The 144,179-nt window shown below is 34.0% G+C and overlaps 5 protein-coding genes across 10 annotated transcripts; 1 reads left to right on the top strand and 4 right to left on the bottom strand.

Moving 5' to 3' along the window:
• Nucleotides 1-7,179: 7,179 nt before the first annotated feature.
• LOC138338815 (uncharacterized) lies at nucleotides 7,180-7,847 on the top strand. Its single transcript, XM_069289899.1, has 2 exons — nucleotides 7,180-7,435; nucleotides 7,504-7,847. Exons 1-2 carry the CDS (start codon nucleotides 7,180-7,182, stop codon nucleotides 7,845-7,847), a joined length of 600 nt encoding a protein of 199 aa, XP_069146000.1.
• A 45,399-nt stretch (nucleotides 7,848-53,246) lies between these two features.
• On the bottom strand, nucleotides 53,247-55,097 carry LOC101246972 (NAC domain-containing protein 104-like). Its single transcript, XM_004248759.5, has 3 exons — nucleotides 54,811-55,097; nucleotides 54,184-54,464; nucleotides 53,247-53,579 (listed from the first exon to the last, which is right to left on the bottom strand). Exons 1-3 carry the CDS (start codon nucleotides 55,007-55,009, stop codon nucleotides 53,442-53,444), a joined length of 618 nt encoding a protein of 205 aa, XP_004248807.2. The 5' UTR covers nucleotides 55,010-55,097; the 3' UTR covers nucleotides 53,247-53,441.
• Nucleotides 55,098-91,988: 36,891 nt separating this feature from the next.
• On the bottom strand, nucleotides 91,989-111,680 carry LOC101247267 (dynamin-like protein ARC5). Its single transcript, XM_004248760.5, has 17 exons — nucleotides 110,952-111,680; nucleotides 110,661-110,825; nucleotides 110,457-110,579; nucleotides 109,968-110,189; nucleotides 108,290-108,423; nucleotides 108,115-108,207; nucleotides 107,869-107,932; nucleotides 107,565-107,613; nucleotides 105,268-105,350; nucleotides 104,566-104,723; nucleotides 104,392-104,452; nucleotides 101,822-101,884; nucleotides 101,599-101,699; nucleotides 94,635-94,692; nucleotides 93,961-94,311; nucleotides 92,404-92,568; nucleotides 91,989-92,316 (listed from the first exon to the last, which is right to left on the bottom strand). The coding sequence occupies exons 1-17, from the start codon at nucleotides 111,447-111,449 to the stop codon at nucleotides 92,242-92,244; spliced, it is 2,463 nt and encodes an 820-aa protein (XP_004248808.3). The 5' UTR covers nucleotides 111,450-111,680; the 3' UTR covers nucleotides 91,989-92,241.
• Nucleotides 111,681-120,353: 8,673 nt separating this feature from the next.
• Nucleotides 120,354-124,400, bottom strand: LOC101247568 (uncharacterized). 6 transcript variants are annotated; one of them, XM_069290294.1, is made up of 7 exons: nucleotides 124,206-124,400; nucleotides 123,819-123,935; nucleotides 123,646-123,734; nucleotides 122,985-123,578; nucleotides 122,733-122,792; nucleotides 122,190-122,621; nucleotides 120,354-120,560 (listed from the first exon to the last, which is right to left on the bottom strand). In XM_069290294.1, the coding sequence occupies exons 4-6, from the start codon at nucleotides 123,558-123,560 to the stop codon at nucleotides 122,238-122,240; spliced, it is 1,020 nt and encodes a 339-aa protein (XP_069146395.1). In that variant the 5' UTR covers nucleotides 123,561-123,578; nucleotides 123,646-123,734; nucleotides 123,819-123,935; nucleotides 124,206-124,400; the 3' UTR covers nucleotides 120,354-120,560; nucleotides 122,190-122,237. The 6 variants fall into 6 exon arrangements, with proteins under 6 accessions (XP_069146395.1, XP_010327502.1, XP_069146396.1 ...); XM_010329200.4 differs by having other exon boundaries at nucleotides 123,696-123,734; nucleotides 124,206-124,345; XM_069290295.1 differs by lacking the exon at nucleotides 124,206-124,400 and adding an exon at nucleotides 124,017-124,093.
• Nucleotides 124,401-125,800: 1,400 nt separating this feature from the next.
• Nucleotides 125,801-130,041, bottom strand: XYL1 (beta-D-xylosidase 1). The gene is given in 7 exon segments (NM_001246981.1): nucleotides 125,801-126,428; nucleotides 126,510-126,920; nucleotides 127,000-127,350; nucleotides 127,421-127,518; nucleotides 127,600-127,769; nucleotides 127,883-128,170; nucleotides 129,574-130,041. Coding segments are annotated over 7 exon segments (2,313 nt in total). The 5' UTR covers nucleotides 129,997-130,041; the 3' UTR covers nucleotides 125,801-125,856.
• Nucleotides 130,042-144,179: the final 14,138 nt, after the last annotated feature.

Below are 144,179 nucleotides of genomic sequence, written 5' to 3'. Positions count from 1 at the left end.
GAAGTAACTAACAAAGAGTTCAGTGAGGCTTTTAGGATGTTGAATTCGACTGTGACTAACCATGTTGATCAACAAAGGGGATATCAACAAGAGGGGGTTGAGTCTTGGAGGATTCGGGAATTCTTGAGAATGAATCCCCCAATTTTTTGTAGTTTGAGAACCACTGAGGATCCGGTAAACTTTTTGAAAGAGTTAAAGAAGGTTTTTGATGCGATGCATGTCATTGATGTTGAGAGACTCGAGCTAGTTGCATACCAACTGAAGAATGTGGTTAGGACTTGGTTCGACCAGTGGAAGGAGGGCAGCTGATTTTGAAGAGGCTTTCCTGTGGCGTTTCTCTCCCCAAAATTGAAAGAGGCAAAAGTGTGAGGGTTCCTTTCTCAGAAACAAGACTCTTTGAGTGTGCAGGAGTATGGTTTGAAATTTACCAGTTGTATCGCTATGCTTCTGATATGGTTAAGGAAATTGAGTAGAATGATCTTGTTTTACACTGCTTGGGTCGTGCTTCAAGCAAAAAGGGCACAACTACAATGCTATAGGCCACATGAATATATCCAGGTTTATGGTTTATGTGCATCAAGTTTAAGAAGAGAAGTTGAGGGACAGAGAGGAGTACTTGAGCAAGAAAGCTAAGCCTCAGAATAAGTCACCGCAGATCAAAGGTGTTTTGACTTGGCCAAAGTTTCAGAAACAAAAAGGGAATGCACCATCATTTGCTAGTGCACTTGCGCTCAGAAATAGAGGAGAGTATAATGGCCAGAATGTTTAGAACTTCAAGGCTAGACCAGCATAGTAACAAGGTAATGTGTCAAAAGGAGATAGTTGTGATCATGTATATGGTACGTGTGGTAGAAACCACGCTTGTAACTATAGTGATGGCCACTCACTTTGCTTCAAGTGCGATCAAGAGATACGCTTAATGAAAGAGTGTCCTAAGAATAAGTAGGGTGGTCAAAATCCAAGTAATAGAACCCAATTTTCATCAGCTTCTCAACTAGAAAAGGTGGCACTAGAGGAGATACTTTCGGCACTGGCGGAGGAGCAAATTGCCACTATGCAATCACTAGCCGCCAAGAGCAAGAGAAAATTGTAGATGTTATCGCTAGTATGATCAAAGTTTTACTTTTTATGTTTATACTTTGCTAAACCTAGGAGTAAGTTTGTCTTTTTAACTCCTTATGTTGCAAACAAATTTGAAATTCTTCCTTACAAACTTTGTGAACCTTTTTGTTTTTCTACACATGTTATATTCTAGAGGAAAGACTCTATTGTGGTTGTCCTATTTACATCAATCACAAGAACACCATGGCTGACCTAGTGGAGTTAGACGTGGTAGATTTTGATGTCATTCTAGATATGTATTGGCTTCATGCCAGTTATACATCAATAGATTATAGGAGTCGCATTTTCGAGTTTCAGATTCCTAATGAGCCAATCATAGAGTGGAGTAGTATTTAAGCAGTGCCTAAGGGTTGTTTCATTTTGTGCCTTAAGGAGAGAAAGTTAGTTTCGAAGGGATGTATCTATAACTTAGTTTGAGATAATGACTCAAGTGTTGAGGTACCTTCCCTTTAGTCAGTTTCTATAGTAAAAGAGTTTCTAGATGGTTTTCCTAATGATCTACCTAAAATCCTTCATGAGAGAAATGTAGACTTAGTCATAAATATCACTCCAAGTACTCATCCTATCTCTATTCTGCCATATAAAATGGCACCAGCAGAAGTTAAAAGAGTTGAAAGAAAAGCTAAAAGATCTGCTAGATAAAGGATTCATTTGACTAAATATCTCACCTTGGGGCGCTCCAATCTTGTAAGAAATAAATATGGTTCACATAGGATGTATATAGACTACCGCTAATTGTATAAGGTTACCATCAATAATAAGTATCCTCTCCAAGGATAGATTATGTTTTCAATCAACTTCACAGTGCCACATATTTTTTTGGAAATTGATCTCACATCTGGCTACCACCACTTCAAAGTTAGGGAATGTGAGATTCCAAAGACAGCTTTTAGAACTACATATGGGCATTATGATTTTTTGGTCATGCCTTTTGGGTTTACCAATGCACCAACAGCGTTCATGGATATTATGAACAAAGTCTTCAATCCTTATTTAGATATGGTTATTATCATCTTTATTGATGACATACTAATTTATTCAAGGAATGAAAAATACCTTGAAAGATAAGGAGGTGCATGCCAAGTTCTCCAAGTGTGATTTTTGGCTTAAGTCTGCAGCATTCTTCGTCCATATAGTTTCCGGTGATGGGATTATAGTTGATACCCAAAACATAGAAGCAGTTAAGAGTGGCCTAGACCACGTCTCCAACAAATATTAGGAGTTTATTGTTGGCTATTATAGAAGGTTTGTTGAGGGGTTTTTGTCTATCTCATGTCTATTCACTAAGTTGACTCATAAGAAAGTTAAGATTCAATGGCCTGAAGCTTATGATCAAATCTTACAGGAGTTATAAAAGAGGTTCACTACTACCCCAGTTTTGACCTTACTAGAGGGTACTCAAGGTTTTGTGGTGTATTTTGATCCATCTAGAGTTGCGTTGGGATGTGAGTTAATGCAAAATGGCAAAGATATAGCTTATGCCTCCATACATTTGAAGGTTCATGCTAGGATGACTTGGACTTGGCTGCTTAGTATTCGCCTTGAAGATATTGTGTCACTACTTGTACATCATTCATGTTGATTCATTCATTGATCACCCAAGTGCCTACAATATATGTTCACCCAGAAAAATTTGAATCTTATATAATGTAGGTGGTTAGAACTACATAAGAATTATGACATGAGTATTATTTACCACCTAGGTAAGTCTAATGTGGTTATTGATGCTTTAAGTACGTTATCCATGGGGTGTACTGTAAAGCCCTAAAATGAATTAAGGTGAAATAGATATTCATGAGTGTTTATTGAGTTAATTTGAAGTTAAAATGAGTTACGTTAGTTTTCTTAGGCAGCGTGTGAAGTTTGGTTAAGTTTGGAGGTCAAACGTCTGAGAAACGTCCATGACGTTCGGAAGGTGTGTCTTAGATAGCGCTTGTGTGTCTTGATGTGTTTGAGTGAGTTTTACGTATTCATTTTAATTAAAACTATATGGGATATTCCTAATACATAGATGAATTAATTTAGGGGTTAAAAGTCAGGGCACGACCCCACCTAGGACCCAAAGGGCGCCCTAGAGAAGGGCACAAGACTTTAATCCAAAACTGCCTAGACAGTGTCCACCAATGAGACAAAATGACGGTCGATAGGTCAACCAACGGCCCGTTGTCTTGGTCCATTGATTGTACCTGCAAGGTAGGTTTTACAGGTTCCAAATGGAGCTAAGTATCAACACACAAAACCCCACCAACGGACCATTGATGGACAGACAGTCCGTTGGTTGCAAACCGTCGATGGTGCTGTCCAAAAGCTGTTGAAAAATCTGCCAAGGATTGGGGTAGTTGGTAAATTCACTCCAAGTCATTTATAAACCTAGTAATTTATTTTTAGGTTTATTTAGGTATATTGAAGTGTTTCAAACCCTAAGACCTCATTGTATACTTATTTCCTAAAGCCCAAAACCCCTCTCTCTTAGAAGACTCTCTCAAGTCACCATGGAAGCTAGAAGTCAAGAAGGAACTAGGAAGGTTTTTGGTGGTCGTTTATTCATCAAAAATCATTGGTATTTCTTCAATTTGGGGTATGGTATACATCCTTCAACTCTCTTCCATTAAAGGAACCCCTTTCTAAAAGATTTCAAAAAGAGTTTTCAACCCTAGTTTCTTCTATCTTCAAATCTAAATACGGCTCTTGCACGAAAACGTTTTGAATGACTTAATAATTATGTTTCTAATGTTAGTTGATGATTTTAAGTTTAAAACTTCAATCAAATTATGTTAAAGCTTTTCATCAAATTTTGGTATAAGAAATAGGTTAAATGAGCATGAATTGGTGGTCTTTGTTTGAGATTTGGTTTCTTATGTTTGATATTGTATTTTGGATACTGACAAAGGGATTTATTATGATGAAATATTGAGTAAAATTTTATAGGTGATGAAATCTTGTATTAAAGGGTAAGTTGGTTATGTTGTTTAGCTTTAATTTTGAAATGCTCTCGAGTGGTATGGTCAACCTTCTTGGTGGCGGTGTTTACTTGAATTATATGAATGTGAAGTTACTTGTTTATTGAGAATGAGGACATGAAAACGTGTTATGTGAATTAAGATGGTAATAATTTTATACCGGTTAAATGAACATTATGAAGCTATAATGTGAAGTAGGCTAGAGAGTATGCTTAAATGAAGTTAATTGTGTTAATTGTTTTATGAAGATTGTTATGAGAAGTATTCTAAGGATTATGTCTAAAGGACTTATAGGATTATGTGAAGCATGTAAAGTGTGTGATGTGATTAATGAAGGTCTAATCATGTACAGAAGTTAAATGAAAATGCAATGAAGCTTATGGGCAAGGTGTGCTCACACGTCCACACACTCACACTTGAATGAAGGAATGAAGTTAAGTTAAGTCCTAAAGGGGAGTTTTGGGGTGAACAATCTTCGTGAGTTGAGATGAAGTGTTTACTAGCAACCCCACTACATCCTAAGAGCTTTGTAAGATAGGTCGGAGGATGAATTCCCTTCATGACTTGAGATGTGGTGTTCACTTGTTATCATTAACCTATAGTTTAAAATGTTTAGAATCTGTGGGAAGTTATGCCTAGCACCGAGAGGATATGAATAAGAGGTGGTTACACTTTGTGAGTTGAGATGTTGTATTTTTCTGTACGTCTTGAGATGAGTACTTCTCGTTAGTAGAGAATGAGTTACTTTGTAGCAATATCCTTATCTGTTAACTATGCACCCGCATAGGTGTAGCTATTAGGCAAGCCATGTAAAAGCTAAAAGAATAACCTCAGTCTAGGCAAGTGAGGATCCCTTATCCGATTGGAATTAATATCATAATTTCATATCTAATTCTCATGGTCTATGTTGGTTAAGCTAACTGCCACAAAAGAAATGAATGTGCTAAGTATTGTTAAGAAGTGTTCTACTTGGGGTAGGTAGTCGAATGGGATGATATTTATCCATTGCACTAAGTAGGAATTCCGAAAGGGGATTCTTTGTGAGACTTATTTAAATTGAATGAACTAAGTATCCTAAAAGAACGTACTATTTAGGGTAGATGGTGGTATGGGATGCTATCTATCCATTGCACTAGGTAGGAACTTCCGAAAGGGAGTCTTGGAGCCAAGTCTTCTAAAGAGTGTACAACTTAGGGTAGGTGGTGGTATGGGACGCCATCTAGTCATTTCACTAAGTAGGTATTCCAAAAGGAAATTCTTGGTGTGTTGTTGGATGTTCTTCTATTGTATTTCCATTGAGTGGGTGCTTATTCTCCCGAGGTGAGTATGCCGAAAAGCGAGGTAGTCTTGAGGGTCACTTTGGTGTGCATTGAAGGAGGCATATGCATACTTCCTTCATGTCTTACCTTACTGAGTGTTATTATTACCTTAGATAGAGAAACTCCGGTGGAAATGATGCTTATTTCCTCATTGGAAATACTTTGGAAGTTCACTACTTTGGAGTCATTTTAGTTCACTGTAAGGGTCAAATGAGTTCATTGTCATTTGGTTCACTTTACTGTAATTTTCTTCTTTTGGTTAAAATTATGGAAATCCTTATCTAAGTGTTAAATGATATTTCTTATATTGTTTTACTTCTATATTCATGAATTTTTACTTATCTGGAATGAAATATTATTTTACTAAAATGTTTCTTTTTGCATGTTTTTGCATATGTCATACTTAGTACGTTGTTTTGTACTAACCCTACTTCTCTATACTATCTAAGTATAGGTTTTGGGAAGCAAGGTTGAATACTAGAAGGTGAAGCTTGGCTAATTTCCTCTCAAGGAAAAGTATGACCTCATATATTCAAGGGCATAGTCCTTTTCTTAGTTTCTTATTCAAAAACTTATTATGTATTTCTTTTTAATTTAAAGGGTCGTATCCCTAAGATATTATGTCATGTTAGTAAGTTGGATTGTGATGATAAGATTTTTAAGTATTTAGGAGAGGTTTTCTTTTATTATGTCTATTCGTGAAAAGTTTTTAATTTCGCGCTACTTTTCATGTCTTATGTAATGAACGATAGTTAAAGGGCTTGTACAAGACCCCAAAAGGTCAAGTAGGCCTTGCGACAAACTGAGGGTTTTCCTTATCTTATAGGGGTGATTTTGGGTTGTGACATATACCACTCCTGTAAAGGAAGAAAAGAGGATTTATCCTAAGATGTGCACAGACTTTCACGGTTAGGAGTCAGATTTTTATGGATTCCCGAAAGGAGGAATAGTGGTGAGCAATGGGGCTGAATCATCACTACTGTCAGAGGTGAAAGAAAAGCAAGAACAATACCCCCATTTTCTTGATTTAAAGTCGAATGTTTATGAGAAAAAAGTATTATCTTTTGAACAAGGGGGAGATGGTGTGTTTAATTATCAAGGTAGATTGTGTGTACCTAGTGTGGATGGACTCCAATAGAGTATCATAGAGGAGGCTCATAGATCCAAATATTCAATTCCTCCAGGTTCCACAAACATGTACTGTGATTTGAGAGAGGTATATTTGTGGGAAGGTATGAAGATGGACATTGATGAGTTTGTTGCCAAGTGCCCAAATTGCCAGAAAGTGAAAGTAAAACACCAAAGGCTGGGAGCTTTGGCTCATAATATAGAACTTCTTAAAGGAATATGGGAAATGATTATTATGAACTTCATCATAGGCTTGACAAGGTATCAAAGACATCATGATTCAATTTGGGTAATTGTGTATAAAATGACAAAGTTAGCCCACTTCTTGTAGGTAAAGACCACTCATTCGGCAAAAGATTATGCAAAGTTGTACATTTAAGAAGTGGTAAGAGTTCATGGAGTTCCTGTCTCCATTATTTCACATAGAGGGGCACAATTAACTGCTCAATTCTGGAAGTCTTTGCAGAAAATTTCAGGTTCGACAACGTAAAACTGCTTTTCATCCGGAGACGGATGGACTAGCGGAGCATACTATCCAAACCTTAGAATATATGTTGAGGGATTGTGTGATTTATTTCAGGGGGAACTGTCATGATCACCTACCTCTCATTTAGTTCACTTAGAAAAACAGCTACCACTTGAGCATCCAAATGGCTCCATACAAAGCTCTTTATGGGAGAAGATGCAGATCTCCGATAGAGTGGTTCAAAGTTGGTGAGGAAGGGTTGATAGGACCAGATCTATTTCACCAAGCCATGGAGAAGGTTAAGGTGATTCAAGAGAGATTGAAAACGGCACAAAGTTGTCAAAAGTCTTACACCAATGTGAGGAGAATTCCATATGAGTTTGAAGTGGATGATTGGATACATCTGAAAGTTTTACCCATGAAGGGTGTTATAAGGTTTGGTAAGAAGGGGAAACTTAGTCACGATATATTTGTCCTTATATAATGTCTTAAAGAATTGGCAATGTAGCTTATGAGTTGGAGATACCACAAGAGTTGGCAGGAGTTCATCCGGTATTTTATATCTCCATGTTGAAAAAAAACATGGGTGATCCCTCAGTGATTGTACCCACTGAAAATGTTGAGATTAAGGATATCTTACCCTACAAAGAGGTTCAAGTTTATATTTTAGATTGCCAAGTTCGCAAGTTGAGAACAAATGAGGTTGCAGCAGTCAAGGTTCGTTGGATGAACCAACTTGTTGAAGAAGCGACTTGGGAAGCTGAAGAGAATATGAAGAAGATATATCCACATCTCCTTGAATTCGGAGAGAATGCAGATCAAGGTACTAATTTTCTTCTTAGTACTTTGTAAACTATCAGTAAGCATGTTGTACTTGCTTTTGATTTTTAGTGTTGAACTTTATGTTATTATTCTTATCTTAGTGAAAGAAATCTCATTTGAGGACTAACATTCCCAAGGGAGAGATATTTTAACATCTTGTAACTTTTTATAGCCAAGAATAAGCCAAGAAACTAAAAATACTCGCTTCTTGAAAGAAAGGGGAAAATCTTGAAAAAAATTTAAGTTAAGACAACGAGTTTTGGTCATTTCAAACGGCCATAACATGTAGCTTAGGAAAATATTGGGGTAGTTCTTGATATGGTTGGAAAGACCTTGGATATATATTTCCAACGGCACTGAGTTTGCACGATTTTGATATCATATGAGGAAGATGTACCTTTGGGAAGTGGGCATTTTGAAATAACGAAAGTCCAATTCCGGATTTAAGTAAGGGCAAACTAGTATTTTCACTGTCTATTTTCTATTTCGGTCTAAGGATATATTTGTGGTAAAAATAAGTTTTAGTTCAGATTTAAAAGTTTATTTTATGCTTAGGGCTTGGAGAAGAGAAAAACGAAGGAGGAAAAGGGAGAAAGATCAAGGATTCGTCAAAAACTCTAAGGTTTTGCGAATGGAATTTTCAACTGTGATCCCTATCAAGGTATGTAAGGTCTTTTCTTGTTGAGTTAGTTCACCCACACATCAACTTGTTTAATCCAACAATTTTGAGTAGATTGAATTATAAAAAGTGATATTCTTGAAGAATAATTGTTGAATTCATATTGGTTGAGTTGTTCCATTCTTAGAGTTGATTTGATTCATGTTTCCAAGTTTTTTTTTTAGTCGAATCAGTTGGGTATTGAGGGTATTAGTGATCCTAAGTGTTTGGTGAAGGACTCATAGAAGCTTATAGGGTTTAAAGACCATAAAAGAATAAGAAAAGTCAAAATGCATGTTTGTAGGGCCCTGGGGAGATGCACCTCCCATAACCCCATAGGACAATCTCTATCATATCGCCTTGGGGTGGCGCGCCAGCCAGAGCGCCCTAACTTGGCCTCTGAAGTTTGTGGTCTTGCACCCTAGCCTCTGAGAGCGCCAACGATGCTTGGACACCTTATGAATTCCCCATCTTTTCGTACTAGTTCCTAAGTGATGTACACATGTTTCTTAGTTGATTACAATACTCTAAGGTACATACTAGTATCATGAAATTATCCATAAACATGAGAACATGAACCTTTAATAAATTATCCAATTCAAGTAAAGTTAATATCAAAGACAAAGAATTTAAGAGTCAAGTCTAAAAGTTAAGAAGCAAGTCGAAGTAAGTTATTAGAGTTTCAAGAGTCTTTAAGAAAATTTTAACTTTTTTAAGGGCCAAGTTGCAAGTTAAGGAAAGAGTAAAGAGTTGAGTTCATTTATCAAAAGTTATAAGGGAACTAAGTATTCCCTTAGAGTTACAAATCTTTTCACATTTTTAGAAAGGAAGGAAGTTAGACTTCCAACAGAGCCTTTGGCTAGATTAGTAAAGAGGAAATAACAATTTCCAAGAGAGGTTTTGAAGATAAGTTTGAGCAATTACCTTAAATCAGAGTAGAAGTTATTTTAATAACATATGAGCTAAGTATTTTAGGAGTAGTATTGAGCACCGATATGGGGACGCTAGTTCATATTAACTCAATCCCCCATAAACCATTTAGCCAACATGGACATAAGAAGGGTCAAATGTTTTAGATGATTCCTCAGTGCTTTTTAGCATAGACTAGTGGATCCACTTAGTAGTTCAGGTTCTACATGATGGCAAAGTATACGACGGTGCTCTTGCAACGTGAGATAAGACGTTGTACCATTTCTTAGGCTCATAGTAATGGTTCTCGATTAGAGAATCTTCCACAGAAACTATATTACTTTCGTATATAAGTAAAGTTGAGTTTTTTATTGCATCATATTTAATGAACTAATTTATTTTGATGTTTACAGTGCTTTATATATATATATATATATATATATATATATATTGCATCTGTTTTTGTTGCTTTATATTAAGTTCAGTATTTCATGATTTGACTACAGTCGACGTAACTTTTCTTCTTATTCTTATCTAGATTAAGTTATTATTTAGAATTCAAACTCCCATACTATGTACATTTAATGTACTGATGCCAGTTGGCCTGCATCGTTTCATGATGCAGATGCAGGTAACTAGAATCAGCATCCAGTGCCTCTTTGATCCAGTTTGAGCACTTAGAGTTTGTGGTGAGACTCCTTGCATTCCAAAGGACTCTTTTATAGCTTTCTATTCTTTTCATTTACATAATGTTGCGGGGGGTTTCTCAACATTCATCTTAGCATTTTAGAGACTTCATAGACAGATAGTTAGTCAGATTTGAGTTTCTCTTTGTTTTTTATTACAGATATTCTATTTTGAGACTTCAGTACCATTTTGGCCAACACATTTTATTTGAAGTTATTTTGTGAGAATGGTTCTTTCTTATTATTGAGTTAAGTCTTCCGTTGAGTTATATAAGTCATAACAAGGGTTCGCTCAAGACCAGCAATGGTCATCAGATGACAGTCACGTACAGGGTGTTTGCTCAGGGCATGACAGTATAGACTTAATATACACTAGTTATGCCTCAGTTGATTGTAGGACTCAATGGTGCGTGAGGGTCGTTTCATTTTGTACCTTTAAGGCAAGAAAGTTAATTTCTAAGGGGTGTGTCTATCACTCAGTGTGAATTAATGAATCTAGTATTGGGATGCCTCATATTCGTTCAGCTTCAGTAGTAAATGAGTTTCCAGGAGTCTTTACAAATGATCTACCCGGACTACCTGCTAAGAGAGATGGACTTTGGTATAAATATTCTTATAAATACTTGTTCTATATCTATCCTGCCATATAAAATGGCACCAACAGTATTGAAAGACCCTAAGAATCAGTTGAAGGACCTCCTAGAGAAAGGTTTTATTTGACCACGTTCCTCACCTTGGGGCGCTTTGGTTTTACTTTTGAGGAAAAATGATGGTTCCCTTAGGACGTGTATAGATTATCGTCAATTGAATAAGGTTACCATCAAGAAAAGTATCCTTTTCCTAGGATTGATGATTTATTCAATCATTTTTGGGGTGCCATCTATTTTTTAAAATGAGTCCTCAAGTCTGGCTATCATCAGTTAAGAGTGAGGGAATGTGATATTCCAAAGACAGCTTTCACAACCTGATATGTCCATTATGAGTTTTTTGTCATGTGCTTTTGTTTGACAAATGCACTATTAGGATTCATGGACATTATGCACAGAGTCTTCAAACCTTATTTAAATATGTTTGTTATCGTCTTCACTGATGACATACTAATCTATTCACGGAATGAAGAAGATCGTGTTAGTCATGTCAGAATAGTTCTCCTGACTTTGAAATATATAGAGTTGTCTTCCAAGTTCTCTAAGTGTGAGTTTTGGCTTGAGTTTGTGGCCGGACACAGAGGTTCTAGAGAGGGAATTAAAGATTATACTCTATAAATTGAGGCAGTGCAAAATTTGCCTAGACCCAAATCCCTAACTGATATTAAGAATTTCATGGGTTTGTATTACTATTATCAAAGGTTCATCCCCTTGGACCAAGTTAACTCAAAATATAGTTAAGTTTCAACGGTCTGAAGCCTGTTAGAGAAGTTTCAGGATTTAAAAAGAGGTTGACTACTGTCCCAGTTTTTACCTTACCAAAAGTTACTCAAGGTTTTGTGGTGTATTAAGATGCATTTAGAGTCGTCTTTGGTTGTATATTGATGCAGAATGGCAAAGTCATAGCTTATGCCTCCAAAAAGTTGAAAACTCATCACAGGAACTATCCAACCCATGACTTGGAGTTGGCTAGTGTATTTTTTTGGTTTTAAAATATGGCGCCATTATCTTTATGGTGTGCATGTGGATGTGCTCACCGATCACAAGAGCCTACAAAATGTGTTCACTCAAAAAGAGCTTAATCTCAAACAAATGAGGTGGTTAGAATTGATAAGTATTATGACATGACTGTTATTTACCACTTGGGTAAGGTTAATATTGTTGTTGATGCCCTAAGCAGGTTGTCAATGGGTAGTACCACTCATGTTAATGAATAAAGAGAGATCTAGCAGAAGATGTGCATAGACTTGTACGCTTGGGATTCAGACTAATAGATTACACAGAAGGAGGAATAGTGGTGCTTAATGGGGTTGAGTCATCATTAGTGTCTGAAATAAAAGTCAAGCAAGACCAAGATCCTATTTACTTGAATTTAAGAAAAATGTTCATAAGCAAAAAGTAAAGGTTTTGAATAAGGGGAAGATAGTGTGTTGAGGTATCAAGGCAGATTGTGTGTACCAATGGTGGATGGACTCCAAGAGAGAACCATGAAGAAATCTCATAGCTCCATATATTCCATTTCGGGTTCCACAAAGATGTACTGCGATTTGAGAGAAGTCTATTGGTGGAATAGTATGAAGAAAGGCATAGTAGAATTTGTTTCTAAGTTCCCAAATTTCCAACTAGTTAAAATTGAGCACCAAAGGACGAGTGATTTAGCTCAGATAATATAACTTCTGGGATGGAAGTGGGAGACTATTAATGTGGACTTCATCACAGGCTTGTCAGGGTCTCGCAGGAAGCATGATTCTATTTGTGTGATTGTCAATACAATAACCAAGTCAGCCCATAATTTGCTAGTAAAGACTACTTATTCAATAAGAAAATTATGTCAAGTTATATATTTAGGAGGTGGTAAGACTTCAAGAGACGCACTCTCCATCATTTCATATAGATGTGCACAATTTACTGCACAATTTTGGAAATCTTTTCAGAAAGGCTTGGGTTTAAAGGTGATCTTAAGTACTGCATTCCATCCTTAGATAGATGGGAAAGTAGAGAGAACTATTAAGACCTCGAAGGATATGTTGAGTGAGTGTATGATCGATGTCAAAGGAAATTGGGATGATCATCGACCTTTCATCAAATTTTCTTACAACAATAGTTCCCCCTCTAACATCCAAATGGCTCTATTCGAAGGTCTTTATGAGAGAAGATGCAGATCTCCTATTGAATGGTTTTAAGTTTGTGAAGCAAGGTTCATAGGACCAGATTTAGTTCATCAAGCTTTGGAGAAGGTGAAAGCGATTCAAGAGAGGTTGAAAACTTCATAGATTCGTCAAAAATCTTACACTGATGTTAGGAGAAGGGAGTTAGAGTTTGAAGAAGATGATTGGGTGTACCATAAATTTTCTTGAATGAAGGGTGTTATGAGGTTTTTAAGAAGGGGAAACTTAGTACCTAGTATATTGGACCTTTTCATATAATCAAGAGGGTTGGCAATGTAGCTTATAAGTTGAAGTGACCACAAGAATTAGCAGCGGTTCATTCGGCATTTCACATAAAAGTATTGTAGAAGTACATGGGTGATCCTTCATTTATAATACCAACATAAAAATTGGGATCAAGGATATCTTATCTTATGAGGAGATTCCTATTCAGATTCTAGATCGCCAAGTTCGCAAGTTGAGATAAAAGAGGTTGCATCACTCAAAGTCCTTTAAAAAAACAATTTTGTTGAGGAAGCTACTTGGGTATATAAGAAGAATATGAAAAATAGATGTACACATCTTTTTTATTACAAAGAAAGTGCAGAACAAGGTAATAATTCTCCTTTTATAAGCATATTGTTTGTTGGCATTTGGTTTTTGGGTGTATGAACTTGTCATACCTCCTATATCAAGATGAATTATGTGTATTTCCAGATAATTTTGTAAGGCTCTTATAATGATCGTTCCGGCGCCGCTGAGTTTGTGCGATTCTGAGTCTATATGAGTAAGTTATGACCTTTGGAAGTTAGGTATATGATTAAGGAAAGTCTAAATCCAAAAATTTGGAGGGTAACTTAGTCTTTTTCTTACCTAATTATTTTAGTCCATTTTTAAGAGCTTAATATGGGTCAAATAGATTTCTATTCAGTTTTAGAAAAATGAATTTCATGCTAGGGCTTGGAAAAGAGAAAGAAGAATAGGAAGAAAGAACATTCAAGATTCGTTGATGTCGTCGAGGTTAACTTGTGAATTTCATCAGCGGTGACACCTACAAGGTATGTGAGATCACATAGTGTTAGGTCAATTCTCCCACGCACCAATCATGATTTATTTTCAGTGAATTAAGTTCTTGAAAGCTTAGAAATTCAATTCTTAATGGCTTTGTTGAAGTTCTATTAGATTCTTGTTTCGTTGAATTTGAGAATTGTTTAATCCTCATTTGTGATTTAGGTTCGTTTATGAGTAGAACTGATGTATTTTTAACCATTGATCAATTCCAAGTGTTAGGGGAAAGAATTCATAGATTTAAGAGGGTTTAGAGCTGAAAAATGAAGAAGTAATTTATTCGGGCTAAATCAGGAACCCATTACACGTCGCGTGCCCACTTTCGAATTCGGAAGTTTCTGCTTCGCATCGCGGAGTTGACAAGAAGTGTTCTACCTCGAAAACCCTTTTTGAAATCAAATTTTAAAAGTTTCTCTTTGTCACGAATCCACTTTCATATTTTGATTTATGGTCATTTATCAAGTTTAGCTATCTAAACTCGTTCCTGAACATCATGAGATCTTTCCAGTCACAAATCAAAATCCTTCAATCCATAATTCCATTCAAGGATAGTTAAGAATCACGTCAAGATCAGTTAGGATAAAAGTCAAGAGAACTCAAGAGTCAACTTATGAGGAGTTCATAAAGTTTTCCAAAAATCTTATGCAAACGTTTTAATTTTGTTTTAAGACATAAGTTTTGAGTTCAGTAAAGAGTAAAGTTGAAGTTCATTTCTTCAAAAGGATATGGGGACTAAGTATTCCCAAAAAAGATTTAAAATGTTTTCATAGTTAAATAAGAATGGAAACTAAGATTTTCAAAGAGTCTTTGGGCTACTTTTCAAAAAGTGTAATCACTTTATAAATGAAGAAAGAAGAGAAACATTGATTTCTAAGATAGCCTTTGAGATAAGTTTTGAGAACTAATCTCAAATCATAGAAGAAGTATGTTTTTATACATAAAGAGCTTATATAATGTAATATTTTTGGTATTACTATTGCGCATCGATATGAGGGAGATTTTAGACAACTATCAGCCCCCATAAACCATATAGTCATCATGGGTAGGAAAAGGTCATATTTTTTAAATAAATCCTTTTCTCATAGACTGATGAATCCATTTAGTAGTTCAGGTCTTATACCTTTTGCAGGGCATAGGATGCTATAAAAGTGTGAGGGAAATCATTGTTGATTAGAAAAACTCCCACAGCATTACTTTGTATTTTTATATACATCAGTTTATTTATATTATTAAATACACATCCTATTTTAAACATTTTTTTATATTTCACTTATTTTAATTTGCATTATATTGAATAAGTTTAGTTATATTAAGTTGAGTTGAGCTAGGTAAATTATTCAGTTTCTTTCATATTCCTTTAAAGCCTAAGTTATATTTTAGTACTCCAACTCACATACTCATACATTTAATGTACTGATGTCAGTTGGCCTACATCGTATTATGATGCAAATACAGGTAACTAGGATTGACATTCCAGTACACCGTTGATCATGTGAGCAGTTCAGAATCAGTTGGTGAACCTCCTTGCATTTCGGAGGATCCATTTTCATTGCTTTCTAGTTTTAGCTCATTAGGATATTGGGGGATTTGTCCCAACATCCATCTTAGTTGTTTTTAGAGGTTTCATAGACAAATGGTTATAGTTATTTAGTCTTATTCATTTCAGTTGTATCGTTTAAGACTTGAGTTGCCATTTTGGCTAAGATATTATTTCTTTAAGTTATTACATGAACTTATCTTTGTTGAGTTTATGTATTCTGCTGAGTAAGTATGTAAGGCAAAGGGTTCTCTTAGGACCAGCATTGGTTCTCGAGTGTTATTAAAGTTATAGGCATGGGGCGTGACACCCAACTTACTACGGCCCTGATCTGGCGCTATTGGCACGCCACCCCAACCTTTCTAGCTCTGTAGGGCACAACGCGCCTGGCCCACCCCATGTGCGTCTGACAAGTTTTTCTACTCATTCTCTAATCGTATAACATTTTAAATTAATTTCTTTTCTCAATACTTTATTAGATTCAGATACCCAAAACATGTACACTAGAATATACTGGAAATAACATAAGAAAACTCATCAATCACATGCAAGTTAAAGAATGAAAACAATTCAAGAACACAACTCAAGATTATCAAATTCTAACTCTTATAGGAAGAAAATCTTTGAATTGAAAATGTTTGGTACGTGGGTGAATGGACTCAACTCTATGTGATCTCACATACCTTGTAGGGATCACCCCTTTGATGAAATCCACGATCAAACTAGAACAGTCTTGACAAATCTTGCTTCTCTTCTCCTTTCTCTTCCTCTTTTATCTTCTCTATAACCCTAACTCTAATTCTCCGAAGTGTAAATTGGCCAAATTCAGTTTAGACCCCTAAGTAATTACCTAATACGAATTAAAATTAAAGGGTCAGGAAAGACCAAACTATCCTTCTTAAATTTGATTTAAGACTTTTCTTATTTGAATAGCCTAACTTTCAAAGGGCATAACTCACTCATACAAACTCAGGATCGCGCAAACTCAGCGACGTTGGAAAGATCATTCCAATATTTTCCGACCATATATCAAAGTACACCTAAATCATTCTGATCTAGAAGTTATGTCCATTTAAAGTTGACGAAAATTCAACTTATTTTAACTTTTTTACAAAATTTCTAGATTTTTATTCTTTCCAAAAATGACTATTTTCAATTATTTGTTTCTTCCTAGTTATCTCAAATTTTCATGATTTTACAGTTGATATTTGGTTGCTCCATCAGACTTCCTTTGCAGGCATTCGCTAATTACCTGGCGAATGCATGGTGCAATTGCTATTGTTTAGTGATGAACAAGACAAGCAATTGCTATACTCAAGTACGAATTCCATGACATGGTTAAGAAATGGAGGAACTTTTCACGATCCAAGTCAATTTGGCAAGAGTTCTTGAAAAACATTGAGGAGGACGGGACAAAAGTAGATGATTAGATTATATCACAAGAAAGACTAAAGGTGGAGTATAATAAAAAGGAGGAACAGCCTCGAGTTTTGGAAGAATTACTTCAAGATATAATGACTAGGTAGAAAGAAATTGTGAATGAACACAAAAAGGGTCTCGAGAAGCTAAAAACTCATGTTTTTAGCTCAAGAACAATCTAGAAAGATAGAAAGAACTAGCAATAAATTAGTAACAACAAAGATGAAGATGGATGGCTTTAATATAAATTGGTCCAACGTCCGGTCTTCATTCCCCTTATTGTTACTTTTAAGTCTTTCCTTCTGTTGTCACAGTCACAATAATTTAACTTTCTTGAATTTATGGTTCTTATGACTAGATACATTTTTGAAGGTGAAGTCGTACGTTATATGTGCTTTTAAATTGTCAATCTTCTGGTCAACCAAAAGGCTTGTAGTGGAATTGGAAAATATTTCTCCGTCCTTAATCTGATGTGTTGGGTTTGAGTCGTGATTAGTCTTTGTTATGGAGCATCTACCCTTTATATGATAGTTTCCAATATCAATATGGATATTGAACACTCAATGGGCACCAAACAAGTAAAAAAGAAGGAAATATATCGTTAGAAGAATGAATTATGTTTGTTTCAGTCATATGGAAATATGACCTAAATATGTTAGATTGTTGCAAATGTAAAAATCCCTACATTAATAATGAGTCAAAAAAAGTAAAATATACAATTTTGTTTTGGTAAATAAATTCATTACTACTGAAGAATAACAATGCAGGAAATATTTTTAAAAAAAAAATTACACTCCAATGTGTATAGCACTAAACCAATCGAACTTCATGCACCTCCCTTTTTATGTACCCCTGCCAAGTTTGAATCTTTAAAGTATTATCGACTAACAATCCTTGAGTATTTTTAAATCTACCCCTGCCAAGTTTTAATCTTTAGGATTTGAAACTTTTGAGAAAAAGATAAGGTTAAGCAGAGATAATTTTTTATTCATTTTCAAATATCAAAAGTTCATATACACATACATCTACATAAGCTTTCCGAATTTAGTAGAGGACCATGAATATTCAACCACTATTGTCTTTCTCACAAAAAATAATTCATAAAACAAGAACTAACTATTCTTTATATAGATAACACAATATTGTTTTTAAAAAAAATATGAAACAAAAACCATCTAGAAATATCTCATTTTGTAACACTCCTCCTTGAGATTTTTCTTGGATACTCCCAACTTAGCCCTTAGGGCATCTCCAACCCAAATACAAAATTTGGTGTCAATACTATTTTTGGTGTAATCAACTTCAATTTACACCAAATTTTACACCAAAAAGAAATAGTTTTCTCTCTCTTCATTATTATATTATTATTTCTTACTCGGTATTATTTTCGTAATTCGCGTAGTTATAAATAATAATTGCATTGACTTTACAATTAATTTTTTATTAATATATATGAATTAAAAATAATCAAAAACTTAGGTTCTTAAAAATATATTAGCAATATTCCAACATGAATTCGATTGTTTGTTATTATCACATAACTCAAGAACCTCTAGTAAATTAATAATTTCTAAAATAATAAATCATTGGTTCTATAATCTAACATTAAAAGGAAAATAAAGAAGAAAATAAGAATATATATACAAAGGGATTTTGTAATATAAAGAAACATTTAAGTTGCATAGATTATAAGTGAGAAATTTAATATTTATGTAAAATAGACAATATATAAGCTTATATATAGTAATTTTAAGTTATAAAATTTAATATAATATCAAACTATAAATTATATGAACTAAGTATAATAATTATTTTAAGTACAATGAATATACATATTACATGTTTATAAGTTCAATATAACCGAATACAACAACTTTCCAGAAACACAAAAACATATTTTAAAACGTGTACTCAAAACAACAATTAATATCAAAAAACATAAATTAATGAGTGTAAAAAAATACCAGTATATGTAAAAATAGAATAAAATAGAAAAGAAAAAATTGAGTCCACTAAATGTACAATGTCCCTTTAAAAGAAAATATTTTCCTCCAATGACAAAAGTTTAAAGAATTACATCCTATCAGGATGAAACGAATTTATTCACCAACTTATTGATAAAAAAATAATGGTGTCAAAAAGTCACTTAACAGGAGCAATGTACACGAATGTTTAATTATACGTAAGTAGAAGAAGAAGATCATAATTTTTTGTTGTTTTCAAATGAGAAGAAATCTCTCTATTTGTAGACATCAAATGGTAGTGAGAACAATTGTTTGGTGTGCCTTATCATAAAGGTTACAACTATTTCGTAAGGTTGCAACCTTTTTTAAAGTTCACAACCTTTCATAAAAGACACTACTTTTCATAAAGTCGCAACTATTCATTAAAGTTGCAACTTTTCATAAAAGTCACAACTCTTCATTAAAGTTAAAACTTATCATAAAAGTCACAACTTTTGATAAAAGTTGCAACTCTTTATCAAAGTCACAACTTTTCATAAAAGTCACATCTTTTCATGAAATAGGAAGGCTACTTTTGGAAATAAATAAATTTAAAAGAAAATTATTGCTTGTGGTGGCGCCATGTAAGTGTTCCTAGGTTCTCTTTTATATAAATATATGATAGGATTTCATTTATATTTTCTTATTTTATAAAAAAAATCTTTCTAAAGAATTCACCATATATAATTCATGGTGATTGTCAATTACTACTTTGTCGAATGTTTGTTATTTTTGATTATTTTTAAGTACATTGTATTGCTTGTTTAAAAAATTATATGTTTGCATTGTTAATTTTTGTGGAGGTTAATTTTACTTATATCCTATTATAATTAATAGTAGAATTAACATAATTTTAAAAAAGAAGTCATGTTTAGAAAAAATAATTTATAAAATAGCTAATTTTATATCTAAAATTAATATTATAAAAATATTACACAAAAATAATTAAATATACAAGAGATTTAATTAAAATAAATAATTTATATAATGTTTGATTGTATAATTAAATTATACTAAAATATTCAAAAAGTGAATTGGTGCGATGAATAGTGTTACACAAAATTGTGTGTAAAAATTGGTGTTGGTTGGAGCTTAAAACACCAAATTTTACACTAAATATAGGATTTGGTGTAAATTTTGGTGTTTGTTGGAGATGGTCTTAGAACTTAATTTTCCCTTACAAGAGTCTTGGTCATGATGTTTGCAATGTGTTGATCTGAGTTGCAATGAACAAGCTAAACTTTACCACTTTTTTGTGCTTGCCTAATGGTGTGAAACTTCACATTTATATGCTTTTTACGACCATATTGCACTGGTTTTTTGGCCATAGATATTACTGACTTGTTGTCAGCCTTAATGGAAGTAGCTTCAATCTCATTTTTCTCCAAATCACGTAGGATCTTTCATAAACGTTGAGGTTGATTAGTTGCACCAGCAGACGATGTATTTTGCTTATGCAGAAGATTGAGCTACCACATCTTGCTTCATTGAATTTCACGAGAACATGGATGAACCAAGTGTAAAATCATATCCATGAGTGCTTTTCATATCATCAATGATCCTTGCCCAGTCACTATCTGAATAACCCATCAGTTGCCTTTGCTCTTCTCTTTTGAACAAAATACAATAATCAGCACAACCTTCGATATAACTCAATGTTTTTTTAGAAACACCAAGATAAACTTCACTTGGAGGTCGCATAAACCTTGACAGAAGACTTATTGCGAACATGAGGTCAGGTCTTCTTGTTGTCAAATACAACAAGCTACCATTAGACTTCTATAAACGGTAAGATCAGCCTTGTCGCCTACTTCAAACTTCAAAATCATTTTATTCTGTCGGTACAGACTTGCACCTCTCCATCTTTAAACTTTAAGAATATCCCATGCATATTTTCTCTGAGAAATGACATTCCAACAGTAGCTTAATGAATCTCCATTCCTAGAAAGTAACTCATTACACCCAAATCTGACATTTGAAACTTGGTCTCCGTTTCTTGCATAAACTGATTCATCAAAACTTCATTGCTTCCTAACCAGTAGATCAATTATCCGCATTCATTATCCAAGGTTTAAGGGAATGTATCTTCATAGGATAGAACAATTTTACTCACCAACATATCGATACGAAAATAAGGTGCTAGTGAGCCACTCAAGGGTGAAAAGTACACTAGACAGTACAACAAATTTGATTATCATAGACAAATAATTTCGTTATTTAAAAGTCATATTTCGTCACTAAAAATCTTGTGTGATGAAAAGTCACAAAACACTCAATCGCCACTAAATGTGTCTCTAAAAGTATATAAAGACGATTTAGTGATTCGTTGCTAAAAGTATTATATTAATAAGGTGTAAGAATGGTGCATTATTTCATTATAATTTAGTTTGAGGAGTTTGGAAGAGTTTGAAGTTCATAACTAAGACATATGAAAGTTAGCCTTTAGACGTACTACTGTGTTCTGGTATGCCTTTGCATAATTTGCGTGTTGTTTGGAGTTCAAATTGATAGGAGAAGTTCCTAACATCTAGATGAACGTGTTTAGGATTGAAAATTCTGGACACGACTCCCTAAGGACCACAGTAAGGAACCTTGAGGAGGACCCAAACTTTGACATGAAACTACCTAAGGCAGTCCTAAACCACGACTAGCCAATCGACACCTCATGCTTTGATATACACCCCGTCGATTCGGGGCGTCGCTCCACACTTAGGTGTGGGAGATTAAGACCCCAAAGACTATTCTCTGAGTAAAATAATTGAACAGCGGACGATCCGTTTCATAGTTGACGATCAATTGACTTAAATCTCGATTGACACCTGCTATTTTCTGCAGGTGTCTCAACCAAGTTGAGGGCATTTCGGAAAATTCACCTAGCATCAAAATTGAGTCATGGGCGGTTAATTTTAGAGTTTTTTGGTATTTTATGTATATTTAAGCAATCAAATATCCATTTAGACTCTAGATTCCAAATCAAAACTTTTCCCTCCATAAAACTCACTCAAGAGCACCATTAAAGAAGAAAAGAAATAGGAGGAATCTTCTACGATGAAATTCTCCATTGAAATCAAGCTGGGTTTAAGTCTCTAATCAAAGGTATGTGAATATTATTCATCCATGGATTCTTCCATCCATGGATCACCCATAGTTATACTTCAATGGCAGATCCAAATGTAACGACCTGTTTAGTCGTTTTGAGCAGCAAATTTTATTTCGGGAAAAACTGGCTGGGACGACGGATCCCATGACGGACCGTCATGGGCACGACAGACCGTCGAGGGGGTCTCGTTCCAAAACACTTAGAATTCTGAAATTTGGGCACTGAAATCGACACTGTGAACTTCGTAACGGAATGGCAGGACGGATCGTCGTGGGCACGACGGACCGTCACACATCTTCCACAAAAATTTAGTCTCTGAACTCTGCGACGACCCAGCAGGACGGACCGTCGCAGGCATAACGGCCCGTCACAGGCTGCGTAATCCCAGGCTGGGTCGGATTTCTGTAATTATTTTAAGGGGCGTTTTGGACTATTCCTACTATAATTATAAAGTTAGTGGGTTAATGTTAATAATTTAACTACTTGAGGGTTAAAAGAGATAACCTTGAATTAATTAATGGGTTAAATTCATCATCTTTCATACTCAATTATATGCTAATTAGGGTAAAGGAAAGAGGGTTTGAATAAGAAAAAGAAAAGAACAGAAAGAGAGAGAGAAACGATCGAGATAGGGAGGAACGAAGAGGAAAGTAAGGATCTTGAGGAAATTGCTTGCTTGATCATGAATCTTCGGTGGAGGTAGGTTATGGTTTTTATACTATTCGTCGTTAACTCATAATAGCGAATGATATGTATTAGGTTGTATTGTAAAGTCTTCTATATGTTTAATTGTATGCTTGCATGAATATGATTATATAATTGTGATGAAATAAGCATGATGAAGCTATTTAATCCCAAATCTTGAAAACTCCAATCTTGAAAACCCCTTGGTAATGATGATGCCTTGGTATAAAAGAAGGCTTGATGGATTAACAGAATAAGATTAGTGGAGCGGGTGTCACGAACCAACACGTAGAATTAGGAGATCGGGTGTCACGAACCAACACGTAGAATTAGGGGATCGGGTGTCACGAACCAACACGTAGAATTAGGGGATCGGGTGTCACGAACCGACACATAGAACTAGGGGATCGGGTGTCACAAACCGACACGTAGATCTAGGGGATCGGGTGTCACAAACTGACACGTAGAATTAGGGGATCGAGTGTCACGAACCAACACGTAGAATTAGGGGATCGGGTGTCACGAACCGACACGTAGAACTGGGGGATCGGGTGTCACGAACCGACACGTAGATCTAGGGGATCGGGTGTCACTAACCGATACGTAGAATTAGGGGATCGGTGTGTCACGTTCCGACACATAGTAGTAGGGGAGCGGAGTGTCACATGCCGACACAAGAGGAATAAAGATAATGAATCTTGGAATTAAGTTAATAAATTCGAATGAAAAGAACTTATTTCCCAAATGAGTATGATATGGAGGCTTGAGTCCTCATGAGTGTACTTGACGTTATTTATCAAAGATTCTTGTACATGTTGTTGCTACAGATTGAGTATTGTAGTTGATTTATGATATGATCTGATATATATTGTTTTCTATTTTGAGTTGGCCGATGATATCTACTCAGTACCCGTGTTTTGTATTGACCCCTACTTGTATGTTTCTTTCCTTGTTATTTTTGGAGTACAGCAAACGTACCGTCGTCTTCAACTCAACCGCAACTCTAGCCAGTCTCCATAACACCGGATTTCAGGGTGAGCTAAAGCTTATAGCTTGGACTGGATCTTCTTCTTCATGTCTTGATGCCTTGAAGTTCCGGCATGGACTAGCTTTTTATTTATGTTTAGTTTCTTAGATACTCTTAGTCTTAGTAATTTGAGGATAGATGTTCTTGTGATGATGACTTCCAGATTTTGGGGATAATAATAGTTGTCGAGTTTTTAGAAGTTATTTAATTGATTTTCATTAATGAGTTTAAGTCTTCCGCATTATATTGTGTTATTATATTCAAAATGTTGGGTTTGTATTGATTGGTTCACTCACATAGGAGGGTAAGTGTGGGTGCCAGTCGCGGCTCGATTTGGGTCGTGACACCAAAAGACCCCAATCTAGATAAGGTTGTGATCGCATTATGGGTAAGGATTATTTGTGATCCCATTCTAGTGGGTGGCATTAAATTATATTTATATGATGTTTTTAGGTGGTTTCCTTGATGAATTCATTTGTTTATAGTCCATTAGAGGAAATACTAAAGTAACTAAGTTGATCCTCTTAATTCAATTGCATTGAATACTAATTGTTCATAATAGTATCACCTAGATATAAATCTAACTAGACCTAATTTATTAAGGAGGATCTTCACTTGTAAAGTTGAAACTGAATATATGTGATCAAGTATGAATAGAAATATCTTTGATGATCAAATTGAATTAAGTATCTTGTAATTGGACATGGATCATTATAGAATAAAGTTTGCATTAATTATAGGGATTGTATGTCATTGTTGCTAGCATTTTGGGGATGAATTCATTATGAGGGAATTTTGACTCTTTCCCATAACACTTAGACATGAACAAGATAAGGGAACCAAGTTCTCTCACATAGATGGATTCTAGGTTGATCTAAGAACCTAAAATTAATCAAGGCATGATGTACTAAGATACTTGAAATTTTATTATATAGTCATTTCTTGTGCAATTGACTTATTCAGATAAGACCAAGGTGTAATATCTTGAGATAGAGTTATAAATCCTTCGTGGTAGCTTGAGATGATAAATCCCGTGGAAGCTTGAGTTGAATTACTCATGGTAGCTTTAGGTGATGAATCTCATGGTAGCTTGGGATGGAGGAATCAAGATCTCCCATGTTTAGCTTTATATTTAATTGCAAGGATGCTTAATCATGGTAGCTTTCATTAGTAATAGGCAAGGGAGTCTAGGATAAAGTGTCAATACTCTCCTAGGATTAACTTTCAGTAAGCATGACTAAAGTGCCTTCATTTTAGCTTGACTTGGTTAGGACAAAACCATTTCAAGGTAGCTTTAGCATAAAGGCCTATACTCTACTAATGCTATCTTTGTTTGCATGCAAGGAGCATTTCATGGAATAGATTGAGATAAGTTTCTCATAGTAGCTTACGGTTGAGGATTCATGCTCTCCTATAGTTAGCTTGCATCTACATGATTGGTTTCATGGTGGTTAGGTTGGTATTTTTGTATCCTTGCTTTGTTAGTTTGAGATGTACGTTAAGACGGTTTCCATGGTAGTAGGTCTATTATGTTAGTATGTTAAGCTTACTAGACAAGGGTGGAAGATAAGTTAGCTTAGATTAGGATAGCCTAGATAATTAGTTAGTATGGATGGTAGTATGGGATGCCATTCATACATGGCACGTGTATGACTTGAAGCTACCTATGACATGACCCCTTATGTGAAGTATGTTTAGCTTGGGTAAGGGCTATAGTTTCTTTAAATAAAATGATTGACTTAAGATGATAGTCCTTGTCAATATGAACTAAGTCTATTAGTAACACCTAAAGTTGGTGAAAGTTATTTAGGTTGATCTCAAGATATGATTAGTATGTAAGGTAGAATGGGATGCCTTACATGCATTGAAAAATTGTTCCTTGAGGTGATCTAGGGGCTTAGTGATCATATGTTATGAAGAACATAGGTCTTAATTATGAGAGTGTAGTGTGATCAAGAATGATCAAAGAGAGGTGCTTACCTTAGATAGTAGTATGGGATGCTACTTTAGTCTTGCACAAGTTTACTTAAAGGTGGATTGTGAAGTAATGCACTTGAATAAGAAGGACAATAATTTAAGTATGCACTTACACATGATTTATGATGATTTATTATGCTTATTATATTCATTTTATGTTCATGCTATTATCTCTTTTGAGTATGTGTATTGTTGACTAACTCTTTAAGATATCTTATGTTTGGTATGATAGCTTCCATACTTGATACATTTTGTACTACATATACTTGTGAATATAAGGTATGTGAATCTTATTTATCCTTGATTATTCCATCCATGAAGTCCCCCTAGTTTTCCTCAATTGCGAATCTTAAATACCTCAATCTTGATGGGGTTGTGATTGCATTATTGGTAAGGCTAGTTGGTGATCCCAACCTAGTAGGTAGCATTCAATTAAGTTCATATGATTATTATGTGATGTTTTCATGAGGTTTTCATGGGAATTGTAGTATTTCATGTTTAAGGTGATCATGGTGATTTTTGGCCATTAGAGACAAGATAAAGGTTCTAAGTTGATCTTCTTAATTCAATTGTATTATATGCTAATTGATCATGATTGAATCACCTAGATATGAATTAAACTCTTCCTAATTGATCTAGGATGGTCTTGAATTGTGAAGTTGGAATTGTACCTATGTGATCATGTATGCCTATATTTACCTTTTATTGATCCAATTAAATGAATTACCTTGGAATTGGACATGAATCATGATAGATTGAAGGTGATAAAATATTGTAGGGCTTGTATACTATTGCTACTAAGGATTTGGAGGTAAAGTCAATTTCATGGGATTGTGATGATGTTTCTTTCTCTTTTACACTTAGACATGAATAAAAAAGGAGAAGCAAGTTCTTTCGCATAGATGGATTCTAGGTTTACCTAAGAACCTAAAATGAATCCATGCATGTTAGACTAGAATAGCTTGAAGATGTATTGTATGGTTACTTCTTGTGTAATATACTTGGTATGATGAGACTAAGTTATGACAGCTTAAGATGATGACTCTCATGATAGATTGGAATGGAGACAGTAATCTCTGTCATGTTTAGCTTGGTCATGTGTTGCTAGGATGCCTAATCATGATAGCTTAGGGATGGTGGTTCTCATGATAGCTTGGGATTGAGTAACTAAACTCTCTTCATAATACCTTGAAGTAGCATTAATAGAGTGCCTTCATGATAGCTTGACTTGGTTAGGCCTAAAACATTTCATGATAACTTTAGGGGAAAGGACTATACTCTCTTAATGTTTGCTTGACTTGCATGCAAGGTGCAATTCATGATAGTTTGTCTTTCAAGCAAGGTGCATTGCATGAAAAAGATTATTTGGTTTCTCATAATAGCTTAGGGTGAAGGATTAATTCTCCCTTATGATTAACTTGCATCTACATGATTGGTGCATGATGGTTAGAATGGGCGTTCATTCCTTAATAATCTCGGATTAAGTTAGTCTAGAGAAGTACTTAGTGTGGATGGTAGTATGGGATGCTATCCATAAATGGCACAAGTATGACTTGAAGATACTTATGACATAACCCCTATGATATGTATGTTTATCTTGGGCAGTGACTATGGTTGCTATCCATGACATGATTGACTTAAGGTGTTAGTTATTTGTCAATATGAAGTAGGTCTACTAGAGACTCCTAAACTAAAATTAAAGGGAATAGGGTGAATTCACTATATGCTTAGTGTCTGAGGGCTCATATGTTATAATGAACTTAAGGTCTTAATTACTAAAGTGGATTATGATCAAGAATAACCAAAGAGAGGTACTTAGCTTTGGTAGTATTATGGGGTGCTATCTTAGCCTTGCACAAGCATACTTGGAGGTGGCTTGTGAAGTAGTTTATTTGACTAAGAAATTTAATGAGTTAAGTATGAACTTATATATGATTTATGATTCTTTATTATTCTTATAATATTCATGTTATGCTTATGCCTTTATCTCTTATGATTATGCCTATAATTGACTAACCCATTGAGATTTCGTATGTTCTGGTATGATGTTTCCATACTTGGTACATTTAATACTAAAACATATTGTTCCTACATTATAATCCAATGTAGGGTCTTGATATTGAGTTTCTTTCAAGGGTAGATTTTCGAAGGCTTGTTAAGAAGTGAAGATTGGTGAGTCCTCATAGCATCTGAGGACATCACTCTTATGTTGTCGTTTATTTCTTTTCTATGTTAGACTTTTATGGGTTGTGACCCAAGACTATTGTAATCATGATATAATAGATGGTTTTTGAGGCATATGTTAGAAGTTTTATAAAATGATTCTACATTATGTTTTTGAATAAAAGTTTTAATTTCGCACTACTTTTCATATATATACAATGAATTATGTCTAAGGGCTTGTACAAGACCTTTGAGAGGTCAAGTACACCTTGTTCCTACTTTAGGGATGCCCTATCTTCTAGGGTGTACATTGGGTCATAAAAACGTGGTATCAGAGCATAAGGTTATGGAATGGTCTTAGGATGTCTCAAAACCATGTTTAGTAGAGTCTTATTCATCAGTGTGAGTCGCAACACATCTACGGGTAGAAAGCTATGGGATGCTTAGGAAAGTTTCACTTCTTCATTCTTCAAGTCATGCCATAGATTTTGGCTTGAAATAACCCATTCTTCTAAAGTGTGCCTATGATTTTGTCCAGGTTATGGATAACACTAGAGCTAATGCTAGAAGGGATGAAGATGGAAATAAAGATTAAAAGGTGCTTTCCAAAAGGAAACCAAGTACCTCCCCAAGTTCCTAATGCTCCTCAAGTAGGGAATGTTACTCTAGAGGAATTTAGGAATTCACTGAATTTATTAGCTCAAGCCTTTACGCCCCAAGCCAATAGGGAAGTGGTGACAAACCCTATAGAGACAATGTGTGCCAATAGAATTTGGGAGTTGTTAAGGATGAACCCTCCGGAATTTAGTGACTCCAAGGTGAAGTAAGATCCAAAGAGGTTTATAGATGACGTTTATAAGACTCTTGATATTATGGGATTGAATTCTAGGGAAAAAGCAGATCTAGCTGCTTATCAATTGAAAGATGTAGCTCAAGTCTGTATGAGCAGAGGAAAAATTCTAGGCCGATAAGGTTGGGTCACATAGAGCAGGAGACTTTTAAGTCGACTTTCCTTGATAGGTTCTTCCCTAGGGAATTGAAGGAGGCTAAGTTAGGGGAATTCATAACCTCAAGCAAGGAAAGTTGAGTGGTAAGGAGTATGCTTTGAAGTTCACTCAATAGTCTAAATATGCTCCAAGCTTGGTGGAAAACCCTAGAGACTTGACGAATAGGTTCATGATGGGGGTGTCCGGACTAGTTGAAGAAGAGTGCCATATGGAAATGTTTGTAGATTATATGGATATCTCTCAACTAACGGTGTTTTCTCAACAAATAGAGGAATCCAAGATTAAGAAGGAGAGAAACAGAAATAAGTTGCAAAGTGAAGAGTCCGATAGACATGGTCATTCTAAGACTCGACAAAAGTATTCGGACAAGGCTACTCTAGTACTTATAGGTATGAGAATATCAATGAGTACTCCTGACCTACTTATCCTAGGTATGGTAAGAAACATGAGGGTAGGTGCTTGGACGGTAGGGATGGTTGCTATGGGTATAGTGAGAGTGGTCACATGATGAAAGACTGCCCTAAGTAAAAACCTAATGTGAGAGAAGGCAAGCAAGTTGCTTCCAATAAGGCGGAAGATGTTCCTAAAGGGAAGAATAGGTTCTATGCTCTTCGATCCAAGGGTGATATCGAAGGATCTCCTTAAGTCCCTCTCCGGTATGGGTTTCTTTAATAATTTAGGAAAAATCAAAATTTCTTATGACTATAATATGATTTATGATTTTGTTATTTTCCTAATGGTGATGAATTGATGTCATAAAGACATGTGTAGCTTATTCCTAAGTGGGGGATAAGGATCCCTTTCATAAGGTCTCTATATCTTTGTCTGTAGTTATGTCTAGTTTAGAATTGTATCGCTTCCTTGATTAGGCTATGTTCATTTAGGTATAATTCATATATGATGGGTTGTTAGTCTATAATTTCTACTTTAATAAGTGTTAAAGTAGGTGACATTCGAGGATGAATATTTCCTAAGTGGGGGATATTGTAAGGACCCCAAAATGAACTAGGTGAATCTAGAGCCTAGCATGAGTTTCATAAGTTAATAAGTCTTAAAAGTATAAATTTAAGTGTTATAATTAATCTTGAAGAGTTTGAAGGAATTTGGAAGAGAAATGTACAAGACGTTCGTAAGCTAGTCTAAGTTGAACTTGTGTGTCGTAGTGTTTTGTAGTGGAGTTTTGCGATACGGTATGAGGGTGAAATTGAGTATATATAACAACCCTAATAAATGAATATGATAAATGCTTAAGGTGTCAAGGATTCATGCGATTAGACCCAGGGTTCACACGAATTGATACGCGTATAACCAGACCTCAAAACCCTTACTACGGCCAAGCCAACTAACTTGCGGATTCAGTTGAGATTGGAAAGGTTGGAACCAACCATGTAGGGATCACAAAAATGAATATTTAATCGAAAGAGTCTTTACTGGACTTAAATGAGGAATTTTTAAGTTTTTAGGGTCCAAGGATAAAATGGTCTTTTCTAGGCCAAGGTAATATGTAATGAAATGATGAACCCTAGAAGGGTTCAGTATGAGTGTAAGATACACTAAATGGCCAAGTGCATGGGCATAAGATGAGATGAACAATGAAATGAAGAAATGAACAATGAATTGATGAAACCATAGAAGGGTTAAGTAAGAATAAGAAACACACTAAATGGCCAAGCGCATTGGCATATGATGAAATGAACATTCACGTAATAAGAGGTGAGTAACTATGAAAAGAAAATGTGCTTATGATAATGAATGTGGTGACAACATGATATGAGGCTAATGTAAATGATGAGAGCAATCTCAAATGAGCCTAAGTAAATGTTACCAAAACATACTCACCTATGAGAGTGTAAGACAATGAAGAGACCAGTCTCTATGAACAATTTAATGAAAGTATGGAGCTTAACACACTTAATACTAATGATGAGATGAGAAATTATCTAATGAGCTATGATGTACTCATACTAGAAGCCAGCTTTCATGACGTATGAGATGAATGTAATGGAACTTTATACTGAGTACTGATAGGCTAGCTATGAGCGGTGATGCCTTCTTTCAGGAAGGGCATAGGTTCATGTAACTCTCATGAGATGAGACTATCCGGCTTGCCGGGTATGGGTCTCCTTATATCACCTAGTCTTTGAACCTATACAGCAAATATAGGGATCTAGCGGGGTTAAATTCCCATGTACACAAGCATGTTATAGGTCACTTTGGCCGATGATTCCACCTCTTTTCTGTGTGGGGGAGACACTTGATTTCATGATGCTCACATGATCTATGTCGGTTAAAGTTAAAGTTCCCAATGAAGGAATAAGGCCAGCCTCAAATGATGAACATAATGAAATGAATGATACCGAAGGTGTTAGGATAGTATAATCAAAAGGTGATTTAGATTCACTTAATGACATTAGATTATTCTTGGTCATTGCACAACAAACCTAATGAAAGTCTTAAACTACATCCTAGGTATAGCTGGTGTTTACACTGGCCTATAAGTGAAATTAAATGAAGTACGTATGAATGAATGATGCAGACTCTGTGTTTGATAATGAAGACTCCCTAGTTGAATGGACCCTCATTTTTGGGATGTCTTGATGTTAAGTCCATGACTCCAAGGTCTCATGGCATATGAATGAATGATATTAAAGAAGTTATGTTCTACATGCAAAATGTGTTGCATGCTATATGATATGTGCTATGTGTAAATGTTATGTGTTGTGTGCAAATGTGAAAAGTATGATGATGTATGTTATTCTCATGGCATAACTTTCCTATTCCAAATCTAGAAAGCTCACTGACTTTCTTAATTCAAATTCGGAAAGCTCGTTGACTTTTCTAATCCAAATTTAGAAACTTTCCTAATCTCAATTTGTCTTTCTCATGCATGTCCTTGGTGTGTGCTTTCATATATACATACTTAGTACAAGTGTGTACTAACCCAATAAAAACTCTACTATTTTAGGTGCAGGCACAGGTGGACGATAGAGCTACAGGATCATCACTGCAGTTATACGGACGTTCAGCATTCATCCGGTTTTCGTAGATCCTCATGCTTTCGAGGATGCTGCTATCTTATATTATAGATTAGTTTTAGAGTTGAGATAGTGGAGCATGTTCCACTAGCGTTTCTTTCCTATTTTTATTCAGACTATATAATGGTGTCATTTTGGCAATTATATACTTAATAAGAATTGAACTATTTCTTTCAGTTGCTTATCTCTTAATATTAGATGATTGAGGTGAACAATTATGTATTACTGAGAATGTTTTTATAAGTATGTTAAGAAAAAAAATTCAAATTTTTGGCCAAAATTAACCTATGTAAAGTAAGAATGACGTAAGTAGGCTTGTCTACGACCTCTGAGAGGTCAACAACGTCGGTCTCGTCTGGGTCTAGATTCCAATCGTGACAAAGTTGGTATCAAAGAACTAGGTTAAATTCTAAGGAATATAAGTTCACATCAACCACATTGATTAGTTTCTAAGTCATGGTAGTGAAGTGAACCACTATCCTTGATTAGAGATTGCATGATGCGTAGGAAAATTTTCTTTCTTCTGATCTTATCGTGCTTTTTCTAATGTCTGAGTTTTAGTGTTATGAGCGTTTCTAACCTCAATCCTTCTTGTTTTTCAGAGAATGAACACTAGGAGAGCTAATGGTTAGATGAGAGGAGGAGGAGCTGTTGGGGGTAATCAGAATCCACCTCAGGCTCCAGCTGAAGGAGTGGCCATGCCAGTTAACCTAGTTGGTTTGACTGATGCTAAGGTGAGGGCATCTCTGGCTTAGATGGAACAGGCCATTACGATGTAGGGTCAGGCTATGACTTCCCAAGTCAACCGGCAGGATGATCAGAGGCAGAACCCACTGGTTCGCAGTATAGTGACAGGCTGCGAGACTTCACGAGGATGAACCCTCCTATATTCACAGGGTCTAAGACTTTAGAGGATCCTTAGGAGTTTGTGGACGATGTACATAAGATTCTGGTGGTTGTGGGGGCCACAGATACGGAGAAGGCTGAACATGCTTCTTATCAGCTCAAGGATGTTGCACAGACTTGGGTGCAAGATGTGTCCAAATAGTCGAGTTTTGGGTGGAGTTACAGTCACTTGGGAGCTATTCAAGACTCCATTTCTGGAGAGATTCTTCCTCAGAGAGATGAGGGAAGCCAAGGTTGAGGAGTTCATCAACCTTAAAGAAGGCTCTATGACAGTCAGGGAGTATTCCCTGAAGCTTGTTAAGCTATCAAGGTATGTTATTTTCCATAGTATGCAAGAATGAGGAGAGTACTGAGCCTTGTTGAGACTATCCAGGTATGCTACCTCCCTGGCTTCGAACACTAGGGATGAGATGAGCAGGTTCCTCATGGGAATCAATGGAGACCTCAAAAAGAAGTGTCGGTATGTGATGCTCCATGATAATATGGACCTTTCTAGGTTAATGGTGCATGTCAAGTAGGTAGAGGACAATCTCAAGAAGAGAGGTGTTTGTGATGTTACGAGGCCTAGGCCTCAAAATCAGGCAGGACCTAGCCATGGAGGCCACAAAAACAATTTTGGCGTCCGTGAGTAGCCCAGGTTCAAGAAGAGGCAATAGAGTTCTGGAAATTCTAACTCTCAAAGTATTACATCACCTAGAGGAGAAAGACATAAGCCCAAGAAGGTCAATAGAGGTGAGATGCAGCGTCCTAAGAAGAATTGTGCTAAGTGTGGCTGAGCTCACAGCGGAGAGTGTAGATAGGGCACTAATGCCTACTTCGATTGCGTTAAGAGTGTGCACATGGTTAGAGACTGCCCACAGAACAGAGGTCAGGATGGAGGTAATGCTCAGCCTAGGCCAAATCCACAGGGTGCAGCAGTAGCCGAACCTCCTAAGAGGAACTAGTTCTATGCTCTGAAGGGCAGGGAGAGATCGGTCGCTCAAGATCTTTGGTCTTTATCCATACCCAATGAAAAAAATGGGATCACTTTTTATGGACTCGTTGAGAATGATTCTGATCTAGTTCATGGCCTATTAGAAGTAGAGGGCAGGAGAAGTCCGCTGATGTGGTCACAGGTATGCTGCAAGTATTCTCAACTTCTGTTTATGCTTTACATGATCCAGGGTCTACGCTTTCCTTTGTAACTCCTTTACTTGCTCTCAGTTTTGAGATATTGCCTGAAGCTCTGCATGATCCTATAGTGGTTAGTACACCTTTAGGAGAAAATGTAAGAACTGATAGAGTATACAAGGACTGTCAAATTGTTGTAAGTGGTTAGACTATGTGTGCAAACTTGGTTGAGTTACCCATGCATGATTTTGATGTTATTATTGGCATGGACTGGCTTCACAGTTGTTATGCTTGGGTGGACTGTCATAGTAGAGTGGTGTGATTTCACTTCCCTAATGAAGAAGAGTTAGTCTGGGAGGAGTACAATTCGAGTCATCCTAATCCCTTGATTTTAAATCTTAAGGCCAATAAATTGATGTCCAATGGGTTACTATGTCATCTTGTGAGTGTTAATGATTTGGATCATGACATTCCTTCCATAGACTCAGTGCCTAATAGTGAATGATTTCCTAGATGTGTTTGCTGAAGATTTGCCTGGATTCCCTCCCCTTCGAGAGATTGACTTTGGTATCGGCTTAGGACCCTATACTAAGCCAATCTAAATTCCTCCTTATAGAATGCCTCACGCAGAACTCAAAGAGTTGAAGTTGCAGTTGAAAGATATGCACTGATAAGGGTTTCATTCAGCTGAGCATATCCCCTTAAGAGCTCCAGTATTGTTTGTAAAGAAGAAAGATGGTACCCTTAGATTGTGCATCGATTATCGACAGCTCAACAAAGTCACTATCAAGAACAAGTATCCAAGTGTCTAGTTTCTTTTCAAAAATTGATCTTCGTTCAGGGTACCATCATCTTAGGGTTAGGGATGGAGATATTCCAAAAACAGCCTTTCTTACCCGCTATGGCCACTATGAGTTTCTAGTTATGTCATTGGGTCTCACGAATGCACCTGCTGCATTTATGGATCTCATGAACAGGGTCTTCCATGAATAACTTGACTCTTTCGTCATAGTATTCATTGATGACATTCTCATCTACTCTAAGACCAAGGAAGAGCATGAACAACATTTGAGACTAACCTTGCAGGTACTTAGACGGCATTAATTGTATGCCAAATTCAACAAGTGTGAATTCTAGCTGAGATCATTGACCTTCCTGGGTTATGTTATGTCCGATCAAGGTGTAGAGGTGGACCCCAGGAAGACTGAAGTTGTTAAGAACTGGCCAAAGCCCCTTACTCTCAATGACATCCATCGCTTTTGGGGATTGGCTGGTTACTACCGCAGGTTTGTGGAGGGATTTTCTTCCATTGCTGCCCCACTTACAGCTTTGATGAAGAAGAAAGCCAAGTTTGAATGGGCGGAGACTAGTGAGAAGCGTTTCCATGAGCTCAAGGACAGACTCATTTCAACCCCGGTGCTTACTCTGCCTAAGTGTGGTGAGAATTACACTGTCTATTGCGATGCATCTAGGGTTGGTTTGGGTTGTGTTCTTATGCAGGCTGGTAAGGTGATAGCCTATGCTTCCAGATAGCTCAAGGTTTATGAGAAGAATTATCCCACTCATGACCTGGAGTTGGCAGTTGTGGATGCATTATTTGTATGGAGTGCATGTGGATGTGTTCACAGATTATAAGAGTCTCCAGTACGTGTTCACACAGAGGGAGTTGAATCTACATCAGTGGAGATGGTTGGAGCTATTGAAGGATTATGACATGAATGTGCACTACCATCCAGGTAAGGCAAATTTTATGGTTGATGCTTTGAGGAGGATGAGCATGGGGAGTACAACCCACGTTAAGGACGAGAAGAAGGAGTTGGCAAAAGAGGTACACAGACTGGACAGACTGGTGTTTTATTGGTTGACTCTACTAGTGGGGGTGTTTCAATTCATCCTAGTTCTGAATCATCCTTGGTAGTTGAAGTCACAGCATCTTGATCATGCGTTGATGGAGCTGAAGGACTCGGTGTTGTTGAAAATGAATGAGTCTTTCTCTTTGGGAGGTGATGGCATATTTAGGTATCAGGACAGGCTATGCATACCAGATGTAAATGATTTGCGGACCAGGATTTGGCAGAGGCTCATGATTCTAGATATTCCATACGTCCAGGTTCCACCAAGATGTATCATGATCTTAAGCAGATCTATTGGTGGGATGGCATGAAGAAGGACATTGCAGAATATGTGGCTAAGTGTCCTAATTGTCAGCAGGTTTAGGCAGAGCATCTTAAGCTTGGTAGTCTGACTCAGATTATTGAGGTTCCGACTTGGAAGTGGGAAGACATTAATATGGACTTTGTGGTTGTTCTTCCGAGGAGTAGGAGGTAGCATGACTCCATATAGGTTATTATGGACAGGTTGACTAAGTCTGCTCACTTTATACCTGTGAAGTCTACCTACAGAGCCTAGGATGATGCGAGACTTAATATTGATGAGATTGTGAGGTGGCATGGGAATCCTTTGTCTATCATTTCAGATAGAGGAGCTCATATTACTTCATATTTCTAGAGAACTTTCCAGAAAAGCTTGGGCACGCAGGTAAAGCTTAGTACCGCCTTTCATCCTCAGACTGATGGGCAGGCAGAGCGCACCATTCAGACATTGGAGGACATGATGAGGGCATGTGTAATTGACTTCAAAAGTAGTTCGGATGACCATCTGCCTTTGATAGAGTTCTCGAATAATAATAGCTATCACTCTAGCATTGGGATGACACTGTTTGAGGCATTATATGGTAGGAGGTGTAGATCTCCTGTTGGGTGGATCGAGGTTGGAGAGCCATCCATTTTGGGTCCAGAGATCATTTATGAGGCCTTAGAGAAGGTCTGAGTGATTAGGGACAGGTTGGCTACTGCTTACAGCCGGCAGAAGTCATATGCAGAAAACAGAAAGCAGCCCTTAAAATTTGATGTTGGTTACCAGGTTTACTTGAAGATATCACTTATCAAAAGGATGATGATATTTGGTAGAAAAGGGAAGCTGAGTCCGAGGTATGTTGGGCCATATGAGATCCTACAGCGTGTGGGTGAAGTGGCTAATGATTTAGCATTGCCTGCGGATCAAGATTCTGTCCATCCAGTCTTTCATGTCTCTATGTTGAAGAAGTTTCTAGGTGATCCAGCATCGATTCTACCAGTGGAAGGTTTGGGGTTGATGAAGACTTGTCTTATGAGGAGGTACCTGTTGAGATCTTAGACAGACAGGTCAAGCGGCTGAGGAATAAGGAGATTGCCACAATGAAGGTATTGTGGAGAAATCATCTTGTTGAGGGTGCTACGTGGGAGGCTGAGGCTGATATGAGATCCCGCTACCCTCATTTTTTCAGCTCTTGAGGTTAGACTTCCTACTCTTAAGTTTATGTTTCCTTATCTCTCCGTATTTATTTGTTATTGCTTGAATGTACATAGTTATTATGTTATGATCTGATTGACATTACAATGTGTAGTGGTAATGTCATTCGGGGATGAATGTTCCTAGGGGGGATAATGTAGCAGCCCTAAAAAATGAATAAGATAAATGCTTAAGGTGTCAAGAATGCTTGCGATTAGACCAGGGTTCACACGGATTAATTCGTGTAGAACAAAACCTCAGAACCCTTACTACGGCCAAGCCAACTAACTTGGGAAGTTAGTTGAGCTTGGAAAGATTGGAACCAACCATGTAGGGCTCTCGAAAATGAAGATTTAATCGAAAGAGTCTTTACCGGACTTAAAAGAGCAAATTTTAAGTTTTTAGGGTCCAGGGGTAAAATGGTCTTTTCTAGGCCAATGGTAATATCATAATTACCTAAGGAATTAATTAATTAATTAATTAGTTAATTTAATTAAAGAACCAATTAGGCTCGGGTTGACCCAAAATGGTCCATTTCGCAAGGGTCACTCCACCCGAGTTTAAGCCCGAATAGAAGCAACACATTGGTGATTTAATTATGTTTTATAATCTGATTTTTTGCATAATGGTCCTTTCACTAAGCTAATTAAATCAGGTTTTTATTTAAATTAATAAGGATTCCTAGTTTGACTAATTTCCAAACTAAAACTCCTAAGACTAGACTACTCTCTCACGATCTCTCTCTCACGTTTCATCATCTCTCTCACGTTGGATTCTAAAAGAACAGAAATAATATTAAGAATTATTCACACTTGAAGAACTCACATGAAATAAAACAAAGTAACCAAAAATGTTAAGGCAAAGAGAAATCGTCCGTCGAGTGGTGTGGACGTTGAGGAAGCTTGGACTAATTTTGGAGAGGGTTTTGGCCAGAAACTTTATCGTTTGAACAATCAAATAAGGTATGGGTTCCTTCCCTCTTAATAACTTTCCCAAGAGACCCCTTAAGATTCAGTCATTCAGTCCGAAAACTAGGAATGTTTTCCATATTGCATGTCCATGTCACTAGCTCCAAATGATTCGTAGGTTAGGTATGTTTGCTGGTAGTTTTAGGTATGTGTCATGTTTTTGGTGTTGAATGTGAATATGTTTATGTACGTGAAATCATGAAAATGACAATCAATGTGTGTTCGAAGTTATGTGCAAGTGAATACAAGTATGTGACTTTGGCAAGGGTCTCGGCTTGATGCTCAAAATTTGATAAAGTTGTAGTTGTTGTTTTATGTGCATAAATCCATGAAAAATCGTGATGTTCATTCAAGGAAATGTGCCTTATTTAGTGAAAATCTTTTATCCAAAAAAAATTAGGAAAGATGCTCCTAAAGATGTGTTTAAATGGTATATGAATACGCCCTAAGAACTAACATGAAAAGGTTGATGAAAGGAAGCTAACATGAAAAGGTTGGAAATCTGGAAATTTAATACATTTTAAAGAGGTGAGGCCACCAGGATTCGAACTTGTGACCTCACCCTTTGGCTACAGGAATTCGCGAAAAAAGAAAAAGAAAAGGGGGCTGGGGGAATCAAAACTAGGTCTGGTGGATTAAGGAGAAGAGAACAAGAATTAAAATATATAAATGGCAGGCGTAGGAATCGAACTCACAACCTCCAGGCAGCAAGCAAAGAAGAGAAATTAAAGAAAAAATAATGGGAGGCCTAGGAATCAAACCCACGACCTCATGGATGGAAAAGAGAAGGCGAAATTAATTATAAAAATAAAGTGAGGTTGTCGGGGTTCGATCCCACAATCTCACTGCAACACGTCGAACTTAGTGAATTTTTAATTAAAAATAGAGATAGGAAGTTGTGGGGGTTCGAACCCACAACCTCACAGCCCCTAGCGAAATTAAAATTTAAATAAGGAGGTTGTGGGGGTTCGAACCCACAACCTCCCAATTCCTTGCAAAAATTAAGGAAAAAAAAAGAGGTTGTGGGGGTTTGATCCCACAACCTCTTGGTTTAGGCGAAATTCGGCAACAAGATGATAATGAAAAATAAAAAAGGGTTTTGGGGGTTCGAACCCACAACCCTTTGGCCAACCTAAGAGGAAACCAAGTAGAAAACTAAAGATACAATGTTAATGATGGGGTTCAATCTAGAGTCCCAATATCATGGAGATTAAAAATAAAATCAATGAAAAATGTATATGTTATCCGAGTGATTCGAACTTGGGTTTCCTTGCCCAAAATTTCGTATTTATACATAAGTCATACGTGAACAAAATATCCAAGAATAATGCCACCTACTTAGGTCAAAATCAAGATCTTGGCATATATACAAGATACATAAGTCTTGTACTACATAATATTAGGAAAGTATGAATCACTTAACAGACTATGAATGAAGCCCCATGGTTTGTGTGTATAGACTCATAAGTCTAGCATGCGTTCAAAAGTAAGTGAACCTAAGATGTATGTAATGAAATGATGAACCCTAGAAGGGTTAAGTATGAGTGTAATATACACTAAATGGCCCAGTGAATTGGCATAAGATGAGACAAACAAAGAAGTGATGAAACCCTAGAAGTGTTAAGTAAGGGCGTGAAACACACTGAATGGCCAAGCGTATTGACATATGATGAAATGAACATTCACGTAATAAGAGGTGAGTAAATATGAAAAGCAAAGGTGCTAATGATTATGAATGTGGTTACAGCATGATATAAGGCTAATGTAAATGATGAGAGCAATCTCAAATAAGTCTAAGTAAATGTTACCAAAACGTATTCACCTATAAGAGTGTAAGATAATAAAGAGACCAGTATCTATGAACAATCTAATGAAAGAATTGAGCTTAACACACTTAATACTCATGATGATATGAGAAATCATCTAATGAGCTATGATGTACTCATACTAGAAGCCAGCTTCCATGACGTATGAGGTGAATGCAATGGAACTTTATACTGAGCACTCATAGGATAGCTATGAGCGGTGATGCATTCTTACGGGAAAGGTGGAGGTTCACATAACTCTCATGAGATGAGACTGTACGGCTTGCCGGGTATGGGTCTCCTTATATCTCCTAGTCTTCGAATCTATAAAACCAATATAGGGATCGGACGGGGTTAAATTTCCATATACGCTAGCATGTTATAGGTAACATTGGCTAGTGACTCCACCTCTTTTCGGTGTGGGGGAGACACGGGATTTCATGATGCTCACATGACCTATGTCGGTTAAAGTTAAAGTTCCAATGAATGAATGAGGCCAGCCTCAAATGATGCACATAATGAAATGAATGATACTAAAGGTGTTAGGATAGGATAATCAAAAGGTGATTTAGATTCACGTAATGACATTAGGTCATTTTTAGTCATTGCACAACGAACCTAATGAAAGTCTTAAACTACATCCTAGGTATAGCTGGTGTTTACATTGTCCTATGAATGAAATGAAAAGGAGTACGTATGAATGGACCAAGCAGACTCTGTGTTTGCTAATGAAGACTCCCTAGTTGAGGTCCCATCTGTTGAGCCCTCATTTCTGGGATGTCTTGATGTTAAGTCCATGATTCAAAGGTCTTATAGCATATGGATGAATGATATTAAAGAAGTTTTGTGCTACATGCAAAATGTGTTGTATGCTATATGATATGTGCTATGTGTAAATGTTATGTGTTGTGTGCAAATGTGAAAGTATGATGATGTATGTTATTCTCATGGCATAACTTTCCTATTCCAAATCTGGAAAGCTCACTGACTTTCCTAATTCAAATTTGGGAAACTCGTTGACTTTCCTAATCCAAATTTGGAAACTTTCCTAATCTCAATTTGGCAAGTCCACTTACTTGACTTCCAAAAATCATGTTGTTTTAAAAGAGCTATTCTTTCTCATGCATGTCCTTGTTGTGTGCTTGCATATACCCATACTTAGTACAAGTGTGTATTTACTCTATACAAACTCTACTATTTTAGGTGCAGGCACAGGTGGACGATAGAGCTATAGGATCATCGCTTCAGTTATCCGGACGTTTAGCATTCATCCGATTTTGGTAGGTCCTCATGCTTTCTAGAATGCTTCTATTTTATATTCTAGCTTAGTTTTAGATTTGAGCTAGTGTATTTCATACTATGCATTGGTGCCATTTTGGCAATTATACACTTAATAAGAATTGAACTATTTCTTTCAGTTGCTTATCTCTTAATGTTAGATGGTTGATGGTGAACAATTACGTATTAGTGAGAATTTTTTTATAAGTATGTTAAGAAACAAAAAAATTCAAATTTTCTACAAAAATTAACCTATGTAAAGTAAGTATGACGTAAGTAGGCTTGTCTGCGATCTCTAAGAGGTCAACGACGCCGGTCTCCTCTCGTGTCTAGATCCCAGTCGTGACAGTATATATTTTTCCTATTGAAATGTGAAGGGTCAATACGTTTGAGTATGAAACCCCGGGAACCACCCTAAGGTTCCCCAAAGAAGACCTAAACGTTGGCCAAGAAACCTGCCAGGCAACCTAGATATGGAGGTTGTTGTCCGTCGCTTAACCAACACTCAAAGGGAAAATTTTGACCTGCGACGTGGGGCAAATGCAAACCACTCTTTCTCGAATAAAAATCCAAGCAAGGTGTGGAGGTGACCCGCGATGCACAGTGACTTTCCAGATTTGGTCGCGTCATTTTTAAGTCAAATTAGAATTGGTTAAATGGTCCAACAAGTGCAGGGGTCTTTCGGGCACTGTAGGGATTAATTATTGGAGGTTATTTTAGGTATTTTAATTATATTTAAGAAATAAAATATCCATCTATACTCTAGACTCCAAATCAAAACACCTTCTTCCATAAAAACTCTCTCAACAACACCATTGAAGAACAAAAGAAATAGGAGGCAACTTCTAGGACGAAATTCTCCATTGAATCAAGTTGGGTTTAAGGATCTAATGAAAGTTATGTGACTCTTATTCATCCATGTATTCTTCCATCCATGTATCCCCCATAGTTATCCCTGAATAATGAATCCAAAAGACCCTAATCTAGATAGGGTTGTGATTGCATTGTGGGTAAGGCTTGTTTGTGATCCCATTCTACTGTATAGCATTCAATTATGTTTATATGATAATTATTTTATGTTTTCATGTGTTTTCCTTGATGAAGTCATGTTTTGATATTGAAGGTGATCATGGTGGTTTTACGCCATTAGAGACAAGACTGAATGTCCTAAGTATATCTTCTTAATTCAATTGTCTTGAATACTAATTTATAATAATACAATCAAATAGATATGAATTGAATTAGGCCTAATTGATTAAGAAGGATTGACTTGTAAAGTTGTAATTGAACCTATGTGATCAAGTATGACTAAAATTACCTTCTAATGATCAAATTGAATGAAGTAACTTGTTATTCGACATGGATCATGATAGAATGAAGTAACTTGTTATCCGACATGGGTCATGATAGAATGAAGTTAGCATTGATTCTGGGGCTGGTTTGGCATTGTTGCTAATTCTTTGGGGGTTAATTCATTATGAGGGGACTGTGATGAGTTGTTCTCTTTCTCCGATATACTTAGACATGAACAAGCTAAGGGAAGCAAGTTCTCTCACATAGATAGATTCTAGGTTAAGATAAAAACCTAAAATGAATCAAGGCGTGATCGAATAAGATAGCTTGAAGTTGTATTGTATAGTCACTTCTTGTGCAATTAACTTGGTAAGATAATACCAAGGTGTAATAGCTAGAGGTTGAGTTATCACTCTTTCATGGTAGCTTGAGATGGTGAATCTCATGGAAGCTTGAGACGTTAAATCTGATGGAAACATAAGTTGCATAACTCATGGTAGCTTAAGGTGATTGAATCTCATGGTAGCTTGGGATGGAGGAGCCAAGCTCTCCCATGTTTAGCTTGATATTGTATTGCAGGAATGCTTGATCATGGTAGTCTGCATTATAAGTAGGCAAGGATGCCTAGGATGGAGGATCGATAGTCTCCTAAGATTAGCTTGAAGTAGCATGACTAAATGCCTTTATAATAGCTTGACTTGGTTAGGCCAAAACCATTTCATGGTAGCTTTAAGAGAAAGACCTATACTCTCCTAATGTTAGCTTTATTAGCATGCAAGGTGCATTTCATGGAATAGCTTGATTTTAAGTTTCTCATGGTAGCTTAGGTTTGAGGATTCATGTTCCCTTATGGTTATTATGCCTCTACATGATTGTTTGCATTGTGGGTAGGTTGGTACTTTTGTATCCTTCATTTGTTAGCTTGGATTGTATGTTAAGATGCTTTCCATGGTAGTAGGTCTATTATGTTAGTATATTATGCTTAATAGACAAGAGTGAGAGATAAGTTAGCTTGGATTAGGATAGCCTAGAGAAATTCTTAGTATGGATGGTAGTATGGTATGTCAATCATACATGGCATAAGTATGACTTGAAGCTACCTATGACATGACCCTTATGTGAAGTATGTTTAGCTTGGATAGTGGCTATATCTGCTTTCCATGAAATGATTGAATTAAGATGATAGTTCCTTGTCAATATGAAGTAGGTCTACTAGTAACACCTAAAGTTGATGAAAGTGATTTAGGGTGATCTTAAGATATGCTTAGTACGTGAGGTAGAATGGGATGCCTCACATGCATTGCACAAGTGTATCCTGAGATTATCTAGGGGCATAGTGCTCATGTGTTATGAAGAACTTAGGTCTTAATTATGAGAGTGGAATATGATCAAGAATGACCAAATAGAGGTACTTAACTTAGGTAGTAGTATGGGATGCTACCTTAGTCTTGCACAAGTATACATACTTGGAGGTGGCTTGTGAAGTAGTTCACCTGAATAAGAAGGAAAATGATTTAAGTTTGAATTTACATATGCTTTATGATGATTTACTATGCTTATTATATTCATGTTATGTTCATACTATTATCTCTCATGATTATGTCTATTGTTGACTAACCATTTGAGATATCTTATGCTTTATGATAGTTTCCATACTTGTTATGTTTCGTACTAACTCATATTTTGCCTACATTCTAATCCAATTTAGGTTCTTGAGGAGATTGAGTTGCTTTAAAGGGTAGAATTTTCTAGGCTTTCAAGGTATGAAGATTGGTGAGTCCTTATATATAGCATCCGAGGACACCACCACTAAGTTTATTTTATGATCTTTAATATGTTTAGACATTTGTGGGTTGTATGCCAAGACATTTGTACTCATGTTGTCATAGATGATTTTTGAGACATATGTTGGAAAGGCTTCCGTTTCATGAAATGATTCTGCATTATGTTTTTGAGAAAAAGTTTTAATTCCATGCTATATATATATATATATACACACATACGCACTTTATGTTGTCTTGGAGAATATCATTCACAACCTTAAGGTTAGAAGTGAATAGTGCTTACCATCACATCAACTCTCTCCTATATTTATTTTTATTTTATTTTATACTTGATTCACTTCTTTTAAATTTAACTTTTGTAGAAACAATATATTATATGATTATTTATACTTATACGCAAATGCATGAAATTTACCATCCACAATTCATTCAAATGTAGATTATAGTTTAATTAAACAGTGTCTTTTTTAAATATTTTTAAATATATTCAGTACAATTTTGTCATTTTATTTATTTATTTATTTAAATATTAAAAACTATTCAGTACAATTACAAATTAGTTTAGAATTAAACTTTCTGTTTTATTTGAGAAATGAATAATCGGTTCAAGTTGAACATCGATACTCATAACTATAGTATTTCATCATAATATATTTGAAATCCTAGTTGTTCATTTCTTTTATTTGTGTTTCTATTCTTTAGTTTATTTCAATTTTTACACTGATGAGAAAAGTTAATAGAAATTCATGAAATATATCGCACCTTTGAAAAGTTTAAATTTGTAAGTCCATGTTATCATTGTATAGTTACTCTACGTACGTATGTGGAATTACTATTAAATATGTACATATTTATAGACAGAAATGTATGTAGTTTACCAATCACAAATCAATAGACACGCACAAAAATTAGCACAAAGACTTGAGAAATTATTATTTTTATCGTGCTTATCAATGAAAGTGTATCAAATATGCTAAAACAACAAATATTGGTGATCTAGTGGTAGAGCCATGCCTCACTCAAAATACTTATAACTTGAATTATATTTTTCAAATGATGCATTTCATAATTGCATAATTTAAGAAAATTATTGTATTGAACTTTTTCGTTTTTACAAAATCGACCGAATTCGTTGGTTTTAATATTTTCACTTGCCAATTTTTACGAATGGACTCTATCTATTACTTATAAAGCACTTGTATTATTCTTTTTGTAAGTTGTCACTTGTAATTATGAAAAATTGTAGCAAAAGAAATTGTATTTAGCTATGATTTTTTTTCGTAGCAAATATTTAAATTATTCACTACAAACTTTAGTTAGTCGCTATTAAACATCTTACATATTTTGTGATAATTTTTTTGTTGTCACTAAATCACAGATTGATTAGAGACGATAAAATATTTGTCACCAATTATTTATATTATTAGTAACGAAATAAATGTCATAATTAAAACATAATTTTTATAGCTAAAAACTATTATATTTAACTAAGAAGTCTAATTTGTCGATATTGTAATAAAATATTTTTTAGATGAAATTTTTTTGTGTCTAAAATTTAATAAATTATAAGAGAAACGTATTTTGTCATGATTAGATACATTATTAGTGACGAAATAATGTGTTACCGATAACTTTAGATTCCTGACTAACACTACTTAACAAATGACGCCAATTAATTTTTTGGTGACAAACTTTAGTGGACAAAATTTTGCTACGGACTTTTTATGTTTCATCACTAAAAGTATGTCTCTCATATAATTAAGCAGGAAAAGTAACTATGTCACTAAAAGAGAATAATTAGTAAAGAATTTGATGTCGTAGCTTATAATTTCGTAGCTATATATCATATTTATTGTAGTGAGAATACTATATTTAATCACGCATATGAACAAGAAGTTTAGAATTTCGTTGTGAAAAGTATGAGGAATCACAAGTATTTATAGCCAAAAGATATTGTTTCAGAAAGTTTGCAACCTTCACAAACAGTCACTAAGACATGGTTGTTCCTAAGAGATTGTAAACTCTCAGAAAAGTCATATAAAGCGACGAAAAATTAAAATAAACATTTTAAATAAATTGGATCGTGCATATTCGATTGTGGTTTGGTTGTTTCGGGTTGGCCATTTAATGATTACTTAATCCAAAAAGTAATCTTTGGATTGATCATCGTAGTCGAGCAACAACGACACGAGGGGTCCCTCTTTCCAACTCATTTAACAACTAGTAGAAGTGATTGTAGATGTACCGAGCAACCACGGCACAGGGTCCCTCTTTCCTATCCATTTAAACTTTTCTTTCCACCACCGCAATGAGGGAGAATTATTTTTTACTAAAGCATAAAAGAACACGGCATATTCCCTTCTTTCATCTTCTCACCCTTTCTCATTTATTTTTACTATATGCCCAGCATCTTATACTTACGTAATTTGTACATGTGAACATGAATGTGGAGTTGTTTGTAAATGCAGTCATGTAATGTATGGATGGGATGATTAGCAATGCTTGGGGCTTACGAGCTATTTAAGCAATGAAATGATTTTATTATTATGGTTGCAGGAAATCTATTAACAGCCAAAAGTTGCTAAACGTGGTCAGAAGGACAAGATTAGTAGTTATGTCATAATTGAATTTAAATATGATATTAGATAAAGACTATAAAGTAACCTACATGCTCTCTATCATTTCTATATTTTTCAATTATTATATTTTTTGCTTTTATCACTTTAGGATTCCTAAAATTTAACTCTCCTTCCATTTAAAAAATAAAATGACATTTTTTTCTTTTTAATTTGCTTAAAAAGGAGTGATTTTTACAAAAAAAAAAATTCACCAACACATTAATTTCAGTTTTCTACATGATATATTTAAGATGACAAGATTAAAGGAGATTTGGATATATTTGACATAACTTTAACTTATGACCATAAGATTAAAAAAATCTTTTTAACTAAGTTTCTTAAATTATGTGTCAAGTCAAACTAAATTATTTTTTAAAAAAAATGGAGAGAGTAGGAAAAATAGTATCACCCAAGTTCGAAATCTATATTTTCATGAACAATTTGGATACTAGAACATTTGTTCTCTTGATCCATTACGTGCCAAAAATATAGAAACTTTTATTGGAAGAAATGTTGATTTGATGATAATGCATGTGTTTGTTGTTTATTTGTTTGGTTGCTTTATATTTTGTCAAAAGGCTTTATATTGGTTGAATTTGGTAGGGAAGAACAAAAATGAATGTCAAAGGAATTGGTTGTGCTTAGATCACAAGTGATGGAATGCTTACACAAGCAGCCACCACTAAAATCCAACACAAAAAATTCCAAAAAGGAAAATACAAAATATTACTTAGCTTGGTGACACAAAGGAAACTGCCAAATACCCATCATATTACACAAAAGCTACAAAGTCTACTAATTAATTAGGCTTGTTTGTGACAACAAGAGAAGAATGTTGATATGGTGTATGCAAATATACTCCAAAGTCCAAACTAAACAAATAAAAAGCAATAGTGCTTAGTGGTCTCCACATCTTCTTGTCACGCCCCTTTTTTTTTCTTTCTCAACATATTTTTTATTTTTATTTTTTGAAAAAAAAAAGAGTTTTTTTCGATTAAAGTGACGTTTTGAAAAGGGATAATTATTATTCAGAGTCGCCACTTGAAATTGAGTTTTGGTGTTCCAAGTCACCTTGTTTAAATCCCTAATCAAAAGGAAATTTGACTCTATTTTATTGGTCTGCGAAAAAGAAATTCGGGTAAGGAATTCTGTTGACCGAGGGGAAGGTGTTAGGCACCCCTCGAGTCCCGTGGTTCTGGCACGGTCGCTTTATTGACTTTAGTATGACTTGACTTAATTTTTGGACATTGTATTATTTAACTTAATGATAAAACTGTTATTTATCCTCAGATTTATTCGAAATTTATTTGAAACTGACTTATTTATTTTAAAGGGTCTTAATTTATTTTTTTATTTTTTTTGTTGTGTAATTTTAAAGTTGAACATCTGTATATTTTTTTTTCTTATATTTGTATGTTTTTAATTTTTATGTTATTATAGGTAGAATATATGTTTTTAAGAATTAGAGTTTGTGTATGAAAGAGATATTTAGAGTTCAAGTTAATTTAGGATTATATATTTATTATTTAGTATTTATTTTATTATTATTTATTTGTTACATATATATATATATATATATATATATATATATATATATATATATATATATATATATAGTTTTATTATTTGTAAAATTTATATAGGTGTTTAATTGTTAGGAATTAGAATTTGCGTAGAAAAAAGATTTTTAGAGTTTAAGTTAATTTAGAATTGTATTTTTTTTAAAAAAATTAGATCTAAAATAAGAGGTAAATTTTATGAAATTTATAATTAATTCTAGCAAAAAAATAATCTAAAGAGATTAAGACAATTTCTTTTTTAAAAAAAAAGTTTTTTATTTTCTTTTATTTTAATTTTTTTTCTTTCATTTTTCTTTTTGTACGTTTTTAGTCGCCTTCTTTTTTTTTCTTTTTTTTTTTAAACAACATTCTGTTTCTTTTTATTATTATTATTATTGTTTAATTTTTTTTTAATTAGCTTTTTTTGTTTTTATAATATTTGTTTTACTTTCTTTTAAGAAGTTTATTTTAAATATTTTTATTTTGCGTTCTTTTCTTTTCTTTTCTTTTTTCTTTTACCTTCTTCTTCGGTAATTATATATTTTTATAATATTTTTTCTTATTTCCACTTTTCTCTTCTCATTTTTTTTCGATTCTTTATGTTTTCACGTTGTTCTTTTTCACTTTTTTTTTAATTTTCTGTTTCTGTTTTTTTTAAAAAAAATTATATTTTTTCTTATGCTTTCCTTTTTTATTAATCTTTTCAATAATTTGTCTTTTTTTGTACGTTCTATTTTATTAATTTTATATTTGTATTTTTTCATTTTTACTTCTCCTTTTTTTGTTTAATTTTTTTTTTTGCGTTTTATATCTTTCTTTTTTTTTTAATGTTCTTTCTTCTTTTCTTTTTTTTCTATTTCTGTTTTAAAATAATTTTGTTATGTTATTTTTTATTATTATATTTTCATGCTTTCTTCTTTTTATTTTTAAATTCTCTTCTTCTCTTTATATAATTTCTTAATTTTTATTTCTGTTATTATTATTATTATTATTATTATTATTATTATTATTATTATTATTATTATTATTAGTTTATAATAATAATCTCTAAATGAAATTTATTTCTCCTTTTAATTACAATTCTACTTAGATAACTTATTTATTTTGAAAAATCATTTATTAATTATTATTTTTATATCCTAATCTAACAAGTCTACAATAAATTCAACAAAAATCTTCTAAAGTAAAAATAGACGGAAAGATATATTAATCTATTCAAATTCAACAATTCAATATCAGGAAGCGACATAAATTGCAAAATGTATCTAAAAGAAAACATAATAATAATAATAATAACGTAACAATAATCAGTATAATTCATGTGATTTGAAGTATTTCATGCTATTGGAATCAACTTTTCATAGAAGTAATATTATTTAAATCACGCGAGAATTTATAGTTACCTCGCTGCGAAAATTGATACCACAAAAGCGAGCTGTTATCCACGAATTCGGAATCACGATCAAATCTCTAACTCTAACCTAATTCTCAAAAGAAATAACTCATTTTTTTTATTTGTCTTTGCTTGTTTTTTTTCTGTCTATATTTCTCTCTTTTCCTCTCTGTATTTCTCTATATCTGTGTATTTGTGTTTTATGTATTTGTGTATTTGTGTATCTGTGTATATATCTCTCTGTCTTTTTCTTCTCAACTGAACGTGTTTTTATAATAATTTGGCTGAGAGTTTGATGCTAATTAAAAGGATAGTAATAGAGTTGGATTAGGATTTAGTTTGAAATATTGTTGAGGGAATTGGGGTTGAGATAAGGATTTAAAATAAATAAATAATAATAATAGAAAATTAACAAAAAAAATGTTTAAAAAAATCAAAAAGAATGTCCAAAAGAAGAAAAAAAATATCAAAATTAATGGGACGAGACTTTTTAGTAAAATAAGTTAGAAAGTTGGGAATAATTAGGATAAGGTAAACAAATTTGAAATCTTTAGGACTCCTCTTTTCTTTTCTTTTTCTATACATTTTCATAATATTTTCTATATTATTATTATTTTTAAACTAGATAATTAACAAATAACTTAAATTCCCAACTTCTATTTATCAATTCTTTTTTTATTATTAAACTATAATTGATCTTATTAGTTTTATTAATTTACAATTTATTATTATTGTTTTATTTTATTTTAAATATAACCTTTTTAAAAAAAATTGGTGTTTGACTCTTTATATTTTGGTAAAAAATTAGGTGTTCACACTTCTAACTAAAAAATATTCCACGAATTTATTTATCTTACTTTAATTTTATATATAGTTTATAAAAATATAAAGAATACTCTTTTATCAGTTTTATTTTCTCTGTTCATTTTTAATATTCATTGTTTAACATGACACATATTAAGAAAATAATTATTGATATATGTCTTTTACTACATTATCCTTATCACTTAATATTAGTATTGGGTCTTGAAAAATGTTATAGAGCATAGTATTTTATGCTACGGGTAAAACACGTAAATAAAAATAATTATCTTTTCTTGATATGTCAAAGTGACAAGTAAAAAAAATCTATTTTAGAATAAGCGACAAGAAAAATAAACGGAAGGAGCACTTAAAAGTTGTCAAAAAAATTTTAATTTTATAATATTAAATATGTCATATAAAAAGATAAAATTAAAAAAAAAAACTTTTTTTAAATAGAATAAAATAAAAGTAGAACAATCGGATTGAGAAGAAAGAAAATAATTATTTAGGATAAAATGTGCTTAATTGGAACTTTTTTTTATGCTGGTATAAAAAATGTAATATTGTTTATAGCTAAAAACTTGATATTATTTTATATCACATTTCACGGCGTATAACTATTTCAAAATAAAATATTAAAAGATAATAATTTTATAAATTTAAACTTCGTTCTTATAGATGTGCAAAAAAATTACAAATTATGTTTAGCTTTCCAAACTTTGTACATGCTTATTGAGTTTGAGATTATAGGCACTACTCATATACAAAAGGCTGGATATTATCAAGAAATTTACAAATTTAAAAACCTGGCTTTTAATATCAATTAGAAGTGTTAATGCTCTAAGAACACTTCTCCTTGTTTATGCTTTTAAATTAAAAAAAAAAAAAACTTATTTTCTCTCCTAAAGAAAAAAAAAAGCACCAACAAAACTTACCCAATACCCTCTCTAAAATCATCATTGAACCATATGATTGCTTCAACCAATTTCCAGGAGGAATCTACTTGATTCTAGTTAGAATATTAACACTACTAAGAGAAATAAAAAAAAATAAACAAAGTACAAAAAATTACATGAAATCACACCAAGTAATAAAGATTGAGAAATGATAAATAAGAAAATGAAAAATAAAGACATAATAGATAAACATGACTCTTAACTTGACTTCAACGAATAATTTTACCCTCTAATTATGAGTGTGCATAAATATACACTTAAATTTGTATAAAATTGAACAAGTATACACATATCTCCTATATGGCATAACACATGTAGGATGCAGACATATGACACAAAATTGTCATGTAAGGTTGTTCATTTGTTCAATTTTATACAAGTTAAATTGTCTACTTGTGCACACCCAAAGTTAAAGGTCATAGTTGCGCCCTGACGCCAAGTTAAGAGTCATATTTATATATTATGCCAAAGATAAATATATAAAAAAGTATTTAACATAAATTAAAATTAAAAAGGATAGATTATACATTATATTAGAACAAATAAGTATAGAAAACTAAAAATATCTTTTGATTATACAATATAATAAGTATTAACAACTCTCAACCTATTTGATAACTGGAAAAAAAGTTCAATTACTTCCCATCAATTATGTCTAATTAAATGCTGATCAAAGAATTACTCAGTGAGAGAAATATGATAAAATTATGTAATTACACTCTTTAAATGTTTTAAAGAGAGGAAATACGCAGGTGGGGCCACAAAATTAATGTACATCTTACCTACATAGTTGCATCATTTAGATTCATTTCATAGTATTTTATTTTCCTTTGTCTATATAATTTCAAAAAGAGTACTTATTTTATTTGTTTACTAAGTTCGGCACATAATTTTTATGTGAGATAGTTTGATTCGACATGAAATTTAATAAAGAATTTTTTTTTGAAAATTTGTGATCTAAAATGAATAATAAAAATTTGCATGACTATAAATTATTTCATTAAGGATAAAATAAATATTTTAAAGTTAAATTATTATTTAATATAAAAACATATCATTCTTTTCATGACCGAAGAAAAAGAGAATAAGTTGTTTGAATTGGGTAATGTGATACAAACATCTATTTAACTTATTTTAAATTACATATTACTCAAAAATAATAATTAAGGTAATTTCATATTCAATCTAACTATTTTCACATAAATTGAGACGGATGAATATTCATTCTGCAATGTGATTGGTCATGCCTGGATTTCTGTAATTCTAGTCTGGACGTTATAGAAAATAATATTTTGTGATCAATTATAAACTCACTTCATTTTAATTTATTTGTTTTTTTTACTTAACACATAGTTTAAAATAAATATTTTCAAATCTTATTTATCTTAAATTCAATATATTAAAATGTATCATTGTGTTATTTAATTTTATGGTGTTATTAAGGACTTGCCCCAAAAAAAAACACTTTTTTATTTTTAAAAAATCTACAAAAAAGATAAGACAAACAAATTGATTGTTTCAACATAATTGTTGAACAAAATATTTACTCAAAATAAGATACTAAACATAAGAATAACCATCCATTAGAGAAACAATGGCACATATATTATAGTGACACTGCATTGATCTTAATTTGTTACATCTTTTGTTTTTACTGTGGAAATTTAAATTCAAAAAATGTATAATAATGGAAAATAAAGTATGAGATTAATTAGATCAAATTTTTGTGGATCTAATTAATTAATTAATTAAACTAATGTGGCAAACTAATCTCATCATCATCAAGATCATCTAATGAAAGGAACACTTCATCCAAGCATGAAAGCTCATTTTCGTCACTGTCACATGAGTTGCTTTCATATACACGACAAATTACCCATTTACTATAGTCCTGAATAAAACCAACAAACACTAAAATAGTAAGAATAATAGGATTTTAACATAACACATTAAAATCTTTGCTTATCGTTTCTTTTTCTAGTTTTCATACTTAGAAATTACATTCCACTTATTTTGATGTTTTTGAATTTTAAGAGTTAAGTAGTTTAATTTTGACGCTAAAGTCAGGTTTAAAATTATTATATTTTGAAAAATAAAACTTTTCTATTAGAAAATTGTGTAAAAAGTAAAAAAAGTTATAACAATTGATAATTTAATATTTCCCTTGTTTCAATTTATATAACTTATCCCTACTTTCCCTTTTAGTCAGCCCAAAAAGAATAATACATTTATATATTTAATAACAATTTAATTTTAGATGTCACTTAATGAATGATTATTCAAAACTTTTTCTTTCTTAAAACATCATGTCAAAACAAACTAATTCATATAAATTGAGATAGAGGAAGTATATATTTTAAAAAATTATATTTAAAAAGGTTTGATGATTAAAAAAAAAAAAAAGACTTGCTTGAATCTTCAGATTCCTAGAAGACGTCACAAAAATTGAGACTGGAAGAGTAATGAGTAGATACGTGGAAGCTAAGTGGACATACAATTTTTGATTCACTTCTTCTTCTTCTACTGCTACTTGATGAAGGTGAAGAATGAGAGATGTGGCTATATTCTTGCATCAGCCAATTAGTTTTATGGCCTTGCGGTGGCTGACCCATGTAAAATGTATAGTATTTCTTCATTCCAAGGTTGTGATTGGAAGTTGACAAGATTGTTTCATCAACTCCCAAAGATTTCCAATATCCATTGCTTGTGATTCTTGTGGTCTCATGTGTTCTCCTGCTATAGAAATACCATTTATTTCCTCCGGACATTGCTTTTCCTGCCAACACCATCAAAAGACTGTAACTTGTATACATCAGACAATTAATTTCTCCATTTATACAAAAAAAAAAAAAAATGATCTAATTTGAGTTGACACGAAATATATGAAAATATATTCTGGTTCTAATTAAATTAAAATTATGACAGGAGTGTCAAAATGTTTTTTGATCCTTAGACATGCATACTGCACGTGGAACACTAAAATTAAAGTATTGCCAAAAACGAAAAGAGGTCAGGTCATTCTCTTTTTTTAAACATACTAATGAGAAAAACAGGCAATTCTTTTTTAAACGGAGAGGGTATATATGTTTGAACAAAAAAAAGGGTAAAAGTAAAAGATTTACCATCCAAATCCCAAGGATCATAGGAATGAAGATGAAGATCAGGAATAACATCAGGATGAAAAGGTAATAGAGATATCTTGCGATGAAGAAAATGAACAATTAGCTCTTCATCTGATGGGCAAAACCAAAAACCAGGTGGTAGCTTCACATGATTATTATTATTATTATTATTATTATTATTATTATTATTATCCCCCATTGATCAAAAACCTAACTTATATGATGAGAGACGCATTTATATGATGAGAGACACATATGTAACACTTATATATATTTATATCATTTGAAAGAGAGAGAGGTTGACGTGAGAAATAAGTATGATGATCAACACCATCACCATACTATAGCAATAGCTAGCTTCAAAACATGTTTTGCTTCTTTTGATATTGTAAGGTGGGGGCTGATGCTACACCTTTTTATTTATATCACTACTTATAACTCAAACCCAATATTTGACACTAACTACAACTCTTTAATTTGTAACTCCAATAATCAACTTCCTCTTTTATTTTCCCTTTCTCTTATTCCACTCTAGTTTAATGGCATGTAAAATTGCTGAGAGCTTTCATGAATAACAAATCAAGTGTATTTAGGACTCACATCAAAGCATGTAAATCTGTCCTATCAACTTAAGCATATTAAGAATAAAACTAATTAGGCAAGATGATCTAATGAACATTCATACTTATATGCGTTTGTATTTTGGATCCTTCTACTTATCTTTTGTTAACTAATTTTTTAAACTCGATGAAACTCAACATTTTAAACCCCTTTGGTTTTGCATGAATATCAAATGCAAAATAAAAGTGACATGTCATCATCCACATTAGATTTAAAATGACAGATCACTTGTTATTTATTTTTGAGAAAAGACTCAAATATGCCTCTAAACTATTCGAAAAGGTCATATACCCTCCGTTTAAAATTGGGTTCCTCCCCGTCCAACAATTCGCTCAAATATGCCCTTATGGACGTTAGTTGGTATGTTGAACATATCCAACTCATTTTTCATTTCTTTAAATGCCACATGGAATTGTCATGTCATTTTGACCTTACCACATGGCATTTATATGAAAATGAAAAGGGATAGGGACCTATAAACACATAATTTGACTCATAAATCAACCCCCTTTTAAATAAAATATCAGACCCATTTTTGACAATTTTGTTAATTTTTATTTTTTTGGTAAATCTCGAAAATGAGTAATTGATTAATAAAAAATAGGAAAAATATGAATATATATATATATATATATATATATATATATATATAGCGTCTGTAGGTGGCTTTTTAAGTCCGCCGTCAAATCCCAAGGCTCAACCCTGGACAGGCGATGGAAACTACAAAGCTGGAGTATGGTAGGGGCAAAGGGAATATCCAGTGGAGCGGTGAAATGCGTAGTGATCGAAAAGAACAGCAACGGCGAAAGCACTCTGCTGGGCAGACACTGACACTGAGAGACGAAAGATAGGGAAGCAAATGGGATTAGATACCCCATAGTCCTAGCCGTAAACGATGGATACTAGGCGTTGTGCGTATCGATCCATGCAGTGTTGTAGCTAACGCGTTAGGTATCCCGCCCGGGGAGTACATTCGCAAGAATGAAACTCAAAGGAATTGATGGGGGCCTGCACAAACGGTGGAGCATGTAGTTTAATTCGATACAACACGCAAAACCTTACCAGGGCTTGACATGCTCCGAATCCTCTTGAAAGAGAGGGGTGCCTTCGAGAACACAGACACAGGTGGTGCATGGGTGTCGTCAGCTCGGGTTGTAAGGTGTTGGGTTAAGTCCCGTAACGAGCGCAACCGTCGTGTTTAGTTTCCATTGTTGAGTTTGGAACCCTGAACAGACTGCCGGCGATAAGCCGGAGGAAGGTGAGGATGATGTCAAGTCATCATGCCCCTTATGCCCTGGGCGACACACGTGCTACAATGGTCGGGACAATGGGTCGTGATCCCGCGAGGGTGAGCTAACCCCCAAAACCCGTCCTCAATTTGGATTGCAGGCTGCAACTCGCCTGCATGAAGCCGAAATCGCTAGTAATCGCTGGTCAGCCATACGGCGGTGAATTCGTTCCCGGGCCTTTGTACACACCGCCCGTCCACTATGCATACATACATACATACATACATACATACATACATATATATATATATATATATATAAACCTTCAATGCAACAATTTCAATAATTTTTTTAAATTTTTTATTTTTTCGGTAAATCGCGAAAATGAGTAATTGATTAATAAAAAAATATGAAAGTTATGGAAAAAATATAATGTTAACGCCAAAAAACACAAATAAATATAGTAACCTTTAACTCAACAATTTATTTTAATTATTATTTTTTTGACCAATCCCGAAAATGAGTAATTTATTAATAAAAATGGAAAAATATGAAAAATATAATATTTATGCCAAAAATTCAAAAAAACAATATAGTAACCTTAAATTCAATAATTTCAACAACTTTTTTTAAATTTTTATTTTTTCAATAAATCTCGAAAATGAGTAATTGATTAATAAAAAAAAAGAGAAAAATATGAAAAAATTATAAAATTAAAGCCAAAAGATCACAAATAAATTTATTTTCAAAAAAAATTTTATTTAATATTTTCCTATTTTTTTATCAATCAATTTCTCTTTTTAAACAATTTTATTGAAATTGTTGAATTTAAGGTTACTATATTTATTTGTGAATTTTTGGCATAAATTTTATATTTTTTCATATTTTCCCTATTTTTTATTAATAAATTACTCATTTTCAGGATTTTCCAAAAAATAATAAAACTAAAAAAATATTAAATTGTTGAATTTATGGTTACTATATTTAATTTTGAATTTTTGAAGTTAATTTTATATTTTTTCATATTTTTTTATTAATCTATTACTCATTTTCGGGATTTATCGAGAAAAAAAAATTTAAAAAAATTGTTAAATTTGTTGCATTTAAGGTTACTATATTTATTTATGAATTTTTGGCATTAATTTTTTATATTTTTCATATTTTTCTTATTTTTATTAATCAATAACTCATTTTCAGAATTTATCAAAAATAATTAAAATTAAACAAAATTGTTGAAAATGGGTCCGATAGTTTATTTAAAAGGGGTTGATTTATGGACCGGATTAGGTGTTTTTGTAGGGGCATAATTGATCTCTTTCCATTTTCAAATAAATGTCATGTGGTAAGGTCAAGATGACATGACAATTCCATATGACATTTGAAGAAATAAAAATGAGTTTGATATGTCCAGCATACAAACTAACGCCTATAAGGGCATATCTGAGCCAACATTTGGACTGCGAGGGTATGAGTAAGTCAAACTTTAAACGGATGGTATATCTGATTGAATTGTAGAGATAAGTAATCATATACAAATACTGAAATTGTACAAATAAGAACCAAAGCATCTACTTGCTGATAATATATACAAAAACAAACTACAAAATTCATATGTGGGTTAAAAAACATAAAATTACTTAAATCAAATGTATACAATGATACTCAAATATAGAATCTTAAATGATATACAAATGATAAATGCTAGATATCTAATTTATATCTATACCTGAAACATAAAATATACAACAAATAATTGTATATGATTACTGGAAAAATACAAATAAGGCCTAAAAAGCGGGAAAAGCAACAACAATAAAGATTGATACAATAAATTCATAAAATTGTATACCACAAAATATGAAATTTATTTATTGAAGCAAAAACAAATCACAAAGTTTATAAAGTAAATTATACAAATACATAGTATATCCACCAGCTTCTTGTTTGAGCAATCTTCCACTAGTAGCCTCAAAGGACTGACTTTGTAATTCTCTAGATCCAACTTCTTGAAAATCAAAAAAAGTATTAAATTTATACTTAACCCCAAATAACATAAGGCTTTTGTCGAATTTGTGCACCCTCAATGGTGCATGATAAATGTTTGTGCTCCTAGATGTTTTGGTGATCTCCTCACAAGTGTAGGGACGTGGTCCTCTACAGAGTATGAATACACGTCCAATTGTCACAGTGTTGTACATTTCTAAAGTTGTCTGCGTCAGAAAGTTGGTGAAGCAGCAAAGTACTTCACCAATTAAAAGTGACGAGGTTGTTTGTTTTTTGGAATAACTCTTCATGGTAAATATCAAACAAACAACAATATTGACTCATTTATTCAAAGAGAGACATTGTCAAGCTTCAAAACAGCAAGCGACCTGATACAAGTGCTTATATTGATTGCTATACCAGCTACATTTGTTTGCTTGTAATTGTGTTTACATAGTATGATTCATTTCACTTGTGAAAGAAATGTTTCAAACTTTTATGAATCATTGTAAGAACTTAGCTAAAGGTAACATAGATTCTTACACTAAAAGTCTATATTGATCAGGTTAGGATTAGTACATATAGTGGGCAGTGTTGTATTTGCTCTGGCCCAGCTATGTGATAGGATAGATCGCTTAGTGTGGAGATTAACAGGATAAATCTAGTTTTGTAATTGGCTTTTACTTTTGCTTGTTGAAGATTAGTTAAAGCAGTTTGAAAAGTCCTATTGAGAATAGATCACGGGTTTATTCCCTTGAGCAAGGAGGTTTCCACGTAAAATTGCCTATCAATTTTTACTTTCTGCATTTATTCTTTACTATTTTTTTATTTTTGTACTGAGAACCTGGTCCCATCAATATAAGTGAATGCATACATTCTAACAAGTGGTATCAGAGCTTCACTTTTCAGTTGGTTAACACCAAGAAAAGGAAGATCCTGAAGGAATGGTTTCTCCACCAAATATGGAGGAAGTAAAGTCATCTACCGGTGGTGGAAAAATAGAATGCATGAATATATCAATGTTGAGGACACTAAGCTGCGGGACGTCATCACTGATACCCTACATCCCCTTGAAAGAAGTAAAGGATGGAGAGCTCACCATTACCGTCGTCAAGACCATAAAGGAGTACAGTGAAGCTGATAAGAAAAAGATAGAAAAGAACTACAAAGCGAAAAAAAATTGGTGTGTGGTATTGACTCTGATGAATACAATAAAATCTCTAGACATGAGACTACCAAAAAGATTTTGGATTGTCTTCAAACAGCTCATGAAGTCACCAAGAAAGTGAAGGAATCCAAAGTTGACATGCTCACTACTCAGAATGAGAACTTCGTTATGAAGGATAGTGAGTCCATCTTTGAAATGAAACTTAAGATTCACCTCCAACACTAACGATCTTAGATGTATCGGTGAGCCTCTCCCTATTTACAAGCAGGTTCACAAGATTCTTAAGGTGCTTCCTAATCTTGCGAAAGCAAGGTAGATGATATAAAAGAAGCAAAGGATCTGATGGTTCTCCATATGGATGAACTAATTGGGAATTTTCAAACTTACGAGATAAACAAAAAATATGGAACACTGGTGAAGGAAGGAAGGATAAATTCATTGCCTTGAAAACATATCAAAGTGAGATGATAGAGGAGGAAGCTGAAATGACATATGTCACAAAGAGGTTTCAAGAGATCATAAAAAAGCATAGGGGTTTCCAAAAAAAAGCCACTACCAGCAGAACTCCTACAACAAATGATCTTTGCTACAAGTGTAGTAAGCTCGGCCACTTTATAAGGGATTGTCCAAGTCAAAGACTAGAAACTCATGAAACCAAATTTCACAAGAAGGAACTGGTCCCAAACAATGTTCGGAGGAAGGCTCATGTTGAACAGTTGTCACGACCCAAAATGAGTCGTGAGTGGCATCCACACTTAACTACCTAGGTGGACGAACCAAGAAACTTAAATCCCAACATGTACCAATAATTCAACTGTGAATAACAAAATATTGCGGAAGCTTCAAAATTTATTAACTATCGTTTCCCAAAACCTGAAAGTCATCACATCAAGGACATCTAATCTCTAATTACTAAGTCTAAGAGTATCAAAGACACCAAATTAAATGAATAAAATGGTATGTGTCCGAAAGTATAGGACATCATGTCATGACCGCAAGAATCCAACACGGTCTTGAATGAATAGCTCACCCTGGAACTTGATATGCGGGAGGCTGGCTAGAGCTGAGGGACATCTGAAGTCATAGGTACACTCGCTGCATTTCATAAAAGGAAAACAAAGAAAAACACAAGTAGGACTCAGTACGGGGGCAACATGTACTGAGTAGATATCATCGGCCAACCCAAAATAGGAATTAATATACAATAAATAATAGTATGAACTCAACTATAGCACTTAACAGGTGATAACAACAAACAACATGAACAAGTATCAACAACATTAAAGTAAGCTCGTAATAAGTCAACAATATCAAGATCAGACATGAGGACTCATGCCTCCAAACCAAACCATTTTGGGAGATAGTTTCTTCGAATTTGAGTATACTAACATAATTCAAGATTACTTCTCTTTATTATTATCGTGTCGGAACGTGACACTCCGATCCCCTAATGCTACCGTGTCGGAATGTGACACTCCGATCCACCAATACTACGTGTCGGAACGTGATACCCGATCCCCTAATACTACATGTCGGAACGTGACACCCGATCCCCTATTACTACGTGTCGGAACGTGACACCCGATCCCCTATTACTACGTGTCGGAACGTGACACCCGATCCCCTATTACTACGTGTCGGAACGTGACACCCGATTCCCTAATACTACGTGTCGGAATGTGACACCCGATCCCCTATTACTACGTGTCGGAACGTGACACCCGATCCCCTAATACTACGTGTCGGAACGTGACACCCGATCCCCTATTACTACGTGTCGGAACGTGACACCCGATCCCCTATTAATACGTGTCGGAACGTGACACCCGATCCCCTAATACTACATGTCGGAACGTGACACCCGATCTCCTATTACTACGTGTCGGAACGTGACACCCGATCCCCTATTACTACGTGTCGGAACGTGACACTCCGATCCATTTATACTTTTAATTTATCCTTTATTATCATCGCTTTCAATTCATTGTTATATTATTTTCGTCAAGCCTTCTTTATTCAAGGCATCACTCCGATAGATAGGATTAGAGAATATAAATTCTACGGTCTCAGGATTTCAGACCAATCACAAACCACAGAACCAAATCACACAATCACACGGTCAAGTACATAGAGAACTTCACAATATCATTCAAGGCATATCAATCACTATTAAGAGTTTACTATCAAATAGCATAAACCATAACCTACCTCCACCGAAGAATCGAAGTCAAGCAACTACTTCTTCAAGGCCTTTCCTTTCCTTATTGCCTCCGAACCCTTCCAATCTATCAAGTATATATATGCATAAGGTGTAAGTTGACAATCCCATAAACACTCAGATTATTTTGTGTCTAACCTATACCCATCAATTCACCTAATTATGTAATCATTTTCTTAAAGTTCTAACCTAAGGGTAAGTCTTAATTTCTCTATTTAACACAACTTAATAAAATTTAAATAATTCAATAAACCTAATATTTAATTACCTATCTATATTAATATATTAAAAACTAACTTTATAACATGATTCGAAATTAATTACCTTAATTCCTATACTACTGGTGATAAAACCAATAGTAGGCTTAACCCACTGTAATCCTATTCCTATATATATATATATATATATATATATATATATATATATATATATATATATATATATATATATATATATATATATATATATATATATATATATATATAAAGCTCACTTTAATGAGCACTAAGCATTAAACATTGAAGCCACTGGTCACGAGACCAGTGGCACACATGCATCATCACTAAAAAAAATAAAAAAAAAATCAGTAGTTATACAGAAAACGTACCTCAAAAAAATATATGCACGATGTTCTCGTGATTTTTCTTCGTTCCACTTTCTCCGCTTCCCCTTTTTTCTTTTCTTTACAAATTATTTGTTACCCTAATTATTATATTCTTATAATTATAATAGTGATAAAAGTGACCCACTATTAATTACAATATTATTTCTTAACCATTAACTAAATAAATTAGTAAAACTATTCCACTAATTTCATAATTATAATTATGAATAGTCCAAACACCCACTTAAATCTATCGGAAAGTATTTTCTAACATAAAAATTTCTAGTGCTCAAACCGATTAAATGGGTTGTTACAATAGATACCAATTTACTCATCGTTCGTCCTCAAACGATCAAAGGAAGGCAAGGCAAGAAAGGATAGTTATCTCAATAATTATTTCAAAATATTAATACCCATTGTCTCATCTCAATAGTATCAAAAACTAGAGATCTACACCTCCCCTCATAGAATGTCTCTAATATAATTGCATACATACTTGGTTTATCAAACTCCACATTCATTGAAGTCAACACTCTTAATAATAAAAAAACGTATAACTACATCGATCATCTACCTTACTCTCAAACCATCATTAGTATCAAAGTATGCTTATCAAATACATGTTCGAACTATGGCTATCTCTTTGTATTTAAGCATTTCCTGACAGATACAAGTCTCAAATAAGGCCTATAGCACTAATTTCAAATGTGATAGTACCTTTTCATTGAGACAAAATTATTAAATCACACTCAAAGTCAACTTCCCACCACCTTCAAATACCATCCTTTAGCTACCATTTAACACCATCATATACCTCATGTCAATACTTGAGGAATTCTTGGTCACTCAAATGATTTTGAATACTATAAGCTCATAACCTCTATTCACCATCAAATATTTATATATTACATCATAAATTTCTATGAGTCCCATCAATAGAGTAGTATTAACCCAACTTTATTCTTAATAACCATGTAGAATTATATCTCACCTTTTACATCATTCTTAAGTCTTCTATCCTAATTTGAGCAATCTAACCTCATTGTAAAATACTAAAATTTTCATACCTCATTATTTGTCACCTAAACCAAAACTCATTTTTTTTAGAAGTCGATGATAAACTCCTAGTAAGTCTGTACCGAACTAGTTCACATCTCACAATTATATCTAAACTCATAGGCAAAAATTAAAACAACCATCAACTACACCCCATGGATTTATACGAGAGGTCTTATTCTTTCACTCTTCTCAAATTCTTTTCATGGCACAAAATTCTTAATATCTCGACTCTTCAATATATCAAACTCTTGCTTCTCTAGCTCCCTTAACGATCTCATCCTTTTACCAATCTCAATCAAAACTCTGAGGGAAATACTTCCTTAAATCCTTTAGCAATCAAAAGTAATAAACTTTATGATCCAAAACATGCATTAGTTCTTTCACATGCTTAATACCGATGCAATCAATCATTTATTACCTTACAAATTCATACCTTGAAAAAAAAAACCATATCACCAAGAATGCAGACTTATAATGAAAAGTTTGAATTTTAAGTCCAATTGTGTAAACTCAATGCCCTTATGTATCTACATTTGCTTATACTTTGAAGACTTTTATAATTACTTTATCTTAGCTTATCATTGATTGCCTCTCCATCAACCATACCATATGCTTCACTAAAAATCCAACCCTACTCATTTCTAAATTTAACAGTACAACAGAACTTATCATCTCACTCAAGCTGAACGTCTGTACACCCCTCTCTAAAGTTCTATTCAATAGCTTTTAACCAAGCTGATTAACCTGTTATGCTATTACCTTAACCAAAACAAAATAGATGAAATCACGCAATTTTGAACCCAATTTTTGATCCCTTCGAAGATACATTTTTAATCCAAGCATACAAAGAAAATAATCCTTGCTCTCACCTATTTCTGAAAGCTACACATCCCATAAATTTTAAATTATTTTCAATTATGACTCTAGCTCCTTTAAGTTCTATAGGAGCGGTACCCCAATATCTTCTAAAACGTTCCATACAATCACATTACTTTACTAAATAGTAGAAATTCACAATCTTAGATGCTCACAAGTCTTTATTACCATGCCAAAAATCATTAACCAGCAAATCCTTATTATATAGTTTCATCTCAATCACAACCCCTCACGAACTCTTTTCACCATCATGCTCAGTTAGTCCTTGTTATCACCACGAAGTGAACCTATTACTCGATCTGACACCCTAAACTTTGGTATACCACTCAAATTCAAGAGACTAACCCAATTTATATGCACTTTCTTGCTAAATCTTCGATTTACTTCACCCAAGTATCTCCACTAGGACTTTCTTTCCCTATAAATTTGTCATTTTAGTATCAATATACCTTTTGAAGCTTAAGACAAAGTTGTCAGTACTCATTCAGAACCCTCAAGATACATTTCACAACCCAAAGATCCACTACTAAAATTTTCCTTTAAAATAATGCTCAATCACTAAAATTTTCCTTCAAAATAATGCTCAATCTAAGTTCGTGTAGTAATAAACTAGTTGGTTTCTCAAATGTGAATGCAACACTAAATCTTATTATCTGACCATGTCGTACAACTTGTAACTCCTTTAGTAATTAGTATTCACACTTGACAATCGCCGTACATGTTTCCACATAACCCTAGTACTGCCACACCGTGAAAGTCCATTAGAAACCTTACTAGAACACATCATACTTGTCCATAATATCGTACCCAAATAGCCCATATATTTCTACCCATTGAATAATTGCAAAACATTATCGAATATGTTCTCTCTCTAGACCAAACAATTTGTTTTACTTTTTAGATCAATTCAATAACAAAATAACACACTTCCTAACTCTAACCAAGTAAGCATCGATGACTTTCTCGAATATACCCTCACTCTATGAAGTCATAGTAGTGTCTTTATTAACCGACACTCAACATGAGACTACCACCACATTTTGCGATCGAGAAAATATATCTATTTCTAAGGACATATTTTTTTTTCTTTCTGTTGTTGCTATTTCAACTTCAAATACTCTAGTAGTACCCATATTTGAAATAGAGTGAAGAAGTTCAGATACCAATTGGTATCACCTAGATACCAATTGGATTCAAGCAGTAGCACGAAAGAAAGAAAGAAATGAGCTTTCCTAAAGTCCTATAGCTTCTCGAAGAAAAGTAAAGGCGTCCCCTTACCATTACGCAAGACTCTACTAGACTTGTCCTTGTGTGATGAGATCAACGAACCTAACGCTCTGATACCATGTTTGTCACGACCCAAAATGAGTCGTGAGTGGCATCCACACTTAACTACCTAGGTGGACGAACCAAGAAACTTAAATCCCAACATGTACCAATAATTCAACTGTGAATAACAAAATATTGCGGAAGCTTCAAAATTTATTAACTATCGTTTCCCAAAACCTGAAAGTCATCACATCAAGGACATCTAATCTCTAATTACTAAGTCTAAAAGTATCAAAGACACCAAATTAAATGAATAAAATGGTATGTGTCCGAAAGTATAGGACATCATGTCATGACCGAAAGAATCCAACACGAGCTTGAATGAATAGCTCACCCTGGAACTTGATATGCGGGAGGCTGGCTAGAGCTGAGGGACATCTGAAGTCATAGGTACACTCGCTGCATTTCATAAAAGGAAAACAAAGAAAAACACAAGTAGGACTCAGTACGGGGGCAACATGTACTGAGTAGATATCATCGGCCAATCCAAAATAGGAATTAATATACAATAAATAATAGTATGAACTCAACTATAGCACTTAACAGGTGATAACAACATGAACAAGTATCAACAACATTAAAGTAAGCTCGTAATAAGTCAACGATATCAAGATCACACATGAGGACTCATGCCTCCAAACCAAACCATTTTGGGAGATAGTTTCTTCGAATTTGAGTATACTAACATAATTCAAGATTACTTCTCTTTATTATTATCGTGTCGGAACGTGACACTCCGATCCCCTAATGCTACCGTGTAGGAATGTGACACTCCGATCCCCTAATACTACGTGTCGGAACGTGACACCCGATCCCCTAATACTACGTGTCGGAACGTGACACCCGATCCCCTATTACTACGTGTCGGAACGTGACACCCGATCCCCTATTACTACGTGTCGGAACGTGACACCCAATCCCCTAATACTACGTGTCGGAATGTGACACCCGATCCCCTATTACTACGTGTCGGAATGTGACACCCGATCCCCTAATACTACGTGTCGGAACGTGACACCCGATCCCCTATTACTACGTGTCGGAACGTGACACCCGATCCCCTATTACTACGTGTCGGAACGTGACACCCGATCCCCTAATACTACATGTCGGAACGTGACACCCGATCTCCTATTACTACGTGTCGGAACGTGACACCCGATCCCCTATTACTACGTGTCGGAACGTGATACTCCGATCCATTTATACTTTTAATTTATCCTTTATTATCACCGCTTTCAATTCATTGTTATATTATTTTCATCAAGCCTTCTTTATTCAAGGCATCACTCCGATAGATAGGATTAGAGAATATAAATTCTACGGTCTCAGGATTTCAGACCAATCACAAACCACAGAACCAAATCACACAATCACACGGTCAAGTACATAGAGAACTTCACAATATCATTCAAGACATATCAATCACTATTAAGAGTTTACTATCAAATAGCATAAACCATAACCTACCTCCACCGAAGAATCGAAGTCAAGCAACTACTTCTCCAAGGCCTTTCCTTTCCTTATTGCCTCCGAACCCTTCCAATCTATCAAGTATATATATGCATAAGGTGTAAGTTGACAATCCCATAAACACTCAGATTATTTTGTGTCTAACCTATACCCATCAATTCACCTAATTATGTAATCATTTTCTTAAAGTTCCAACCTAAGGATAAGTCTTAATTTCTTTATTTAACACAACTTAATGAAATTTAAATAATTCAATAAACCTAATATTTAATTACCTATCTATATTAATATATTAAAAACTAACTTTATAACATGATTCGAAATTAATTACCTTAATTCCTATACTACTGGTGATAAAACCAATAGTAGGCTTAACCCACTGTAATCCTATTCCTATATATATATATATATATATAAAGCTCACTTTAATGAGCACTAAGCATTAAACATTGAAGCCACTAGTCACGAGACCAGTGGCACACATGCATAATTCTCTTTTTCTCTAATTGTTAGTAGCCACCACCTGCACATTACCCTTAATTCCTGCACGTTACCCTTAATTCATATATGTTGTTAACAATTGAAGCCACTGGTCACGAGACCAGTGGCACACATGCATCATCACTAAAAAAAATAAAAAAAAATTCAGTAGTTATACAGAAAACGTACCTCAAAAAAATATATGCACGATGTTCTCGTGATTTTTCTTCGTTCCACTTTCTCCGCTTCCCCTCTTTTCTTTTCTTTACAAATTATTTGTTACCCTAATTATTATACTCATATAATTATAATAGTGATAAAAGTGACCCACTATTAATTATAATATTATTTCTTAACCATTAACTAAATAAATTAGTAAAACTATCTTACTAATTTCATAATTATAATTATGAATAGTCCAAAACACCCACTTAAATCTATCGGGAAGTATTTTCTAACATAAAAATTTCTAGTGCTCAAACCGACTAAATAAGTTGTTACAACGGTTGCTGAAAAAAGCCTCCACTGACTGTTGAGATGATTCAATCGAGTGAGAAGAGATGCAGAAAGCCATGAGGATGTTTCAATGATGGCCATAAAAGATAATGAGAATCTCTTCAACTCAATATTCTCCTTGATGGCCAAATCTGATAATGAAAACTCAAATGAGATAACTTTTTTTTAATCTCAAATATGATTTAGATAATCTTTCAACTGAAAATTTAAGTGAACTTTCTACTTTTCTTATTGTTCTGTTGATGAACGAACCACTAAAAACTTAATGTTGAATGAAAAATTAAGTTTGTGTACTTTCTACTCTTCTTATTGTTCTGTTGATGAACGAACCACTAAAAACTTAATATTGAATGAAAAATTAAGTTTGTGTAAGATGAGAATTCAGTTCTTGCATCTCAAGTTTCTGAAATGAGTGCTAGAATAAAAGTACTACAATCCAACAACCTGACTCCTGAAGAGAACCCTAGTACCTCGGAGGGTGGAAATATAAAGCTTAGTATTTTTAGGAGAAATTAGTAGAAAAACTTAAAATCTCTGAATCTAAGATAGTTGCCTCCCTTGATACTAACTGTCAATTAAGGAAGGATTTGAGTAGGGTCAAGGAAGAGTTGAGTCACTCCCTAAAATAGCTTGACTCTTCCAAGATACTCTCTAACCTATCTCATTAGATTGGAATAGAAAGAAGGGCTTGGGATCCAGACCTATGAAACCTCCCTATAACCCTCACAGTAAATATATGTTTGTAGTCGATAATCTCTTGTGCACTCATTATGGTTGTAATGGTCATCTAGAAAATTGTGAGAAAGTAATAAAGAAAGACATGTGAAGTTTGCCAGATCTGGAAAAAAAAGAACACTAGGACCTGGTCCTCGCTATTGTTTAAGCAATAACATTTTCCCCCTGGACAAGAAGGTTTCTTGTTAAGCCTTTTTATACATATTGGGAACTCCATCTGAAGTGGATTTTTAAGACTAATAAGTGATTCTTGTGAAGAAGAGAGGAAGAAGTTAGTGCTAGTACATGGAGAGTGGATTCTCATGGCACATGACCGGAGACACTTCAAACTTCCTCTCTTTGAAAGCACACCAAGGTGGTGGTATGTCATTTGGCGGTGGAAAGAAGGGTTCATTCTTGGAATTCGCATGATAGGTAAATTTGCTGACAATTCGATAAACAATGTGCACTATGTGGAGGGCTTCAAATACAATCGTTTGAGTATATCTCAAATTTGTGGTAAAGGAAATGAAGTCAAGTTCATGGTTAACGAATGTCTGGTTACAAATAATATAACAAAGAGGGTTGTTATGTATTCTACAAGAGTCAAAAACATGTGTGTTGCAGACCTTGATTCCATTGAAGGAGCTGATATTTCTTGTCAAAGAGCTCAAATCGATGATGGTGATCTGTGACACCGACATCTGGGTCATGTAAGTCCTTCTTTGCTATACTAACTTGTTGCAGTGGCCTGGTCCGTGTACCGCCTAAGATAAAGTTCACCAGTGATAAAGTTTGTAATGCCTGTGCAAAGGGAAAACAAACTAAGTCATTTTCCAAAACCAAAAAGAGAGTTAGCACAACCAGACCTCTAGATATCTTTCACATGGACTTGTGTGGACCTGTTTGAATCCAAAGAGATGAGGTAAGAAATACATTCTTGTTGCTTATGACTTATATAGGTTTACGTGGAGCATGTTCATGATAACAAAAGATGGAACGGATGGACAACTTATCACATTACCAAAGATATTTAATCATAGCTAAACTGCAAAATAGGGAGCATCGGATATGACCATGGCACAGAGTTTGAAAATTCTCAAATTGATGGATTATGCACTGAAAATGAAATTAACCACAACTTCTCAGCACCAAGAACTCCTTAGCAAAATAGGTTCGTTGAAAGAAAGAACAAGACCTTGGTAGAGATAGCTAGAACTATGCAGATTAACTCAGGTACATGAGTTCTTCAACAAAATAGAATTACTAGATATTCACATGAACCTGAGGTACGTGATTTCTTCTACAAAATAGAATTGCTGGAAGTTGGGGGAATGACAACAATTGTCAAAGAAATTAGAATAGACTTGAATAAGGGAATTCTTGGGATCATTCTGGGAGTGCCCGTAAAAGGAATTAGACTATTGAAGGTTGTAAACCATCTGGGAGCTCACCATGTTTGCCAAAAAATAAAGAGGGGTTAAGATTGAAAGGTTGCCTAAGAAGCTTCTCAAAGGGGAATATATGTTGGTGTTTGAGTTCATAAACAAGGTGCTGGTGCCTAGGTCTGAAAAGCAAAAAGTTGCATCTGCTGCTGCTGACTTGTTTCTCATAGAGCAGCTGGTTGAACTTGAACAAATTAACCTTCCTGCTATCATATTGGAGCACATGCACAGATTCATGACCTGGAAAAATGCCAAGCATGGCATTTCATACGGGTATGTGTTGAACTTTGTCTTTAAGCATATTCAAGTGACAGTAGGAAGGGGGGTATTCATTACCACTAAGCAAATGTTCACCAAGTCCACTCTACTTGATTGTGAGCGCATGGAGGGATCATCTAAGGCTAGGGCCCAAGTAGTAGTAGGTCTGGAGCAACAAGCTACTCTCAAACGGGAAGTGGATGATCTCACCAGTATTTTGAATGATAAGGAGGTTGAAATTGCTAGACTTAAGAAGGTGATCTCTGAGATACCAGTACCAGTCATGCTAATAATTAAGTGTTGCAAAAGTTTAGGGATGAAAATGCACTACTACTAAAATCAAATGCCTTACTCAATGAGAAAGTTAAGGCCCTCAACGGGCAAATTGTCAAGGCTCTTGAAGATGCCAATGAGCAAATGATTGTGTTCATGCACACTCTCTCTCCTTCCCCTGCATCCGAAATGTGTTTCAGTAGTCCTAAAGTCCTTTCTTTTGTTCATTCTATTAATTTCAAAAAGCTTTCTGGCTTTATGTTCTGACCAGTGCCAGTGGTCAGTATATGTGATATGATGTTTTTTCTATTTTGTGTCATGTTCATGTGTACTTATTATCATTTCTTTTTTCCTTCATATGCATGTTCCATGTGCCCTGTGGCCCTTAATTCTTAATTGACCTGCATTTTAACTAGGATATGTTTACTTCTTCACCTTTTCAATGATTTTAAAAGGGGGAATTTTTGTTGCATTTGGATAAGTTATTAGGGGGAATACTGCTATATTGAATGAATGTGTGCTCATTCATGTGAGGAGTCTTGCAGGTTGTTTGTCATCATCAAAAAGGGGGTGGATAAGTGTTTATGCTCCTAGATGTTTTGACAATGTCCTCACTAGTTCAAGTACCTAGTCCTCTAAAAAGTATGAATACTAGTCCAGTTGTCACAGTGTTGTACAGTTGTTTGCATTAGAAAGTTGGTGAGGTAGCAAAGTACTTCACCAATTAGAAGTGACAAGGTTGTTTATTTTTTGGGTAATAACACTTCATGGTATATATCGAACAAACAACAACAATATTGACTCATTCACTCAAAGAGAGATATTTTGAAGCTTTAAAACAACTAGGGACCTAATAGAACTGTTTCTATTGCTTTTTGTAGCAACTGCATTTGTTTGTTTGTAATTGTGTTTTTATAGTAGGATTCATTTTGCTTGTGAAAGAAATGTTTCAAACTTGTGTTAATCATTGTAAGAAAACTTAGTTATAGGTAACATAGGTTCTTACTCTAAAAGTCTATATTAATCAGGTTAGGATTAGTATAGTGGGCAGTGTTGTATCTGCTCTGGATCTAATAAGTGACAGGAGAGATTGCTTAGTATGGAGATTAGAAGGCTAATCTCAATTTGTAATTGGCTTTTACTTTTGCCTGTTGAAGATTAGTGAAAGCAGTTTCAAAAGTCCTATTGAGAACAGGTCGTGGTTGAGATTTCAACATAAAGTTACTTGTCAATCTTTACTTTTTGCATTTTTTGTTTATTGTTTTGTTGTTACTGTATTGAGGATTTGGTCCTATCAATATAAGTTGACTTATACATTCCAATAGTGCACAAAATGGAGAGAACTCATGGATTCTCTTTCTTTGTACCCAATGAGTTGGGCATCATAGCATTGCAATTGTGAGACACTTAGAGCGTACTTACATTAATCCCTCTCTTCTTTTCTAGAAGCTCGTTCATGAACTTTGAGTACCTCGACATTTGCAAGAGAGAATAAATTAGGTTCATATTGGGGAATTCTCTCACTCTAGTTGTCGTTGTACCCATATATGGGTGCATTGGGGCCGCAACCTCCCTATTGGCTTGGGCCATGATGACTTGAGATAACACTTGAAAATCATTCCTAAGCTCCACATACTCACTTGTTCGGCCAAAGGATTATTGGAAACTTGAGGAGCTTCTCATTCCACATTCTGACCTACATTACTTCTAATGTATGCTCTTCGAAGGGCTATATCCTGGAAAGCATCGGTAGATATTCGGAGGGATACATATAGAGTTAAAATCTATCCCACGACTGTGGAGAGGTGAAAGAAGTGGACTTTTCTAAACATGCTAAAGCCTTTAATTCATAAATGTGGCGCACTTCACACTCATGAACAAGACTCTACTCGACATAACTTATAAGACATCCTAGGAACTTTCAACCCCATGTGATATAATTACCAAGTTTGTCACGATCCAAAGTACACCCTAGATGTGACATAGATAATAAGACCCCGATAAAGCCATTAGCATGCATCAAACAAGATAATAGAAAATAAATTGTTTAAAAAGTAGTATTTTATACAAAGAGTTTAATAAAAGAGGAAGTTAAACATAAGTCTCAAAGTCATATATTATATCATGGAAGTGATTGGGACATAACCCACACATAACATACAAAATCTAAAATGGAAATGACATAAAAGTAATAAAAGAGTCTCGGTACTCGGAATATGAGGACTCATCAATCTTCAATGTCTATGAGGGATAATTAGTAACAAGTATGGGTAATAGAATAGTTGGACCCTACATTAGTGAATAAATGTGGTTACAAGTATGTGTTGGGCAAGATAGCATAAGTAACTTAAAACGAGTAGGAATGAACATAATGAGACATTTAAAGGATTTATAAAAGAGATGACATGAAAATCAAAAAATCATCGTCAAGTATATTAACATAAAGGACAGAGAAAACCTTAAATAAAACTTAGTTATTTTGTAGGATATTAGCTTTAACCCACAATAACACAATGAGACCTATATCATTGAATCCGGCATATATCTCATATCAAAAGAAGTGAAAACTAATTGCTAAGCTAGAATCCATACATATAATTGTTCGCTAAAATAGATATACTAAATAGGTCATTTAAGACATTCATATGGGGGCACATAGTTTGGGACTACAGGTTGCTACTAGATTGCTACTAGAGACAACCATTACCTACCTCAAAACAACTTTGGAAACTCTACCGAACTTGAGCCCCCCCCCCCCCCCCCCCGTTGATGAAGCATATTCTTGATCTATAAACAATCAATGTAACACAAAGTTAGACCAAAATGGTCTAAATACACCAAGATTATATCCTTAACCTAAACTCATACTAGTTTCATGATCATTCCACCCAAAGCAGGATTTTTCCACAATTAAGCAAAACCAAACCCTCCCTTAAACTCACCACCACAAATTCTAAGGTCTAGTAATAGAAATATCAAGATAGGGGAGTAATATACTAGCCTTTACGCATGATTTCGATGAAAAATAGGTGAAAACCGCCCTAGGTCGCCTTTGCACTTTCCCAAAACGTTCTAGAATGATAATGGACGTTCTCAAATTCACTCCTGAAAAATCCTACAGTCTCCTTAACATTTTTGCAACAAGGAAAACAAGTTGTATTTAGACATTTTACCCAATCCTTGCCTCATATTTCCTTAGGTCTCTTCTTGCTCAGATTTCGTTCAAGCCTATACTAGCCTGAAATTTTCAACTCACTATTTTAGAAGTTTTCTGCCCAATTTCTTTTACAAAATAGTCCAAGCATAACGACAAGAAAGGATCGTTAGAGCGAGAGAGGTTAAGTGGAAAATCAGTAACCACATGGGATAAGGAGCAACTTCATGTCATTTGTCTGAGAAAATACATCTAAACTCTTACAAACTACAAAATGTTGAGTTGAAAGCTCACCCACTACCTCTAAACTTGGTGAACAATATGTATATTGGATCTAAGCAAATAGGTACGGGCCATTGCACTTGTAATGAATGATAAAAATGTTTTAGTTCAATTATATGAACAAACAACCGACAACGTTAGTAGAAAACAAATATTGTCATGACATTGTAACTACTAGTACTAATTACAATGTCTCCTATAAAAAATATATATTCTTTCAAGATACTTTAATTTAGGAACCAACTTGGATGTTAGGATTAGATAGACCTATTTCTGGCAAATAACTAAATAAGTGGATTTGATCAGGTTTGAGTGGTTTGAAAATGAATTGGATTGCAATTTACGAGTAAAAAAAATATATTGGGTAAGATACGAATTAAATAAAATAATTTCAACCCACTTTATCTCCTAAAGTCAATTTTTTAAAAACTTTTTAAGTCATAATTTATTTCTACATATAGTATGAGCCCATAAATGTGTTCCACAACACCAATATTGTTAGTTTCTTTTAAGAAAAAATAATGACAAGCAAAACAAATTTATTGAATAGAAATTTATTAATATTTTTATAAACATTTACAGGATATTGCTTTTTAAAATCCAATAAAAAAATCTAACTATATCTGGTCTGTTTTAATGTTGTCCTAACTGTTTAAGTGAATTATTAGTATAACTATGCAAGAATGCATTTAATGCAACTATTCAAATATTATCACTCAACTTTTTTCAACATAATATTTTTTTTTAAAAAAAAAAAACCTTACTATCATATTAAAGTATTTGACTTTATTTAATATAATAATACCTAATTCATAGACTTACTTTTTATCATGTAAAGTCACTGAACTATGTGTGAATTGCTAAGCAAATATAAATGACAGAAAAATAAATTAAAACTTATTTTTACTCCATTGAAATATAAATAATCTAATTTATTAAATTATAAGTTAAGTAAGCTGATTTTATAAATATAAACTTTACATTGTCAGTTACAGAAAACCCACGCACAGCCCATATAATTAGAAGTAGGCACATACATAAACACATGAAAGAGGTCATATAATAAAAAGTAAGAATTCTTAATATCTCGTAATTTAAAATTGGCTAAAAGTTTGCTGATTAATCATTTTTCCGGGATGACTCAGTTGGTTTGGTGGGTGTTATCCACATAGATGTCTCCCCTCAATGTCTTCTGAGTTGAGCCTATTGCATAAGGTCGTAGAAATCATTTCTTGTTTGAACTCTATTAAAATATTTAATATTTAAGACTTTAAAGTCAGAAATTTTACTGTATATAAATCCTACTTAAATATCACAAATAAAATTAAAGGAAGAGGTTCATGTTTTGTTAAATAACTTTTTTAACCTTCCTACATAATATCTATTCTAAGGTCAATTGCTATTTTTAAAAAAATAATTTTATTAATTTTATATATAATTTTATTGATTGACATGAAAAGCAGGTAAACTTAACTAGTATCCCAACTAAATGAGTTATTTTTGGTATAGAGATGAATGAAAAAGTGAATGCCATTTAAATGAATTTTGTATTGAAAGGGAAGAAGAATGATAAAGTTGTGAAATGTGTGCAAGTGATTATATTCCTTGCTTTTTGCCTAAACAATTTGAGAAATGACTTGCATTATTATGGAAGCAAATAATATATGTACGTTAACTAAGGAACAAAATTTTGTTAGGAAGTCATATCGATCTACCAAAGTTTTAAGGATAGTAATGTAGTGATAAAACTAAATGCAAACTAATAGAACCTTGTTGGAACCCACTAAGTATGAATATCGATAATATCATGTTTAAGATCACATATTTTAAAAAATCTTTTCTCTTTTTTTTTCCTTTGGCTTTGTGAAGTTATAAAGTTGTAAAGATTATTTTATGATTGATCAATCAGCTACTTTTTAAAAAAATATTAAATTAAATTATAATTTAAAAATATTATCATAAATATTGACAAAATAATATTGCATAATGTTAATGTTGCTACTTGTTAATCAAATTCTCAAATAAAATTATTTTTATAATATTTATTAAGTTTTTTTTTCAAGTAAAAGTAGAAATATATCTAAATAGAAATATTAACCTAATTATTTTGAGTTTGGACTCTATTCAATTTTAAATTTTAGTATTATATTATATTTTTTAATTGATTTTTATTAGCCCATAGGCCGATCCTATCGATATTTTTCAAGTCTCACAAATCAGCAGATTTATTCAGGCCGGGCTAAAAAGTTTTTTTCTTAAATTGACTCTAAAAATCTTAAATTCAACCCTATTAAATCCCGCATTAGATCAGGCTGACCCAACGTACCTAACCCATATTGACGACTTTGCAGGTACAGTTAATACGTTTTTCTTATAGTCAAGAACTTAGTTATAAAGTGTATCTTGTCTGTGCAATGTCATGACAGTTGTGTCCTTGTAAACCTCGACCAATGAAAAAGAGTCGAAGATTTTTCCCTTTGCCTCTCTCCTTCATTGATAAGAAGACTAGACAAAAGAGAAAAACCTAACTTGTGCAACACTGAAAAATATTGCTAGTCTCAAAGCATAGTTGAAGTCAATATCAATTATCACCTACAATTGATTGTTATATTGTGGGGCAATAGACACAAGAAGGAAAAAATTCTTTTAACCTAGGGAGATTTGGTTGTTAAAAATTATAATCTAGTCTCTATAAGCCAATAATAATCGGAAAAAAATTGATTGTCACTAGTTGTTAAATTTAACGATTAGATTACAGATTCGTCATTATAGAACCTTTATAATATCCTATCGTTGTTGCCTATTTATAGAGGGTAACTTTTCCCTTCGACAATTATTTTTTCCCATCATTGAAAACATTATTGACAACAAATCCAACTATTATAAGTGCTTCTAGGAAAATGTCTTTATCCTCTTTGATTGTTTGTCAACTTTCACAAGATTAGTTTTTATGGTTATCAAAATAATAATATACAAAAATCTACATACACAAACTAGCTCGAGAACACATAAATATAATTTTTACGTAAAATTTCACAATTAATCACAAGGAACAAAAGCAGAACATTACCATAATTTATCCTAATGGTATGACAACATAGGGTAATGCTAATTAGTCAGAAAATTTAATCAGAATTGATCGAAATTTAAAAATTTATAATAATTTTTTATTTTAATTTAAATTAATCTTTTTTTCATTTTTTTAATTAAAAGGTAATCAAGTTTAAAGGATAAAAATGTTCAAAAGGGTAAAATAACATAAGTAAAATATCATTCTTGCCAAAAAAAAATTCTGACAACATATTTGTTCAATGGAGAAGGGCCTAAAATGTCCAACAACTATTTGAATTAGCACAAAATTACTCTTCATCCACCTTTAGACCCCCCAAATACCTCCTAAAAATTTTAACCTTTCAGCTCAAAAATATCCTTTTGTCTAATAGATCATAACTATTAGCTGGATGGAAGGCAATATTATACCAAATCTCATAGTTAAAGGATATTTTAGGCCCTTTTGAAATTACTTAATATATCAACTCACATGATTGACTTAATTTTGATTATCATAGAAAAAAAATTAAAAAGGTAAAGCATCTACTTTCTACACCCACCCACCCACCCCCACCCCCACCCCCTCCTTTCACTTCCTATCTCTTCCATTTTGTTTTCTATTTGGATCTTGTCCACTATTTAAATTTTAATTTATTTCAATTTATGAAAAACAAGAGAGAGAGAGAAAAAAAGAAGGAAAGTAATGATGCATTCATATAGAAATGATTAGTTCAATAAAAAAAATGACTTGATTAAGAAAATATGTACTAATATTAAATTTTTCTTTTGTTTGTACCCAAAATTCAAAATAAAGAATAAAAATAATCAGTTCTCTTATCCTCACCATCATCTCACCATAACAATAATATAAATCAAAAGAATATAAGTATGTGAATTTATTTCAAGTTTGAGTCCTGGATATCCTAATTAAGAATAAGAAATTAAAAAAAAGGAATAAAAGAGAAAATGAACGTGACATTTGGATAATTGATCGAAAATTTAATATTAATGGAAAAAATATGTTTAGATGGAAAATCAGTTGGGGTTGGATCCCATTTATGAGTTGGATTATGTTATACTACATTGGAGATTGATTTAAAATATGCCAATAGAAAGATATCATGAAATTATTATTTTTTCAATATTATTCTTAGTGTATCGGGACAAAATATGAATCATGTGAGGTTTTATGCAAAAAATATATTTTTTAAATTCATTTTTATTATTTATTTAAGAATGTTTTAAATTTGGACCAATCACATTAAGAAATATAATATATAATAAATAATAAATAAATATTTAATAATTTTACTTTAGTGGAGCTATTAAAAAAAAGGGAAAATATGAGCCAAAAGATTAACATCAAGGGTATTTTTGAGCCAAAAGATGGATATCAGGTGTATTTTTGAAGTGAAAGGCAGATGAAGGATAATTTTGTACCAAATTAAATACATGGACATTTTAGACTCTTCCCCATTTACTTAACTCCTAAGAGAACATAATGTAGAATTGTAGCATCAGAAATGAAAACATTTTTAACAATCCTAAACAAATTAATAGATTCCTCTTTGAGGAGGATAAGGAGGCTAGGATCAAGGTCACGTCTCTATTCCTCAAGCATTTGTGGGATTTGTGATCAAGGTATGATAGTTTTTCATCCAAAAAATCCCCAAGTTTTCCCCAGTTGAGAAGAAGAAATCCTCGCTTTGAGTTAGGGCTTCTTCTAATATTGTGGGTATTGATGAATGTTGATCAGATTGAGTGGATTATGATTCTTTATGCTTTAATTGAGTAGATTCAATTATTTTAGTGTGAAATTGCATGTATCCATGCCTAACCCATGTCCAGAATGATGAAATTGATGTGACTGGGTTTTATGGCATGAGATGGGAAATTGAGGATTTAGAGGTAATATTCTAGGATTGATGAGATACATTGTAGATTTTCTTGAGAGTAATCATATAGAAATGAGTTGATTGTGAATCAAGTATACATGATGAATTATGACTTGTAATCTTTGAGATTAGAATTATCTTGAGACTAAGGCATACGTGATGAATGTTGACTAGTAGGGCTTTGAGAGTAAAGTTCATATGATGAACATTTATTATAGGTAGAAATTCTTGTGGAATGATTTACCCACATTATCTACTATATGAATGTATAAGTATGAAAGGTTTTCTCACATAGAATGATGTTAGATCAGAAGGCTTGCTCACCTAAAATGAATCAAAAAATCTATGAAATATTATAGATAAGACTTAGCTTGAATTAGCATAATGAGATGTTTCTTTCATGAATAGCTTGACTTGGTAAGACAAGACCATTCTTGATAGCTTGAGTTAGAAGATATCATGGATAGCCTTGGATTGAGCAATACTACCATCTCAATGGTTAGCTTGAACTAGCATGAGAGGATACTTGCATGATAGCATGACTCGGTAAGGCAAAACCATTTCATTGGTTGCTTGAATTGAACAATAGTATCATTTCTTGAATAGCTTGAACTTGCATGAGATGATGTATTTCATGATAGCTTGGTCTAGCATAATGAGGTGTTTTTCCTTGATACCCTTGAATTGGTAAATAGTAATCATTCATGGTTAATGACTTGTCTTGGACTAGTAAAGAAGTACTCTTCCATGAATAGTAGAAATAGCTAAAAAGGGACTAGTCCCTAATCAAAAAAGCATACTTAGGATGAAGCAAGGTTACTTCAAAGAAGTATTGTAAGCATGTTTTAGTTGGAGATTTACTTGTATGGTGATAGTTGGCTTAGATTGTTGCTTAAATTGACTTCCTTGATATGCTTGACTAGAGGTGGATTAAAGTCCAAAATAAGGATACATTGAGGTTACTTGAGAAGTGATGCTCTTACATTTGGTGATATATGTGTATTCATTCTGCCTGTGACTTTTGTTGTTATCTCGTATGCTTATGACTTATGTCTTATGTTTAATAATGATTGTGGTATGCTTATGTAGATGTTTATGCTAGCTACCATATTTAGTATATGCTTGTACTAACACATACTCTTGCCTATATTTTTTATCCAAATGTAGGGTCCGGCGATATCAACTCTCATCCCCGTGGCTAGGTTCTTAGTAGAAGCAAGGATGGAAGATTGGTAAGTCCTTAGGATTCGAGGAGATAGCAACCAATTCTCTTATATTCTTTTATTTTATGTTTTGAACATTGTATGGGTTGTGTCCTGAAGATATTCATGTTTTAGATGGTTTGAGACAAAGTGTATTAGACTTTCGCTTTGTTTATAAAAGACTTTGATATTGTTGAAAATATTTTAAATTTCCACTCATTTCTATTATGAAAGCTAAGTGTCTTATATGAGGCCTCTCAGAGTCATGTATGTCATGTCACATCTAGGGATTACCCCTGGGTCATGACAAACTTGGTATCAGAGCACAAGGTTTAGAATGGTTCTAGGGAGTACCCCTAGTAGAGTTTTGTTCATAAGTGTGAAGTGTGCCACATCTTATGAAAGAGAGGTTACAAGATGCTTAGGAAACTTCACTTCTTCATTTCTGTAAGTAGTGTGATAGAGTTTAACTCTATAAGGTCTTTCTCCAAATCCTTACCCGATGGTATTCAAATATGGCTACTATAAGGGCTAATGCTAGAAGGAATGAGGAAGAAAATATGGATCAAGAAGCACTTTCTCAAGATCCACAAGCTCTGGTCGGCCTTATGACTGAGAATGTGACTAATCCAGAGATTAGGTTTGTTATTAAAGTGTTGTCTTAAGCCATGACGGCCAAAGCCAATAGGGAAATTGTAGTCCCCGTGAACCCAAATGTGGTTACGGCAGCTTCTAGAGTGAGGGACTTTACAAGAATGAATCCCCCGGAATTACATGAATTAAAGGTTGAGGAAGATCCTCAAGAGAAAATATATGAGGTATATAAGGTGTTGGACGTTATAGGAGTGACTCTGGTAAAGAAGAAAGATTTAGTTGCTTATCAACTTAAATGGGTTTCTCAGATTTGGTTCAACCATTAGAAAGAAGTGAGGCTGCTAGAATCGGGTTTCATAGAGTGGGAAAGGTTCAAAAATGCTTTTCTTGATAGAGTATTCCCTCTATAGATGAGAGAGGCTATGGTATTTAAGTTCATTAACCATCGGCAAGGTTGTATGAGTTTTAAGGAATATGCTTTGAGGTTTACTCAGTTGTTTAAGTATGTTCAATCTATAGTGACTGACCTTAGGTTGAGAACAGGTAAGTTCGTTACGGGAGTGTCCGATATAGTGGTGAAAGAATATCATACAACTATGCTTGTTCATGACATAGATACTTCTCATCATTTGGTCCATGTCCAACAAATTGAATAAGAGAAGCTAAAAGGGAGATCTAGGGAGAAGAAGAGGTCTAGAATTGATTATGGTAATTCCTCTCATGATAGGTTTGATAGAGATGGTCGTTCTAGGTTTTGACAAAGGTTTTTTTAGCAAGGTTGCCCAAAAATTCCTTGTGGTTTGGGTTCCAACGCTTCTAAGCAAAATTGATTTTATACACTCCGGACTAGTGGTGAAAAAGAGTGTTCTCTCAATGCAGTTACCGGTATTTTGAAGCTTTTCATTTAGATGCTTATGCTTTTCTAGATTTTGATGTAATCCTTGGGATGGTTTGGTTGCACTTTTTCTATGCTTCTATTGATTGGAGAACCTGTAGAGTCAAAATTATAGACGTTAATGTTGACCAACTCTAAGAAGTTAGTTACCATTATAAGATTGATCTTAGGTCCGGTTAGCACCAAATGAGGGTGAAAGATGATGATATTCCGAAGAAGTATTTAAATTTCGGATGGTCATTATGAGTTTGTATTAATGTCTTGATCTGACATTAGTTGAATTAAATGAAGCAATACTTAGAAAGTCTGTTAGGTTTCCTCCCAAGGGGGAGATGATGTGGTTAGATAGCAAGGTCGTTGGTGAGTTCCTAATTGTTAGTGATTAGGGGTTTACGTGAAACATATCTCTGATGAAGGGTGTAATGAGGCGTAGTAAGAAAGTAAATATTAGTCCCCGTGTTGTAAGCCCATATCAGATCTTGAGACATGTAGGTAAGGTTGCTTATGAGTTAGCTTTGACCAAGGAGTTGACATCGGTACATCTGGTTTTCCATATCTCTGTGATTGAGAAAGTGTGTTGGAGATCTGACATCCATAATTCCCTTAGAAGTTTGGTAGTAGATGAAAGTTCTTCCTACGAGGAAGTTCTGGTAGAGATATTAGACTGACGAGTTAAGAAATTAAGAATCAAGGAAGTTGCTTCCATGAAAGTATGATAAAGAAATATTTTAGTTGGGGGTGTTACTTGAGAGGCCGAGGCCGATATGAAGTCCCGCTATCCGTGTATTTTTTCTTCTACCCTAGATTGAGGTAATGAATTTCCTTATGGTTCAGTCTTTTTTTTAAGTCATGTGTGTTTTAGATGTTCCCATGATTTCCTTTTAGGATGTATATTCATGAAAACTTCTGGTTTGAAAGAAAATAAGTTTATGGTGATGATTTTTCCTCAATGTTGTAGTGTATTGAGTATGAGTTGCCTATTGAATTCATGAGATGAATTGATGAACATGTTTAAGATATGCTTTTTAGGAGCGAATTGCATACATACTCCATGAGATTGTGTTGAACATGTTTTTAGCTTGGAGAAGGTAGTTCCTCCTTGTAAATTACTAATGTTGAAAATCATGCATATTGGTTTTCTAGATGTAGTTCCTACTTCCTTATGATGCTTTTGAGTATTTTGAACTTGGAGTTAATGTTTCCTCCTTATTTATATGCATTGAATGCATAATGGCCTGAAAGAGTTGTTTCATCCCTCGTGTGATGTTTTGTGAACGTCCTAGCTTGGAGTCCGTAGTTCCTCCTTGGTTGTATGCATTGCATTGTATATTGGGTTGTTGGTTCCTCTCCTACTCTTTTAGAACCAGTTTGAATTTCATTCGAGGAAGGGAGATATATTGTCATGTCGTATATTCAAAAAAAGGTAAATAGCACTCTTGGTGAAGTAGCTTTCAACCCACAAAGGCTACCCACGGCCCGTGAATGGGATCACAGACCATAGGTGGTTTCGTAGATGGGAACCAAAGGAATTGGAATAAGCACAACCACGGCCAGGACCTAAAAACCATCGATGGGTCCACGAATCGTGGCTAAGGAACCGTAGTCGGGCCCAATTTCTTTGTACATAGTGATGACTAACCAGGACGAACCGTTGGTTAGTCAACATACCGTTAATAGGGTATCGTGGATCACTAATTGGCAGTTATTTTAGGGGCATAAAGGTCTTTTCTAGTTTTAATAAAATCAAAGTAAGGTTGTTTTATCTAAGTCTAGTACCGAATTGGGTTCCCCTCCAAAATATTGCTCTCTTTAGAAAAAGAAGAAGAAGAAGAAGAAGAAGAAGAAGAAGAAGGAGGAGGAGGAGAAGGAGAAGGAGGAGAAGGAGAAGGAGGAGGAGAAGGAGAAGGAGGAGGAGAAGGAGGAGGAGAAGAAGGAGGAGAAGAAGAAGGAGGAGGAGGAGGAGGAGAAGGAGGAGGAGGAGGAGGAGGAGAAGAAGAAGAAGGAGGAGAAGAAGGAGAAGGAGTCCTTCAAGAGGAGGAGGAGGAGGAGGAGAAAAAGAAAAAGAAGAAGAAGAAGAAGAAGGAGAAGGAGTCCTTCAGGAGGAGGAGAAGGAGGAGAAGGAAGGAGGAGGAGGAGAAGGAGGAGGAGGAGGAGCAGGAGAAGAAGAAGAAGGAGGAGAAGCAGGAGAAGGAGGAGGAGGAGAAGGAGGAGAAGGAGAAGAAGAAGAAGAAGAAGGAGGAGGAGAAGAAGAAGGAGAAGAAGGAGGAGGAGGAGAAGAAGAAAAAGAAGAAGAAGAAGAAGGAGAAGAATGAGAAGAAGAAGGAGAAGAAGGAGGAGGAGAAGAAGAAGAAGAAGAAGAAGAAGAATAAGGAGGAGAAGAAGAAGAAGGAGAAGGAGAAGGAGGAGGAGAAGAAGAAGAAGAAGAAGAAGAAGAAGGAGGAGGAGGAGGAGGAGGAGGAGAAGGAGAAGGAGAAGAAGAAGGAGGAGCAGGAGGAGGAGAAGGAGAAGAAGAAGAAGGAGGAGAAGGAGAAGAAGGAGAAGAAGGAGAAGAAGAAGAAGAACGAGAAGGAGAAGAAGAAGGAGAAGAAGAAGAAGAAGGAGAAGAAGGAGGAGGAGGAGAAGAAGAAGAAGAAGAAGAAGAAGGAGGAGGAGGAGGAGAAGGAGGAGGAGGAGGAGGAGGAGGAGGAGAAGAAGAAGAAGAAGAAGGAGAAGAAGAAGAAGAAGAAGAAGAAGAAGGAGGAGAAGAAGAAGAAGAAGAAGAAGAAGCAGGAGGAGGACGACGACGACGACGACGATGAAGAGGAAGACAAAGAGGAGGAAGAGGAAGACGAAGAGAAAGAGGAGGAGGACGAGGAGGAGGAGGAGGAGGAGAAGGAGAACATGAAGAAGAAAAACGAGAAGAAGAATAAGAAGAAGAGGAAGAGGAAGAGGAAGTGGAAGAAGAAGAAGAGGAAGATGAAGAAGAGAAGGAGGAAGAAAAAAAAAGATGAGGAAGAGGAAAAGGAAGAGGAAGTGGAAGAAGTAGAAGAAGAAGAAGAAGAATAAGAAGAGGAAGAGGAAGAGGAGGAGGAGGAGGAAGAAGAGGAAGAGAAAGAGGAAGAAGAAGAAGAAGAGGAGGAGGAGGAGGAGGAAAAGGAACAAGAACAAGAACGGGAAGAAGAAGAAGAAGAAAGAGCTGAAGTTAAGATCAAGGTCAAGTCTCCATTACTCAATTATTTGTGGGTTTTTTTATCAAGGTATGATATCTTTTCATTCATTAAATCCTTTCATCCATGGAGTCCCTAAGTTTTCCTCATGAGAACATGCTTGATTATATACTCTTCTTTCATAATCCAAAACCTAAACCATATGATCATACCTTGGAAATATGAAAATTACATGGCTTCGTGGTATAACCATAAAATCACAAGATTAACTCAATTCATGCATAAAAGATCAAAGATCGATCAATTAAATCAATTATTAAGAGAACCCATAACATAGACGAAAAACCCTAACTCAATTCGGGAATTCTAACTTTGAAAAGTGGAGAAGCTGGGAACTCCATGGAGGAAAGACTACCATGGATAAAAACTCTCATACCTCAATGACAATTGCTTAACTTCAATGGAGTATTAGGAAACTTGACTTGAAACCCTAGGCTGAACCCTTCTTTTTCAACTTCTAGAAAGAAATATTTGAAAGCCTGTGGATATTTGAAAATGAAACAAAAACCATATAAAAGCAAAAAACTTATTCATTCTATTATAATCTCAAATCCTAGTTGTCACGTGTACATGTCACTAATACATAAAGTGTGGAAATGAAAAATAAGAACAAGGCTCAATGTCTTTGTTTTCCAAATAAAACAAAGCATAACAAAAAATAGAGGGTCTTCTATGATGAATAATAGCTACCTTTAAAATCCTTCAACAAGCCTCAAAAGTGGGAGAAGAAGAAGAAGAGCAATCACACACTCTACCGGCCTAGGAACTTACACAACTATAGCAGCGAGGGATGATTACCAAACAACACCATACTCAACAAACATCCTTATAAGCAAAGCAATTTAGGTAGAAACCAAATACTCCTTTCCTCCCAATGAACCTCCTCAAACCACAACCTATATAGAAATCATCTCAACCTAACAGTGTTACAATACACAGTTGACAAGGCTTAACTACACAATTCAACAACCAATACGCATCAAGTATGACAATCACAAGTAACAAGTAGGTCAAGCACACGTAACATGTAGATCAATAACAAATATCAAATACATCAAGTCATAATAAGCAAGTCTTGCCAGAACCATTTCTCTTCAGCACAATTTCACTAGCCGAAACCATTCCTTTCGGTACAATATCACTAGCCGAAACTATTTATCATTGTCTTTATATCTCATCACTAGCCGAAACCATTTTCCATTGTATTTATATCACATCACTAGACGTAACCATTTTACATCAACATTATATCACATCATAACTTGGAACCATTTCCTATCAGCTCTATATCACATTTCTAGTCGGAACCATTTGTCAGAACCATTTCCCTTCGGTATGATATCACTAGTCGGAACTACTTCCCATTGTATTTATATCACATGTCTCAGTACAATGTACAACAATTAATGCAATTTCATACCATAATGAATAGATAACGATTCAAGCAATTCAAGTCCATGTTTATTCCATGAGAGCATTTCATCAACCAATCAAATAGGATTCACAACAAGGCAAATCACAAGCATTATGATCAACACATTGACTTTTCATTAATCCCTTTTTTATTCATTAAGGTTCATCAAGTGGAATAATGAACCCATAACTACATTCTCATTACTCCCCAACACACATAATAAAGAAAAATACATTATTTAACTAGATTTATAAGGTTTAGGAGATCACTAACCTTAATTTAATCTAAGACTTGAGTCTTCCTTTTCTGAACAACGTTAAAAGCCACACAATCTAATCAATTAATCACAATAAGATTCTGAACATAATAATATTCAATTCATACTCTTTGGAAAATGAGTCATTCAACTTAAAAACCTCATTCCCTTAATGAGGTTTGAATCCAAAAATCTTTACTTGAAAATATTAACCAAGGAATTTGGAACTCATTGTTCAAAACCATTTTGAAAAAGGGATAAAAATCAGTTCACAATCACCATTTTAATCTCAAACTCAAGTTCTTGTAAGATATTGTGTAACACCTCATAATCGAAAAGGCTAGGAAACGGGCCGAGCAGGCAAGTCACAAGCCTAAAACTAGGACATGGTACCCTCCACGTATCCCTTGATGGGCCATGAAGTGGACCACAACTCTTTATGGTGATCGTGAAGGTTTCCCAACACCTTCCCATCAAGGTTCCCCTCCCATAGACCCTTAGCCCATTGCGAGCATAACGAACCGTTAAAGTGGTGGTGAAGAAGGTAAGGACAGTAGGGGTTGTCCCCTAGCCACTGGTCAAGGACCACGCCGGCCATAACAGACAATAGTGCCTTAGACAAGCCATGAAGGCTCTCGTGAAGATGGTCCGTCAGCTTTAAGTCAGCGACTTTTGTGTATTTTCCTAATTATTTTAATTCAATAGCATGTCGTTTAACCCTTTAACCAAAGCCCTATGTAAAGGTTTTTACCCCCAAAACTACCCAATTTAATTCATTCTCTCAAATTCCCAAAAGAAGAAAAAGTTCACCTTCCCAAAATATTCCTCTCTCTACAAGTTTGAAGAAGAAAGCTAGGGTTTCAAAATCAAGTCTCCTAATACCCACATTCATTTCAAGCTTTTGGCATCAAGGTATGATAGTACTCATCTATGAAGCTCTTTCCTCCATAGAGTTTCTAAATCCTCCAAATGTACATAGTTATAAATCCCCGATTGAAGTTAAAATTTTCTTCCATGTCATGGTCTCTTGCAGAGTTGATTTATTTGATTGTTTATGAACTATTATGCATGAATTTAGATAATTCCTTGTTTTTCAGATGACTCCCATGAACCAACGCATAATTCATAAATTCTAAGCTATGGTGATATAATATGGATTTTGAACTATGAAAGATGTGTTTATGAAAATATACATTACTTGTGAAATTGATGTAAATGTTTTAAGGATTCTTTGAGAAGAAAGTATCAATGTTGTTGTTGTTGTTGTTATGTTGTGAAAGGATTTCTCATATGCACGTGAAAGCATAATTGTGAAAGAATTTTCTCACATAAAGGATTGTTAGAGTTGAAAGGTTTTCTCAACTAACTTAGAATCCAGTTTATGAGGTATTACAAAGAAAGTTAGCTTAGATTGGCTATTTGAAGTGTCTTCCATGACATTATGACTATTCTGTGGGATTTATGCTTAGCACCGAGAGGATATTGAGATGGAAGCTCTCCCATAGCTAGAGTTTAGGTTTCTTGTAGCAATCTCTTTATCTCATACCTATGTTCAACTATAGGATGATTATTATAGATAGACATTAGCTAGTGAATCCACGTAATCTAAAGGTTAAGGTTCTTGCCTTGGCAAGTAATGACACCCCTTTTTGGTGTATGGCAGACACCAGATTCCATGTTATAGCTCACATGGTCTCTATGTAGGTTAAGGTTAATTCACATAATACTGATGAACTAAGACTACTTAAAGAAGTATTTCCCAAGGATTCACAAGAGAAGTTTTACTTGCATGTGACCACGACTAATATGATGTTTTCCAACCTCTTTCTTATGGCTTTAAATTGGTCTTTGCATGGGCATGAAAAGGTCCTTTTGGCATGATCTATATCTCTATGTATTGATATCATACTTGGCATATTTTTTTGTACTTATGCATAGTCTTGCCTACATTGTTCAATAATATAGGGCCCGACGTCCTAGTTCTCATCCATGTGTGTAGGAGTCACCTTGATCATATTTAGTAGTTGTGAATCCTCATGTTTGGAGGACCGAACCTTTATCTCTTTAGGTCTTTACTTTCAAATATTATACATGATGTTAGGGTTATGTCCCAGTCATTGTTGATGTAATAGGTGGCTATTGAGGCTAAAAGATGTGAGGAAAGAGGTGATTAAGTGGTTAGATACAGGAATCGTGTACCCAATCATCAACAGTAAATGGGTGAGTCATGTTCAGTGTGTACCAAAGAAATGAGGTATGAAGTGATGAGGAACGATAAGAATGAGTTGATCCCCACAAGAATAGTCACATGTCAGCGAATTTGCATGAATTACCAGAAACTGAATGAATGAGGCCACTAGGAAATATCGCTACCTAATCCCCTTCATTATTCAAATGCTTGATAAGTTAGCCGGGCAAGAGTATTATTAGTTTCTTAGATAGATATTCTAGATATTACCAGATAGTGATTGCCCTACATGATCAGAAAAATACCACGTTCATTTGTCCTTGTGGCACTTATGCTTTCAAGTGTATGCCCTTTAGACTTTGCAATGCACTTGTCTTTTCAGAGATGCACGGTACATATTTTTCACGACATGATAGAGGATTTAGTGGAAGTATTCGTGGTTGATTTCTCAATCTTCAGAAAATCTTTTGAGCTATGTTTTCACAATCTTCATAGGGTTCTTGCCCAATATTAAGAGATAAATATAGTGCGTAACTAGAAAAATATCATTTCTTCTTTTGAGAAGGCATATATAGTTCTAGGTCACAAAGTTCCAAAAAATTGGCTGATTAGAGCCAAAGTTAAAGTGATAGAGAAGTTGTCACCTTCTATTTCGGTAAAACTTAGGCATATTGATTTCTATAGGAGATTCATCAAGGACTTCTCCAAGACTACCAGACATATGTGTAGTTTATTGGAGAAAGGGGTGAAATTTAAATTCGATGATATTGATTATGTTAAAGAACTTAATTGAAGCTCATATCTTGGTTGCTCTTAATAGGGGTTGTCATTTGAACTCATGTGTCATTCTAGCGATGTATTAGTGGGTGCAATGTTATGATAAAAAAAAAGAGAAGGTGTTCCATTAAATCTATTATTTGAGCAAGACTGTTGATTCTGCAGAGGTAAACTACACAGTGAATGAAACGGGGATGCTTGATCTAGTGTTCGCCTTCGACAAGTTAAGATCGTATTTGGTAGATACTAAAATTATTGTTTATACTAATCATGTTGCTATTAGGTCTCTATTCAACAAGAAGGATACAAGGTCAAGGCCCATTTGGTGTAATTTGTTGATCTAATAGTTTGATCTAGATATCAGAGACAAAAAAGGCACCGAAAACCAAATTGAGATCCATTTGTCGAGGTTGGAGGATTCTCCGCATGTACACAATGGATGACAAATCCATGAAGAGTTTTTGCATAAGCAGATGTTGGCCCTAGATATCACTCAATTGTCATGGTATGCAGATTTAGTGAATTTGTTGGTAAACAGAGTGCTTACCCCTGTAGCAACCACACAACAAAAGAAGTTAAACCATGATGCCAGAATCTACATATGGGATGAGTCGCTATTGTTCAAGCAAAGGCCAGAAAAAGTAGTAAGGAGATGTATTCCGAAGAATGAGGTCAACCAAGTGCAAGAAAGTTGTCACTTATCACCTTATGAAGGTTGTCATCAAGGTGAGCGCACGGACCACAAGGTGTTGCAATCAGGATTATTTTGGCCCACATTGTTAGAAGATGTAGCTTACTATGTGAAAGAGTGTGACCAATGTCAGAGGATGGGTGCTATTTCGAAGAGACATGAGATGCTACTGAATAACAATCTTGAGGTGGAAATAGTTGATACGAGGGGTATTAACTTCATGGGTCCGTTTCCACCATCCAATGGAAACCAATACATTTTAGTAACGGTGGATTTTGTGCCTAAGTTGGTTGAAGTTGTAGCTCTTTCCCACCAATGTTTTAAAGGTTGTCATAAAGTTCATGAAAAAACACAGTCACTAGATTTGGGACTCCAAGAGCTACTGTTAATGATGGAGGAAAGCATTTCATTAATCATTTGGTTAACAATAAGGTGCTACAGCATATCACCCACAAACTAGGGGCCAAGTAGAAGTGTCGATAGAGAAGTAAAGCAAAGATTGTAGAAGATTGTGAATGCACAAAGAAAGGATTGGTCCTTAAAGCTTGATGATGCATTATGGGCATAAACAACAGCAAACATGATTCGAATATGTTTGGATAGGCTTAAAAGCTGGTCATACTGACTTAAAACTCAGTTTTTGACTTATTAGAGAGTTTGACAATTATCAAAGTGACTTATTTTAAGTTAAAAATAACTTATTTTAAGTCAAAAGCTAAAAGCTAGGTGAGGGGTGCTTTTTTTTCAACTTAAAAGTCATATGGTATATTACCCTTTTGCCCTTAATTCTTTTATTATTATTATTATTATTATCATCATTATTATATTATCATTGTTTTTATTGTTATTATTGTTGTTGTTATTATTATTATAATCTTATTATTATAATTATTATTATTATATTATTATTACTATTATCATTATTATATTATATCATTATATCATTATTATATATTTTTTTCTTATATTATTATTATTATTATTATTATTAATTTATTATTATTAATATATATTATTAACAATTATGATAATAATATATAATAATAATTTATGATGATATAAAAATATGTGAATAATAGGAAATTTGATTACTTATGAAATGTAAAATATAAATTAATTTTGTTTTAATTTTTTTAGGATAAAAATCTTAAATTAATTAATTTTTTATCATGTTAATAGCTTTAAGGATATTTCAAACATTTTGATTAGAAAAAACGTTTACAAGCACTTATTTGCCAAATACATCAACAAATTTTTTTCAACTGCAACACTTATATCCAAACACATAACTACTTATTCTAAAAATAAGTTTCAACACTTTCAAAAGTACTTTTTAAAAGTTCCATTTTTTAAGCCAATCTAAACGGACTCGAGCAATTACCTAGTATAGGTTTTGGTTAACTTTACAGTCTTCAGATGTAAATAAGGGAATCATACTAAAAGCTTCAATCATGTACAAGATGTTTTGTCATTTTTTCTTTCAATCTAATAAAATGAAGCATGCATTCAGAAGGCATAATTACAGAATATTACTCTTGCATTTATAACCCTTCAGGAGACATCAACAATTGATGACTTTGTTACTGCCCAAACATGGCCTGCTGTGAATTAAGTTGTTCGTGTATGTAGCGAAATTTCTCTTTAAGCTTTTGTACCTGCAAATGTTGCCGATATTTAAGAAACCAAAAGGGAAAAAGAACCCCAAGCTTGACAATTGCACAGGAAAGAGAATGGATGGATACCCTTTTTAGCTCAATTTCAGTTTGCCGTTTGTCTTGCGCTACTGAATGCCGCAGGTTGGTGATGTCAAAAACATTATCTAAATTATCTTCAAAAGCAGATTCTAAGTCTTCACGAAGCATTGCAGGCAACTTGTCAACAACAGGCATGAGGAGAAAACAGTTGAACTGCAGATAATAACAATTTCTTTAGAAAACAAACAAAAAGAGGAAGTTAAAGCTACCTAACTTAATATGATCAAGTAAATGATCAAAGCATAATTAAATTTCATTGCTCCATATTGAAAGCTGATGCAACCTCTAGGGCTAGGGTCCAAGCTGGTATCTGATACTTTGATTTGTATCAGTCAGACTTGCATATAACACTAGAACTTATTTATTGTTTATGACAAGGGAAGTCCGCAGCCGCTATCCTTTGGGTAGAACCCCCGCTCTTATGCAATAGTCGCAAACCACATAGGAGAGATAACCCACACCAGGCTTCCTAGAAGGCAAACCCCTTGCTTTCGCTGGCAAGGGATTTCGAACTTGAAACCTCCAACATGGAAGTCCAAAGCTCAAACCACTGGGCCACCCGAAGGGTCATACAACTACTAGAATTTTAATAGCAAGATATTATGATCAACACTTCATTTGGGATTAAGGCTTAAGATTCGTTTTCTTCATCAAAGAATAAACGAAAAAGGGGCTAAAATGTCCCTAAACTGTGAGATTTGGTACAGTCTTGTACTTCGTTTACCTTTTGGGCCAAAAGTGCTCTCGACCTTTAGCTTAGGCTAAAAATGCCCTTATTTCTAATGGCTCACACTCCTAAGATGAATGGAGGGCAATATTCTACCAAATCTCATAGTTCTTTGGCATTTTAGACTCTTCCCCATTAAAATAATTTGAAAATTACTTAATATGTGACCTCATATAATTGGCCTAATTTTGAGTTGCATAGTAAACATTAAAAAGAATAGTCCTCTCTCCACACTCGCTCCCCACCCCCACCCCACCCCATACACCCTCCCTCCCCACAACCCCCGCACTTCTCTTCTTCTTGGATATTGTACACCATTTAAATTTTAAAGTTTCCTTTCAACTTACGACAGAACAGAAAAGGACGACCACGTTCATATAGAAACAATTAGTTCAACATTCCCCACATGATAATAGTACAAATCAAAAGAATATGAACATGTAACTCATGTAAGTTCATTCCAAGTTTGAGTCCCTAATACTAATTAGGAACAACCTACCAATGGAATCTCACAATTAGGAAGAGATTAAAAAAAGGAATGAACAAGACAATTAAGTAACTGATAGCAACTTGTACATTAATAGAAAATAATATATTTTTTAGATGAGACAATCAAACTAGGCCGGTATGAATTTTTGTTGGATCCCGGGTAATGAGTTGGGTTCGAATAAATTAGGGGTTTCTTTTAAATGATCGATAAACACTTAATATTGTTTGCTCAACATATGAATGTATGTAATTTATATTAATCATTCAGATCTCAAACCATTAAATATCTTTATAGCCATGAATATTTAGTTCTGCTGAGAAAAGTGCACCTTTAGTTCTGTTGATGCCAGGAAATACTCTCTTATGCCATGAAATATTTGTTGAACCAATGCATAGACAATTCTTTCAGAAGAAGGAGCAAGCCTCCTATTCCAAAGTGTGCTATCTAAAAGGTCGGCTAGTCTTGTTTCTGTTGTCTGAGTACTCATATTTGAATCATTCCCTGAAGCCAAATGGCTAAGCTTTACATCTGTCCTGGGCTTAACATCCTGCTTGTTATCACTGGCTACAGATGCAGTTGCCGAATCTTGAGAAAAAACAGTAGATGTGGCATTACCAATAATGGCAGACTGCTCCGATCCACCAAATGAATCTAGGAATTGACGTAATCCGGCCCGATTCTGAAAGGATAACAGTAAATATGCAGATAGATTAGACCAGCAAAGAATTATGAGAGGGAAACAATGAACGAGCTGTTACAAAAGCAAATAATGCATGTCAGCCACTAGGGACTCAGATCAGGCAGAGGGAAAAGAGAAATCAATAGACAGAGGACCAACTTAGATGCCACTATGTTTTACCTCATATATTTTCACTAAACACGTCAATTCAAACAACTGGGAAACCAAAGATCGAAAAGATATAGTTTGTTTTTTGTTAAGGATAAAAGATATAGCTCATGGGTCAAAGACCATTAATTTTAATTTACATGCAGTAAGCTGACCTTATTGTGGAGGGACCACGTAACATAGCGTGTGGTGCTCACTAAATCCTCCATGCATCTGGAACACATATAAACAACAAAATACTAGAAATTAATCAAATGGTGAACTGAAAGCAATTTTATTGGCATATCTGAAGTTCACATGAGAAGTCTCCTCTGTGAGCATGAGAAATGAAGTTTCAAAGGTCATGTTGCGATAATGAAAAATGAAGTTTCACAGGTCATCTGCAAAAAGGTAAGTAAATACAAAACCAAGAAAGCATAATGGGAACCACGATCACTTAGTTTAATCTAAAATTGTAAAAATAGAGATTTTGAAGGCACTCTAGTAAACTGCTAAGCTCAGTGGGATATTTGTAAACACAAAAGTTAGTAATGACAAGGATTGATATTTAGATCCTGGTGATATCGAAAGACAAAACTGAGATAACAAGCTTAACCTGATAGAAATATTTTTATCAAACACAGTTTACACCACTTTATGTTCACGGAACATTAAACTTATAATGAAATTGATCAAAAGAGGGGGGAGAGGGCTAGGAAATCATGTTGATTACTGCCAATTATTAAAGGCATTTTCGAGATGAGCCTCAATGCAGACCGCAGTAAGAACGCACAGGGATCTGTGGGGGTGAAAGTACCATAAAGCGTAAGCCCCATCAGTCTGGGTGCACATTACGCATTTGGTGAATTTTTGTTTCGGAAAACTATGGAACAAGGGAAAATGCCAACATATTTATGCAAAACAGCTGTAGTTCCCAAAAATTCCTAAAATCCACTATATATTGTTTTTATATCAAACTCTCTCCCTCTCTTCCTTGCCTTTCCTCCCTCACTCTATCCCTCTCCCTCTCTCACCCTCTCTCTCCCCTCTCCCTCTCTCCTTCTCTTGCCATCTTTCTTCAGTCGGACAAACCCCACAAATTCAATCTATATATTCAATCAAATATATGTGAGAGTTTTGTATTTTATATTAATTGTATTCGAAAAACTATATTTGTATTTTTGTATCCATTGTATTTGTATTCATACGAATATAATATGCATTCATCCTCTGTATCACATGTATTATGTATTATGTATTATGTATTATGTATCAATTGTATCCAATCAAAGAGAGTATGAATACAATTGTATTTGTTGTATTTCAAATACAACCATATATCATATATCATTATATAAAAGAGAACCCTAGACCCGCCTACATGGCGCCAGCACAAACAAAGATTTCCTTTTAATTTATTTTATTTTTAAAACTAGTCTTTTCCTCCGTGAAAAGTTGCGACTTTTATGAAGAGTTGCGACTTTCATAAAGAATTGCGACTTGTATGAAAAGTTGTGACTTTTATGAAAGGTTGTGTTCTTTTAGAAGGATTGTAACTTTTCCAAAGAGTTGTGACCTTTCCGATAAGACACAATAAGCATTTTTTTACACTACCCTTTATTGTATATAAATAGAGGAATTTCCTCTCATTTTAAAACAACAAAAAATTTGAACTTATTCTTCTTCTTTTGGACAATGAAATATTTGTGTACTTTACTCTAGTTGAATGACACACTGATGTAAGCATGATCGGACAGTCTAAATATAATGTACATATCTATGTATGTGTAATGATGATAGGAGACAGCATAGATTAATATAGCATATTTTCAGAGATATTACAATTAGGAATAGCATATAATAGGGATATATAGCAGATTGGTAGGCATGTAAATCGAAATTATTTCTATTTAATGGAAGAACTCTCATTTGAGAGACTCATTCAGCAAAATTGATATGGTATCAGAGCCTTTTTCAATGCTTTGATTCTTAAACCTCATTTGTTTTTATTAAGATTACAACGTCTGTATCTGGATGCACGTCTGAATATTAAGATGTTGTCTCTAGATCTAAACACTGAATAATTAAGATCGCTTGTTTTTCAATATCTGAATGCACATAATTTATGTTATTTTGAATAATAAAAATAATTTTTTTAAAAAAAATCAAATCAACTTTCAAGTTTCTCATATCTTTTTGGCACATTACACTATGAAGTCAACATTTTTCATTGTTGTAGCATTCCACATTCATCAACAAATTGAGCTTTCAAAATCTCCATTAAAATTAATTTTTGGTTCCAAAACTCAAATTCCAAAAACGAGAAAGAAGAAAACAAAATCAATTTTTATACCACTTTTTTCAAATTCCATAGATTGACCTGTTTGCATATGGTAGCATCTAGCGAAGCACTTATTGATGCATTTTAAGAAAAAGTTCAAAACCATATCTTGTTCATGATTTTTTCCAAGGAATGATTAATAGATTAATATTTCGTTAATAAATTCAAATATATATATGTTTTTTGGCAAATGGTGATGTAGTGATTTGGAAGAACAAAGAGTTAGCAAGCAAGGTATAAGTAAAATGGAAGTGCAGGTTATTAATGGTGTAATGGGTGTGGTGAGTTTGCAGGAGAAGTACAGAAGAAGAGAAATGAATTAAAATTTAATGTTAAAGCAAATGAAGAGCACTAAACAGAGATTTGAACGATTTTCAGACTCAATACTAGGTCTGACTCAGCCAGAGGCTTTCAGAGCAATTAAGTGGTTAGATCTGAATCAAAACAAATGCACTTGATGGGTTGAAGTCGGAAAAATTTAGATCCAGACCTTTATTAAGTGCAAACAAATGAGGTCTTAGTGTCTTTCATCTATGATTCCTTTCGGGAACTATTATTGCCATTGTTGCATCACAAAATTGGCCTCTTCATCAAATGGATGTCAAGAATGTTTTTTTCATGGTGATCTCAAAGAAGATATTTATATGAAAGTGCCACCTCGTTTGTCCTCATCACCTATATCAGATGTATGCAAGTTGAAGCGGCCTTATATGGATTAAAACAAGCTCCAAGAGCTTGGTTTGACAAGTTTCGGTCTACTTTGCTTCAATTCTCTTTTGAGCAGAGTAAATATGATTCTTCTTTGTTTCTTCGAAAAACATTTGCAGGTTGTGTTCTTCTTTTGGTGTAAGTAGATGACAATATTTGGTGTATGTAGATGACATTATTATCCCAGGAACAAATTCTTCACTAATCACTAGCTCCGGCGGCAGCTTAAGGATTCTTTTCATATGAAAGATCTTGGTACTCTTACATACTTTTTGGGGTTAGAAGTTCATTATAATTCCTTAGGTGTCTTCTTGAACCAACATAAATATTACTCAGGACTTGATTGCTTTGGCTGGTCTTCAAGAATCTTCCGCGTAAATACTCCCATTGGAATTGTATGTAAAGTACTCGCATGCGGAAAGAGATCTTCCTGATCCAACTTTGTATCGGCAATTATTTGAGAGCCTAAATTATCTTACTATTATCGGCTTGATATCTCTTTTTTGCAGTTCAAAAAGTGAGTCAATTTATGCTGGCTCCACGCCATCTACATTTGGTGGTTGTCCGTCGCATCATTCGGTATCTCTTGGGAACATCTACTCGTGGATTATCCTTTCCTAGTGGTTCTGAGATTCAGCCTAATGCATTTAGTGATTCTTATTGGCTAGATGTCCTGATACTCGTCGCTCTGTCACGGGTTGGTGCATGTTTCTTGAAAATTCCTTGATATCTTGGAAGAGTAAGAAGCAAGACTGTGTATCAAAATCTTCCACTGAATCTAAATATCGAGCAATGTCTACTGCTTGCTATGAGATTGTTTGGCTTCGTGGTTTACTTGCAGAAATTGGATTTCCTCAATCTAATCCCATTCCTCTCCATGCTGACAACACAAGTGATATTCAAATTGCTACTAATCCAATTTATCATGAAAGGACCGAACATATTTAAGTAAACTGTCATTATTTCAGAGAAGTTGTAGATAAGAGAATCATTACTCTTTCACATGTATACAGTGATCTTCAAATAGCTGATGAGTTTACAAAGTCTATGGCACAACAACGTCATCAATTTCTGGTAGGCAAATTGATGATTTTTGATCCACCGACATCAATTTGAGGGGGGATGTTAGCATGATGGCCAGATTCTAAATATATGTACATATCTATGTAATAACTCTAATTATGTGTAATGATGACAGGAGATGGCATAGATTGCTATAGCATATTTTCGGAGATATTACAATTTGGAATAGCATATATTTAGGGATATATAGCAGATTTTTAGGCAAGTAAATCAAAATTCTTTCTATTTAATGAAGAACTCTCATTTGAGAGACTCATTCAGCAAAATTGACAATTGACACCATTGTTTTTGTATCAATACATTGGTGGATAGAATTGTTCTATCCTGAGAGGATCTATTCCTTTAAACCTCGACTACTAGAGGGGAATAATTTCCTTAAGGGGACATTTTGCATTCAATGGGCTCGATTTGTTCCATTCTGTTTCATTTTATTGTTACATATCCTGATATGTTTTTTACGGTTTTTAATTATGCTTATATTATTAATTGTTATTTTTGAGTACGTGCTTTAAACTTTGTTGTTTTTTTCTGCAAAATTATTGTTATTAGTATTTGTTACTACAAATTAAATAACAAACGTTTATTGAGTATTCAAGCAAGTTCTCTCTACTGGAATTGTTGAAGGTACAGTAAAAGAGCCCTTACAGATCTCTAATTTCTTCATCAACAATGTCACTCCTTCACATAAAAGGACGAGATTTGCGTTCTTTTTTAGAAAATCCTCAGAGAGTTAATAACTTTGCATGCCCATATTTTTTTGTTTTTATGTTATTGTTATCTATTTTTACTAAATTTTATTTGTGGATATTATGAGTACTTTAAGGATTAAAAGTTGATTGAAGTGTTAGTTAATTTTTTGAGGTATGTTATTTCAAAACATGTGAAATATTTTGGTTAGAATGATTTGTTATCAATTATCATCGTTGGATATATCATAGTTTACTTCCTTTGATGTATATTTTTTCGTTGTTTTGTTATCTCCTTAAAATTGTATTGATTATTTCTCGTTTGGTATGTATATGATCTCACTTGTACAAACCTTTCATCCTTTTAATGTTTTTTCTTTAGTTCCTTCACATTTGAATCTTCTAAATATTTTTTGTATGAGTTATGACTATTTTCGGCAAGCTTAATTTGAAGGATATGAAACAAAATCTACTCTAAATAAAAGTAATATCTTAAGCTACAAAAGATATGTCTATTAACATAGATTTATTGTCCTTCCTGTCCCAAGTTATTGATGAGCGTTTGACCTATCTAGGTTAGACTCGTTTATAATTTTTTAATGTTTGAGAATATTTCTTTAACATGAGTTTAGAATCCAACATTTTGATCTACTTGTATTTCATAATGCAACAATTATACATACATATTTTGGAAAGTCGTAAAGTTGCATTGATGAAGCATCTAGAAGGGCGCCTTCAGAGCAGTAGTTTGATAAAGAATGAATTTCTACAAAGGATCAACAATATTATTTTACTGTCGTTTCAAATTTATTTTTCTCCTTCTATAATTTTGTTAGAGTAACAAAGTAACAATAACGAAAAGTAATGAACGTTTGACCTCAGACAAGTAGATTGTCTCTAGAAAAAGTTATTTATGTTGTTGTGGTGCACATTTTAACAGTCTTAAGTTATTTATAAATAATATTGATTATCGAAAATTTTCACCTAATTTTTTTTCACACAGAGTTATTCTAACCATAAAAATATCAGGTTCTATATTTTTAATAAAAAGAATGATGTTTAATCGCTTCATAAAAACATCACTCAATTTTAACAAGAAAATTATATCATCCCATATCTTATGATAAATTATGGAAAAGATAAAAATGATTAGATATGAAGATATTTTTAGTCATTCGTTATATATTTACAATTCTTGAGATAAATGATAATGTCAAATCATTAAATTTCTTGAAATGTTCTTAAAACCTACAAAAATTTACATTTTTTTTCATAAAACAGTCGATTATTGGAAAGGTAGTTCAAAAGCTTAGAAAGATGGTAAATTACTTAGTTGATACATAATACAAAACAGTTGTGCGTTAAATAAATACAGAACACAATGCAAAATAAATACAAAATACAATCCTCTCTCTTCCCTCTCTCGATCTCACCCGCCTCTCTCCTAATATGTATTCATTTTGATACAAATCAGTTTGTACTTGTATTTTTTTTCCCCAAAATAGCAAAATAATACAAGAATATAATTGCATAGCAAACCAAAGTGTAGCTGCGAATTGTAATTAGTGAACAGTAGCTATGAAGTCTTATTTAAGGCCTAATGTTTGCTGTTTTGAAAGTTTCCCTTGTTTCTTTTGAGGCATAAGTCCGAAAACCTCTCCTAACTAAAATTAAAACTGTTAAACAAGTCCTTAAACTAATATTAAAAATTAAAAATTCCAACTTGTTATTAGATTTTAAGCATATGAATATTTTTATTCTTAGTCCTAATTTTTATTTCTTCTCTTCCTCTTTCACCAGGTAAAGATGAAAAATGATCAATGTGCAAACTACAAAGCAAAAACACATCATTCTTCATCACTTGCTGTTGTTTGATGCTTCTAATTTTATGTTTCTTCTTTGCATTTTTTCAAGTTAATTTATAAATTTCCACTCATTTTTTTTAAATAATAAAATTAGTTTTTTCGAGATGACCAGTTGTGACTCTAATTTTAGTCAATTGTTGATTGTAATTTAATGTTTAAAGATGTAGCACTTTTATAAACATTTTCATTTATTTTATATTTCATGAGATTTCTATAATTTATATGTAATTTTATCTTTTTACGCCTCACCTCGCGCTCAAACCTTTTAAAACATTTATGATAATCGTCCAATAAATTAGAGAAGCTAAACCAAAATTATAAAAAAGAAGAAAAGCTAGGATCATTTGTGTTTCAACAGTTGAAGCAGAAGAACCTTATGAACACCACAAGCTATCCTACACAACGATAATTGGGAAAAGTAATTTGAACATCAAAGTATAAATGGAGAAGCACTTACTTTTCACGGCATGATTTTTCAGAGGATTCTGCAAAATTGTTGAAGGCATCTGCTACGCGCCTCAAAAATACATCATGGCCACTTAGGTACTCCCCTTCTTTCTGTGGAAACAAGTCAAACATCAAAGCATTAGTTTTCAGAGGAACATGATGGCCTTCATTGCATGAATCTTCAAATATTGCAAGGGAAGAATAGCAAACAAGCAATACAAAGTAATTTATACCTGAAGGAGATAAACAGCAATTGGAAGTAACCGTTTCAGAATGTGTGATAATCTGCAACCCAACTGTAAGCAAACAGTGGCAGACTTGGTAAGGTTATTAAATATGGGAGAGTAATAAGAAGAATGAAAGGATAATAGAAAAGCAAGTAAAATTACTGAGAAGTTAGAAAATTATAGATCTGTAACATGACAAAAGAAGAGTACTTTTATTCCTAACGAATTTTCTCCAGCAAACTTCATCAAATCACTTTGCAACATATCAGAACTGATGCACATCTCCAATTAAAAATGAACCTTTCATATCTGGGAATTACATGTTTGTTACAAGCTATAATATAGACGAACGATCAAAATTTGCGACACTATTTTCTTTCTTTTCCTAACTTAAGCTCAGTTTCAGCCCATGTTACATATCCCAACATCTTTGGGTGCATGCACAATTTGAGAAACTGACTGCCATCGTTAATGTATGGATCTATTTCTCACAGACTCTATCCATATGGGAAGGTGTTTTGGAAAAAAAGGTGGCATAGCAGGTCGTGATGATCGACATTCAAGTATCCACAGCATATATGAATGCATGTAGTTACCCTTTACTCAAAAAGTGAAGATTTTATATTGTTAACTGTGTAATCTAACTTGCCAGCAAGGTGTATATGGTACTTTATTTCATTAGATATAACTTAGGATGTAACGACCCGTATGGTCGTTTTGTGCTTTAGACTTCTTTTCCCCAATTTGACCCTCGCAGTAGCTACCTTTTGTTGTTTATGACTTGCAGGGATGTGTAGTATGGCTCCCAATGTGATCAGATGCATCTCGGAGGATTCTAGTTTTGGAATTTGAGAAGTTTTGACCGAAATCAATATTTTGGATTAAGAGGTTAGGTTTGAGTTATGATGATTCCATTAAGTTCAGAGAGTGATCTATGACTTAGTCGGATGTTTTGCATATATTGTTCATGTATTCCGTATCTGTAGCATTTTATCATGCTTTCATATGCTGTCTCATGCATAATATACATGATGATTCATTTGGTTATTGTCCAACAGGTCAAGAAGTGGATTCCAGAAGGAAAGATGAAAAGGTGATTATCCAATGGGTCTGGGAGACCGGATTCTGGATGGAGTGATGATACTATTTTACCCAATGGATGTCCAGACTGGATTTCGGGGGCAGTAAATGGACAATGCAAGTCCCCCATGGGCTGGGAGACCAGATTCTGTATGGAGTGATGGTACAATTTTACCAGATGGATGTACAGACCCGATTTTGTGAGTTCCCCATGGGTCACAACTACCTACAGAAGGAGCGTGTGTGTACTGGTGCACTGGACATTGCATCTCATCTGATATTACTTGTTTCTACTGCATTTCAGTAGATTGATTACCTTGCTTGATATCAGTTTTTTCTTTTTTTGGTTGAGGTTATTTGAATATACTTGCTTCTTGCTGATTTCCAGTTATTTCTGCGAATTGTGACTATCTTGTTAATTTACCAGTTGAATCATCCATATCTACGATTGATATGATTGTTGAGGACTGTGGAAGTAAGCATGATAAGATCAAACCTCGCAATCGCCTCATACAGAGATGTTGCTGAGCACACATGTTTTCCCTACTCACCCTTGTTTCCTGCACCTTTTTTTGTGCAGATTTTGTCCTAAATATGAGTGGTAGGTTATCTTGCATCCATTTGGTGATAGTCTGGAGTATTCGTGTTGAGCTGCTTGTTTATTCCGCAGCACCAGACTCCATCCCTTTTTGTTTTATCTCTATTTTTTATTATTGGCAATCATGGTACTTATTGAGAGTGTAATCCTATTTAGAGGCTCTTGTACTTGTGACACTAGGTTTTGGATAGCGTTCGCTGTATTTTCCACACTTCCTATATTGTGAATGTCTTGTATTGACTCTACTATTGGCTTTTATCTTATTTCCATTTTTAAAGTTGCTAAAAATGGACTTAGTAGTGTAACTGATTTGACTACGGGGTTTGGGTTGATGTCATCATGGCTTGGGATTTTGGTCATGACATTTGGACACGTTGACAGTTTTCAATGTACCTGCAAATGTTCTCGCCAATCCTACCCACAAGTTTGGGATGACATGGTGGATAGGAGGAGGGCTACATTGAAAGTTTAGTACCTACCACTGGTACGGGTAGCATAAGCATAGAGAGCTTTTAAAAGTGGAATATGGATATTTTAAAACTCAACCCAAGCCCTGCCCATTTCCATCTGTGCCAACATACAACTAAAGGTCAGTAAATCGTGAGGTGTTCTGTTGGTGCAAGTTTTTCACCCTTGTATTATAGGCATAAGACTCATACCTGCCACATCTTAAGTTCTAAAGGACCAACTAATCTTTTTCACTCTCTTTGAGTTACAGATTCTCTCACCAAAACTTAGAATACTTGCCTAGCCTTAGCCCTACATAACTTAGCTGAGAGTTGAATCAATTCACCACCTAGCAAATATGAATTACAGATGATTTAACTCCATAACAGATGACAATTAGAATTACAGAATATTCAGTAAATAATTATAAACAAAAATAGCACTAATTTACCTGATGAAGGAAAGGTTCAAATGTATCACGAGCCTTGGCAACAGCAATTACACAGGCTGTTCTAAATGCTCAATGTTTCAAGCAAGGTAAAACAGATTAGCAAACAGGAATCAGAAAATAAGAAGCAAACCTAGATATAAATGTAAAATCATGAACTCCCAAGTGTATAGGCACCTCGAATAATTAGTTCCATCATGAATGTCTTCAACTCCACATGCATTTACTATTTCTTCCCGTGTAATTGGAGGGCATTTGATTCCTCCAACGACAAAACGGAACTCAGCCATTGCACGATGATATTGAGCACCTCCATAAAGACGCATACCTGCATTCTACATGGAATAACAATTTCAGTAATAAGTAATTTTGATGGAACTCCTGGTACAGCCTTTTGCCAGAGGACTAGATAGACTTGTCTTAGACAATAACATATCTATTAAGCAGACAATTAAGACATTCTGAAAGTGATTTACTCTCCTATATCAATCCAATTTACACAAATACTCCTAGTAAACAGCTTTTAAAATGAGAGGTTGAAAAACTTGTGGAAATAGAATAGGAACCGGCATCTACTATTAGTAGGAAACTGCTAAACGAGTATTCCAATCTTGTAACTAACACCTACAGAACAAACGAAGTGGTCTAAGTCTAAGGTATGGAATTTGCTTTTCATCAGAATTAATTGAAACCAATTAAATGATCCAATATCCCGTCAACGATACTAGAATCACTGGCAGGACAATATGTGTTGTGCCTCAAGCAACTGTCACATCTGCACTGCATGTCTAAGTATTGATTTCCAAAATTTTCCCTTTTTCTTAATCTAACCACAGGATCAAAAACTAATCAAAATTTACAGATAAATAAAATGCTTACAGGTATCAGTTTGTGTGGGAACTGAAGACCATCAGATCCAATAAATGCCCCTCCATTCACCCTCTCATCTTGTAGGGTTTCTCCTGCACCCATACACAGAGTTGAGTTTGCTGAAACCCGAACATATGTAAAGTAGCCTTCTGCCTCCAAAAATATTAAAAGTGTGTAGTTTGACTTCATAAAAATCAACTTCTGCAGTTGTGTTTAATTCGGCCAGTTCTGCTTTGTTGTTACGATTCACTTTCCATCTTTTTAAATAACCAAAATACCGGACACCCCAATTAAATATGTCCCAATTTATATGACACGCTTCCTGTTTAGTTTGTTCCCAAATAGAATGTCACCTTTCTATAATTAGAAACAACTTAACTTTAGAATTCCCCTTTTACACTTACGAAATTATTTATAGCCATACATTTATCTAAGGTTTGTTTTAGACCACAAATTTCAAAAGTTCTCCTTTTTTAAAACTGTGTCAAGTCAAACAATAATACATAAATTGGGATGGAGGGAAGACAAGATAGAAGAATACATCTATAAAAACACACAGACATGCATAGAATCTACACTGAGCCTACAGGCTACAGCCAATAGGGTTTCTGATTTCCTACTCCACTTCTTTCTTTGGTTTCCTATTCCAAAGTTCCATCTCATTTTCACTCTTTAATGTCACTCTGCTTCTTTAACTTGTTTCTTTAGTCTTTCACACTTTCAGTCTTTTGACTTATTAGTTTCATTTTTTGTTTTATGCTGCTGCCCATGCCTCTGCTGAGGGCTCACCCTCATTGGCCTTGATCCTAGTGTCATAGCCATCAGCTATGGAACAAGGGCAGAAGGCCAGCAGCCCAATTATGCTTATTTTACACATGTCTTTTACTTCTTTTTTTTAAAATGACATATTCAATATTATTGCAACAAAATGAGAAGAAAATGAATCTTGGGCTTAACTCAACCTCGAAGTTAACTAATGATGTCAGACTTGTCCAAGACCATATAAAGATACTATGGCCCATACCTTCAACGGATGAGGAACTCTCAACACCCTTTTGTTTATCCTCCACCCCTCCATGAACAGTAAATCATCTTACTCGTGGATACGTTATATATGGGGGTCCAACTTTGGGTACCTCAACATTAGGGATGGATCTTGACTTTAATATGATGTGAATCCGACATTTGTTGAGGATATGGGTTTTAAGTCTCTTTGTATGGTTTTCGATAGTTGTCATCTCATGAGTTACTTTTTTGAGGTTAAGTCTAAGGTCTATTTTTATTTTCATGATCTCAAAGTAGGCAGAGGAGTTGAGTTCAATTCAAAGTGTCACTCATTATCAAAATGAACATCTAAATACTTTTTCTATAAGGTAAAACAAACATCTAAGTACTTAACCCATGAGAAAGAATTATGCCCTCATATGATGGAACGCATTGCACATCTAACAAAAATAAATATAATATGTCCCCTCTCTAACAGCTTAACATTTTCTTAGGTAGATACACAAATTAAGCAAAACTTAAGTCATAGCTTTGAATTTATAAAACGTTTAATTGCTTATACTAAGTAGGGCTCCTCAGAGTTAAATATTGTGTTTTGCTTGCTTGTTCAAGTTCTTTTAAGACCTTAAACGATGGAACACAAGCCTTTCAAAATTTGTGACTACTTTTTGACATGTTTTTTTACTCTGGTATAGAATTAGCTGATCTTCAAGCTGGAATAGTTATTAAACGTATTTTCCTGTTTACTGAGTAGGAATTATTAGTTGGTTGTAGAAACAAAAGTGAGAAGACAGTAGAATTTTCAAACATAAGAATTACAAAGTGAAATTTGAGGCAACAAAATAAAGCCAGAAAAAGAGATCAATCTAGACTAAATGGATCTAGCTAATAGTGTTAAGCTGTGAATTTTAAAACTAAAAACTTAGTACTAGACTAAATAAAGTGGTACAGAAACAAACAGTTTGACATCTAAAATCTAATACTCCACGTAGTCAGTTTAATTTCGCATTTCCAACCTTCTTGTTGCTGAAAGTCTACACATCTAAAATCTTCAATTTTATGAAAATGGATTCCAAGATGCAAAAATGTAGGCAATCGACTTTGCAGAAAATGATTTAACTCCAGTTAAAGAATCATCTCCATAGAAAGACAAATGATCATTGGAGAGGAGAAGAAAAGGTAAAGAACAGATGGTCACTCTTGGTTTATCAGGAAAGAAAATTTCATGACTAACATCAGGTAACGCTTTTTAAAGATATAGCCTTTATAGATCAGAATACCAAGCTGGGACGTAATTTTACCGAATTTGTCTGGTGGTGCAATAACCGTTCCTTTCAACAGCAGTGACAACTGAGAAACAATCAAACTTAAGTTAGGGTGGCTTATCTACTAAAATGACGCCACTAAACTTATAAAAATGAGCTAATGGTAAGACCATTGTGAACAGTAAGAACCATTAGGCAAGCAAAAGAAACATGACCAGTCTATAAACTAAACGCAGACCACTTAAAGGATGATCTGTCCCCTTAACATAAATGAAAAAAGATATTATGTGATGAAGATAGAATTTAGGCATATAATATTGGTTTGCTGCAAACTTCACACCTTGGTCAGAAATAGATCATGGAAAGTTCTTCCTTTCTCCTTCAGTTTTGCTTCATTCAAAGAGCTGGAACAATGGAATAAACATCAAACTCGGAAAAGTATATAAAGATAACAGAGATGCATTAAATATTTCTTGCCAGAAAAAATGACAATAGATCCCTCTATATACAGTTAAATGCAATATGCACCACGGTCAGTTTAAATTGTTTCTCCTGTGTTATCCAGCCTAAGAGAGTAGCTGCAAACCTGAGTTGTTGATCTAATTCACTCAGCTTTCTAGTGCTGCTCCGGTACTCTTTCTCGAGGAGGGGAATTATTGATGGCACACTATCCATGTACCTGGTAACATTACATTTTGAAGGTTAAGTCTTGGAATCAAATGAAGCATACAAAAAAAGAAGGAAAAAAAAAAGAAAGGTACCTTTTCAGGAGCAACTCCTCCAAGAACAGCCTAAGGCTATTAACACCTATTCTGCTTCTTTCCTGCTTTGAAAGTACTCTGCCCAACTTCTCCTCCAATGCTACTAAATCTTCCACCTCCCTTGATGAAATAGCCTGCAAATCACAGAAATAATGATGTATTCCACGGGACATTGCAATCTAGCTCTACTCATCTACATTCAACACTGAATCATAGTGGTATACAGTATACCTGTCAAACAAATTCTTATAAACTTTTTTATTTTTAACAGTTAAGGTATATCTCAAGTAAATAGCTCAGCGGATCTTGTTATAGTTGATTCAGGATCATCTACAATTTACAAACATTTTAAACTGCAGCTTACAAAATCTAAATAGCTCCTATAATAAGGTAATGCAATTGAAGTGATACAATAATCCTGAATTTGCTGGTAATCTAGAAGGGAAGACGCAGAGCCTAGAACATTGCTTCGCTAGCCATCATGCTTTGGTCTTGTGGAAAGAGAAATAGAAGAGCTTTCAAGGGGATGGAAAATGATTCTGTACGCTTGAGAAATAACCTTCTATTCTTAGTTAATTTTTGGTGCACCCATGAGATTCATATTCGTATAGAAGATTGGGTGTCATTTTTCTAATAACCATACCATGGTATAGGTTCTTTAACTTTCAGCATACAGGTTGTAACGGGATTTATCCCATATTAATTAAATTAACTTTATCAAAAAAACAAATAGCAGAAGACTACCAATCAAAAGGGCAGATTGATGCAAATCATGCGTTAATGCAGGGTCAAGAGATGGGGTATGATGTAGAGAGTCTGCCCTAATGCAAACATGAGTGACTTGAATCTGTGACCTATATAGGTCACAGGGAGATACTTCAACTTTTCCAAGGATGCCCCTCAGAAGACAACCAATAAAAAGAATTGCAGAAAACCTTTTCCTGATAAAATGCATTTTGATATCAGTACTTGTTATACAAAACCAATGGGAATAGACTTTCTCATAATGTAATATAGCATGCATTCTATCTAGTGATTCTCAAGTTATTGCACCACAGAATGGAAATCCAAACCAACACGGATGCAGATAACATAACTAGCTGCAAGAATTACTTGAAAGGCACACAAGCCACATAACAGGTTCGACATAAATGGTTGTTGTATTTCTGAAGAAATAGTTGATACTGCATATTTAAGAGCTATTGTGCTTTTAAAAATTGGATTAGTTAATTGACCAACGGCACACTCACCAATTTCGAGATGTACATTATGTTTTCTGTTCTTCTACAAACAATGTTATTGATACAATGACGGAACTGAAAGTCAATTTTGCACTCTCCTTAGGGAATTGTTTTTGTAAAGAGCCGAAAAACCAAATCAAATGGCATAAGGTAAAGCATCACAAATTTCTACTGGATACTTAATGATCTTTTACTTGGTCAACATGGATTTTTCACCCTTAGCCCTCCCGACCACACTACAAGGAGTTAACTTGAAGAAAGCCCGGGCACACTGTGTGATCCTATGAAATGCCAAAATGAACCAATATTGAAATACAGTTTGCTCTTCACTGAACGATGCAGCACAAAATTTCAAGCAACATTCCCCATTATCATAAATTTCTCATTGAAAAAGAAAGGCATATGAAATATGGGGCTGGAGAGGTCAGAAATTGAACCTGTTTGAACTCATCATTGGATCTGAAAACTGATTCAGGTCCAAAACCAACTCTCCCAGAAGGGACAGATGTAAAAAAGGGAGAATCACCCAACATAAATCCATCAAGTGTACTGGCTGGTGGGGAAAGGAAAACTTCCACATCAGAAGCTCGTGCAAACTGAGGTATTTTGGTATCAAGCTTTGTTGCAACAACCACAGTCCTTGAAAGCTCTGGATCAATCTGTTATATGATTCCACACATGAAAAAAGTAAAGATGTTGTAGAGAACACTCAAGTGCACACAAACATCTGAACACGCTGTGTTTTACACGGTGACATGGAAAAGCATCAATCTTTATACATTTTATTTTAACCTTTCAGCATACATAAAGGAGTTTTACCTTCATTTTGCCAGCACATATCATATTGTAGCAAAAACATTGTGCAAACTTTAGGCTATAACTTATCAGGAGCACCTTTAGCAGAATTAGGATAAAACAGGCTGTACCTGCATCACTACCCTCCTCGTAGTTGCATTGCTCCAATCATTACAATCTTCAAGGCACAATATAATGAATTCTCTGTGCTGCATTTTGGCTCGCACCAACGACTCCACTGCACGAGCTTGAGCCTGCAATGTATATGGTCTCAAGCTTCAAATAATTGTATTTTCATATGACACAATTTTCAAAGTAGTGGGAAATAACTGGACCTGTAAAGCCCGATTTTTCCGACTTGGTGCTGGAGCAACAAGTCCTGGAGTGTCAATAATAGTAAGGTTTGGGCAATATTTGTATTCTATTCTGATGATTATCTCTTTTGCAGAAAACTGACATGTTTCCTTCTCCAATCTCATGTTTTCAGCCTCAATATATGCCTACAAGAGACAATATAGTCCCTAATGTAAGGAAAAAGAATTTTGACACATTACCAAATAATAGTACCAATATGCAAGCTACTCATTACATAAACAGCATATGCTTTCATACAGTTTTGTTGATACCTGAATATCTTGGAGAGATTTTTCATGAGAAACAGAGGGGTCAGAATCAGACAAGAGATGGCAAAGGGGAGTGTCACACTCGGGGTTGTATTTCATGTGAAGAGTAATGGGTCGTCGAGTCTTGGTTCCACCACCGACATGATTGAATTGGAAACCCATTAGAGCCTCCACTAGTGCACTTTTTCCATCCGTCTGGTGACCCACTACAAGCACAGCTGGTGCATCAAATGGAGTATCGAATTCTTGAGCCAAACCGTGCAACTCATTGTAAGCCTCATAAAGCCTCCATTGCCCCTCCAATTCGTCAATATTTTTGGTAGCGGAATCTGGTGAACTTTCTTCGCCCGCCATTTTCACTAGTGAGTTGAGTGTGTGTGATGAAGCTTTTATCTCAATTGAATTTTGGAACCACCCAAATAATTTTGAATGGATTGATCGGGAAAACACATATTTGGGCTTTGGGCCAACAAAACAAGAGTTTGTTTTGGATCTTTTCATTCCTCTTCTTGTCAAATGGTTGGTTCACTTTTCTTTATTGTAAAAAAAGAAGATTCTTAATATACAATTAGAATAATCATATATTTAGCCTTTAGGTGATACGTATTGTAGAGTATAGAGTAGAGTTGCAATGTGAGTTATTCTTAACAACACAAAGAATTAGGAGAATACTCTGAATTTTTGAATTGTGCTATCTTTCTTCTTTCTATTTTAGATCCTTCTTTTTTAGTTGGAACTGTAAATTAAAATATATTTTTCTATTAAGATGAACATCTCTATGGCAAAATTAATATTCTAATTAAATTAAAGTTTACATCACCCGCCCTGAATAAATAGGAGGCGTTCCCGTCTCTCTTTTTGCCAATGGTTATCTTTTTCAAATTAAAAAAATTTGTGAAGATAATCAATAAAATAAACCAAGTTTTTAATTATTTTGGGAAAATGCATAAGTACCCTCTCAACCTATGCTCGAAATCACAGAAACACACTTATACTATATTAAGGTCCTATTACCCCCTAACTTATATTATATGTAATTTGTTGGGAAAGAGAAGGCACTAACAAAGAATGTCTGACAGGATAACAGCGGAAGAATACCCAAGTCTATACTTTCCCTTCTCGATTTGAACCAAGAGAAGACAAACAACCACAAGCAATATGATAGTAAGGCAGCAAGTAATTCAACCAAACAAATATAACAAGGCAATAATAAATCAATCACACAAGACACCAAAATTTACGTGGAAAACCATTCGATGTGAAGAGTAAAAAACTACGGGACCAAAAACTCCACTATAATCACCAAGAGTTACAATATTGTTTTCCAAAATTGGCCACAAAACATGTGCCAAACAACGAGCAACAACAAAATAAGATTGCACCAAATCTAGAGAATTAAAGGAGCAAAATCACCAATTTCGCAGCTACTGTTCACGACAGCAAAACTGAAGCTGCAGACCACCAAATCCAACTCTGTCAGTTCCTAATCAAAGATTGAGATGAAGATAATATGCTGTCCAAAAATCAGCTCAATCGAACAAGAAACGAAGCGGGAATCGCAATTTGAAGTTGGCTGTTAGGGCTGAATTTTGACTGCGACAACTGCCCTCTCTCTCTTTTTGGCTGCTGAAAAACTCTCTGTGTATTTGAAAATAAGACCTAAATAAGCTTATATTTGCCTCATAAGAATGGACCTATGGGCAAAAATGGGTTGGTCCAAATTGGGTTTTTATTTATCTACATAGGAAGGGAAAAAGACCCATAACCCAACATAATTTTCTACACCTTTTCGATCTACGTGGCACTAGTTTGAAAAAAAAAGTCGACCATCATTAGGCCAACAAGATAGTGTCACGTAGGTCGAAAAGGAGTAGAAAATTATTAATAAAATAAATTTAGGAGGATAATAGAATAATATAGTATAAGTGTATCTTTGAGATTTCGGATATAGATGGAGGGGATACTCGTACACTATCCCATTATTTTTCTTGATCTTTCTCTTTTGGTAAGTTGAGTCAAGATTGTGTTTGCACAGTAAATGGCACAGTTGAATTTGTTATAAGGTCAAAAATACATGTATCAATTTAAATCGTTTAGTAGTCTAATAGCATTTTAATTTAAATATGCTAAATAAATGAACTTAATAAGAAAAATATTAAAACTAAAAAATCAAATGATACAACAGAGCTTAGTTGCTTGATGTTTTAGCTGGATTTAAAGATGGTTAAGTGTGATCGATTTTGTATTGTAAGATGATTTGAAGTAAGTATTTGAGAGCAAACAATATGAAAATATTAATAAAAAAATAAAAAAATAAAAACATTAAGCACAAAAATATTATATTCAAGAATCTAGCCCGTTACATGTAAATAAAAAGGACAACTTTCACATATATCAAATAAAAAATTCATATTTGTATGTTATAGCAAAATTTGCATAATTGCGTTTCATAGCAAACATACAAACTGTATAATTCGCTATACATATACAGTTGAAGCAAATTGTATAAAACAACGTGTATAAAACAAGAAAGAGAAAGATACTTTGGCAGAAAACTGTATAAAAACGAAGTGTATCAAACGAATTATATTATTATAAGTGTATAGAACGATTATATACAATTTGAATTTGTATAAAATGAGAAAGAGAGAAAGACAAAAAGACTTGACAAGGAATATACAATTGAATCGAATTGTATAAAACGAGAAAGAGAGAAATTAGATATAATTTAAAAATTGTATAAAACGAGAAAGAGAGAAAGGCAAAAGAAACTGGGCAGGGAGTATTTTTATTGTATAATTATAAGTGTATAGGACGAAAATATATGTACTTGCATGTGTATATACAATTTTCTCAAGCTTTATACAAACAGAAACGCAATTTATACATTTCGCTTCTCTTTGTATAAGTGAGAAAGGCGAGGGTGGCGAGTGACATCTGGAAGAGGGGAACAAAAATATATGTATTTATATAATTTTCTCTGTTTTATACAATTAGAAACAATTTTTGTACACTTGTGTTTGTATAAAAAGTGAGGAAGCGAGCGAGAGATTGCAGAGAGTGGCGAGCGAGATATTTGAGAGAGAGGCGCCTGACAATTTTTTGCAAACGTTTGCTATGCAGCACAATTAAATCAAATCCTAGCTACTCTATTTATTTTAGGTTATTAGTTTGCTATTATATATAATTTTCCGAAATAAAAATTACTATTTTATAGACACTAAGGATAAATTACTATGGCTGATGAATTTTTTTCACCTGAAAGATATTATTAAGTATGTCAATTAATATTCCTCTATAATTTGCGGGATCTTATCTATCATATTCAACCTTTTATCCTTTAATTATTTTTGTCTTCAAAACACTCGTCTTTCATTGACTTTGGCTACAAGCTAAGTTCTCACCTTATTTCGTCATAATGACCATCTAGTAAACTCGATAATGAAGCAAATCAAGTTAAATTGCTAGTCTTGATTCGAACACTCGATCAACGAATCATTTATTAATACTTCTTTGATCCTTTAGACCATGTCATCTCTAGGCATCATCACAAATAACATGTGTCCACCCCCATGTATCCTCGTGTATAAGTCATTTTGTCCCTAATACATATAACCCTCTCCTCCCCCTTCTTCAAATTTTTCTAACATGATGCTAGTTATGACAGAGAAGATGAATATTTTCAAAACTTTAGCAAGGAAACTATTGGAACTTATTCTATCACTTTAAAGGACATTGAGTCTACTCACCTTTTTCACATGTAACTTTGATATTGAACTGAGATAGTTAAAGATTTCTTTTCTTGCCTTAACAAACGCCTTCACATTATTCTCTAATTTTTTATGGTGATTGCTGAGTTATTTTGGATTTTTTAAATATTAAATCAAATTATTTGTATAAAAATTTTAAATTTATAAACCAAATCAAACTAATAAAATTCGGGGTTTTTTTTTTTTCCAGATTTTTCAATCTTAGGTTGGTTAGGGTTTTTCAAATACCAAACCAAATCATTGTGTCGATTTTTAACAATTATAAATCAAATCAAACTAATAAACCTCAAATTTTCTGGTTTTAGGATTTTTTCCAATAACGTATATGCATACAAACATATAATTAACTTGTGCTCCATATATTTCTTTAGTTCAATCAAAATACAAATTATCTAAGGTGTTCCTTGAGAAAATAACACAAGTTATGACGCTAAAATATTCAATAAAAAATAATAATGAAATCATCATATAAAAAAAAATTGCAAAGTCATAATGAAAATGATCATAATTTAAAAGTACTAAATCATGTTAAAATAAGTCTAATAAGTATTAGTTACATACATGATTAAACATTAAATAAAAATTAAAATTAGATTATATCTTATAAATGTCTAATCCAATGTAAAACAAAAGAACAAATATTCAACATTATTGTCATTTTTAGTGTTGAACTAATCTATTTTGTTAACATAGTATTGATTTGATTTCGAATTAAGCTTTATTAAAGTTAATAATATCTATAGGCTATAAACTTTAAATGACCATCCAAAAATCTAATTTTCAAAAAACTTGAAGAAATATATTAAAAGATAAAAATTATGAAATCATATAAGCAATATTTAAAATTACATCAAAGTAAATATTTTTATGTATAAAATAAAATTTGAAAAGTATATAGATAATGTCGGGTTAATTTGATCTCGAATTAACTTTTTTTAATCAAAATCAACCAACCCAAGTATAGTTGAATTTTTTTTCATATATCAAATCAAGTCAAATGAAATCATTAGTCAGATTTTTTATTCGATTTGACTCGATTTGTGATTTGATCAATTTTGTACACCCCTTGTGATTGCTAAGGTACAACAACACATGGTGATCCTGTTCTCGAGGTTGGTATTATTGCTAATGACGGAACTTTTTCGGTCCCGAACTCTCCTCCATGGAAAAGGAGAAAACCGATTATGCCCCTTTTTTAAATTAATAGTGGAAGATCAGTTTTTTACTCACAAAACTTTTAATTTGTTTACAAATGAAATGAATGTCCAATTAAATGTTAACTTTCAAATACCATTTTCAACATCAACTAAAAAAACTCTCATTTTTCAACTTTAACCAAATTTACGTCTAAACATCTACTAAAATTTGATCTATTATATAGTAAAATCGCAAGGTATCCTCGACAAAAAATTAATAGAACACTAACAGGTGTAAATTTACGAGTAATTATCCTAGAGAGTCACCTGTGTTTGAAAAACTATTTAGAAGTATCACTTATATGGGATAATGCACAAGTATCCCCTCAACCTATGTCCGAAATCTCAGAGACACACTTATAGTATACTAAGGTCCTATTACCCTCCTAAACTTATTTTATTAATAATTTTCTATCCCTTTTCGGCCTACGTGACACTATTTTGTGGGCCCAACGCTGGTTGACTTTTTTTTCAAGCTAGTATCACGTAGGTCGAAAAGGGGTAAAAAATTAATTATAAAATAAGTTCAAGGAGATAATAGGAACTTAGTATAGTATAAGTGTGTCTCTGAAATTTCGGACATAGGTTGAGGGGGGTACTTATGCATTTTCCCTTTGTTTTAGGACTAAAATATCACTCAACTTTGCCTATTTTCCTCAAAATATAATTGACACAAAAAATACATTATCTCTCTCCTTCTAAGACAAAAATAAATACAAATACTAACATTAGCTTCTCTATGAACATAAATAGAATACAGTAACGGACTAGCAGTTTCTATATGAACATAATACTTAGAAGAAATTTATACAACACTCCATGACATCATACTAAGACGAACAGAAATACAAAATTATGCGACTTAGACGAGAAAGGAAAAAACTAATTTCATGAAAAATGTGGTATGATATAGTGTAAATGAACACCTTACACTATAATCGTAAGCCACATATGAGATTTCACACAATGTTGCTCTTAATTTCAGGAATCAACAAATATCCTAGGGGATAAAGCACAAACTCGAAATAAGGGATAAAGAACTAATCTTTTACTAAATCAGTTGATAAACTACGAAATGAAGTTAAAAATACACAGCAAAATTGTTTGATGATCACCAGAAATTCATTGCAAATGGAGAAGGAGATGAAAATGGAGAAAGCAGATTTTTTGGGTCTTTCACATTTTAGGTGGGAAATGGAGAAAAAACCAGACATGGGAGTTGAAGAGGCGGGGGACCTAGCGCGTGGAATCATGTTGGACTAAATTTTTGCTTTATCTGTTGAGGTCAACACTAATGTGTGCAGAAAATAGAGAAATATAAAATTTAAGTGGGTAATAGGACACCCATAAAATTGAAGTGTGTAGTTGAGATTTCGGGTATAGATTGGGGGAAAAGGGGTTTTCTCAATCTATTTTGTTAGCAGAATATTGATTTGATTTTGAATTAAGCTTTATTAAAGTTACTGTTATATATGAGCTATAACCTTTATAGGACCATCAAAATTCTATGTCTTAAAAACTTGAAAAACAATATGTTAAAAGATAAAAATTATGAAACCGTATAAGCAATATTTAAAAATTACATCAAAGCAAATACCTTTATGTATAAATAAATTTTAAAAATTAGATATATAATGTCAGGTAAGTTTGGTCTCGGGTTGACATTTTTTAATTAAAACCAAATCAATCCAAGTATAGTCGAATTTTTTTTCCAATACCAAATCAAGTCAAATCAAATCATTAATCGATTTTTTTATTCTATTTGACTCAATTTGCAGTTTGATTCAATTTTGAGTTCGATTTTATACACCCTAGTGATTGGTGCGGTACAACATGTGATTATCCTATTCTCGAGATTGGTGTTATTGCTAATGACGGAACTATTTCGACCCCTAACTCTCCTCCATGAAAAAGGAGAAAACCGATTATGCCTTCTTCTTCTTTTTTGTTAACAGTGGAAGATCACTCTTTCAAGACTTTTATTTTTTTTCAAATGAAATGAATGTTCAAATACAACATTAACTTTCAAATATCATTTTTCAATATCAACTAAAAGAAACTTTCTTTTCTCAAGTTTTAACCAAATTTATGTCCAAACATCTACTAAAATTTGATTTATTATATAGTAAAATCGCAAAGTATCCTCGACAAAAAATTTATAGAGCACTAACAGGTGCAAATTTACACCATCTAGCACAGACCACTAGGAATATACTAAGGACCTGCTAGGTCATAGATATTTTTAAAAATATTTGTGAAAAAACTTTGGCAAATTTTGATTGGCCACAAAATTTGTTATTATTTGATAAATATTTTTGGAAAACAATTGAAAAAATTTGGGCAACTTTCACATATAACAAACAAAAAATTCATATTATATGCTATAGCAAAGTTTGCATAATTGTGCTCCATAGCAAACATATAACTGTATAATTCACTATACATATACAATTGTATAATTCGCTGGCCCAAATTGTATAATTCGTTGGTCTCGCTATACACATACAATTGTATGATTCGTTGGCCTAAATTGTATAATTCGCTGGCCTATTTCGCTGCAATTGTATAATTGACTAGCCTATTTCACTGCAATTGTATAATGCGCATTTGTATAGTTCGCTGCCTATTTCACTGCAATATTTGTATAAGATTTGCTTTGCATACAATTGAATCGAAGAAAAATGTTTGTATATTGTATAATTATAAGTGTATACGAAGAAGATATATGTTTTTCTTTCGCTTTATACAAAAAAGATGTATGTTTTTCTTTCGCTTTATACAAAAACAGAAACACAATTTATACACTTCTGTTGTATAAAGCGAGAGAAAATTGTATTTCACTACAATTGTATAATTCGCAATTGTATAATTCGTAGGCCTTTTTCGCTGCAATATTTGTATAAAATTTGCATTTGTCTACAATTGAATCGAAGTAAAATGTTAGTAAATTGTATAATTAAGTGTATAGCACGAAGATATATGTTTTTGCATGTGTATATACAATTTTCTCTCGCTTTATACAAAATAGAAACACAATTATACACTTCCGTGTATAAAGCGAGAGAGACGAGCAGAGGGAGAGTGACGAACGAAAATGAGAGAGTGGCGAACGAGATTTTTGGAAGAGAGGCAACTGATAAACTTTGGTAAACGTTTGCTATGGTGCATAATTAAATCAAACCGTAGCTACTTCATTTATTTTAGGTTATTAGGTTGCTATTATATAGAATTATCCCAATTTTTAATACTAGAACAGAAAAACTATTTGGGCCAACTACTTTTTATATCTTTTTGGGACTTTTAAAATTTTAAAAATTAGTTCAAACTTTAAAATTTTATAAAAAGACTCATCATTTATAGTGTTGGGCTGAGTCCTGTTGTACAGAATTGATATTTAATTATATACATATTTTATACTATTTTTATCCTAACTTATCTTCGAAGTTACTTTCAATTACAAGTAATAGTAGCTCTTTTTTTAATACAAATCGATGGTATTTCTCTTTTATTTTCTTCCTTTTTTTTTTTATAGATTCATATCAATTGTGTTCATTGTCATGACCTTTTACGAAACATGTTCAATATCTTCCCTATTCATTATGGGCTGGTTATGTGTCAACATTATAAAATGACAATACAAATTTACGAATATTTTTATTAGTTTTTAGAATTAATGAATATAATCATATTTTTTTACAAAAATAATATTTCTCCCAAAATGTATAGTCAAACGCATGCTTAAACTTCATCCGAATTTGGCTTACCAAAAGTATTTGAAAAATTATTGGTAAACGCTAGCTAAAACTTGGACATAAACACACTGCAATGAAATTGGACTCGAGTGTTAGACCTCTTTGATCAAAGCGGCCTTCACTTCATTTGTGGTAGATTTTGATGAGTAGTAAATTCGTTACAACTTGATATGATTGAATTTTACGTGTTAGGTATTTCATTGGAATGTTGTAGCATAATTTTTGCATCAAATATGCATAAGTGATAATGCTACAAATAATACTTTGTATGAGTGTTTGCCCTGAACTTTTTTCTATTTAATTGTGTAGGCATGAACAAAAGGAAATTGGTCACTTTTTTGGTACATCCCCACTTTTGTGGAGATCTTATTTTGATAGTGAATTGGTGTTTTGAGTAAACGAAACTTTATCATCTTCCATTGTTATGTCGTCTTTATCAATAGTTTATTTATGTGGTTGTGGTGTAGTGTGTGATCATTTTCGATCCAATGAATATATACTATGTATTTTCACGAGAATGCTGGTGAACTTGGCCAGATTGGCTAGGTAAAATGTGAAATTTGAAAAAGTAATATTTTGTTTTTAGACGGAAAAATCACATTTGAAAATAGAGGTGTGTTCGGCAATTAGCCCATTGATGCTCATTGAAATTGATTTTGAATTTTGCTGTGATTTGAAATGAAAAAGTCAGAAAATCTTTTTGATATTTTTAAATCCCAAAATTCAAATTGAAGTTCTATTTCAGAATTCTAATGGCCAAGCATGATTGACATCTTATATATTGGAAGGTGGATAATGCCAAACATCCTTTATCCAATGAAAATTCTTTGCTTGCATCCATAAAAATGGTCTTCCATCTACTTTTCCCTATTCATGAGCCCACTCCTATGAAAACTGAAAAAAAAAAGGAACAAATAGGCATTTCAGCTCAAACCAGAGCAATGACTTCTTAATCTTAGCCTAAAAAGTAAATTATGGTATGCATCTGCTGAATCATTTAAATTTGAGGTAGTTATCTTGAACATAGAAAAATCTTTTCAGCCAATTTGGTGACAAAGAGCAGAGATTCAGGTTTATCGAGGAGCAATTTGAACTTATGACTATGGATATTCCAAAAAAGGATACACGAACTTGCTAACCAACAACAACATACCCAATGAAATCCCACAAGTGGGAGGCTAGGGAGGATGAAGTGTACACATCTTTTACCACTACCTCATAGAGGTAGGATGTTTCCCAAAGACCTTAACTCAAGAGTAACAAATCCAAATACAAAGGAGAAGAAAGTAGTGTAGAAAACATAGTAACTAACAAAGAAAATAGTGCAAAGCCTACATGGAAGGAACATCGCTACACGTTAAACAACAAATGATGATAGATAATATAAGCAAGAATAATACGGCTAGTACAATGATAAACACCAACAAGCCTACTTCCTCGAATAGTAATGACAGACTTGCTACCCACAAGAGGCGAGATTCAAATGGATGACTGAAACCAAGGTTAACATGGAAAAGAAGTTGGAAAATATCACACTAAGAATAATAATTACTGCTATTAACTACTACATTACAGTAATAATGCACGCAGGCAAATGTGTGTTTAGTTTTGGATATTTTGTCCAATAAAAAAGGGATCTGAAGTCTGAACCTCTTTTTCCCATAAACGCCAACTTTCAGGACTGTTTTATAGCTAAGAACACTGTAAGGACGACCAGCAATTCTATGTAAACCTACACACTTGAGCTACTAAACCTATAGAAATTGATTTTGTTATCAACAGAGTTAACTAATTTAAACCTAATGTTGTGAACCTTATACCAGCTTCAAATACTAGCACAAAATCAAGTCAATAGTCAAGACGTCACACTTTGAATATGAATTTAAATCCTGATACTTCCTTAATGGTCAAGATACCACAATTTGAATTACAAATTACCAATTCGAGACTAGTGTTTTCCAGGAAGTTTCTCCCCTCTCACTTGTTTTACAATGTAAAATGAAATATACTAGCACAACAAAAGAAACTGTACAATTGCAGAAGACTGCCTAAATACAATCTTGACAAGGCAAGGATCAAAGCAAATTTAGTATCTCTCTCTCAGTAGATGGATGTTTAGAAAGAAAAAAAAAACCTCATTTGTTTTTCTAAAACAAAACATCCCACTTAATTGGTTCGTAATTAAGCTGTCTCAGAGTATTCAGGGATTATCAGTGAAATATGCCAGGTGATGTAATTAACTGGATCTTTGATACAAAAGCTCAACATTCAGGAAAGCAATTCAAAAACAAGATCCTAACACTTCCGATCGACTATTGGTATGTTTCCTGTTTTATTTTATGTCCTAGACAAAATACTATCAGCAATTCTATGTTGTATGATATATGCTCAGTTGTCCATTCATATACTAGATATTATTTGAGAGTATTGTCTTGGTTATGATAGTAATTTCAGGACGCAACAGAACAAAAGCACCTACAACCCTTTTTGAACACAAGGAAGTAACTAACAGCTCTTGATTACCTTTATTGAGAATTGATGGGTTGAACTGAGACTTGTTAATATGGCTATCTACTCCTCAACTAAGTCAATGCATGCCAGCAATCTCTTTCTTCCAGAAGGGCCATAGAGAACAGTCTGTATATGAGCATTAACATCTTCCCTGGAAGCACACTTTTCACCGGAAGAAGGCAAGGTAACCTCGATATTGTCATCCAGGGGACACCAGTCAGTGGAAGAGATATTACTGGTGGGAGTGGAAGAGGTGCTACTGTCGCTGCTTGAGGGATCTTTGTCTTTAGTAAACACTTTAAGAGTAGTAGTAGAAGTCGTGGTTGGGGTGGACATTTTTGCTGCTTTTGCTGGAGACGCGGCTGAGTGGACCTGCTGATGAACAGATCGGCCCCGTGGTCCATAAGAAGATGGTCCTGAAGTGTATGATCTGCAGAGCAGTGCCTACAAACATAACCATGTGAAGGTGATCACCATGAATTTTGATGGATGCATTATCATCATAAAAAAGAAGAAATCAGCTGTAAATACATTTGGTTCAATTGTTAATAATACCTCAGATTGATTTCTGTTGGCGAAAGCAGTTGAGCGTAAATCTTCTTTCCCGTGTACAAACTGTTTAATTAAAGCAATAATAAATGTTTAGAACTGGTAAGGGTTGTGGATTTTAGTGAAGTTTGACTAATAAGAAATTTTGTGGTTGAGATCACTGTCAAAATTAGAAAGTTGATCTCAACCGTACATGACTGCACGAATATTCCAAAAGCATTCGGATCATATTTCTTTAAAAGGAGAGAAGAAAGAGACCCGGCATTTGGAACCAAAGCGGCAAGTGCCTGAATCCTCCCACCACCGACAAGTTTCCGATTTATGAACGCTATTGTCGTTTGCCGGTGTCGACGAAGACAACCGTCCACCTGAATCTGATGTCGACGGTGACAATTTATTAGCTCTCGGACCATGTTTCGCCTCAACCAGAATACCGTCCATGACTACCACATCCTCTTCGACCTTCACTGGAGTTCTGAACATAAGCGGAATCTCAAAGTTCTCTACTGAAGCTAGAGGCGAACGGGGAACTCCACCGCCGCAGCCGCTTCTGCTTCCGCTGCTAGTACTGACCAGAGAACGGTGCTTTGGAGAATCGCTAATAAAAGGCACCGGCGAGCTTGGACAAAGGTATCGGGCTAGCGGAGAGACTTTATTGGAAGAACTACCACTACTATCTGAAGACGAGTAAGGATCGAGGATCGTAGTTTTTGATCCAGGATAGAAACGGCCTCGTCCTATGAAGTTCTGAGCGTTGATCGGCGAAACATTGCCGTCGAAGGAATGAACATTGGAAGCTTGCATATTATTACTGCTACCGAGAAAAAACTCCATGAAGTTCTTCAAATTCTTCTGCAATCACAAATTCATAAGCGCAAAAACAACAAAAATCTCTCTAATTTTAATTAATCATCTTTACACTAATGTTCGATCCTCTGTCTTCCGATTTCGATTTTGAGTTTCAGCTACCTTCAAATTTTCGAACTTTCTAGTTGGACCGATGAAGTACTTGCAAAATAAAATTAAAACAAATTACATGAGAATGACAAATTCATCGGAAATTTACAATATACAATCAATAAAAAAGAGAACCTCGGGACTCTGAACTCTGTATGCAAACACCGTATGCGCGTGATTTCTGAGGAAATTGGAATTCAGAAGCTGTACGCGATGAGCAGTTTCAGACTCTAATGACTATTGCTTGAATTTCTGCAGCGATTGCAAGCACATTAAATTCAAAAAATTGACTAATAATCAACGAGATAGAATATCAATCAACATGTTCAAAACCTCAAATCAGTTCTCTTTTGACCTCCCGCTAAAAAGCATTACAGTGTGAGGAACAATCAGATAAAAATATATTTAGAATTTTGAAAAATGCATGCGGAAATTTACAATAAATTTGATCAACTGAGAAGAAAACTTCAAAGGAGATGTCAATTCATTCATCCAAATCTGTAGATGTGCTTCGAGAAATACCTAATGCGTGTGATTTGTGCGTATTTGTAATTGAGATGAGTAATTTTCAGAATCCGTTTAGGTTTAGAAGCAAAATTGATCTACTGGTATCGACATTGTGAACCCTAACTCTTAGCTGTGAAGAAGACGTGATATTTATAGTTTTCGTCAACAATTTCTCTTTGGAGAGACACTGCAAAACAGAGCCTTCATTTTCGGGTTCAGGCTATACAAGAATTCAATACAAATATCTCAAAACGCCACTCTATTATTATTGTATTTTTAAAATTGTTTAATTGATATGAACTAGAACACTCAATTTAGATTTTTGTATCAGTAAAATCACTTAATAAATTTATCATTAATTTTTTTTATATCATATAACATAGATCATACAAATATATAAAATTAAAAAAAATTAATTTAATTTTTCTATGGGTAACCTTAATTACTGAAACAAATACTTTTATATTATCTTAATTAATGAAGTACTAAATAAAAAGAAATAATTAGGAGCTTCCACTAGTATATGTGTTTCTTAGAATTAAATTTGACAAATTATCGATAAAATTTGTATTTATAAATCTGATTAGGACTCGTTAGATCGAATAAGTGTTCTAAGATTTAAAATTGTAACCTCGAGTAATTACTTTCTAGATATATCATAGCTGACACATTTTCTTCAACAAAGCAAAAGCTAAATATTAGTGCTCGAATAAAATTTGTCTTTTTTTTTCATTTGCAATATTTTTTTAAAAAAGAAATATAAAAATAATTTTATATATTATAATACTTTTTCATTGAAACTTAAAATTATTTTTGCTTTGTAAATCTTGATCATCTTTTATAATATTAATTTTTCAACATAATTTTTTGTTTTAACTAGTCAGTTTTGTGAAAGTGCTTTTTTTTTTTGGAAATAATAATAATAATATCATAATGCTAACATACTTTAATATAATAAATACATTTCTTTCATTAATTAAGTTTGCTCGTAAAAGTTTATTAATGATTTTTATTTTATTTATTTATTTATAGGGTTTATATTGATACGATTTTAAAGAATAATTTATTTTGCTATATCAAATGCTTTTTAATGGTAAATTTACTTAAGTGATTTTATTGATAAAAAAATTTAAGTTGAGAGATGAACGATTTTATTAGATAAATTTTCAAAGATGAGTGACGTTTTGAAATATTAACTCAATTTTTTACAAATCATGTTATTGATTTATATATGTTCTCTTCATTAATAAACCAACTAGTTCTTGTGTATGTACTTTGTTTTGCCATTTTCCAGTGACAAGATCACTAGTTTATGTACTTTGGTTGCCATTTTCCAGTTTGTTCAAATATATATATGAAATTGTAGATAAGAGTAATATACTATAAAATGAGAGGACTTCACTTCTCATTCTTCTAGTTAAGATGGACAACAACAACATATCCAGCGTAATCCCACAAGTGGAGCCTGGAGAATAGTCTGTACGTAGACCTTACCCTTACTTTGGAAGGTAGCGAGGCTATTTCCCTACTTAAGATGGACAATTAAGCGAAAACTAAGAAACTTGTTACATTTCTGTAAACAAATTCCAAGTTTGGAAATTCTTTTTTTCATCTACTTGTGATATTTTCCCTTCTCTTTTGAGAGAAATATGTTGAGGAGAACTGCTCAAATCCTCACAGTCAAGGAATGCTTCAAATCTCCTATATGAAGAACATGTGGTCCTAATGCAACTTTCCTGTTTCCAAGCTCATCATGTACACTCAAATGCTTGCAAACATTGACGTTGAACTTAACAACCCCTTCTCCTTGGGGTGTCAAATGAACTTTCTCGAACCCCAACAAATGTTTCTTAGGTGCATTATGGACTGAGGGTGGTGAAGTGAACAAGAAAATTATATGGCTTCCACTTATCTTCCCTACATTTTTAACTCTTAGATGAATGTCAAATCCCATATTGCTGCAGCTTTGCCCAACCGCATCAACAGTCTTGCACTTACTCAAACGACAAGTATGTTTTTCCCCGAGAGGGAGGGAGACAAATTGTGGCGCTTTATCAAGATGGTGTTTGAACTGAGAGTAGCTTAATCCATGACCAAATGTGAAAACAGTTGGACCAGTATAAAATCTATAAGTCCTGCCAGGGTAGTTTGTGGCAGGGTTCGGCCTCATGTTCATATCAGTCATTGGAACAACGTCTGCATATGATTGTGGATACCATGTCATTGGGAGCCTTCCACCTGTAAGATAGAACAAAAACGTTTAAGGCACTTTTTCATGGAAAGATAAACACATCTTAAAATTTGAAATAAGAGACAGACTTGGGTTATAATATCCAAAGATAACATCTGCTAAGGCAGCACCGCCGGCTTCTCCAGGGAAACCAACCCAAAGAATGCTTGTTATCTTAGGATTGTCGACAGCAAATTGTACGTCCATTCCACCTCCAGACATGATAACAAGGATTACAGGTCCCTTGGCAACTTTAGCTACCTCAGCTACTAGAATTGATTGCTGTCCTGGAAGAGTTATACTTGTTCTGTCCAGGCTTTCTTTCTCAATAGATTGATCAGATCCCATTACTAAAACTACAGCATCAGCCGTGGTAGCTATTTGCTTAGCATCATCGATTTGGGCAGTGTTGCAAGACACATCAGCACATCCTGGCTTGTAAATTGTGGCAACTGAGGCTGTTAGACCTTGCAACGGAGTTGTGTACTTGCATGGAATACCTGCAAAATCGAGATATAATTGAAAAACTCTTTGTAAGTAAACTGTAACAACAGTGCTCAAATGATGATACAAATGTACCTTCATAATTGCCGATCATGGTTTTTGTCACATTAGCATTAGGACCAATGACTGCCAATGATTTGATGGCAGTCGGAGTTAAAGGTAGCGATCCTGCAGTATTTTTCAGCAAGACTATCCCTTGTCTTGCAGCTTCACGAGCTAGCTCTTGGTTTTCTGGGGTGCAAACATCTTTAGGGCCAAGGTTTCCATAAATACGGCTTTTTGGATTACCATCAAAGAATCCAAGTCTCATTAGTGTTGCAAAATTATTCGAGATAGCTCTATCAATAACTGATTCATTCACAAGTTTTTGGTTAACAGCACCTTGAGTATATGTACTCAACCAAGATCCACAATTCAAGTCCACCCCTGTTATATACAAAAAAATGTTTGGATTATAAGATTTGAAATCACCAAACATTTGAAAATGACCGATTACCTGAATTTAGACCCAAAGCAGCAGCCTCCTCTGGTGTTTTAGTGTAGTTTTGGGATTTAAATATCACTTGTAATGAATCGCAATCTGTGACTATGTATCTGTTTTTAGGCATACTTATGTAAGTGCATTGGATTTATTCATCTTTGGAAAGCAAAAATCGAGAAAGCTTCAAATTATACCCATTTAATTTCCATTCTCCTCTTACAATCCCAGCAAGAAGATTCGGATCACCACAGGTAGGTTTGCCATTGACTTGGTTATACGAACACATCACACTGGCTACAGCTCCTTCAAGTACACAACTTCTGAATGGAGGTTGAAATGTATCATCTAAATCTTGTTGTCTTACCTACTCACAATAGGTGTCGACTATCTTATAATCTTATTAATTATACGTTATTACTGTAATTTAATTTAAGATGTTATATATTAGTGTATATACAAGTAAAAATTGACACTAACCACAGCATTGAAACTGTATCTTTCGATTCCTTTCCAATTATCAACATCATAAGCTGTATAATGCTTACAACAAGCAGCAACCTTGAGCTTATTTGTGCTGCCATCATCTGTTTGTTGTAAGCCTTTGACATAGGCTACACCATACTTGCTGGTGAGTGTTGGATCTTCTCCTGGTGTTTCTTGGCCTCTTCCCCATCTCGGGTCACGAAAAATATTGACATTTGGAGACCAATATGTTAAACCTGCTAAACCAACATTGTACATTGCCCTAGCCTCTGTGGACACCACCTGTAACCAGAGACGAATTCAATATTTAAAATTAATAACTCAACTTAACGTCTCGGTGGACACCACCTGAGACGGGTTTAATATTTTAAATTTAATAACGCAACTTAACGTTTAGAAGACGACATCTAAGTATATATAATCGATACAACTGGACAAACGGCTGTCATTTTCTAAAAATACAAGCAATGCTTTTTAAATAGAAAAGAGGGAGTAAAAGTATGTTATTGAAATAATGTTACAGAGACGGCAACGTCCGTCAAGAATTGGTTGGACTTCACTTTCAATCAGCAATTTATAAAACAAATTCCATCAAATTTTAAAAATAATATTCTCTCTATCCTTATTTGTTTGTCCATATTTTCTTTTTTAGTTGTTCCTATTTACTTGTCCATTTTAACAAATTAAGAAAGGACAATTTTTTTATATATCCTTATTTAAACTTCTTGAAAATTTCCAAGTTTTAATTCATTATTTTTTAAATCATAATTAATAAAAGTAAAATTATAACTTCACTATGTTAATTGTTACTATCTTAATATTTGTATCATTTTTAAAGTGAAAAACTAAATAGTGATAGAAATATTATTCACATAGAAATTTCAATATATAGGTGCTTTTGTTGTGTTGCACATAAAAAGTAATGTCTTTGGAAAACACTACTCCCTCTAATTTCATAGAGTATTAAGGAAAACAACATAGAGGAAATAATTTAAATCATAATTTTCATTATTGCCTTTTCTGACATCGTAAATATTTTATTCATTCTTTTTTATATGTTATTTTTATTATAAATAGTTGGTTCATAATATTTGTCATTTCATAAAATCACTACATGAATTATAATATTCTTCTTATTTTATCCTTGTGAGTTATTAGCCTTGAAAATGTATATTTGATCAACATAGAAAAATTAAGTGAAATGTTACTCTGTCAAATTAATTAATTAAAATAAATTAATTCATATTCATTTATTGAAAAGTTAACTTCAAAAAAAAATTAAATAAGGGTAGAATAATAAACTTAATTTTTTAATGCACCTTAAACTAAAAATGTGACAAATAAATAGGAAAAGTAGTGTAATTTATGTCCTAATAAATGTAAAACATTCAAACATCCATCTTAAACTTTGAATAGTAGTCCTAAAAAATTTAGTTAATATGAAATAGATGGAGTACTAACCAAAAAAAGATATTCTCTTTATTTTTATTAAATATTTAAGATAACAAATTTTAGAAGTGCATTTTGACTAGATAACTCCATATGAGGAACACGAGGGCTAGGGAGTACAAATTGCCTTATTTTGAGGTAACTAATACTATAAACAAGTAGCAAAATTCTCTCTTATATGACATGATTATTCAAAAGGATAGAAATAGAATCAATTGTTAAAAGAAAAGAATTACCTTTCCAATGGTTTGAAACAATGTGACATTGAAAGAAGCAGCAGTGAGAATGACTTGAGGGAAACTAGTTGCACCAGGAACAAGACTAGTGAAATGTACTCCTGGACCAGTATATGCAACACCATGTAAAGCCTCAGACCACCATTCATACTTTGGTATACCAAGTCTACTCACACCACCTGCACCACTTACCAAAAATCCAATCTTTTCTCCCAATGTCAATCTATTAACTAAATCATTCACTCTGTTTTCCACCGCCAAAGATGCATCACAAAAGGTTAAATTACCTAACGCTGGATTACTCGTAACATCACAAGCGAAAACAGGTGAATTTTGTGCTAAAACTTGTTTCAGTAATGAACTTAATAGTATGAAACCAATAATAGAGAAATGATTATTATACGCCATTCCTATGTCATTCATATATTGAACTAGAGACACAGGGCAGGCAAATTTATAGAGTGGGAAAAAAGTTAACATAAAAGAAAATTTGTTATGTAGTAACCCGTGATTTTTCTATTACAAGAATCTGCCAATTTTAACACTATCTCATCTCCAATAACTATTTTTTCTTAAATATTAAGAAAAAGGTAAAAATGGGGTCCGTGAAAGATTTCTACTTTGACTGGCCTGCTTTTTTTTCTTTTATTTTTTATTTTTAATTTGGAAGTTCCTTGCAGAGTCTGTAGATAGTGATAGATTTTAGTTTTTTAAATGTGTAAAACTATAAAACAATAAGGAATTTGGATAAAGAATTTGTTAGAAGAAAAAGGTGATTTGAAGTTTAGTATTTATTTGATATGTAAATGTGATGAAAGATAGGAGAAGCTGTTTTATCGGTTTTGTAGTGGATAGTGGAGAAAATGGTTGTTTTAGATAGAGTGAGTTACGTAAATGTAGACACTAAACTCTAAACAAACACTTAACCTCAAATGTATTTGTCATCCATCATCAATGTATATTTTCTTTAAAATTTAACTTATGTGTCGTCTAACACACCAAAAACACTTATTCATCTGTCCTAATTTATGTGATACATTTTATTTTTTTGAGAGTTTAACAATTTAGAATTTTCTTATGAAATCTTCAAATTTTTTAAATGAAATTTGTATATTTATATTACTTATCACAATAATTGATAATTCAAAATACATAAAAAAAATATCTGAAAATTTATGATAAAAAATAGACTTGTTTAAATTTCGTAATCCTAAATACATCACATAAATTGAGACCATGCACTTCCATGATTATGACGTAATTACAGATCATTAATATATATTCTTAATTTGTTAAATTACTTAAATTATTGTAAATTAGTGTTATATGCTAGTTGGTTTTAATAACCAATTTATCATTTAGCAACTTATCTTGAAGAAAAACAAATTTAGTGAGTCCCAAGTATAACAACCCGCATGATTATTTTGTGCTTTTGAAACCTATTTTTCCCTTTTGATCCTTTTAGTAGCTTCATTATACTATTTATGATTTGCCTTGGCGGATTTAAGATTCGAAAATTATAAATATATGTATTTAAATATGCTCGATTTTTCTATTTCTTGATATTTATAAATAATTTGATTAAATATGCATCTTTAGTGTATATATATATATATATTTAGATATTTTAATGTTAAAGATAGCTAAATAGTTTTGTATTGACGATAATGAATATGAGTTTGTATGACGCGTGCTTACTATGAGGATTTAGTTAAGGAAGAGAGAGATGAGCAGATGTGAAGTTGTGGCCTGTGGGGGTGGACGTGAACATTACGATAATGAAAAAAACAATTTGAATTAGGAGTTTAAATTTTAAGATACTTATGAATAGGGAAAATTAGGTGGGATGAAAAATTATAATTAATTAATTAATAAGGGTATAGTTTAATTATATTTTAATTTTTTGGTCATAATTAATGCGACCTACAACTTATTTGTATATCAACAGTAAAAACCCTATTTATGATTTTGTATATAATTTTATACAAAATCAATTTTATCTCTCCTATCTCCCTTTCTGCTAAAATCATTCCTCTACCCTATTTCGAATTTCAAATTTTGAAAGATTTCATATTCTCCCTTCCGTCTTGCTCTCAATTTTCGCAGGCAATCGTCAAATTCAACCCATGAATCTATTTTTTTTCCTTCATCAACAATTGTATATGTATTATGCTTCTTAGTTTTTCATTTTTTTTACTTATCAGATTACAAGTTCTTTAAAATCAGAATGGAAGATTCATCTCCATCTGTAAGAATTACCTGCTTAAATGTTGTGTATATAGTTGTTTGTATATTGAATTATTATATAGAAAACTAATCAAGGTATATGTGTTGTTATATTCATATTTTAAGTTTTTTTTTGTATATTCAACTAACTATATATGTATATAAGTAATTACTTTAAAAAAGTTGATACAATTATTTGTATAATAATTTATTTTAAATTACAATTTTTTTGTATTTTACGTTATTATATACAAAACTGCTCGAGGGATTTGTGTATATACAAGTACTATATTCATATTTTTATTCATGCATATACAATTATTTGTATATGTATATAATAATTACTTTACAATTTGATACAAATCAAACAATTTATATTCATTTATTTACATTCGTATATAAATTTGTTTATATGTATACAATTTTTTGTATATTTTTATATTCATTTTATTTACATTCGTATATAAACTTTGTTTATACATATACATTTTTTTATATTCAACTAGTTATATATGCATAAAAGTAATTACTTTTAAAAATTGGTACAATTATTTGTATAATAATTTGTTTTATATCACATTTTTTTTTGTATTTTACGTTATTATATACAAAACTGCTTGAGGGATTTGTGTATATACAAGTATTATATTCATATTTTTTTTTACATATACAATTACTTGTATGTGTATATAATAATTACTTTACGATTTGGTATAAATTAAACACTTTATATCCAACTTATTTATATATATTAAAGAATTTAGTTTTCCGGAAACAAGTTTGTATGACCTTTCTGTCGCTATAGAATTCTTTTTTGAGAAAATGTTTGATTTTGAATGTTTAGCTTAAATCATGGGATTATGTAAATGTTTGTTACCGTATTTAGGGGTACTGTTATTATTTAATGAAAAAGTAAAAAATAGTACAAATTAAAAAAAATGTTTTATGCAAATTAAAAGCTACATAATAAACTAAACTATACCTTTAGAATGTAATTATGTAAACTATACCCATATAATATTATTTCATAAATTCAATTTGCCATGTATGAAATTTTCCTTTATCAATACCATATTAAAGGGATTTGTGTATCTAATAAAATCTTTTAAAATATATGGTATAGAAATTAAAAATGGTATTATCTGTAATTGTTTTTAAACTAGACGTAAAATAAAATATATGGTAGTGAAGTATGTCTAGTCAAACTACATAAATCCCACTAGTTTAGGTCTTAATTACTAAAATTCCAATAGTTTCAAATATCACTTGTTGTATCATATTTAATGCTTAAGATACGTAAGTTTAATTATGCGAGATACATATATTTGTCAAACTGATTTCGTTAATTGGAAGAGTAATTGAGATACATATATCATTATTCGCGAGATACATATATCCATCAATTTTAAAAGTAGAGATACACGATTTTTTATTACTTTGAATTAAAAAAAGGTATAACTTATTTCCTTAACTAAAATATTGATGGATGAATAATTAATAATCAAAATTGGTTTAGAAGATCCTTGCTTATCAACATTAACAAGTTTTCCTAAAATGATGAAATCATAAATCATAGTATTCTGTAATTGTCAACTTTATCTTCTTCATTAATTTCCTCTTTTGTATCTTAAATTTTTGAATATTTCGACTTTGGGAAACATGTATCACTTTCTAGGAGATACATGTATCCATCAATTTTAAAAATAGAGATACACGATTTATTACTTTGAAGTAAAAGAGTAACTTATTTCATCAACTGATGAATAATTAATAAACCAAACAGATTTACACAAGTGTTCCTAAAATAATGAAATCATAATAATTTGTAATTGTACACTTCATCTTCTTCATAAATTTCTTCCTTTGTCTCTTAAATTTTCAACTTGGATGTTGGCAGATGAAGACCCTGCAATGACAAAAATCTAATTTGTAAAAGTATATAAAATCAAAATTTACACCAATATAAATACTATCTCAATTACATGAACGTAATGTTAAACAAGATACACGAAAATAATAATAAAAATAATGATTTATATTATTAATACGACAATTGTGTTGAAGTAATCTTGTGTCATGTCCCGAGCCTACACCCTGTCACGACCCATAACCGAGCCGCGACTGGCACCTACACTTACCCTCCTATGTGAGCGAACCAACCAATCTAAACCTTAACATTTCGATGTAATATCATCATAAAATAATGCGGAAGACTTAAACTCATTAATAAAAACCAATTCAATAACTATTATTTCCCAAAATCTGGAAGTCATCATCACAAGAACATCTATGATCAAATTACTAAATCTAAGAGTTTCTAAGAAGCTAAAAAAAATACATGAAAGCTAGTCCATGCCGGAACTTCAAGGCATCAAGACATGAAGAGGAAGATCCAGTCCAAGCTAGAAGCATTAGCTCACCCTGATATCCGGAGGAATGAAGACTGGCTAGAGTTACTGTTGAGTCGAAGATGACGGCACGTTTGCTGCACTCCACAAATAAACAAGAAGAAAACATAAAAGTAGGGGTCAGTACAAAACACGGGTACTGAGTAGATATCATCGGCCAACTCAAAATAGAAATCAATATATACCAAGTAATATCATAAAATCAACTATGATACTCAACATGTAGCAACAGCAAGTACTATATCATTAAAGACACAAGCACCTTGTAACTGATCCGTTGCCCGTATTTTCAATTGATGATAACCGGATCTCAAGTCAATCTTAGAGAAGACACAAGCACCTTGTAACTGATCGAACAAGTCATCAATGCGAGGAAGAGGATACTTGTTCTTTATGGTTACCTTGTTCAACTGTCGGTAGTCTGTGCACATCCGAAAACTCCCATCCTTCTTCTTTACAAACAAAACCGGAGCACCCCAAGGAGATGCACTTGGTCTAATGAAGCCTTTGCTCAACAACTCTTGAAGTTGTGCTTTTAACTCTCTTAACTCCGCGGGAGCCATTCTATAAGGGGGTATAGAAATGGGGCGAGTATCCGGTTCAAGATCAATACAGAAGTCAATATCCCTATCTGGTGGCATACCAGGAAGATCTGTAGGGAACACATCCAGAAACTCATGGACCACCGAAACCGACTCAATCGGAGGCACTTGGGTAGTGTCATCCTTGAGATGTGCCAAGAAAGCTAAACACCCTTTACTAACCATTTTCCTAGCACGAAGAAAGGAGATGATACGCACCGGATTGGAAGTGTAGTCACCCTCCCACACTAACGGATCTGTCCCAGGCTTGGCTAACGTCACCGTTTTAGCATTACAATCCAAAATCACAAATTGCGGAGAAAGCCAAGTCATACCCAGGATTACATCAAAATCATCCATTTCTAAGATAACCAAATCTACATAAGTGTTGCTCCCCACAAAGTTCACCAAACAAGACCTATATACCTTTTCAACTACCACAGACTCACCCACTGGTGTAGAAACACGAATAGGCATATCAAGTAATTCACAATGTAAATTTAGACCATTAGCAAATGAGGAAGATACATAAGAAAATGTGGATCCAGGATCAAACAATACAGAAGCCATGCATTCACAAACCAGAAGATTACCTGTGATGACAGCATTAGATGCCTCCGCTTCAGACCGCCCAGGGAAAGCGTAACAATGGGCCCTATCGTTTGTCTGTCCATTGCCCCTACCATGTTGTGATGTAGTGGCTCCAGTTTGCCCATCACCTCGGCCATTTTGGTGACCACCATTACCTCGACCACCACGTCCTCCAGAATAACGGCCTCTACCATGACCACCTCTACCTCTAGCCATTGGGGGTCTATAACTCTGTTTTGGACAATTCCTCCTAATATGTCCAGTCTCCCCACATCCATAACACTCTCTGGAGTCAAGCATAGGTCTCTCAGAGAAGTGTTGACCGGTCTGAGGTGGACCCCCAACTACAGTCTGTAGTGAAGACTGAATGGGTCGAACTGAGTAACCTCCGGAACCCTGTCCTCTAGAGTAAGAACCATTAAACTCACCTCCCTTTCGAAACCTCTTTGATTTCGATGCCATGGTGAATTCATCTGGCTTCACTCCTTCCACCTCTACCACGAAATCTACCACTTCTTGGAAGGATTTTGCTGTAGCCGCTACCTGTAAGGCTGAAATCCGCAACTCTGACCTCAACCCTTCACAAAACGACGAATCCGCTCTTGTAGACTGAAACAAAGTTGAGTGGCATATCTGGATAGTGCACGAAACTTAGCCTTATATGCATTGACTGACATCCTACCTTGCTCTAGGCTCAAGAACTCATCCCTTTTCCTATCCCTCAAAGTCCGGGGGATATACTTCTCCATAAACAAGCTAGAGAATGAGGCCCAAGTCATAAGTGGTGCCTCCGTTGGTTGACACTCAACATGTGACTGCCACCACATTTTGGCGTTCCCTTGAAACTGATAACTCACGAACTCAACACCAAACCGTTCTACTATTCCCATCTTGTGTGGTAGCTCATGACAGTCAACCAGAAAATTGTAAGCATCCTCAGATTCAGCACCCTTGAAGACTAGAGGTTTCAATTTCAAGAACTTACTGAAAAGTTCATGCTGATCATTTGTCATTATAGGCCCAGTAGTCAGACGTGGAAACGTGCCTATGTCCAATGAGGCATCCATACGAGGAGCCATAGTGGCTGCATGTTGTACCTCTGAAACCGGAGGTGTTGGTGCAGAAAACACTGGAGGGGCCTGACCCTGATCAGACAACCCACTAAGATAAGCGAGAACCTGATTGATCATCTCTGGGGTAGGTTGGGGTGGCAATTCCTCATTTTGCACTTGTTCATTCTCCCCTTCCTCACCTTCTCTTACTACTTCCTCAGTCGGTGGAGGAGTCACCGCCCTAGCATCAGATGGGCTAGGTGCTTGTCCTCTTCCTCTAGAGGACGTCCTCCCACGACCTCTTCCACGGCCTCTTGCCGCTACTCTTCCTCTAGCTACAGCCCCAGTGGCTGGTTCAGACGCACCCTGTCCCGCCGGTGCTGGTGTTGGCGCGGTTGTTGCTCTAGTTCTAACCATCTGCGAAATAGAGTGAAGATGGTCAGATACCAATTTGTATCACCTAGATACCAATTGGATCCAAGTAATAGCACGAAAGAAAGAAAGAATGGAATTTTCCTAAAGTCTTATAGCCTCTTAAAGAAAAGTAAAGGCGTCCCCCTACCGTTTCTTAAGACTCTACTAGACTCGTTCTTGTGTGATGAGACCAACGAACCTAATGCTCTGATACCAAGTTTGTCACGACCCAAAACCGAGCCGCGACTTGCACCCACACTTACCCTCCTATGTGAGCGAACCAACCAATCTAAACCTTAACATTTCGATGTAATATCATCATAAAATAATGCGGAAGACTTAAACTCATTAATAAAAACCAATTCAATAACTATTATTTCCCAAAATCTGGAAGTCATCATCACAAGAACATCTATGATCAAATTACTAAATCTAAGAGTTTCTAAGAAGCTAAAAAAATACATAAAAGCTAGTCCATGCCGGAACTTCAAGGCATCAAGACATGAAGAGGAAGATCCAGTCCAAGCTAGAAGCATTAGCTCACCCTGATATCCGGAGTAATGAAGACTGGCTAGAGTTACTGTTGAGTCGAAGATGACGGCACGTTTGCTGCACTCCACAAATAAACAAGAAGAAAACATAAAAGTAGGGGTCAGTACAAAACACGGGTACTGAGTAGATATCATCGGCCAACTCAAAATAGAAATCAATATATACCAAGTAATATCATAAAATCAACTATGATACTCAACATGTAGCAACAACAAGTACTATATCATTAACAATTACCGTCAAGTTCACACATGAGGACTCAAGCCTCAATACCATACTCATTTGGGAATTATGTTCATTAGATTGAGTATATTACCATCTTTCAAGATTCATTATCTTTATTTCTCTTGTGTCGGTACGTGACACTCCGCTCCCTCATATTCATTAATCCTCTTTTGTCGGTACGTGACACTCTGCTCCCCTAAATCTACGTGTCGGTTCGTGACACCCGATCCCCTAAATCTACGTGTCGGTTCGTGACACCCGATCCGCTAAATCTACGTGTCGGTTCGTGACACCCGATCCCTTAATCTCCTTCTATCAATTTATCAAGCCTTCTTTCTCACCAAGGCATCATCAATCTCATTATTTTAGTTCATCACGCCTTCTTTTATACCAAGGCCTCATCATTAACAGAGAGATTAGGGTTTTGTAAGATTTGGGATTCAATAACTTCATCATGCTTATATAATCACAATTACATAATTACATTCATGCAAGCATACAATTAAGCACATAGCAGGGTTTACAATATTATCAATACATATCATTCGCTATTAAGAGTTTACTACAAATATCGTAAGAGAAACCATAACCTACCTCCACCGAAGAGTAGTGATCAAGCAAGCAAATTCCCAAAGCTTTGTTCTTCTTCTCTCCCTGTTCGTTCGTTTTCTTCCTCTCTGGTGTTTTCAAATTTTCTTATTCCAACCCTCTTTCTTTTACCCTAATTAGTATATAATTAAGAATAAAAGATGACAATAATAACCCACTAATTAACTTAAGGTTACCTCTTTTAACCCCTATGTAATTAAACTTATTAACATTAACCCACTAACTTTATAATTAAAGCAGGAATAGTCAAAAACGTCCCTTAAAACGTATAAAGAAATCTGACCCAGACTGGGATTACACAACCTGCGACGGCCCGTCGTGGCTGCGACGGTCCGTCCTGCAGGTCGTCGCAAGATTCATAGACTCAATTTCCACCAGAGTCTGTGACGGTCCGTCACACATGTGAGTCCGTCCTGCCATTTCGTTACGAAGTTCAGAGAGTCGATTTTCAGTACCCAATTTCAGATTTTCTAAGTGTTTTTCAACGAGGCCCTGCGACGGTCCGTCGTGCCCATGACGGTCTGTCGTGGGGGGTCCGTCGCCTCAACCTGTTTTTCCAGAAATAAAATCTGCTGTTCAAAATGACTAAACAGGTCGTTACACACCCTGGACGTTGCCGACACCCAATGACCATTGTTGGCCTTGAGAGAACCCTTCGCCTGACTTATTTAACTCAGCGGAAGAGTTAACTTAATCATACAACAAGAAAATATTATCAAAAGAATTACTTAAAATATAATAGTTTGGCCGAACTAACATTTAAGTCTCATGATAAAATAACTGTAAATAAAGAGAGACTTAAACTGAACTATTTGACAAACTATATGTCTATGAAGTCTCTACAATACTAAAATGAATGTTGGGACGAAACCCACATATGAGAAGACTGAAAGCAATAAAAGAGTCATCCGAAATGCAAAGAGGCTCACCGCTACTCTGAGTGCTCAAACTGGATCAACGAGGCACTAGATGTTGATCCTGGTTACTTGCGTCTGCATCATAAGACGATGCAGGCCAATTGACGTCAGTATATTGAATATACGAGTATGCGAGTTGGAATGCTAAACAACAACTTAAGCTCGATAAGAATAAGAAGAGACTTACCTTGACTCTGCTCAACTCATGAAATACTGAACTTAATATAAAACAATAATAACACATGCAATATGTATAAAGCTTTGTAAAAAGAGAAAAATAACTTAGTTTGTTAAAGAAGATGCAATAACAAACTAAACTTTACTTGGATGTGAAAGTAATATAGTTTTCTGTTGGATATTCTCTAACCGTCAACCTCTACTATAAGCCTAAGCGATGGTACAACGTCTTACCTCACATTGCAAGAGGACCTTTCTATACTTTGCCGTCAATATATAACCTGAACTACTAAGTTGATCCACTAGTCTATGCTAAAAATCACTAAGGAATCATCTAAAAAGTATGACCCTTCTTCTGTCCATGTTGGCTATATGGTTTATGCGGCTTGAGTTAATATGAACTCGCGTTCCCATATCGGTGCTAATACTACTCCCAAAATACTTTATGTTTTAAAAATAACTTCTTCTCTAGTTTTAAGTAATTGTTCTTGTAATATTAATTTTATGATATTATTTAAGAGTAATGCAAAGTATACAAAATATTACGTTACAAAAGGCTTGAATGACTTATCCATTCCAAATTACATTTTTATTAAAGTGTGATGTAATGACTTTTAATGTCATTAAGATTTCACATATGTTTTTTTTAAGAATTCAATTCTTCTCTTTGAAACTCCTATTTGCAACTCCTATATAAAGATGTAGTTTGAGTGAGCATATAACAACACTACCAACATAGATAAAAAGAAGAGAAAAATATTTTCCTCCCTCTTCTTATCCGTAGAATATTTTTTGGGTAATTGGTTTTGAACAACCTTCAAACTCTTAGCCACGAGTGCACGTGTTAGAGAGTAACCGTGGAACCTTGGGGGGCAACCGACTGTGAGTCGAGCCGAAATCGCTTTCAAGGCAGTGGCTTGGCACGACATAGTGTTTGTGATAAGTTATTTACTATTTTATAATTCCATTCTAATATCAATATTGTAGTATTTTTTTAACAATTTGAAAGCGATTTATAAACATACAATATTGATAATGGCTATTTCTTTGAACAAAACTTTTAATGATTTGTCAAAACTTGAGCCTTTGAATGAAAATAATTTTAAGCGATAGTCACAAAATTTTTTAATTTTCTTTGAACAATTAGAAGTTGATTATGTTTTATATAAATAACCTTTTATGGATGGTTATAACACTACTACTGATTCTAATAATGTAATAACTGTTGATGATGTTGTTAAAAAGAAGTTTGAAAAGAATAACAAAACTGTGAGAGGGCATTTGCTAAATCACATGACTAATGTTACCTATAAATCTGCTAAAGAAATATGGGATAGTTTGGAAAAGAAATATGTTGCTGATGATGCAGGAAAGAAAAAATATGTTGTCGGACAATGGATTAAATTTCAAATGGTTGATAATAAGCCAATAATGGAATAAGTTCATGAATATGAGAACTTGGTTGCTGATGTTCTCAACGAGGACATGAACATATGTGAGATATTTCAGGCTAATGTTTTGCTTGAAAAATTTCCACCATCTTGGAGTGATTATAGAAACCAATTAAAATATAAGAAAAAGAATTTAACCCTTCGAGAACTTATTAGTCATATGAGGACTGAAGAGGCGAACCGTATCAAATATAAGATGGAAGAACTTTCTCTTAATTCTTCTAAATCTAATCTTGTTGAATTTTCTGGTACTGTTGTGAAAGACAGGTTGAAAGGCAAATAAAAGAAAGTCTCGAAAAAGGAACTTATGAAGAAGAAATATCAATTCAACAAGCCGGAGAGTCAAATTCAAAAATTTAAGGGCTCTTGTTTTGTTTGTGGAAAAGTTGGTCACAGAACTGCCAAGTGCTATCAAAGAAAAGGGCAAGACTCAAAGAAGGAAGGACAAAGTGATGTCCAAGCCAATTGCTGAGGGTAATAAAGTGATTGCTGCTATAGTCATCGAAGCAAATCTGGTGGCTAACAAGACTGACTGGGTACTAGACACAGGCGCTTCAAGGCATTTCTGTGCCATAAAGAGTTATTCCATGACTTTGAGGAGTCTACTGATAGAGAGTGTGTATATATGGGTAACTCCACTACTGCTGTAGTAATGAGTAGAGAAATTTTTTTGCTTAAATTAACTTCTGGAAAGACATTATCCTTGAACAAGGTTTTGTATGTGCCCTCCCTTTGTAGAAACTTAGTTTACGGAGCACTTCTCAACAATGTTGGCCTTAAACTTGTTTTTGAAGCTGATAAAATAATTATTTTTCACGGAGGAGACTTTGTTGGGAAGAGATATCTTAGTGGAGGATTATTTGTATTGAACAATGTTCAAGAGATTGTCAGTAATGCAAGCATTTCAAATTCTGCTTATATTGTTGAGTCTATTAATTTGTGGCATGGTAGACTAGGTCATATTAATATTGCTTCTATTAAAAGGCTTAAAAAATGAAATTAATTCCTATAATAAAAACTGATGATTTTTCTAAATGTCTTGTGTGTGTAGAAGCAACGCATGTCAAGAAACCTTTCAAATCTGTTATTAGTAGAAAGACTGAATTACTTGAACTAATACATTCAGATTTAGCAGATTTCAAGAACATTGTTAGCAAAGGTGGAAAAAAGTATTACATTACTTTTGTTGATGACTTTTCTAGATACACTAAGGTATATCTTCTTTAAGTCTAAACATGAGGCTGAAAGCATGTTTTTGAAATTCAAAGAAGAAGTGGAAAATCAATTAGACAGGAAAATCAAGAGGTTTAGATCTGATAGGGGCATTAAATATAGTACTAAAACTCTAGAAGATTTTTGTGAGAATAATGGTATCATACATGAGGTTAGTGCTCCATATACTCCCCAAAAAAATGGTGTAGTCAAACGGAAAAATAGAACCCTTAAAGAAATGATGAACTCTATGCTTTTAAGCTCTGGTCTATCTGACAATATGTGGGGAGAAACAGTCTTGTCTGCATGCTATATTCTTAATGAAGTCCCGCATAAGAAGTTAAACAAGACCTCATATGAGATGTGGAAATGATTTGCTCCTAATTTGAAATTTTTGAAAGGGTGGGGGTGTTTGGCTAAGGTTGATCTACCTGATTTTAAACGAGTAAATGTTGTTCTAAGACTTCTGATATTGTCTTTATTGGTTATGCTCAAAATAGTGCTGCATATAGATTTATGTATCTAAATGATTATTCTATTTATGAATCTAGAGATGCAGAATTTTTTGAGCATATTTTTCCTTTTAAAAAAAAATATGCCGAGTGATGTGAAAAATATTGATTCTACATCTATGTTTATCAATTCTCATGTTGTACCTTCTTCTAGAGTTATTTTTAATGAACATGAAAAAGAACTTAGAAAGAATAAGAGACGTAGAATTGAGACAAGTTTTGATCCTGATTTTATCACTACTTTCTTAACTGAAAAATATGATATTAATTTTTTAAATGATGAATTAGTGTTTATAGATTTAATAGAAGAAGATTTTAAGACTTATGGTGAAGCAATGAGATCAATATATGTTGTATTTTGGAAAGATGCTATTAAAAGTGAGTTAGACTCTATAGTTTCTAATCACACTTGGGACTTGCATGATTTGCTTAAAGGTCGTAAACCCATAAGTAGAAAGTGGATATTTAAGAAGAAATTGAGACCTAATGGTACAATTGATAAATATAAGGCTAGACTTGTGATTACAGGTTTTAACCAAAAGAAAGACGTTGATTACTTTGATACTTATTCTCCTGTGACTAAAATAGCGACCATTAGAACTCTTATTGCTTTAGCCGCTATTCATGATTTAGTAGTACATCAAATGGATGTTAAAACTGCATTTCTAAATGGTGATTTAGAGGAAAAGATCCATATGATTCAACCTGAGGGTTTTGTGGTTCCAGGACAAGAGGATAAATTATGCGAACTGAGAAAGTCCTTGTATGGACTAAAACAAGCACCTACGCAATGATATGAAAAATTTAGTATCACATTAGTGTATAATGACTTTATTGTAAATTCATTTCATACATGTGTTTATTCTAAGATGATAGGTTCAGATTGTGTCATTATATGTTTATATGTAGATGAAATGTTAATCTTTGGTCCTAATGTGAATGTTATTAATGAGACTAAGAACTTTTTGTCTTCTAAATTTGAAATGAAAGACCTTGGTGAAGCAGATGTGATTATGGGAGTTAAAATCAAAAGAATTCCTAATGGTTTCTCTTTGTGTCAGTCTCATTACATTGAAAAGATGTTCAAAAAGTTTGATTGTTTTGATGTAGTCCCAGTGAGAACTCCTTATGGTCCTAGCATACACTTGAAGAAGAATAAAGAATCTAGTATTTCTCAAACTGGATATGCTAAAATAATTGGGAGTGAAATGTTTCTCTTGAACTATATTCGGTCCGATATAGCTTATGATGTTAGTAGATTGAGTAAATATACTCATAATCGTAGTAGTGAACACTGAAATGCTCTTCATCGGTTGCTAAGGTGCTATTTCGTGGAAATCTTCCAAACAGACGTGTATAGCACGTTCTACCATTGAATCAGAATTCATTGCTCTCGAGTTGGCAAGTCAAGAAGCTGAGTGGCTGAGAAATCTTTTGGCAGATATGCCTTTGTGGGGAAGACAAGCTTCACAAGTTTCTCTTCATTGTGACTCACAGGCAGCAATTGGAATCGCCAAAAATAGTGTGTACAATGGAAAAAAGAGACACTTTCACATTAGACATGGTGCAGTTAAACGATTTTTGAAACTGGGAGCTATTTCCTTGGGATATGTAAGGTCCGAAGGAAATTTGACGGATCCTATGACCAATGGCTTGACAAGGAAAATAATCCTTGAAAT

Source organism: Solanum lycopersicum, chromosome 10, assembly GCF_036512215.1.
Source record: "Solanum lycopersicum chromosome 10, SLM_r2.1".
Taxonomy (NCBI): domain Eukaryota; kingdom Viridiplantae; phylum Streptophyta; class Magnoliopsida; order Solanales; family Solanaceae; genus Solanum; species Solanum lycopersicum.
This window is presented reverse-complemented; position numbering and strand designations above follow the sequence as displayed.

Bases quoted from the DNA above. Each gene is read 5' to 3' on its own strand.
- LOC138338815 (XM_069289899.1), top strand. From the start codon at position 7,180: ATGGCTCCATACAAAGCTCTTTATGGGAGAAGATGCAGATCTCCGATA. The intron at 7,436-7,503 runs GTAAGAAGGGGA...TTGGCAATGTAG, and splicing joins GAAGGGTGTTATAAGGTTTG to CTTATGAGTTGGAGATACCA.
- LOC101246972 (XM_004248759.5), bottom strand. From the start codon at position 55,009: ATGGGGGATAATAATAATAATAATAATAATAATAATAATAATAATAAT. The intron at 54,465-54,810 runs GTAAATCTTTTA...TGGTGTTGGCAG, and splicing joins TGATCCTTGGGATTTGGATG to GAAAAGCAATGTCCGGAGGA. The intron at 53,580-54,183 runs GTATGTCCACTT...GGTTTTATTCAG, and splicing joins GAAGAAGTGAATCAAAAATT to GACTATAGTAAATGGGTAAT.
- LOC101247267 (XM_004248760.5), bottom strand. From the start codon at position 111,449: ATGAAAAGATCCAAAACAAACTCTTGTTTTGTTGGCCCAAAGCCCAAA. The intron at 110,190-110,456 runs GTACAGCCTGTT...ATCATATAACAG, and splicing joins CGAGGAGGGTAGTGATGCAG to ATTGATCCAGAGCTTTCAAG. The intron at 92,317-92,403 runs GTATCCATCCAT...CAACATTTGCAG, and splicing joins CTGAAATTGAGCTAAAAAGG to GTACAAAAGCTTAAAGAGAA.
- LOC101247568 (XM_069290294.1), bottom strand. From the start codon at position 123,560: ATGGAGTTTTTTCTCGGTAGCAGTAATAATATGCAAGCTTCCAATGTT. The intron at 122,793-122,984 runs GTCTCTTTCTTC...TTAATTAAACAG, and splicing joins GCTTTGGTTCCAAATGCCGG to TTTGTACACGGGAAAGAAGA. The intron at 122,622-122,732 runs GTATTATTAACA...TTATGTTTGTAG, and splicing joins CCAACAGAAATCAATCTGAG to GCACTGCTCTGCAGATCATA.